Genomic DNA, 123462 nt, shown 5'->3' on the forward strand with positions numbered 1-123462 from the left:
AACAAGCATTAATCAGACCCCGGACTACAGCAAGGCACTCACCTCAGTGGCATCAAAAATCTCACTAATTGGGATAAACAATATTTAAGGTGTGCATGCTAAGTCGTTTCAGTCATGTCCGACTCTTTGTGCCCTATATACTGTAGCCTACCAGGTTCCTCTGTCTGTGGGATTCTCCAGACAAGAATACTGGAGAGGGTTGCCATGACCTCCTTCAGAGGATCTTCCCCACCCAGGGATGGAAACTCTCTTTTGTCTCTTGCATTGGCAGGAGGTTCTTTACCACTAGCACCATCTGAGAAGCCCACATTTAAGGCAGTCTTTTAAAAAAATCAAACCAGCAAACTACCACGGTGGACCGGTGCCAGCTTTTGTAAATAAAGTTTTATCATAAGCTCCAACAAGCACCTGTCCACTCCAAAACCAAACCCTGGCATCAGCAATACAAAGTGGCCTTATGGGTGTCCATCGCTAGTAGCCATTCCCCTTCCCCAGCTTCAAAAACTAGCTTCCCAATATTTTATAATAAATTAAAATTCGGCACTCAATATGCCAGCAAATTTGGAAAACTCAGCAGTGGCCACAGGACTGGAAAAGGTCAGTTTTCATTCCAATCCCAAAGAAAGCCAATGCCAAAGAATGCTCAAACTACCGCACAATTGCACTCATCTCACATGCTAGTAAAGTAATGCTCAAAATTCTCCAAGCCAGGCTTCAGCAATATGTGAACCATGAACTTCCTGATGTTCAAGCTGGTTTTAGAAAAGGAAGAGGAACCAGAGATCAAATTGCCAACATCCGCTGGATCATGGAAAAAGCAAGAGAGTAGCAGAAAAACATCTATTTCTGCTTTACTGACTATGCCAAAGCCTTTGACTGGGTGGATCACAATAAACTGTGCAGAAGCTTTTAAGTTTAGTTAGGTCCCAAATTCTGAAAGAGATGGGAATACCAGACCACCTAATCTGCCTCTTGAGAAATTTGTGTGCAGGTCAGGAAGCAACAGTTAGAACTGGACATGAAACAACAGACTGGTTCCAAATAGGCAAAGGAGTACGTCAAGACTGTATATTGTCACCCTGCTTTATTTAACTTCTATGCAGAGTACATCATGAGAAACGCTGGACTGGAAGAAACACAAGCTGGAATCAAGATTGCCAGGAGAAATATCAATAACCTCAGATATCCAGATGACACCACCCTTATGGCAGAAAGTGAAGAGGAACTCAAAAGCCTCTTGATGAAAGTGAAAGAGGAGAGTGAAAAAGTTGGCTTAAAGCTCAACATTCAGAAAACGAAGATCATGGCATCCGGTCCCATCACTTCATGGGAAATAGATGGGGAAACAGTGGAAACAGTGTCAGACTTTATTTTTCTGGGATCCAAAATCACTGCAGACGGTGACTGCAGCCATGAAATTAAAAGACGCTTGCTCCTTGGAAGGAAAGTTATGACCAACCTAAATAGCATATTCAAAAGCAGAGACATTACTTTGCCAACAAAGGTTCGTCTAGTCAAGGCTATGGTTTTTCCTGTGGTCATGTATGGATGTGAGAGTTGGACTGTGAAGAAGGCTGACCACCGAAGAATTGATGCTTTTGAACTGTAGTGTTGGAGAAGACTCTTGAAAGTCCCTTGGACTGCAAAGAGATCCAACCAGTCCATTCTGAAGGAGATCAGTCCTGGGATTTCTTTGGAAGGAATGATGCTAAAGCTGAAACTCCAGTACTTTGGCCACCTCATGCAAAGAGTTGACTCCTTGGACAAGACTCTGATGTTGGGAGGGATTGGGGGCAAGAGGAGAAGGGGACGACAGAGGATGAGATGGCTGGATGGCATCACTGACTCGATGGACGTGAGTCTGAGAGAACTCCGGGAGACAGGAGTTCTGGGACAGTTCTCCCTCCGGGACAGGGAGGCCTGGCGTGCTGCAATTCATGGGGTCGCAGAGTCGGACACGACTGAGCGACTGATCTGATCTGATCTGAAGTTCTACAAAAATATCGAATCGTGTTGTACACTAGAAATTAATACAATATTTTAAGTCAACTATACCTCCTTTTTTTTTTTAATTAAAAAAAATTTTTAAGACTGGCTCCAAATAAGCTGAGAAATTAGAAAGGAGGATCAGTTAGCAGCAGGCCGTTAGAATTTCCCGCTGGAGTCCAGAACGCAGATGCCAAAGGAATCTGCAGGGGTCCTGGCTACCGTCCCCGTCGGCCCCTCTCCTCCCAGCGCCAGTCCTCCCGGCTGAGGGGTCCTGCGACTTTAACCTCCAGGCTCCCAGGCCGAACTGCGGGCGGTTGCCCAAGGAGACGGACGCACAGAAGGCGGCCCGCCCCCGGGCCCTGGACCCGCCGGTGTCCTTTGTGCTAGCGGGGATCCTGCTTCCCGCCTGCCACGGCCAACATGCACTCGCAACGCAGCTTCGGAAAGCCCGAGAAGGAGCAGGGCCACGAGGAGGAGGAAGAGGAGGAAGAGGAGCAGGAGGTGAACGTGGAGGAAGAGGAGGAGGAGGAAGAAGAGGAGGCGGTGGAGGAGGAAGAGGAGGAGGAGGAGGAGGAAGAGGACCAGCAGGCGGTGGCGGAGCTGGAAAAGGAGCTGGAAGCCTTTGGGAGGTTCAGCGAGGAGTACTTTTCGAAGTTTTGGGACTTCGGAGATGCCAGTGAGGAAGGCTGGCCTCGCCCCCGCTTAGCCAGCGTCATTAGCCCCAGCCTGAGCCCAACGCTGACGCTCAGGACGCCGAGCCTGTCGTGGTGGAGCCAGACGTCTGTGCCCAGCGACAGCGCCCCCTCCAGGATCTCCTCCCAAAAAAGTACCGCCCCCTCGCCCCTCGCCCCCGACGCCGAGCCCTTTCCTCTAAGGCTTCCCGATCCCTAGGGGAGAGCTGATACAACTACTCTATAACCTTCGTCTATGGGGTGTTAGTTTCCAAATACACTCACCACTTCCCATACACCCGTATCTCAGTCCTTTCTCTCAAAGACCCTGAAATCTTGGCTGAGCGGCTGTGATAGTTCATAGTTTAGAATGAAGGGGAAGCATCCTCCTAAAACAGGAAACAGACAGTACTGTACGGAGTGCTCGCTTTATAACTTGTACGAGTGCATTCAGTGATCGTGTCCTCTGTCTCATGTTCATTCTGTCCTCCCGCCTCTCTCTCTCTCATACCACGAGGAAGAGGAAGGAGTAGTGCTTTAAGGATGTTCTGCTATTGAAACAGCCCTGCTTCCCCTTACCCCCCCCCCAAAAAAAAATAAATAAACAGTTCACATTTGTGCCTAAGTGTACTGAAACCACTCCAACCACTTGGAAGCAGAGCAGTTGCTTAGAGTAGATTTCGTCCATCCCCCAGTATTGACATTTTGGTCTGGATCACTCTTTGCTGAGGCTGAGCGTGTTGAGGGCAGGAGGAGGGACTGTACTCGGCTTTATGGTATGTTTAACAGCATCCCTGTCTACATCTGACTCTGCTAGTTAGCCCCTACTAGGCTTTGTGACAATTGTCAAAATGTCTTTAGATATTGCTAAATGTTTCCTAGGGGGCAAAAGTGACCTTTTGAGAACCATTGATTCAAATGGAACGGCTAAATTGTTTCGTGTTTTATTCAACAGGTTTTCCTAAAATATTTCAGACATTTAGGAAAGACATGTCTGAAATGAATTTTGATAGGTAAGAAATTGTTTTCAGTTTTCATCTTATTATTTTTTAAAAATGATGTTTACTTTGGGGATGAACGTGTCAGGAAGGTAGAGTAAGATCATCCAGGGCATTTGCAACTAATATATATATATTTAAAATTTTAATCTACACTGTTAGACACTTTGGAGCGGATAGAGACAGGGTCCTTGCCCATCTCTGGCCTATTATTTACCTGTAGATTTCTGTACCCCTCTCTGTTCCCTCTTCCACTCACCAGAGTTAACATACTATTAACAGTTTGTTTTGTTTCCAGTAAAATTTAAATAGCAGATTTTCATTACTTGATTTATTAACATAGCTACTGACCTTCCATCATGAAAGCTGAGGAATGTAACTCACACCACTTCCCTCCTCTCCATTTTCAGTAGTTATATTATATTTAATTTTTCTAACCTTTAAGACTTTAGAGTATTTAAATCTCTACTTCTTGGTTTATCAATTTTAGTGACTATTAACTCTTTTAAAAAATTAACACCTTAATGAACTGCTACTTCCTTCTCTCCTCTTACCCTTTACTTTCCCAATAAACAACAAATTATTTAACAGATTTTATTAAAATATATAATATAGTCATATAAAGTCATATTACTTTACTAAGTTTTATTGTGATTGTGTGTTGTGTAATTATTATTAGTTCTTAGTGCTTTGGGTGCAAGTTGATTCTAAAAGTTGGAAACCAATAACCAATACTCATAATTTCTTGCTGAGAAACCAATACTGTGACTGCACGCTTGTACAAGAAAATGAAAGCCTATGTCCATAAAACTTGGCTCCTAAAAGGAGAACTTCTGAACCCTTGGTTGTTTTTAGTTGTCTTCAATTTTTCTGAATTGGGCTAATGGCCATTCTTTCTTGATTTCCATTTTGCTCTTTTTCTTTTTATTCCTCTTCTTTTTGCTGGAGAAAATTCCTCAGGTAATTATTTTGTATTGATCTCATGGACAGTCAAATTTCTGAGTTCTTGCCTGTCTTAAAATTTCTTCCGTGTTCCTTTACTCTTCGTCTCGTAACTTGTTTCCCTGGGAAGTTAGACAAACAGGACTCCCCCAGATGGAGTGGCTTCAACAGAGCAGTTCTCCAGCCATTACAGTACAGTCATTTCAGAATTAAAACACACAATGTACCAGAAACAAAGCTTCAAAAAAGGAAGGTGGAGACATAAGAGAACTGAGAAAGGTGAAAAAGTAACAGTCCTAACGTTGACTAAACTCTTTGGGAAATTTTTGTCTGATATTTTTAGAAGAGCCAGCAAATTACTGCAAAACAAACAAACAAACAAAAAACCCCTGAAACTCAAAGAGGCAAAGGAACTTGAAAAGCAATAGTTACTATTTATTTGTTACCAGTAACAGTCATTTTAGCTAGTCAGTAAATTCCTGCTTCCGGTTATGTCAATGTTAACTGACTGATAAAGCTCCACAATACTTGTGGGATGAATACAGAATGCTTAATTACGATGCATTTAACTTCAGCCCTTTAAAAAGACTGGATTATTGTACAGCTATTTTAAAACGAACAGTATGTTCTAATTTAAATTCAAATAAATGTTTAAACACACATACCATCATTGCCAATGCCAACAATAATGACACACATACACAGAGAGAGGGGTGGTAATTTACTCTCTGAGAGAAATAATATGGTATTGGGAGCCTCTAAGATTTAGAAAGGAGTACTTTGCAAAGAACAGATACGACACTAGCACAGTGTGCCTGACTTTACTGAAGACATAAGAATGGAAGAAAATATTTCCAAGAAATCAGGGTCTTCTAGGGACATTTGTTATTTGATTGTTAAATGTACCAGATTTAAAAGGACTGCTAACAACTCTCTAGGTATACTGAAAACAAGCATTTTGTCTAAATTTCAGGGCTATCTATCACAGTCTGCATCCAAAAGTTCCAGTATCAATACAAACAGAAGAAAGTTGGCTTCAAGAATTGGCTGACATGGAGAAGCCCAGTGAGTGGTTTGGTTCTGAAGCTTTTGCTGGGAGGTGGGACTGCATGCTGGAAAGAGCATGGGGGTAGGCGACCAGGGGAGGTAGAATTAAACCCTAGCACCAACACAAACTAACACTGTGACAACTAGGCAAGTCAGTTAACCTCACTGACTCTCCTTCTTCCTCTCTTGGCCATAATAATCCTTGTCTCATAGGACCATTATGAAGATCAAAGTGAGATTCAACATTGAAAATCCTTGGCACTGAGTCTTTAGTAAATGGTAGCACCTGTGTTCACATCAAGAGATAGTCTGCCATCATATTTTGATACATATCTCTGTTTTTTATTATAGAAGTAACATATGCATGCTGTTTTTTAAACATCAAACCATTAAGAAAAATATAATGGGAACATTAAGTTTTTAACTTACTCAGTATATTCCTCAGAAGTGATCATTATGAACAGCCTTTCCTTTAAACTTTATTATTTGTTGTATGTTGGATCGTATGTTCATCAGATGTTTACAGAGCACATACCTGTAATAGGTCAAGTACCTGTCATAGGTCAGTTTCCTATTCTAGCGTCACAGCAATGAATAAAGCAGACAAACCCCTGTCTCAGTGGTCTTCTATTAAAGTGTGGGGGATGGAGGTGACGGTGATAGTGACATAAATAATACACAAAGCAAGTAAATGCACAATGGCTTAGATGATGTAAGTGCTAAGGAGAAAAATAGAGCAGGCAGAGGGCTGGGAAGTGCTGGACAAGTGGGTCAAAGTTTACACAGGATGCTCAGGGAAATCTTCACTGAGAAACTGAAGTGTTTGAGTACAGACCTCGAAGTGTGAGAGTGATGATGATCTCTGGGGAAAGAGTGTTACAGGCATAGGGAAGAGCAAGCACTTCCCTCTAAAACAATGGAGGCAGCCAGAGTGGCTGCAGTGGAGTGAGGAAGGAAGTGAATTCTAGGTAATAAGGTCAGAGAGATGGTGAGGACCAGATCTTATTCAATGAGAATGAAGTCCGAAGTCACTGGAGGGCCTGCCCAGAGGAGTGACACAATCTAACATAAAAATCAGATGTAGAATTAATATCATATGTTAATATAATATTAAACCTACTATTAGAAAATTTGTTGGAGAAGGCAATGGCACCCCACTCCAGTACTCTTGCCTGGAAAATCCCATGGACGGAGGAGCCTGGTAGGCTGCAGTCCGTGGGGTCGCTAAGAGTCAGAAACAACTGAACGACTTCACTTGCACTTTTTACTTTCATGCATTGGAGGAGGAAATGGCAACCCACTCCAGGGTTCTTGCCTGGAGAATCCCAGGGACGGGAGAGCTTGGTGGGCTGCCGTTATGGAGTCGCACAGAGTTGGACACAACTGAAGCGACTTAGCAGCAGCAGCAAACTTGTTAATTATTCCCAAATTAATCTATATAGTCCAAGTAATTGTGATGAGGTTTTTCAGCGGAACTTGACAAGTTGACTCTTTGATCTTGCTTTGCAGCATTAAAAGATAAACTGAGACATTTTCCATTTTTTTAGAGTTTACTTGAGCAGATATGGATTGGAATTGGCCAGCGCCAAACCAGATATGGTTAGGAGCATTCCACAGAGGAGAGCTCTGGAGAGGTTTTTATAGAGAAGTCGAAAGAGCAAACCAAGGAAGTTATTTGATTGGCTATTGCTTAAGGTTGCATTATTTGGGAAAGCCCAGTTGGCTGTTTGCAGTTAGCTGTTCTTAACCTTGAGGCATTAACCTTGGCTCTGGCTTAGGTTTCCCTTTTGCTAACAGTTGGCTACCAAGGCATTATTAGAGCCACCTCATCGAATAGTTTCCTTCTTTGAACAACAGGAGCCTAATGTACATTTTCAATGTACATTACTAATGTACATTGTACTTTTGTACATGTACTTTTTTCATATCTTCTTTTATAGTTCCTTTTAATAGAGAACTTATTTGTAGCTCTAATTAATTTATTCTGAGATGTTTTGCAGTTGTCTTTATTGATATAACAATTGGAATTTTTTTCTATTATATTTTCTAATTGGTTATTGTCCATGTATAAACTCGTTTGAAAAGACCCTGATGCTGGGAAAGACTGAAGGTGGGAGGAGAAGGGGACAACAGAGGATGAGATGGTTGGATGGCATCACTGACTCAATGCACATGAGTTTGAGTAAACTCCAGGAGTTGGTGATGGACAGGGAGGCCTGGCGTGCTGCAGTCCGTGGGGTTACAAAGAGTTGGACGTGACTGAGCAACTGAACTGAACTGAGGAAAATTATTGATTGTATTAATCTTGTTATCTGATTCTCTTGCTGAACTTTCTAATTCTAATAATTTATCAGTTAAAGGTCTACCAGACAATTATATTTCCTGTGATTAACAGCAGTTTTATCTTTTTTTAATTAAAAAAATTTTTTTTACCTTCCTATGTCAGGAACAACTGATCTACTTTCTTGAAATGACTACGTAGCGTTCCCTTATATACCTATAGCATTCCCTATATATACACCATATACACCTATATATATATTCCCTTATATACTTACTGTGACTTATGTAATACATCTGATTGTTAGATGTTTCAAGGTCATTTGATTTGGTTTGGTTTGGTGTTTTGACCTCTTCACTATAACAAAAAATACTTTAATGAAAACCTTTGTTCACTCTTTTTTAAAAAAATATCTGTGCTGGCATTTCTGTTGGGCAAAATGCCTAAAGCTTATTTTTAAATTGTTCAGGGGCTTCCCTGGAAGTCCAGGGGCTAAAACTTCACCTTCCAATGCAGGGGATATGGGTTTGATCCCTAGTCAGGGAGTTAAGATGCCACATGCCTCACTACCAAAAAAACCAGGACATAAACAACAGAAGTAATACTGTGACAAATTTAATGAAGACTTTAAAAAATGGTCCACTTAAAAAAATAAAATTATTCAGATCCTCCACATAGGAAGTTGGAGAAGGAAATGGCAACCCACTCCAATATTCTTGCTTGGAGAATTCCATGGACAGAGGATCCTGGCAGGCTACAGTCCATGTGGTCGCAAGAGTCGGACACGACTTAGCGACTAAACCTCCACCACCACAGAGGAAGGGTCTCATCCTCTGACACCTATCTCTTTTTCCAGCACCAGCTCTGGCTGTACTGGGAGAATGGGCCCACCCTCCCCCTTTACCTCTGTCCCATTGTGGATTGTTCTGATTGGTTTTTCATCATGCCAATCTCATTTGTTTAACCTTCTAGACATTTATTCCAAGTGGCCTGTGTGCTGATGGCTGTCTTTCCCATTCCCAGTATTGCCCTGGAATCTGCAGAGGGAATTATCATGGTGGTTTAATTCAGTGTTTTGAATGGGAACTACTTGACCCCAGCCCAGCACTCCTCCCGCTGAAGACTCTTTTGCAGAATGATGGTCATAAATTAGACAGAATGGTATGCTTAAAAGGCAGAACACAAAAGGGCCTGCAAACCATGATTATAATCAAGTAAAATGTGCATTCCTGTAGTATTCTGAGACTCAAAAGCAGCAAGGAAAAGTCTTTTATGTCTCCTGCATTGGCAGGCGGGTTCTTTATCACTAGTGCCACCTGGGAAGCCCCAGGAAACATTTTTTAATGTGTTTCATTAGTGGTGCACCTCCTCTGTTTGTTATTTACTGTTGATAACATGTTATTTGGGAAAAGGAAAAACATTAAAAGATAAACACAATAAGGGCACTTATTTTCCTAAGAGGCGTATTTTCTTTTCTATGAGACTTCTTTTCTCCTTTGTCAGGACTGATTGACAAATGTACACTCTTTTTTCAGAGAAGAAAGTGCCCTCTGTAAAGAAGGAGGATGAACCTGAAAATCCAGCATCTAAGTTAAGAGGTAACTGGATGTTTGGCATCAACCCCACCTCCAACACAGACAAACTGCCCTTAAGGAGTCTGCCTGAACGTGGATGGCGTCCAACCCCTTTAGAAAAGAGCTCCCCCAAGAATATAGCAGAAACTAACACAACATTGTAAAGCAATTATATTCCAATAAAAAAAGAATATATGCAAGAAGGTGGTGAAGGTAGGGTTTCAGGGCATTTAGACTCTGTGTGTGTGTGTGTGTGTGTGTGTGTGTGTGTGTGTGATGGGCTAGGACTTTACAGAAAATGGTTTTCAAACTACACTGCATAAAAGTTTTTAACTTTCCTTCTAAATCTGTCCCTTTTTTTCTTCAGCAAAATGGATAATTAACCCAGAAGAACCAAAACTAAGTATTTTATGTGAACTGGAGGTAAGAGATGTTTATCAACCCAACTAGTACACCATACTCATGGTAAAAATCACTTATTCAATCTTCCATTTTTTTCTTTCTCTCTTTTTAAAATTTAGTTTAAGGAAGACTTCATAACACTCTTTGAGCCCTCACTGAGAACATTACCCAGCATTGGGCCACCATCTATTCTGACATTCAAACAAGAGAGTTCCAATTTAGGCATTAAGTTCAAGGTAATTTTCATTTACATTTTTTTTTATTTCTGTCATAAATGATGTAAAAAGACACATGATGATTTGCACAAAAGATACTGAACATAATTTTTTTAAGATTTTTTTTTTTTGATGTGGACCATTTTTAAAGTTGTTATTCAATTTGTTACAGAATTGTTTCTGTTTTATATTTTCGTTTTTTGGCCAAGAGTCATGTGGGATCTTAGTTCCCCAACCAGGGCTGAAATCCACACTCCCTGCGTTAGAAGGCAAAGTCTTAACAACTGGACTGCCAGGGAAGACCGAACTTACTTTAAAAAAAAAAAAAAAGCAGGCTAAGAGCTCACTTACTTGAAATAGCACTTAGGGTGGCTGTGTTCATTTCCTAGGGCTTCTGTAACAAAATGCCAGAAACTAGGTGGCTTATGGCTTATGGCAACAGAAAAGTATTGTCTCACAGTTCTGAAGGCTAAAAGTCCAAAGTCAAGGTGTCAACAAGTCCAGCCTGGGAGAGCCCCTTCTTGCCTCTTCTGAGCTTCTGGTGACGGCATCAGTCATTGGCATTCCTTGGCTTGCGGCCGCATCACTGTAGTCTCTGCCTTGACTGTCACAGCGTGTGTCTGTGTCCAAATGTCCCACTTCTCCAAGGATACCAGTCATATTGCTTTATTGCCCACCCTAATGACCTCCTCTTAACTTCATTGCATCTTCAGAGACCCCATTCTAAGTCAGGCCACATTCACAGGTACCAGGGATTAGGATTAACATAGCCTTTGGAGGAACACAGTTCAACCTATAACAATGGCCATAAACCTGGAAGCACAGTGAGCGTTAGCTGTATTTAATAGTGTTAAGTGACCAATTAATGTCTGCTTTCAATGGGCAAGGGAGAGGTCACCTTAGTCATTCCGACAGGACGCACACCACCTTGCTTGGCCAAAGAGGTATGGGACTGACTGGCAGTATGATTATTTCCAAACTTGGACTTGTGCTGAGAGCTGCACACTCCCCAAACTGGAACCTCCTTGATTACTTCTTCTGGGGCACACTAAAGGTACAGCCTTATTTGCTGAAAATAAGATTCACCAACAAGTGAGACAGGGCAGCACAGATATGTGTGCAGGAGTTGACAGGAACGCCCTGTGGATGCAGCAACATGGTTGGTGTTCACTGTTATTTTGTGCAGCACATTGAACTAAGCAATTCTAATGCGTGGTGACACATTAAATACATCATGTAATGTAAATTCTTTCTTGAAGAAAGAAATTCTTTCCTCAAGCATAAGTGTTAATCGTGCAGTCATGTCCAACTCTTTGCAACCCCATGGACTATATAGCCCACCAGTTTCCTTTGTCCATGGAATTTTCCAGGCAAGAATACTGGAGTGCGTGGCCATTCCTTTCTACAGGGGATATTGCTGACCCAGGGATTGAACCAGGTCTCTTGCATTGCAAACACAGCAGCTTCGTTTTTCTGAAGCACAAGAGCTTGTATTGAGCTTTCTTCCCCTGACACCCAGAGATGGGCCTGAGCTTGAGGAAGGCCTTGGGGGCTCCCTTCCACAGAGCTGTCCCTGCACTGGTCTCTGGGCAGGGCTGGTTCCACCTGAATCCCAGGCAGACCTTTCAGGTCTTCTGAGATGGGCCTTGACACTAGTTTAGGTTCAGGGTGGCGGCAGCTGATTGGCCAGCTCTCTTTTCCAGCCACACTCTTTGAAATGTAGATTCGCTGGCCTTGCCCAGGGCTCTGGCTTCTCCTGCTCTGAGAGGCTCTGGGCCTCCATGTGGGCATATCTTCATTTTTTCTCTCCTCTCTGAAGGAAGAAGAGGAGGAGGAATCACCCAAGTGTGAATTCTGTGGGAGCGACCTAAGAACATTTCTCTCCAATGTGGATGTTTCCTCTGATTACAGCAGCTCTGAACTGCCAGAACACGTAAGTTCTAGAGCAGGTTTACTGAGGAAATAGTGTTATTTTTAGACATTACTTTAAACATAAGCAGCATGTTCTTCTGCATCTTCCCACTACATCACCCCCCACCTTTTTTTTTTTTTTTTTGGCCACACTGCATGGCTTGTAGGACCCTAGTTCCCTGAACAGGGATTGAACCTGAGCCCCCAGCAGTGAAAACCTGGAATTCTAACCACTAGATTGCCAGGGAATTCCATGAATTGCCATTCTTAAAAGGGTTCTGCCCCATTCTCTTGGGGCAATGCAAATCATAACCACAACGGGATACCATTTCACACCCCTTGAATGGCTATAACCCAAAAGACAGATAAAACAACTGTTGGCAAGGGTGTAGGGAAACTGGAATTCTCAAACATTGCTGAAGGGGAATATAAAATGATGCTGCCACCTTGGACAAGTCTAAACAGTAGCTCATCAAAAAGTTAAACATACAGATACCACATAACCCAACAAATAATTCCATTCCTAGGTATATACCCATTAAAACTAACAACATATGTCCACCCAGAAACACATATAAATGTTCACAGCACCATAATTCATGACAGCTAGAAAGCGAAAACAACCCAGATGCTCATCAAGATAGTGTAAAGAAATGTGGAGCATCCAGACTATGGAATCTTTTTTTTTTTTTTCCAGATCGTTAATTTTATTTTATTTTTAAAATTTATTTTTTAATTGAAGGATATTTGCTTTACAGAATTTTGTTGTTTTCTGTCAAACCTCAACATGAATAAGCCATAGGTGTACATATATCCCCTCCCTTTTGAACCTCCCTCCCATCTCCCTCCCCATCCCATCCCTCTAGATTGATATAGAGCTCCTGTTTGAGTGTCCTGAGCCATACAGCAAATTCCCATTGGCTATCTATTTTACATATGGTAATATAAGTTTCCATGTTACTCTTTCCATACATCTCACCCTCTCCTCACCTCTCCCCATGTCCATAAGTCTGTTCTCTATGTCTGTTTCTCCATTGCTGCTCTGTAAATAAATTCTTCAGTACCATTTTTCTAGATCTAGATTGCATATGTATATGTTAGAATACAATATTTGTCTTTCTCTTTCTGACTTACTTCACTCTGTATAATAGGCTCTAGGTTCATCTACCTCATTAGAACTAACTCAAAGATGTTCCTTCTTATGGCTGAATAATATTCCATTGTGTATATGTACCAAAACTTCTTTATCCATTCTCTGTCGATGGACATCTAGGTTGCTTCCATGTTCTAGCTGTTGTAAATAGTGCTGTAATGAACAATAGGATAAATGTGTCTCTTTAAATTTTGTTTTCCTCAGGGTATATGCCTAGTAGTGAGATTGCTGGGTCATTTGGTGGTTTTATTCCTAGTTTTTAAGGAATCTCCATACCGCCTTCCATAGTGGCTGCATCAGTTTACATTCCCAGCAACAGTGCAGGAGCGTTTGCTTTTCTCCACACCCTCTCCAGCATTTATTGTCTGCAGACTTTTTGATTCTTTTTCATTCTGACCAGTGTGAGGTGATATCTCATTGTAGTTTTGATTTGCATTTCTTTAATAATGAGACATGGACATGGACATGGACATCACCAGATGGTCAACACCAAAATCAGATTGATTATATTCTTTGCAGCCAAAGATGGAGAAGCTCTATTCAGTTCAGTTCAGTTCAGTCGCTCAGTCGTGTCCAACTCTTTGCAACTCCATGAATCGCAGCACGCCAGGCCTCCCTGTCCATCACCAACTCCCAGAGTTCACTCAGACTCACGTCCATCGAGTCAGTGATGCCATCCAGCCATCTCATCTTCTGTCGTCCCCTTCTCCTCCTGCCCCCAATCCCTCCCAGCATCAGAGTCTTTTCCAATGAGTCAACTTTTCGCATGAGGTGGCCAAAGTACTGGAGTTTCAGCTTCAGCATCATTCTCTCCAAAGAAATCCCAGGGCTGATCTCCTTCAGAATGGACTGGTTGGATCTCCTTGCAGTCCAAGGGACTCTCAAGAGTCTTCTCCAACACCACAATTCAAAAGCATCAATTCTTCAGCATTCAGCCTTCTTCACAGTCCAACTCTCACATCCATACATGACCAAAGGAAAACCCATAGCCTTGACTAGACGGACCTTTGTTGGCAAAGTAATGTCTCTGCTTTTGAATATGCTATCTAGGTTGGATATAACTTTCCTTCCACGGAGTAAGCGTCTTTTAATTTCATGGCTGCAGTCACCATCTGCAGTGATTTTGGAGCCCAAAAAAGTAAAGTCTGACTCTGTTTCCACTGTTTCCCCATCTATTACCCATGAAGTAATGGGATCGGATGCCATGATCTTCGTTTTCTCTATACAGTCAACAAAAACAAGACCAGGAGCTGACTGGGGCTCAGATCATGAACTCCTTATTACCAAATTCAGACTTAAATTGAAGAAAGTAGGGAAAACCACTAGAGCATTCAGGTATGACCTAAATCAAATCCCTTATGATTATACAGTGGAAGTAAGAAATAGATTTAAGGGCCTAGATCTGATAGATAGAGTGCCTGATGAACTATGGAATGAGGTTCATGACATTGTACAGGAGACAGGGATCAAGACCATCCCCATGGAAAAGAAATGCAAAAAAGCAAAATGGCTGTCTGGGTAGGCCTTACAAATAGCTGTGAAAAGAAGAGAAGAGAAAAGCAAATGAGAAAAGGAAAGATATAAGTAAATGAATGCAGAGTTCCAAAGAATAGCAAGAAGACATTAGAAAGCCTTCCTCAGCGATCAATGCAAAGAAATAGAGGAAAACAACAGAATGGGAAAGACTAGAGATCTCTTAAAAAAATTAGAGATACCAAGGGAACATTCCATGCAAAGATGGGCTCGATAAAGGACAGAAATGATATGGACCTAACAGAGGCAGAAGATATTAAGAAGAGGTGGCAAGAATACACAGAAGAACTGTACAAAAGAGATCTTCACAACCCAGATAATCACGATGGTGTGATCACTCACCTAGAGCCAGACATCCTGGAATGTGAAGTCAAGTGGGCCTTAGAAAGCATCACTACAAACAAAGCTAGTGGAGGTAATGGAATTCCAGTTGAGCTATTTCAAATCCTGAAAGATGACGCTGTGACAGTGCTGCACTCAATATGCCAGCAAATTTGGAAACCTCAGCAGTGGCCACAGGACTGGAAAAAGTCAGTTTTCATTCCAATCCCAAAGAAAGCCAATGCCAAAGAATGCTCAAACTACCTCACAATTGCACTCATCTCACATGCTAGTAAAGTAATGCTCAAAATTCTCCAAGCCAGGCTTCTGCAATATGTGAACCATGAACTTCCTGATGTTCAAGCTGGTTTTAGAAAAGGAAGAGGAACCAGAGATCAAATTGCCAACATCTGCTGGATCATGGAAAAAGCAAGAGAGTTCCAGAAAAACATCTATTTCTGCTTTATTGACTATGCCAAAGCCTTTGACTGTGTGGATCACAATAAGCTGTGGAAAATTCTTCAAGAGATGGGAATACCAGACCACCTGATCTGCCTCTTGAGAAATTTGTGTGCAGGTCAGGAAGCAACAGTTAGAACTGGACATGGAACAACAGACTGGTTCCAAATAGGAAAAGGAGTACATCAAGGCTGTATATTGTCACCCTGTTTATTTAACTTATATGCAGAGTACATCATGAGAAACGCTGGACTGGAAGAAACACAAGCTGGAATCAAGATTGCCGGGAAAAATATCAATAACCTCAGATATGCAGATGACACCACCCTTATGGCAGAAAGTGAAGAGGAACTCAAAAGCCTCTTGATAAAAGTGAAAGTGGAGAGTGAAAAAGTTGGCTTAAAGCTCAACATTCAGAAAACGAAGATCATGGCATCTGGTCCCATCACTTCATGGGAAATAGATGGGGAAACAGTGAAAACAGTGTCAGACTTTATTTTCCTGGGCTCCAAAATCACTGCAGATGGTGACTGCAGCCATGAAATTAAAAGACACTTACTCCTTGGAAGAAAAGTTAGGACCAACCTAGATAGCATATTGAAAAGCAGAGACGTTACTTTGCCAACAAAGGTCCGTCTAGTCAAAGCTATGGGTTTTCCTGTGGTCATGTATGGATGTGAGAGTTGGACTGTGAAGAAGGCTGAATGCCGAAGAATTGATGCTTTTGAATTGTGGTGTTGGAGAAGACTCTTGAGAGTCCCTTGGACTGCAAGGAGATCCAACCAGTCCATTCTGAAGGAGATCAGCCCTGGGATTTCTTTGGAGGGAATGATGCTGAAGCTGAAACTCCAGTACTTTGGCCACCTCATGTGAAGAGTTGACTCATTGGAAAAGACTCTGATGCTGGGAGGGATCGGGGGCAGGAGAAGGGGACGACAGAAGATGAGATGGCTGGATGGCATCACTGATTCAATGGACGTGAGTCTGAGTGAACTCTGGGAGTTGGTGATGGACAGGGAGGCCTGGTGTGCTGCAATTCATGGGGTCGCAAAGAGCTGGACACGACTGAGCGACTGAACTGAACTGAACTGAATAATGAGCAATGTTGAGCACCTTTTCATGTGTTTGTTAGCCATCTGTGTGTCTTCTTTGGAGAAATGTCTGTTTAGGTCTTTTTCCCAGTTTTTGATTGGGTTGTTTGTTTTTCTGTTATTGAGTTGTATGAGCTGCTTGTATATTTTGGAAATTAATCCTTTGTCAGTTGTTTTATTTGCTATCATTTTCTCCCATTCTGAGGGTTGTCTTTTCGCCTTGCTGATAGTTTCCTTTGCTTTCCAAAAGCTTTTAAGTTTAATCAGATTCCACTTGTTTGATTTTGTTTTCATTTCCATTACTCTAGGAGGTGGGTCATAGAGGCTCTTGCTTTAATATATGTCACTGAGTGTTCTGCCTGTGTTTTCCTCTAAGGGTGTTATAGTTTCTGGTCTTATGTTTAGGTCTTTAATCGATTTTGAGTTTATCTTTGTATATGGTGTTAAGAAGTGTTCTAATTTCATTATTTTACATGTAGCTGTCCAGTTTTCCCAGCACCATTTATTGAAGAGGCTGTCTTTGCCCCATTGTATATTCTTGACTCCTTTGTCAAAAATAAAGTACCCATCGGTGCATGGTTTTTTTCTGGGCTTTCTGTCTTGTTCCATTGGTCTATATTTCTGTTTTTGTGCCACTATCATGCTGTCTTGATGACTGTAGCTTTGTAGTATAATCTGAAGTCAGGAAGTCCTCTAGTCAGTCAGTCCTCTAGCTCCACGCTTCTTTCTCAAGACTGCTTTGGCTATTCAGGGTCTTTTGTGTTTCCATATGAATTGTGAAAATTTTTGCTCTAGTTCTGTGAAAAATGCCATTGGTAATTTGATAGGGATTGCATTGAATCTGTAGGTTGTGTTTGGTAGTATAGTCATTTTCACAATATTGATTCTTCCTACCCAGGAATATAGAATATCTCTTGATCCATTTATGTCATCTTTGATTTGTTTCATCAGTATCTTATAATTTTCTGTATACAGCTATTTTGTCTCCTTAGGTAAGTTTATCCCTAGATAATTATGTTTTGCAATGGTGAATGGGATTGATTCCTTAATTTCTCTCTGATTTTTCATTGTTAGTATATAGAAATGCAAGTGACTTCTGTGTATTGATTTTGTATCCTGAAACTTTGCTAAATTTACTGATTAGCTCTAGTAATTTCCTGATACTATCCTTAGGGTTTTCTATGTACAGCATCATGTCATCTGCAAACAGACTTCTTCTTTTCCAATCTGGATTCCTTTTATTTCTTTTTCTTTTCTGATTGCTGTAGCTAGGACTTCCAGAACTATGTTGAATAATAGTGGTGAAAATGGATACCCTTGTCTTGTTCCTGATCTTAGGGGGAATGCTTTCAGTTTTTCACCATTGAGAATAATGTTTGCTGTAGGCTCTTCATATATGGCCTTTACTATGTTGAGGTTTTTTTGAAGTTTTTATAAATGGGTGTTGAATTTTGTCAAAGGCTTTTTTGCATCTACTGAGATTATCATATGGTTTTTATCTTTTGATTTGTTAATATCATGTATCACATTGATTGATTTGCTTGTATTGAAAAATCCTTGCATCCATGGAATAAACACAACTTGATCATGGTGTATGAGCTTTTTGATGTGTTGCTGAATTCTGTTTGCTAAAATTTTGTTGAGGATTTTTGCATCTATGTTCACCAGGGATATTGGCCTGTAGTTTTCTTTTTTGTGTGTTGTCTTTGTATGGTTTTGGTATCAGGGTGATGGTGGCCCCATAGAATGAGTTTGGAAGTGTTCCTTTCTCTGCAATTTTTTGAAAGAGTTTTAGAAGGATAGCACTAGCTCTTTAAATGTTTGATAGAATTTTCCTGTAAAGCTATCTGGTCCTGGGCTTTTGTTTTTTGGGAGATTTTTTATCACAGCTTCAATTTCAGTGCTTGTAATTTGGTTTTTCATAATTTCTGTTTCTTCCTTGTTCAGTCTTGGAAGATTGAACTTTACTAAGCATCTGTCCATTTCTTCCAGGTTATCCATTTTATTGCCATATGGTTGTTCATAATAGTCTCTTATAATCCTTTGTATTTCTGCATTTGTATTTCTGTCTGTTGTAACCTCTCCTTTTTCATTTCTAATTTTGTTGATTTGATTCTTCTCTCTTTTTTTCTTTATGATTCTGGCTAAAGGTTTGTCAATTTTGTTTATCTTCTCAAAGAACCACCTTTTAGTTTTATTAATCGTTACTATTGTTTCTTTCATTTCTTTTTCACTTATTTCTGCTCTGATATTTATGATTTCTTTCCTTCTACTAATTTTGGGATTTTTTATTCTTCTTTTTCCAGTTGTTTTAGGTGTAAAGTTAGGTTGTCTATTCGATGTTTTTCTTGTTTCTTAAGGTAGGATTGTATTGCTATAAACTTCCCTCTTAGAACTGCTTTTGCTGTATCCCATAGGTTTTGAGTTGTTAAGTTTTCATTGTCATTTGTTCCTAGAAATTTTTGATTTCCCTTTTGATTTCTTCAGTAACATGTTGGTTATTTAGAAATGTATTGGTTAATCTCCATGTGTTTGTGTTTTTTACAGTTTTTTTCTTGTAGTTGATATCTAGTCTCATTGTGGTCAGAGAAGATGCATGATACAATTTCAGTTTTCTTAAATTTATTGAGGTTTCATTTGTAACCCAAGATGTTGTCTATCCTGGAGAATGTTCCATGTACACTTGAGAAGAAGGTATATTCTTCTGCATTTGGATGGAATGTCCTGAAGATATCAATGAGATCCATCTCATCTAATGTATTATTTAAGATTTATTTCCTTATTTTCTGTGTTGATGATCTGTCCATTGCTGTGAGTGGGGTGTTAAAGTCTCCTACTGTTATTGTGTTACTGTCAATTTCTCCTTTTATGTCTGTTAGTGTTTGTCTTATGTACTGAGGTGCTCCTATGTTGGGTGCATAGATATTTACAATTGTTATGTCTTCCTCTTGGATTGATCCTTTGATCATTATGTAGTGACCTTCCTTATCTCTTGTAATCTTCTTTATTTTAATGTCTATTTTGTCTGATATTAGGATTGCTACTCCAGCTTTCTTTTGCTTCCCATTTGCGTGGAATATATTTTTCCATCCTCTCACTTTCAGTCTATATGAGTCTTGAGGTCTGAAGTGGGTTTCTTGTAGACAGCATATATATGGGTCTTGTTTTATTATCCATTCAACCAGTCTTTGTCTTTTGGTTAGATCATTTAGTCCATTTACATTTAAAGTAATTGTTGATGTGTATGTTCCAATTGCTATTTTCTTAATTGTTTGGGGTTGATTTTGTAGATATTTTTTCTTCTCTTGTATTTCTTGACTATATAAGTCCCTTTAACACTTGTTGTAAAGCTGGTTTGGTGGTACTGAATTCTCTTAACTTTTGCTTGTCTGAAAAGCTCTTGATTTCTCCATCAATTTTGAATGATATCCTTGCCAGGTAAAGTAACCTTGGTTGTAGATTTTTCCCTTTCAGTACTTTAAATGTATCCTGCCATTCCCTTCTGGCCTGCAGAGTTTCCGCTGAAAGATCAGCTGTTAAGCGTATGGGGTTTCCCTTATATGTTACTTGTTACTTCTCCTTTGCTGCTTTTAATATTCTTTCTTTGTGTTTAGTCTTTGTTAGTTTGATGAGTATGTGTCTTGGCATGTTTCTCCTTGGGTTTATCCTGTATGGGACTCTTTGTGCCTCTTGGACTTGATTGACTTTTCCAGTTGGGGAACTTTTCAACTATAATCTCTTCAAAAATTTTCTTTTTCTATTTCTTTTTCTCTTCTTCTTCTGGGACCCCTATAATTTGAATGTTGGGGCATTTGATATGGTCCCAGAGATCTCTGAGACTGTCCTCAGCTCTTTTCATTCTTTTTACTTTATTCGGCTCTTCAGAAGTTATTTCCACCATTTTATCTTCCAGCTCTCTGATTTGTTCTTCTGCTTCAGATATTCTCCTATTGATTCCTTCTAGAGTATTTTTAACTTCAGTAATTGTGTTGTTTGTCTCTGTGTGTTTATTCTTTCATTCTTCTAGATCGTTGTTAATTGATTCTTACATTTTCTCCATTTTGTTTTCAAGGTTTTTGGTCATCTCTACTACCATTATTCTGAATTCTTTTTCAGGTAGTGTGCCTGTTTCCTCTTCATTTATTTGGACTCCTGTGTTTCTAGTTTGTTCCTTCATTTGTGCAGTATTTCTCTGCCTTTTCATTATTTTTTTTAACTTATTGTGTTTGAGGTCTCCTTTTCCCAGGCTTCAAGGCCGAATTCTTTCTTCCTTTTGGCTTCTTCCTTCCTAAGGTTGGTCCAGTGGCCTGTGTAAGCTTCATATAGGGTGAGATTTGTGCTGAGTTTTTTGTTTGCTTCTTTGTTTTTCCCTGTGATGGGTAAGGCTGAGTGAAGTGCTAATCCTGTCTGCTGATGAATTTTCATTTTGTTTGTTGTTTAGATAAGATGTCCTGCACAGGATGCTACTGGTGGTTGGGTGATGCCAGGTCTTGTATTCCAGTGGTTTCCTTTGTGTGAGTTCTTGATACTCCCTAGGGTTAGTTCTCTGGTAGTCTAGGGTCTTGGAGTCAGTGCTCCCACTCCAAAGGCTCAGGGGTTGATCTCTGGTCAGTAACGAAGATTTCACAAGTGGTTTGTTATGGAATTAAGTGGGATTAAAACAAATACCCAAAAACGAGAAACCAAAGATGAACCCCAGACAAATGGCAGTTACAATATCAGGCAAATAATAATTAAAATAATGGAATATATACCCATAAGCAAAATCAAAACAGTCCAACAAAAATAAAGTACAGTAGAGTGATCTGCTGAACAAAGGAAACCAAGAATTATATCTACCAGTAACAGCAAAACTAAAGCACAAACTGGAAAACATAACTAAATCAAGGTGCCAAGTTGGGAATAAAGCAATGAAAACAAAACTAACAAATATGTTGAGAGTAAAGGAGAGAAAAAAAGAATAGATATGCAAAGATAAATAGAGGTAGATAAAGAAGATTTATATGTATTAAAGATTAACTGCAAGGGGTAAAGAACAGTAGGAAAAGCAAACAAAGGAATAAATGTAGAAAAAATAATAACAAGTTTAAGAAAATTAAAAAAGAGAAAAGGAAAAAAAAGGAAGAAGAAAGGAAAAAAGGAAAAACTCCCCAGAACAGCAAAACCCCACAAAAAGGCAGAGGTTTATAACAACAATAAATAATGTGATGAGAAAAAAAAAAACAACCTTAATTAGATTTCATAGTGCCAATAAAATTGACAACTAGAACAGAAGTTTGGGGGGAGAAAAAAAAGAATCCAAAAGAATCTGTAAAACAAGTCAAAACATAAGAATAATAAATGTTTTTCTTGAGTTACTGCTGTCAGAGTCCTTTCCCTCGCTGGGAGTCACAATCTACTTCACCTCACCTCCCTAGGATGCCCTCCAACACTGTGCTGGTCACTGGACCTGCTGTGGGGGCAGCTCAGATTCTAATCTGGTCCTACCCCTGTGTGTTCTTGCCTCCAATGTCCACAGCTATCAGAACTAGTGTGTTTTCTTTTGTGGAGCTCTCAATGTCCTTTTACATACTGCATAGACACAGGGTCTGCCTAGTTGATCATGTGGATTTAATCTGCAGCTTGTACAATTGGTGGGAAGGTTTTGGGTCTTCTTCCTCAGCCACGCTGCCTCTGGGTTTCAGTTGTGCTTTTATTTCCAAATGTGTGGGTCGTCCACTGGGGTTTGCACCTGAGGCTGCCCTGGAGGATTTGGGTCTGCCCCAGTGAGGGCCAGGTGTGGAGGTGGTGCAGCTGCTTGGGTCACAGGGCTTCTGGCAACACCAGGTACTCAGAGGAGTTGGTGAAATATAGGGCTTTAGAAGGGTATGGCAACCAGTATTGGCCAATACACTCCAGTATTCTCGCCTGGAGAACCCCCCTGACAGAGAGAAGCCTGGCAGGCCACAGTCCACAGGGTTGCAAAGACTTGGACATGACCAAAGCGACCCTGCATGCATAGATGCAAGACTTTTTTGCCTGTGGCAGCTCTGCCCCGGTGAGGGTTGAGCATGAACGTGGTGCATCTTCTTGGCTTGCAGGGACCCTGGCAGCGCCAAGTGTTCAGGGACACGGACTGCCTCCACTGCAGGAGTTATGGCAGGGACACGGACTGCCTCCACTGCAGGAGTTATGGCCCTAACAGAGTCTTTTTTCAAGCCTCTTATAGCTGGCAATCAGAACGCTTCTTTGGGCAGTCTTTCTCTGTAGCTCTGCCTGTTCAGGCACTTAGAGGGTTCCCTTGCCTGGGGTCCTTCTCTACTGTTAGGCATGTCAGGCACATAGGGGGGCCCCCCTGGCTGGGGTCCTACTCTGGAGTTCAGTGGTGAGGCGTTTGATGGGCCAGCCTCTCTATTTTCAGCTCCCAATGCTGGCATGTGGGGAGAGAGAGGCTATGGTGATGGCTACACCCCATACACATGACTCAGCACTATTGCCTTGCTTCCATGGCTGCCCAGCTTTCCTCCACAGGCATTTCCCATCACAATCTCCTCCCTCACATCCCCTTGATTGTTCTTTCCACAGTCAACAGCAGCCCTTGCCCCGGGATTGCTCCACAATCCCTAAACTCCAGCTCCCAGCTGTTGTACCTTCTAGGGGACCTGTGTCCCTGTCTGGGGCACATATGGCTGCAGCAAGGACTGTCTGATTCTCATTCCATTTAGGCTGCCACAGATCAGCTGTTTGCCTCTCAGCCTTTATATTTCTCCTCTGACTCAGACAATTGCCCCGCTGTGGGAATTGGGCCCCTGCTTCAGTTCCCCCACCCACCAAGGGCAGGTCCATCCTACTAACACTCCTGTTTTTCCCCCTAGTTCCTTCGTCCTACTGAGTTTCACATGGTTCTGTATATTCTTTTCCGCCGGTCAGGTACTCCTGTCAGCTCTCAGCTTGTGTTCTTCATGCACTTCTGTGTCTGAAGGTGTATTCCTGATGTATCTGTGGAGAGAGACATGCTCCACATCCACCTACTCCTCTGCCATCTTGTTCCTCCTCCCCTACTATGGAATCTTATGCAGCCATAAAAAGACATGAAGCATTTAAACATGCTTCAACATGAATTAAAATATTGTAGTAGGTGAAAAAAGCCAGTTACAAAGCACCACATTCCATTTATATTAAGATACAGAACAGGCAAATCTACAGAGACAGCAGATAGATTAGTGGCAGCCATGTGGGGAGGAGGAGGAGTAACTGTTACTGGGTACAGGTTTCATGTTCTAAAATGGATTGCTGTGATCACTGCACACTTCTGTGAATATACTAAAAATTATTGAATTGTACACTTGAAATGGGTGAATTGTATGATATGGGAATTATACCTCAATAAAGCTGCTAGCCACCCCCCCAAAAATATGATAGATTGTTATCCAAAACCCCATTAGCCACTTTGGGTTTTATTTTGTTCCCCTCCTGTAATCACCTTCATCTAGGGCTGAGGAGAAGAAAATAACGTCTTTGTTTTTCAGACCTCCTGTTGTGGTCATTTCCAAAATCTGGTCGACTACATCTGTGAAGAAAACCAAAAAATCCAGAGCTCTAAAGCTGAATTAATCAGTATTAACCCTCATGCCGCCCACGGCAGTGAAGTTGACAGACTCAAAGCGAAAGAAAAAGCTTTGCGGAGGTAACAGTGAGCCTTTGATATTGGAACTCAGATAGGCCCACTTAATTAGAAAGCCTTTTTTTTTTAAGATTTACTTACTTATTTATTTTTGCCTGTACTGGGTCTTCGTTGCTACGCGCAGGCTTTCCCTAGTTTTAGCGAGCAGGTGCTACTCTCTTGCTGTGGTACATAGGCTTCTGTCTGTGGTGGCTTCTCTTGTTGCACAGTGTGGGCTCTGGGGTGCAAGCACTTCAGTAGCTGTGTCCTGTGGGCTCCGTAGTTGTGGTCTGAGGGCTTAGTGGCATGTGGGATCTTCCCAGACCAGGGATCGAACTCATGTCCCCTGCATTGGCAGGTGGATTCTCAACCACCGGACCACCAGGGAAGCCCTAGAAAGCCTTTTGTAAAAACAAACCTCATTTTTTCAAAGCAGATAACTTTGTAGATGCATTCCCAGTGAAGAAACAAAAATTGGCTAAAGCAAACCTCGTGCAGTTCCTGGTGGATGTCATAAGAGTCAGAAGGTGTCAGAAACTCAGTGAGCTCACTGACTTTTAGAGTAGAAAATTTACCCATCCCAAATTCTCAGGGCAATTGGGAATTCCTATTAATATATTAGAGAAATTTGTCCACCAAGTCCAGTAGAAACACACATGCACTGAGTAAATGACTGGGTTCACAAGTAATAACAGATACAAAGAATAAGGAACGGCATGTAAACGGTAAAAATTATAGTATACTTCTTTTTTTGAAAGAAATAGAATGGTGGCTTTTATTCTCAACTGGTGGAGAGGGGAACACCTTATGCTCCTGCCTCAAGAACTGTGCGCCTAAGGCAAGTGCTCACAGTCAGGAGTTGGTGATGAGGAGACAAACGCGACAGGGTCTAGGTTTCTCCCTTTTGCTTTGTTTCAAAGACCGTCATAAACTGGCATCAGTAACCCAGTAACTGCATCTGTCAGCTTGGAGGCTCTGAGGCCTTCTTTCTGACTTATAACTACAAGGGAAGGGCTGTTATAAAGGTAAACACTGGATAGGGGATGTGTTTAGCATAGAGTCAAGTGAAGTGTAGCTCCTGCAGAGTTAGGGGGCAGAAAAGCAAACTTACTAGCAGCAGTTACAGTAAAATAAACTCGGAATGTTCAGGCCTGCTCACTGTTCTCTTTATCTTCTTTGCTCTCAGAGAAGTGAAAAAGAAAAACTCATTCGTCTTTTTCCCTTTTCACTGCTACAGATTCCCCCATTAGTTTATTCCCTCCATATCAGTGGAGGAAGGGAAATACATGTCATTCTTTTCTGGCTGAGGACAAACTTCAATTTTGCTCTGTTTGAAAATGACCAGCTGTTCAGTCCAGAGACCCATCTATCTCCTACTTCAAATTTTCCTTGAGACATGAACCCCAAGAAATCTTTATTGGGGTGATGAGGGACAGATGGTCAGTCTTCTGTAACTTATTTAATGCTTACACGGGACTCGTAGACACAGTAGGGTCATGGAGTTCTCGCCCTGTTCTATTAAGGGGCTCTGGGGTGACTTTTGTGGTTATTCCTGCTGGATCTGTTTGGAGGAGTGGCTTTAATCTCTTTGGGGGTTTGGGTTTTTCTCTGCACATCGTGTTTATCTTGATGTAAATCTGTGTTATCTGATAAGGGTCCTTCTGTCCAGGTTGGAGATAGTCCTTTGAATAATGTCTTTTTCAGAATGTATAATCCTCTGGTTGCAGGTCACGGGGCATCTCACAGTTAGAGGCGGCTTTATCCAATGAAATACATATGAGGTTTGTCAGGGTGGGGGCAGGAAAAGCCAAGCGGCTGGCTTGGATTTCTTATAGCCCTTAGCTAACTGGGGCCTGTAATCCTGCATTCTGAGAGTTTCCTCTAGGTTCACCACAGGGCTGCAGTCGAATGAAGGCCTGGTGGCAGCTATTCCCCTTTCTCAGGGCCTGCTGACCCACATTGAACGGCTACAACCGCTGATTCCATGTCTCAGGTCTTTCCTTCTTGGTCATGAATGACCATTATCCTCCTGGAATTTAGGCTCTGGGTCCTGCTTTGGAGTCATCTATAAGTGATTCACCACCACCTCCTCCTTCTCCCACCACACTGTAGTATAGTATTTTAAACTTGGAACACATTTAAGACTTGTGCATCATGTTTTTAATTTTGTAGAAAACAAGAACGACAAATGGCCAAACACTATGAAATACTAGCAAAAGAACAGCCTACTTTCTCTGAAGAAGGTAAGTTCCTCAAAGCTGATGTTATAGATCAGGTATACATCAGAGAGCTCATGTGTTTGACCGAGGGCAAAAACTGATGTATTTTAAAAATAGTATTAAAATTTTCATTTTGGTCAATGCCTCAGTCAAAATGGCTAAAAAGTCAGAAAACCCCACTTTTCTATCACCTGGCTTTTGAAGTTTTGAGTCTTCAGTTCACTGCTGTTATTGACTGAAATAATTTAGCAACATATATAGAGCACTGACTTCGACTGGCTTCCCTTGTAGCTCAGTCGGTAAAGAATCTGCCTGCAATGCAGGAGACCCAGGTTCAATTCCTTGGTCGGGAAGATCACCTGAAGAAGGAAATGGCAACCCACTCTAGTATTCTTGCCTAGAGGATCCCATGGACTGGGGAGCCTGGCAGGCTACTGTCCATGGGGTCGCAAGAGTCGTACAGGACTTGATGACTAAACCACCACCAGAGAGCACTTGGGAGCTTTCCAGGTAGCACTAATGGTAAAGAACCCGCTGGCCAATGCAGGAGACATAAGAGATGTGGGTTCAGTCCTTGCGATCAGAAGATCCCCTGGAGGATGGAATGGAAACCCTCTCCAGTATTCTTGCCTGGAGAATACCCATGGACAGAGGAGCCTTGTGGGCTACGGTCCATAGGGTTGCAAAGAGTCAGACATGACTGAAGCGACTTAGCACATAGCGCATTTTACAGAGAGCTAGAACGAGCTTTTGAGTTCATTGTCTCTCTTTTAGTAAAACATACATTCCATTTTGTTTCAAGCTAGGATATGGAAAGTCTGTCAAAAATGAATCAGATTCCTTTCTTATAGATGGGCCCCATTGGTCAGCTGGCCAGTACAGCTGCAGTACTAGTACAACTGAAGGGGCATCAATTTTAGAATCAGAAGTTCTAGAGTTATATTCTTGCTTTTCTCCTTATAGGCTGCACAATTGGAGTTAACTTTTATTTTTAATATTTCTGAGCATCAGGCTCCTCTGAAACTCAGAGCTATTGAAAAATACTTTGAGAACATTTTTTTTTCCCCAACTCAATCCCTAGTATGAAGTTCCTTGGGATTCAATTCTTTCCTACTAAACCTATGGCCAAAAAATTCCACATAATGAAAATCATTATTTTTGTTCTTCCAACGAAATGAGAATGTTCTCATTTTTTTAACAAAAGAGGGCCCCTCAATTTAACTTAATGAAGCTCCTGATTCTTCTTTCATTAAAAAAAAAAGTCCAATGGAAAAAAGTGTCCAATGAATCAATGCATTTGTAATAGAGTTTGAAATTTCATTTTAGAAGAGAGATTTTGGAAAGTTTTAAACATATATATATTTTCGTGTGATTCTTGTCCCATTAGATGCAAAACACTATAAAACAATTTCTTATCAACTTTCGGTGGATATTCCAGAAATAGAGTCAGTTAAGGAAGAACTAACTGATTATCAAGTGGACAAAAGAAACATATCCATTGTTTGCTGTGATTCTAGGATAGCATGTGGAAAGGTAATTAGCTTGTAATTTTTTAATTTGCTACTCTTTAAAAACCAGTTTTACTTAAAATTATAAAAGCTGTCTTGATGAAGATGGTGGCTTGGTTACAGGACACTTTTAACTATTAGTCATAAAGAATTGGTACAGACTTGGCCTTTTAACTTCTACTTTAGAATAATGGGCTTCCTTGGTGGCTCAGTGGTGAAAAATCCACCTGCAATGTAGGAACTGTGGGAGATACAGGTTCGATCCTTGGGTTGGGAAGTTCCCTGAAGTAGTGCGTGGCAGCCCATTCCAGTATTCTTGCCTAGAGAATCCCATGGACAAAGGAGCCTAGTGGGCTACAGTCCATAGGGTCACAAAGAGTCAGACAAGACTAATGTGACTTAGCATGCACGCACGCAGACTTTATAATACCTTACGTGTGTCTTATGAGGGGCTATTTTGGTTAAAGCCTTTTTACTTTAAAATGTGATCACTGTATAGTGAGGAACATTTGGAACCCTTTAGAAACCTAAAATCAATGGTAGAAAATCACCAGAAGTCTTAGCCTCATCCCCAAAATCATGATTAATATTTCAATATTATCTAGATCTGCACCGCCCAATGTGGTAACAAATATTTCACATGGCTATCCAAGTTTAAAGGAATTAAAATAAAATAAAATTTGAATTTAATTCTTCAGTCACACTAGCTAAATTTCAAGTGTTAAATAACTGTGTGTGACTAATGGCAACCATATTTCAAGGCAGTTATAGAAAACTTTTATGGTCAATAAAAGTTCTATTAGCACTGTTCCAGAGTTTTTAAGCATAGGTTTTTGTTAACAGACCTGTAGTTATATTACATATGTAATTTTTTCTACTTTTAACTTTGTGTTATTGTGTTACTCACTCAGTTGTGTCCGACTCTTTGCTACCCCATGGACTGTAACCCACCAGGCTCCTCTGTCCATGGGGACAACAGTACTGGAGTGGGTTGCCCTAATTTTCAACAATTTTCCCATGATACTATATAGCTTACATTGCTGTTGTTTAGTTGCTAAGCTGTGTCCTACTCTTTTACAACCTCATGGGCTGTAGCCCTCCAGGCTTCTCTGTCCATGGGATTTCCCAGGCAAGAATACTGGAGTGGGTTGCCATTTCCTTTTCCAAAGGATCTTCCCAACTCAGGGGTCAAACCTGCATTTCCCACATTGGCAGGGGTATTCTTTACCACTGAGCCACCAGGAAAGCCCATAGGTTACATTAACATCATTTTAATATCTATGAGCCTTTTCATATAGTATCTAACCATTCTACTGATATTGGAAATAAAGATTACTAAAAGTTCTTTTGTTTTACTAAATAGTGTTGCTTTGAATATCCTTTTGTATAAATTTATTTTTATATAAATATAGAATCCGCCTGCAATGCAATTTGATTCCTGGGTCAGGGAGATCTGCTGGAGAAGGGATAGGCTGCCCACTCAAGTATTTTGGGGCTTCCCTAGTGGCTCAGATGGTAAAGAATCCGTCTGCAATGTGGAAGACCTGGGTTCGATCCCTGGGTTGGGAAGATCCCCTTGAGAAGGAAACAGCTACCCACTCTAGTATTCGGAGCTGGAGAACTCTGTGGACTGTAGCATGCCAGGCTTCTCTGTCCATGGGATTTTCCAGATAAGAATACTGGAGTGGGTTGCCATTCCCTTCTTCAATATGCAGAGTATATTATGCAAAATGCTGGGCTGGATGACTCACAAGCTGGAATCAAGAAGGCTGCGAGAAATATCAACAACCTCAGATAATGACAGAGAGAGTTGGTGATGGACAGGGAAGTCTGGCATGCTGCAGTCCCTAGGGTCACAAAGAGTCGGACACAACTGAGCAACTGAGCAACAACAACATTACAAAGTATAGTAATTAAGATGGTGTAGCTTGGGGGCAGGATAAACAAAAAATCCATGATACAGAATCAAACTTATGCACACACAGACATCTGATACGTGCCAGCAGTAACACTGCAAGGTAATGGAGAAAGGAAAATGTTCTCAACACCTGGTGCTGGGACAGTTAGATATCCATAGTTTTTAATGAAGTTGAAATAATATTTCATTCCCAGTGGATTAAAGACTTAAATGTGAAATGTAAAGCTACAATGATTTTTTAAAAAAATAGGTGAGTAGCTTTATTATTTCAGGTTAGGGAAAGATTTACTAATTCTAAAAAGCAGTATCCATAAAGGAATTGATAAAATTTAAAAGCAAAGCCAAGAAGGGAGATATTTTATAGCACATATGATATACAAAGGGCTTTTATCCTAAATGTATAAAGAATTTTTATAAATCAACATGAAAAAAAAGTCTCCCTAGTAGAAAAAAATGAACTAAAAAAACTTGACGACTTCTCCAAGGAGAAAATCCAAATGGTCAATAAACATATGAAAAGATGCTCAGCCTCATTAGTAACCTAGGAGAAGAAAACTGAAACCATAATTAGAGATCAGTGTACGCCGGCAGAGGAGCCTGGTGGGCTACAGGACGGAGCGGCTAAGCACACACACACACACACATGTATGTACATACCTATCATATTGGCTAAATAAATAAATTGTAAAGTCTGATACTACTGAATGTTAGAAAGGATGTAGAATAACAGTCATTACAGTTTAGCCTGTAGTGGGAATGCAAATTGGTACAACAGCTTGAAAATCATTTTGGCAGTTTTTTGTAAAGTGAAAGACACATATCCTTTTGTAAAGTGGAATTCAACAATTCTTCCTCTGGATATAAGATCTGAGAGGAACTGGGTACCAGCATACATGCAAACGAGTGTTCAGAGTATCATTATCTATAAGCCAAAAACTGGGAACAACCCATATACCCATTAAAAATACAATGGATAAATAAATGATGAAGTCATACAATAGAATACTATACACAAATGGAAGCTATTGGACTCTGGCTACACACTGGGGCACATATGAATCTTACAAATGTAATGTTGATTAAAAGAAACAAAATATAAAAAATTCCCATTATATGATTCCATTTATGTACAATTCAAAATGGGAAAGAAACTATATTGTTTAGAGATCATAGAACACTGACTTTGGGTTAGCACACAGGGGACTTCTAGAGTTTTAGCACTGTTCTATTTCTTGACCCAGATGGTAATAACATGGATGTTCATGTTGTAACTATCCATGAACAAAATAGCATATTTTAGTGCTTCTCTGAATGTATTTTATATTTCATAAAAATGAGAAACATATTATCTTTCAAAATAAATGGCAACATTTACATGAAAATTTAGATTATTTCATTGTTTAGCCCTAGGAATTCTTATATCCATTTTATTATAATTCAAGATTAGGAAGAAATAGAATTAAACTGAATTTTTAGTTCATTATAAAACATTGTTGGGTACAAATTCATTTTCCTGTTGAGTATTACCTAGATAATAAAATAGTTAGGCTTAGAGCTATAATACAGAATCTCTCTCAGTATTTCTTTCTTCATCTTCCCATATTTCACTAGTATTTTGCTCAAATGAATTTCAAGAGCAACCTTGAAGAGACACCAGATGCTACAGCTTATACTAGAGTGTAAAGTCATTTTATTGAAGTATAATTTATAGTGAAACTCACTTTTTTTATATGTACAGCTCCATTAATTTTGATAGTTATAAAATCACCTCTACAATCAGGATATAGGATATCTCCATTGTACTAGAGCTGGGTTTTTTTTTTTTTAATCTTCTGTTTTCACAGCAATATGTGTATAAAGTAAAAGTAGATAAATAAAAAATAAACTTGGTTGAAAAACTGGCATAAGACCTGAATAGACATTTTTTTTAAAAAAGACATAAAGATGGCCTTACAGGCACATTAAAAGATGCTCAACGTCACTAATCATCAAGGAAATGCAAATTAAAACCACAATAAGATATCACCCTCACAGCTGTCAAGAATGGTGTCATCCAGAAGAACACAAATAACAAATATTGGGAAGGACGTGGAGAAACGGGAATCTTTATACACTGTTAGAGGGAATGTGCATTGGTGCAGTTACTACAGAAAACAGTATGGTGTTTCCCCAAAAACCTAAAAATAGAATTACCATATGATTCAGCATTTCCACTCTTGAGCGTATACATGAAAAAATAAAAATGCTAATTTGCAAAGAGACATGCACCACAGTGTTCATAGCAGCATTATTTATTGTACAATAGCCAAGACATAGAAACAACCCAAGTGTCCATCAACAGATGAATGGATAAAGAAGACGCGACATATACACACACACACATACATATGAATGGCCTTACCCTGGTGGCTCCAATGGTAAAGAATCTGCTTGAAAGGCAGGAGACACAGGTTCAGTCCCTGCGTTGGGAAGATCCTCTGGGGAAGAAAATGGCAACCCACTCCTGTATTCTTGCCTGGAGAATTCCAAGGACAGAGAAGCCTGGTGGGCTACAGTCCACAGGGTTGCAAAGAGTTGGACACAACTGAATGACTAACACATGTAGATATGAATAGTACTCAGCCATAAAAAAAGAATGAAGTTTTGCCATTTGTTGCAACACGGATGGAAGGTATTTGACTAAGTGAAATAAGTCAAAGACAAATACTGCCTTGTATCACTAATATGTAGAGTCTAAAAGAAAATAAACTAGTGAATATAATGAAAAGCAGACTCATAGAAAACAAACGAGTATTTTTCAGTGGGGAGAGGGAAGTGGGGAAGAGCAAGATAGGGATAGGAGTTTACGAGGTACAAACAACTATGTATAAAATAAATAAGCTACAAGGATAATACTGTACAGCACAGAGAATACAGCCCATATTTTATAATAAGTATAAGTGAAATATAGCCTTTAAAATTGTGAATCATTCTGTTGAAGCTTATATAATATTGTACATCAACTATACTTCAATTTTTAAAAAATACCTACCATGTGATAAGCTCTTTTTAAGTGTTTGCTGTTTTGATGAGAACAATTACTTAAAATATAATCCTGACTAAGGAATGGTGCTAAAGCTGAAGCTCCAGTACTTTGGCCACCTCATGCGAAGAGTTGACTCATTGGAAAAGACTCTGATGCTGGGAGGGATTGGGGGCAAGAGGAAAAGGGGACAACAGAGGATGAGATGGCTGGATGGCATCACTGACTCTATGGACCGGAGTCTGAGTGAACTCCGGGAGTTGGTGATGGACAGGGAAGCCTGGCATGCTGTGATTCATGGGGTCGCAAAGCGTCGGACACGACTGAGCGACTGATCTGATCTGATCTGATCTGAAAGCCTAAGCACTCTATCTTGTCCTACTGAATACATTTTTTTTAACTTTTAAATAAATTAAAAAAGACAAAAAACACAGACCCTTTAAACAGAAAAGTCATGTCAGATTTTTGCCAGAAAGGTTTTATTAAGTTATCTGCATGGGTTAGGGACAATCTTTAATGGTTTCTAAGGATTGTCCCCTGTTGCTGATGCAGGACTAAAAACTTAAGAAATGGTTTGCATCACTATCTAGCAAGCAAGAATGTCTGTTGTCATCACATAACCATCCTTTTGTTTTCTGTGGTGTGTAGATCGTGACGAATGAGCTCTTTGAAAAGCACTACAAACATGGGAGCAAGTTTCTGACTTCATTTCCGGACGGGACAACGCAAATATTGTATCCTTTCTTTCAACAACTTATTTTCATTAGCTTATTTCTTCACAAAATGAAAGCTAAAGAAAAAAGAGATTAAAAAAATATGAAGGAAAAAGATAGATATGACTAAATCCTATCATGCAGAGCAAAGCTATTAGCATCTATTTATACATCTTTTCTTATTTTTTCCTAGGAACAATTATATAATTCTTTAAAATTAATTCTAAACAAGTTCATTATTTTATAACTTGCTCCCTTTACATAATAATATTAGACAATAAATACTCATAAACATTATGAGTATATAATATGCAATAAATACAGAGATTCTACATCATCTTTATATGCATATGGTATTCCATCATAGGGAGGAACTATAATTCCTTTAATCTATCCACTATTACTGATCAAAGGTGGTTTCACAATTTGGGGCTGTTTTATACAATGGCTAAATGAACAGCTTTGTGCATACTTTGCTGCATACTTATCACTTACTTTCTTGAATTAAATACCTAGAGAGAGAAATTCTGGGTAAGAAAAAAGCTTTACTAGATTTTGTCCCCCAGAAAATGTGTACCAGTCTACACATCCATGAGCAGTACGTTGTTTTTTAATACAAAAATTCAATATCCATTTTATGGAACACTAAGTTATTGATCACTTGAACTTCTGCCTGATGGCCAGGCCATTTGCTATTTGGACACAAAGGCCATTTAATATCTCTGGGAAAGTAAAACAAAGCTATGAAATTAGGAGGAGTTTTTGGTGAACTAAGGGCCTCACTTTGTAGGAGAAAGTCATTTTTAGCCATAGTTATCTACGTGTTTAGTCAAACCCCATCAAGAACCCAGAAAAATGACTTTATGGCATAAGAAGTATAAGGAAGTTTTAGTTCCCCAGCCCTATAAGAAAGAGAGTAGGTTTTTCTTTCATTATATCAAAAAATTTTTAAATAACTTTCCAACTTGTAGCATTACTTATCATTTCCTGCCCTGGCTTTAATTCTTTTTCAATCCTTTGAAGACTAAGGCTGATTTTCAAAATGATTCAGAATCAATTTTGTGTTTACTTCACTGCTGGACTTCCAATCCGTTTAGATAGGACTGAATATTAACAGTTCGTGAATTATCCTCAGTATATTCATTCTTTGATGCTATTGTAAATGGAATTATTTTCTTAATTTCATCTTCACTGCTTAGAAATACAATTTTTTTCATATATATTGACCTTTTAGTTTACAATCCTACTGAACTCTTTTGTTAGTTCTATGACATTGTTTTGTAGATCCCTTAGGATTTTCTTTTATACAAGAGCATGTTATCTGCACTTAGAGATAGTTTCCTTCTTCTATTTCCAATATAGGTGCCTTCATTTCTTTTTCTTCCATGATATTTTCCTGATTGGAACCTCCAGCATGAGGTTGAATGGAAGTGGGGAGAGTGGACATTTTTGTTTGCTTCCTGACCTTAGGGGGGAAACACCTAGTCTGCCATCAGTAAGTGTGACGTTAACTGTGGGTTTTTGTTAGACATGACTTATTTGGTTGAGGAGGTTCCTTTCTATTCCTAGTTCATTGAGTCATTTATCACGATAAGCTATTGGATTTTGTCAGATGCTTCTTCTGTGTCTGTTGCAATGATCATCTCTGTTTTTGCTCTTTTCTCTATCAATGTAGTATGTTCCCATTAATTTATTTTTAGATGGTAATCCAACCTTGCATTCCTGGGATGGACTCTGGTTTGTCGTTGTACATATAATCCTTTTTATATTTTGCTAGATTCCATTTGCTGGTATTTTTGGTGAGGATTTTTGTGTCTCATAAATATATTTTGATGCACACACAAAGCATAAAATTTTTTAGTAATTAACGGTGCTTCCCATTCATTTTCAGAATGCTTTATAGCTTCAAAGGACTCTCTCATAAGTTAAATTTATTCTCAGGCTAGTCAAAGACCATTAGAATAACTCAAATGACCTTAACTGATCTCAGTTACCCATCTGGAAACCTAGCCATCATCCGAGTGCCCAACAAGATAAATGGTTTCACTTGTATAGTCCAAGAAGACATGCCCACTAACCCTGCAATCCTGGCATTGCTAGATTCTTCTGGTAGAAGTTCCTGCTATCATCCCAATGGAAATGTCTGGTAGGCTTCTAGATTCCTCCTGCAGGCATTTTGTTTCTCAAGTTTCATGAAATTTTATTTTTCCTTTTGTTTTTTCAACTTTTTTGAAATATAACTGACATATACTAGGTAAGTTACAAGTGTACAATGGTTATTGATTTGATACACTTATATGGTGCAAAATGATTACCTCTGTAGCATTAGCTAACTAACAACTGCATCATGTCACATAATTACCATTTCTTTCTAAGATATTTAAGATCCACTGTCTTAGCAACTTTCAACTACATAACTGCAGTGTTAATGAAAATCACTGTGCTATACATTAGATCGCCAGATTTTATTCATCTTATAACTAGAAAGACAAAAATGAATTTAAGAAGATTTATTTAAATTAGTGGTTGTAGGATAGGAATGTTCAATTCAGAGAAGTTTTTTATTTATGTCATCCCATATGCAGTGGAAAAATCCCAGGCAGTTACATAAAACAAAGCTCATCATATTTTTTCTATAAGCAGCAAGAAAATATAGCTGTACAATTTTAATATTAGGAAAAAAAACCCTCTAGATAAATTATATGGCCACTCTAGGGATGTGAGATATAAACCCAGCAGTCTCTCTTTAGCCTAAATGCTGGCCTCATCAGTGGAAATAATTCGCAACAGACAGCTGTCATACTCTGTTGTTGTTTGAGATATACTCCTAACAAGTAGGCATCCCATTGGAGAAGGAAATGGCAACCTACTCCAGTATTCTTGTCTGGGAAATGCCATGAACAGAGGGGCCTGGTGGATTACAGTCCATGGGGTCACAAAAAGAGTCAGATACAACTTAGTGACTAAACAACAAGGCACCCCGTAGCCACAGTGAACAGCACTTTTCCTATGAGCAACTATATAATTCTTTAACAATTAATTCTTAACAACAATATACAAACAAAATCTCTAGCGATTAAGGTCCTGATGCCTTTGATCTACTATTTATATGCTCTGTGACCTTGTATTATTTCATTTAGCCTGAGAAAGTGAAATTTGGGTTCTAACTTCAAATACAATTTCAACTTTTTAAGTTTTTCAGAAAGAGATATTCTCTGCCTTTAAACTATTTACAAGTATAACAATCTCATCTTGAGAAACTCTGCCAATAAATTGACAAAAGTTTGAACACTTTGCCGGTACTTGAGAAAGTTAGGACACAGGGACCTATTAATATTGCACTTATAGTTCAAAGGAGTAGTCAAACCATTTTCCCCAATTATATTGGAGGATTTCTACTTGTCCTTCAGTGTTCAGTAGCAATTCTGTGGGGCTTCCTTGGTGTCTGAGTGGTAAACAATCTGCCTGCCAATGCAGGAGACCTGGGTTTGATCCCTGGGTTGAGAAGATCCCCTGGAGAAGGAAATGGCAACCCACTCCAGTATTCTTGCCTGGAAAACTCCATGGACAGAGGAGCCTGGCAGGCCTTAGTCTGTGGGGTGGCAAAAGATTCAGACACAAGTTGACAACTGAACAATAACAGCAGTAATTCTGTATTACATTTATTTGCTAAGGCACAATATTAATTGTCACCAAATATTCACTGGCTTCTAGGACTTTTCTGAACCAATGAACCCTTCCTACCCACCAAATGAACTCTGGGCCCCCTGACATGGCTCCTTAACACCCTCATAGCCTCTTGTGTAGCAAGCCCACCTCTCCTGTAGGGTTGAAGTTCCTTGAAGGCACACCCTGAATCTTTGCTACTACATGCTATGTAAATGCCATGGACTCAAAGTTTATTTAATAAACAATTTATACAGATAATTTTAACCAAATGTTTTCTTCGCCTACATAGCATGATAAAACTAAATCTCCTTCCCAGAAACAATAAGATAACCACCTCAATTTCTCATTTGTATTTTTGCTATTAGACTACTGCTACTACTCAAAATTGGGAAATAAGACTTGAGTTATCTTACTCTAGGGGGCCCTCATAGCTGGTTCATCTGATTTAAAAAAATAACTTATTATCAAATTAAGCCAACTTTCTAAGTACCTAGAACCCTACCTGCCGGGGTCCAGCCCCGGTGGATCCAGGGAATTCGAAGCGGGGACGGTGTCGGCGAGGATCAGGAAACAATTGGTTAATTAAATGTTAATTAAGGATATAAAGAGTAATAGAATAAGGATAGCTCAGCAGGAAAATTCAGTGGAGAAAAGAGGCTGAATAATTCAGCCAGAAGGTGAGAGAAAGAACGACATGGGGAGACCAAGCTTCGGTGAACAAGGCCCGCACTTTATTTTCCAAAGTAGTTTTTATACCTTAAGTTATGCACAGAGGATAATGGGGGAAGGGGTAGAGTCTTGCAGCAAACCAGGCTTTCTTCCCGCAAACTTATCATATGCAAAAGTTTAGGTGATTTGCATCATCTTCTGGCCCAGAGGCCTGTTAACATTTTAAGACCCTTTCTTCAGAAAACTTGTTTTTCTCTAAAGGTGATTAGTCAGGCGCCACCCTCCAGAAGCATTAGATAAAGTTGCATTCCTACAGGGCAAAGGTGTGGTGGGCTGTAACAAGAAAAAGAATTAACTCAAGGGTCCAAGGTTACAAACATTAAAGCTACTACTTACACCAATTATATTAATCAATACACTGCCAGGGACACAGCAGGTAAAGGATATGGAAACTTCGCAGCAAACATTGGCCCAACAAGTGAAAAACCCTTCACCAATACAATTTCTAATCAACCTTTTAACTGCTCAAAGGAATCTGTATTTAGACAGTTTAGAACATCTCATGCCTCTCACAGTTGGGAGGCTCTGAGCAATCACATGTGGCCGGAAAAACCTATTCAGGCAGGCTAGAGGACTTGCAAAGGAGTTTGTAGGTTGAAACACTATCACACCCAGGAAGTTTATTAACTGGAGCTGTAAGTTAACTCTTTTTTTCAGAGAAAGTTAGTGGGGGACAGCCCCCCGTAAAGTCAGAGGTGTAGGTGAGAGCACAAAGCAGAAAGTAGGCAGACTCTGGTTTTGGGGGTAGATGCTCGAGAATTTCCAGGGGGACTCCTGAAGCTCGATCCCGCCTTTGCGTATGCCGAGCCTCCTTCCTCATGACCTTTGCCACGGGCAGAGTGCCTCACGCTGGCTCCCAGCACATACCTATCCTCTCTCCCTGAGAAACACATGGTGAGCTGAGATGGAAGAATGTGATAGAGAGTGCAGAGGAGCTCATGGAATACAATGGCAGTCACCAGTGACACCAGATCTCAGACGGTACAGGGCTGCTTCTGTTGGTAATGTAGTAAAATGTGGCATTAGCGGCTCTGAGAGATTGGGGCGCCTGGCTGGTGTCAGTTCCCCCTTCTACTCCATTACTGGGATCAACCACAGTGATCTCAAAGATGTTCCCTGAGCCCTTTCTACCCACACCAGCCTTGATATCCTAGAAGTCCTAGCCCCCCAGTTGCTGTTAGAAAACAAGTCTCAGTACTGAGGCCAGTACAGCCTTTCCTAGAGCTTACACTCACTGATATCCTTACTGGCACAGGAAACGTGTAAGCACCAGTCCTCACCCGTCTTCCAGGCAGAGCCTGCCTTCTTGTGTTTTCTCATGTCCAGACTAAATCTTCCCTGCTCCCTGTTAATCCTCCCCAGCACATCAATCCCTTTATCATCCTGGTTTCACCTGTGGACACATTTTGGTTTATCACTAGGTCTTAAACTATACCCAGTACTTCAAATTAGTATAGAATTCTGTCACAGTATTATGGCTCCTATGATTATATGAGGTTTTCCATTATTCATATGCTATTGTGCACATCGTGTGTGTGTGTAGTTGTGTCCAATTCTTTGTGACCCCATGGACTGTAACCCAGCAGGTTCCTCTGTTCATGGGATTTTCCAGGCAAGAATGGTGGAGAAGGTTGCCATTTCCTACTCCAGGGAATCTTCCTGACCCAGGGACTGAACTCATGTCTCCTCTGTCCCCTGCACTGCAGGTGGATTCTTTACCACTGAGCCATCAGGGAAGTCATAAGCTGTTGGCTAGTATAAACTGCTACTCTCTTTGGTTAGCAAGCGGTAGAGCTAATTTCAAGGTTGAATTATAATGTTCCTGTTTATGATTTTTAATTTCCTTTTCCTCAGGGTATACATCAATATCTTGGGTGGTCAATATTCAGATCAAGCTGGCAACAGAGTAAGGGCTTGGAATTGGTCAAGTTCCGTCATTTCCTCACCCTTTGTTTCATTTAAACCTGTGTTTCTGGCTTTGAACCATTATGTTGGAATCCGTATCTTAGAACAAGACAAGATTTCAATCACTTTTCTAGCAATGGGCCAACAGGCAAGAATCAGTGTTGGAACCAAAGTGAAGGTAGGTCCGTTTTTATAAACATTTTAAAGCATTTAAATAATAAGAGTAAAATAATGTTAGTGTTATTACTGACAGATTATACTCATGTGTAATCTACTGTGCACCACTGTGAATTTTGAAATTCAAGGAAAAAACAGTGAAAGTTTTATATGGAATTGAATTGAATTCATATGGAATTGAGACAGCCTTATTATTTCTTCTTCCTCAAATTCCTTTTTAGTTCAAACTTGATTCCAAATAACATTTACTGTGTGTCTACTGTATGAGTAGTGCAGCTTTGAGGTTTTGGTTTTAGTATTTTATATTGTTTTTCTCTGTGTTCTAGCTGAAAGCCTTTGGCTGAGTCAGGAGACCTGGGTTCTGACTGTGTTCAAGACCCAGCACAAGCCCTGTTTCCTTAGAGACACTTCCCAGACCTCCTTGCCCTTTGTCCAAACAAGGTCAATCGTGTCCTTCTCGAGGTTGTCCATGTGCGAGCTTGCTGAACTATTGAACTATGCGCCTTACTTGCCTTCGGGGCTGCCTTTCCTACTGGATGGTGAGCTCCTGCAGGATAGAATCTCTTTATTACTGATTTCTCTACACCGCCCAGGGCATGGCCCAAAGAACACTCTCAGTGACCAGCAGTGCTGCACGATGGTTAAGAACACACACTTCAGGTTATAGGACATAGTTTCAAACCTCAAATCTGCCACTTAGCTAAGCTGGTGAACTCGAACTTCAGTGCCCTCCCCTATAAAATGGGGATGACTCCTCCATTATATTATTGATTGCTGTGACGATTCAATGAGAATATAAAGTGCTTAGCATGTTTCTTGGCACCAACTACTTAATAAATGATAGCCCAATAGAGATGTTTGTTGTTGTTTAGTCGCTAAGTCCTGTCCAGCTCTTTTGCAATCCTATGGATGTAGCCCACCAACCTTCTCTGTCCATGGAATTTCCCAAGCAAGCCCCAATAGAGATGTAGAATTTGTCGATTATATCTGTAAAGCTGAGATATGTATGCATGTATATGTATAGATTCAAGGGGTCAGATGTATTAAAATTACATGTATATAAACGGATTACATGTATATAAAAGGGATTACATGTATATACACAGATTCAAGGGATTAGATCTGATAGACAGAGTGCCTGAAGAATTATGGACGGAGGTTTGTGACATTGCACAGGAGGCAGTGATCAAGACCATCCCCAAGAAAAAGAAATGCAAAAAGGCAAAATGGTTGTCTGAGGAGGCCTTACAAATAGCTGAGAAAAGAAGAGAAGTGAAAGGCAAAGGAGCAAAGGAAAGATATACCCATTTGAATGCAGAGTTCCAAAGAATAGCAAGGAGTGATAAGAAAGCCTTCCTCAGTAATCAATGCAAAGAAATAGAGGAAAACAATAGAATGGGAAAGACTAGAGATCTCTTCAAGAAAATTAGAGATAAAAAGGGAACATTTCATGCAAAGATGGGCTCAATAAAGGACAGAAATGGTAGGGACCTAACAGAAGCAGAAGATATTAAGAAGAGGTGGCAAGAATGCACAGAACTATACAAAAAAGATCTTCATAGCCCAGATAACCAGGATGGTGTGATCATGCACCTTGAGCCAGACATCCTGGAATGCAAAGTCAAGTGGGCCTTAGGAAGCATCACTATGAACAAAGCTAGTGGAGGTGTGATGGAATTCCAGTTGAGCTATTTCAAATCTTAAAAGATGATGCTGTGAAAGTGCTGCACTCAGTATGCCAGCAAATTTGGAAAACAGCAGTGGCCACAGAACTGGAAAAGGTCAGTTTTCATTCCAATCCCAAAGAAGGGCAATGCCAAAGAATGTTCAAACTACTGCACAATTGCACTCATCTCACATGCTAGCAAAGTGTGAAGTTGCTCAGTCGTGTCCGACTCTGCGACACCATGGATGTAGCCCACCAGGCTCCTCCGTCCATTGGATTTTCCAGGCAAGAGTACTGGGAGTGGGTTGCCATTTCCTCCTCCAGGGGGTCTTCCTGACCCAGGGTCAATCAAGTCATTGCAGGCAGACGCTTTACCATCTGAGCCATACACCTCAACACATGCTAGCAAAGTAATGCTCAAAATTCTCCAAGCCAGGCTTCAACAGTACGTGAACCGTGACTTCCAGATATTCAAGCTGGATTTTAGACAAGGCAGAGGAACCAGAGATCAAATTGCCAACATCCGTTGGATCATCGAAAAAGTAAGAGAGTTCTAGAAAAACATTTACTTCTGCTTTATTGACTGTGGCCAAAGCCTTTGACTGTGTAGATCACAACAAACTGTGGAAAATTCTTAATGAGATGGGAATACCAGACCAGTTTACCTGCCTCCTAAGAAATCTGTATGCAGGTCAAGAAGCAACAGTTAGAACTGGACATGGAACAACAGACTGGTTCCGAATCAGGAAAGAAGTACGTCAAGGCTGTATATTGTCACCCTGCTTATTTAACTTATATGCAGAGTACATCATGTGAAATGCTGGGCTGGATGAAGTACAAGCTGGAATTAAGGTTGCCGGGAGAAATATCAATAACCTCAGACACACAGATGACACCACCCTTATGGCAGAAAGTGGAGAAGAACTAAAGAGCCTCTTGATGAAAGTGAAAGAGGAGAGTGAAAAACTTGGCTTAAAACTCAACATTCAGAAAACTAAGATGGCATCTGGTCCCATCACTTCATGACAAATAGATGGGAAAACAATGGAAACAGTGAAAGACTTTATTTTGGGGGGCTCCAAAATCACTGAAGATGGTGACTGCAGTCATGAAATTAAAAGACACTTGCTCCTTGGAAGAAAAGCTATGACCAACTTAGCGTATTAGAAAGCAGAGACATTACTTTGCTGACAAAGGTCCATCTTGCCAAAGCTATGGTTTTTCCAGTAGTCATGTATGGATGTGAGAACTGGACCATAAAGAAGGGTGAGCACCGAAGAACTGATGCTTTCAAACTGGGTTGCTGGAGAAGACTCTTGAGAGTCCCTTGGGGTGCAATGAGATCAAACCAGTCAACCCTAAAGGAAGTCAACCCTTAATATTCATTGGAAGGACTGATGTTGAAGCTGAAACGCCAGTATTTTGGCCACCTGATGCGAAGAGCCAACTCATAGGAAAAGACCCTGATGCTGGGAAAGATTGAGGGCAAGAGGAGAAGGAGGTGACAGAGGATGAGATGGTTGGATGGCATCACTCACTTGATGGACATGAGTTTGAGCAAGCTCCAGGAGTTGGTGAAGGACAGGGAAGCCTGGCGTGCTGTAGTCCATGGGGTCACAAAGTCGGACACGACCGAGTGACTATATATAGAACATACATAATATGTGACTTTGAATAAGTATCCTAAACTCTGAGGACCTTGTTTCATCAATCATTCAAGGAAGAGATGGCTCCAAACTTCAAAGACATCTTCAGTTTCTAAAACATCTATACATTTAAGCAAGTGGAAATATGACTTCAGGATTCCCCATAGGCAGGGATATTTTATAAGCACCAAACAAAAGGAAGACTTCAGATTCAGTCAACAGAGAGCGAGGGTCCACGCTGTGCTAAGCAATATTCAAGCGGCTTCCAGTTGATCTAGCTACTGCAGTCAGCTGGCAAGTCCAAACAAGTTTCTTCCTTGGTTAGAAATCTACAATATAGCCTCTTTTTGGTTCAATACATTCATGGTAAATGCATCCTTACCAAAAATGTCAAAAATGCTCTGTCTCTTTCTCCTCGCCTCTCTTCTTCGAAATGAGTTTTGAAAAAGAGTTGGTGCAAAAGAATCTGATGTTAAAAACGTTTGCTTTTCTCATCATCCTCATAATTACCCTTTCAGTTTTTTAAAATTGCAAAAGTGACATGTGAATACACTGTTATATTTGAAGATTCGAATAATATAGACATAAAAGAGTTAAAAACGATATTCTTCCCTTCCATCCTTTCTTCTATTCTAATCCTCTTCCCAAAGGTAATCACATTGAAAATTTGGTGTGTATTTCTCTTTTCTATATATTTATAAATTATTCATATACATATTTTTAAAATAAAAATTGCATCTGACTACACTGATTGTCGGAGATGGCAATGGCAACCCACTCCAGTACTCTGACCTGGAAAATCCCATGGATGGAGAGGCCTGGTAGGCTGCAGTCCATGGGGTTGCTAAGAGTCAGGCACGACTAAGCGACTTCACTTTCACTTTTCACTTTCATGATTGGAGAAGGTAATGGCAACCCACTCCAGTGTTCTTGCCTGGAGAATCCCAGGGACGGGGGAGGCTGGTGGGCTGCCGTCTATGGGGTCGCACAGAGTCGGACACGACTGAAGCGACTTAGCAGCAGCAGCAGCAGCAGCACACTGATTGTACTATTAGACTTGTTCTATTTGTTTTTGTTTTCCACAAGTTAAATGAAATATCTTTCATGTCTACATATCCAAGTAAATTTGTCTATTCGGTTGTTGCATAGCATTACACGTTTACTGTGGTTACCATATGCTAAATCTAATGCCCTCTCAGTGGCAATGGGCACACATAGTTTCTCACCCCCTCCCCCCAGAAGCATTTCCTCTCTTGCTTCCAGGAGTTACTCTGCTTTGATTTTACTTCCACCTCAGGGGCTACTCCTCATTTTTCTTTGCCTATTTTCTTCATCTCCCCTCTTTTAAATACTGAAAGGCTCCAGGGCCTGTCATTGGGCTCACCTCTTCTCTCTCTGTACTAACTCCCTAGGTGATCTCATTAGGTTTCTGTCCTGAAATGCCATCTGCTTGCTGATAACCCCTCCTTTGATCTCCAGGTGGATCTCCCAGGAACTTTAAACTTGCATATCTCTGATTCCAACCCTGCATCTCCATCTGGCATCTAAAGGGTATTAAGAACTTCACAGAGTAAAATGACATTGGAAGGCATATTCTACCTTCGGTCTTCTCCATCTCAGGAAATGGCAACACCTTTCTTTCAGTTGCTCAGACCCAAAACTTTGGGGTTGGTCCTCTCTTCTCTATTTCACAACCCCACGTCTTTCATCTGCAAGTCCTCTAAACGCCACCACCAACATGTCACCAGATTCCAACACTGCTTGCATCCTTCATTACTGTCACCCCGTCTGCCTCATGTATCTACTTAATCCATCTTGTTTAAATTATTACAACAGCCTCCTCCCGAGTGTCCCAGCTTCCACTCTTCCCAAAGTCAATTCTATCATGATAGTAAGAGTGATATTTTGAAAGCGTAATTGATATTTATAGGGCATTCCATCCAAAAGCAGCAGAATACATGTTCTTCACAAGTACACATGGAACATTCTCCAGGATTGACCACATGCTGGGCCACAAAGTCAGCCTCGTTAAATTTAAGAAAATTGAAATCATATCAAACATCTTTTCCAATCACAAAGCCATAAGATTAGAAATAAACCACAAGAAAAAAACTGTAAAGAACACAAACACATGGAAGCTAAACAATCTGCTACTAAACAACCATTGGATCACTGAAGAAATCAGAGGAAATCAAAAAATACCTAGCGACTAATGAAAATGGTCTAACTGTGACTTCTAACGTTACTCAGAGTAAAAGCCAAGATCCTATAAAACACCTACAATACTATACATGATCTGGACTTCATTTTTTAATATTTCTCTGTGGTCCTCTTTTCCTACCCACTTTGCTCTAGCCACCATGGCCTTTTTGCTGTTGTGGACAATGCCATGCACATCACTGCCGCAGGGCTTTTGCACTTGCTGTTCCCTCAACCTAAAATGCCCCATACCCCACTTAGCACTTCCCTCAGGTTCTGCTCTCAGAGTCCTTTCCTGACCACCCTGTGTAAACTCCCAGCACCCCACCCCACCCCTACCATGGGACTCATATAGTGCTCTTGTTTTCTTTCACTTCTATATAGTCTATGAGTTCTATTTTGATTTCTTCAACTCAGTAATTACTGAACTTTCAAATAAGGTTTTTTAAATTTGCTACCTTTTCTCATGAACTTCTAAATGGTCAAGGAATATGGCTTACATGTGTTCTTGCTGTTTAGAATGCAGGGATATTTTCTTTGTAGTTGATGACATAATTTGTGACTGTTCCATGTATATTTGACCCCCCCAAATGGTTGCATGTTATTGGCACAAATTGTATAACGTATGTTTAATTGTTCTCTTCATACTTCTCTCTATATCCTTTTCTTCTTATATTGTTGGTTTATTTCTGAGAGACGTATGAAAATATCCCAGTAGAACTGTGAATTTGTCTGTTTTTTCCTATAATTTCTATCATGTTTTGCTTTGTCTGTCTTGAAGTTCTGTGGTTAGGAAATTCAAGGCGTTGTCTTCATGGTGAGTTACACCTTTCACCCCTGGGTCAGCCCACCTATTGGCCCTTCAGCTTTGTGTCCATTGTGTGACTCAGAGTATCACCGAGGGTTTTTGTTTCTATTTTGATGAAAAAATTTAACATCATCAATATGTTTCCCTCTTAACGCTCTTTGCCTGAAATGCCATCCTGATATTCACTTGCCTTTGAGCTCAGAATATGTGTGCTCTGGACCAGTGCATTCATTTGATCATTGATCTCTCAGTGGTCCCAGCTGCTTCTCAATTTTCAGGAATTCCTTAAGATTATTCCTGCTGATGAAAATCTTTCCTATTTCCTATTGATTTACTCTCTGAAAATGTTTCCTATTTTATGGGATTTGGGATTGAAGAAAACTAAAAATGGTGATTCACCCTTCATTTCTCAGCTATCTTAACCTCCTTCCCCCATCCCTCTTTCCTTTCTCCCTCCCTTCCTTCCAATGTGGGGAGGGGTGAAAATGCAGAATACTGTGATCTCACATCTCTGGCAGGTGAATAAGTGGCCACTCTGCCTGCAGGAGGTAGCAGATGGGCTTGCTTTAGCCCACCCCACTGAGGCTACATGCCCCTCCTGGGCTGGTCCTAAAGCTCAGCCTTGGAAACATTCCAAGCAAGGCTGGGGACCTTTGACCTTCCTGCAGCTCGAGGAGACAGCATCAGCCTGGGTCACCCAAGGCTGAGAGGACATGGGCAGCACAGAGGGCAAGGAAGGGTCTTGGGGATGTTCATGTGCAGCAGCTCCTGGAGGTGGGGGCACATTTGGGAGAAGAAAAGGAGTGTCAGTCATCCCGGGGCCTTCTGGAAAGCCCAGCTCAGGTGCTCCCCACCACCTTCCCAGCCTCCAAACCAGTACTCACTTCACACTGGGTGTGTCCCAGGGACAGGATAACTATAGCATTTCTGTGCTCCCCTCAATAGATGCTGGTGAAATAGTATATGCTGTTATAATGACTTGAATGCGTAGTAAGCATTTGAAAGAAAATATGCAAATTCTGTTTGGTCTGGTCTGCTCTAGTCTCTCAAATCTCCAGAGATCATTCCTGTTCAGATCAGAATTAATACCACTGCCCCTATTTATAGATAACAATGGCACCCCACTCCAGTACTCTTGCATGGAGAATCCCATGGACGAAGGAGCCTGGTGGGCTGCAGTCCATGGGGTCGCCAAGAGTCGGACACAACTGAGCGAATTCACTTTCACTTTTCACTTTCATGCATTGGAGAAGGAAGTGGCAACCCACTCCAGTGTTCTTGCCTGGAGAATCACAGGGACAGGGGAGCCTGGTGGGCTGCCTATGGGGTCACACAGAGTTGGACACGACTGAAGTGACGTAGCAGCAGCAGCAGACTCACAGAAGACTCCAGCCCCTAACTAGTGTTGCCTCTTGCCTCCTCCCACCTCCTGCTTCTGCAGTCACTATTTCCACATGGAACCCTGAGCTTCCTTTCTCTTTCTCTTTGCTGAAAAGCTGCTAAATGCTAAGGAGATTCCAGCGCTCCGATACCTGAACGGGGATGACCTTCTTCTGCTGGCCAGTTTAATAAAGATCCGACGCCTGTTTCATAAACTGGAAGGATGTGTGAATTTCCCCTCCAGCCAGGTTTGGGAAAAATTAAAGCAACCTTCCTACCTTTCTTCACTTTCTCTAAAACTAATTGCCCTTTGTCACAATTCTGGTATGAAGCAAGACATAATAACAACAATAGCAGCTATGATAAATGAAAACATTTAACAAATGATGATGGTGCTTTCATTTGTTCTGCTGTGTTTTTCTGGGAGGCAGTGTGGGAGATCTCAAGAAAAGTGTATACAATGACTAGGAAATACCAATAAATGGGCTTTATTACAAATTTGGAGCACATCCTGAGTCATCCCTGGTTTGCACTCTTGGTCAGAAAACTAAACCACTGACTTTGGGGACAACAGAGAATAAGTAAGTCAGCCAAAGGCCTTATTTTTCAGTCAGAGTTCCATCAGGAAAACAGAAAGCAGGGAGGGAGCAGGTGCTTTCACAACCTCCGGAAAAGCTGGGAAAGTGAAGGTCAAGGAACAGCTCTGCTATTTGGGAAAATGAGGGAATCTCAGGAAGCCGTCTACAGGGTCACACAGAGTCGGACATGACTGACGTGACTTAGCAGCAGCAGCAGCAGCAGGAAGTCACAAAGCCAACAGCACCCAGGGAGAGAGTGGCAGGAGCTACTCACACTCCAATGCAGGAATGGCAAACAACTGCCACCCTGCAAAGGCCACCCTCCTGCCAGAAGTGAGCAACGGCCGCTGCTCCTCTTCCACCTCCCACACCTCAGGCAGGTGCATCTCCCTGGGGAACCATAGTGGGATCCCACTGGCAAAGGATTATGGGACCACGTGTCTTTCCCCTTCTGAGGGGAGGGAGGAGGGATTTGCTGGATCCACAGGGATAGCACAGCACAGCACAGCAGCCTCTGCTCAGTGATAAAATTACTTAAGAGCAGAAAGCAGAGGTGAGAGTCTTTAGGTGGAGAGCCCTAAAGACTGGAATGCCCAGCCTGCCCTCTCCTGAACTTCCTGACTTCCCAGTTCTCTATTCTTGGGAGAGGGAGGAATCTCGTAGGAGGGGCCATTCCTTACAGTGATAACAGATTTGGTGTTTAAGTGTGTGTAGCAAGAGGAGAAGGCAATGGCACCCCACTCCAGTACTCTTGCCTAGAAAATCCCACGGACAGAGGAGCCTGGTAGGCTGCAGTCCATGGGGTCGCCAAGAGTCGGACACAACTGAGCGACTTCACTTTCACTTTTCACTTTCATGCATTGGAGAAGGAAATGGCAACCCACTCCAGTGTTCTTGCCTGGAGAATCCCAGGGACGGGGAGCCTGGTGGGCTGCCGTCTCTGGGGTCGCACAGAGTTGGACACGACTGAAGCGACTTAGCAGCAGCAGCAAGAGGAAGTAAATCTAGCTGCTAGTTATTCATTAGTGTTAGGACTAAATCATATTGCTTTCCTACTAAGAGGCTGCTGAGGAAGCATGGGGAAGGGCTGAAGGGCACAGGAGTGGAAGGATGAGGTGTCCCAGGGAGGGCTGAGTGCTGGGCCGCAGGAAGTGGGTGAGCTACTGGGAGACTGAGGGTTGGCTTTGGTATTAATCCATTCACCATCTTTTTTTTTTTTTTTTTTTTTAACAAACTTATGTTACCAAAGGGTGAAGGCGGGGTGGGGGAGGGATGAATTAGGAGTTTGGGATTAGCAGATACAAAGTATTACATATAAAACAGATGAACAAGGTCTCATTGTATAGTATAGAGAACTATTCAATATCCTGTAATAAACCATAATGGAAAAGAATATGAAAAAGAAAACATATGTGTATAACCAAACGACTTTACTATACCCCATTAACTAACACAACATTGTAAATTAACTTCTATAAAAAAAATTTTTTAAGGCAGTTGTTATTTAAGGGTTTCAGTTGTTAAAAACAACAGTGATAAATTTTACTTTGGATATCTGCATCCCAAAGTATATTGAGATATGCCATAGACTTTATTTATCAATGCCTGTTTTTTCACATGGCTGTTTAAAGTAAACTTGGTGGGTTTTTTTAAATAATCTACTCTGTTAATTCATAGGGTATTTTTTTCTCATTTTTCACAATAAAAACCTCTTCAAAAAAATTAAACTTTTCTAGGAAACCATAAACAAAATGACAACCTACTAACTGGGAGAAAATATTTGCTAACAATGCAACTAACAAGAGTTTAATTTCCAAAATATACAAACAGCTCATACAACTCAATATCAAAAAACAAACCACCCAATTTTAAAAAAATGGGCAGAAAACCTAAATAGACAGTTCACCAAAGAAGATATACAGATGGCCGACAAACACATGAAAAGATTCTCAACATCACTAATTATTAGAGAAATGCAAATTGAGACTACAATGAGGTGTCACCCCACTCCAGTCACAAATAATAAATGCTGGAGAGAGTGTGGAGAAAAGGGAACCATCTTATACTGTTGGTGGGAATGTAAATTGGTGCAGCCACTTCATGCTGGAGAACAGCATGGAGATTCTTTAAAAAAATAAACACAAAACTAAAAATAGAGGTACCATATGATCTAGCAGTCCCACTCCTGGGCATATATCTGGAAAAGATGAAAACTCTAATTCAAAAAGTTCATACACCCCAATGTTCACAGCAGCACTATTTGCAATAGCCAAGACAAGGAAGCAACCTAGAAGATACGGTACATATATACAATGGAATATTACTCAGCCACAAAAAGGAATGAAATAAATACCATTTGCAGCAAGCAACGTGGATGGACCTAGAGATTATCATACTAAGTGAAGCAAATCAGAGAAAGACACATATCATACGATATCACTTATATGTGGAATCTAAAAAAATAGTACAAATCAACTTATTTTCAAACCAGAAACAAACTCACAGACATAAACAAATTTATGATTACCAAAGGAGAAGGGGAAGTAGGGGAAAATCAGGAGTATAGGATTAACAGATACACATTGCCATATATAAAATAGCTAAACAAGGATTTATTGACTTCCTTGGTAGCTCAGATGGTAAAGCATCTGCCTACAATGTGGGAGACCCAGGTTCGATCCTTGGGTTGGGAAGATCCTCTGGAGAAGAAAATGGCAACCCACTCCAGTACTCTCACCTGGAAAATCCCATGGACAGAGGAGCGTGGTAGGCTACAGTCCATAGGGTTGCAAAGAGTCGGACATGACTGAGTGACTTCACTTTCACTTTCTTTCACTTTTACAAAGAACTATAGTCAATATCTTGTAATAACCTATAATGGAAAATAATTTTTAAAAAGAATATACATAAATGCATAGATTATATATAACCAAATCACTTTGTATCTGAAAATAATAAAATATTACAAATCAATTACAGTTTGACATAAGAAAAAAATTAAACTCTTCTAGCCATAAAGTTGTCATATGGTAATGCTGCATAAATTGAGAGAGAAGAAAACACTCTAAGTCTGTAGGTCTGCCCATTTGTAAATTTCAAAGGAATTATTAATATACTTAAAGCTTACAGTAGTACTACAAATCCTTGTATTCTTTTATTCCTGATCTCAGGATTATCATTTTATTTTGCTTATGCATATTTTAAATTTTATGTGTACAATTTTGAACAGATAAAATTATCATCTTTGAGAAGATACACATATGCACATCAGTGTAACAGATGAGGAAAGAAATGAAAACTTTTGGACTTCCCTGGCAGTGCAGTGGATAAGAATCTGTCTGCCAGTGCAGGGGACACGAGTTCTATCCCACGTGCCCAGAAGTAACTAAACCCATGTGCCACAACGACTGAGCCTGTGCTCTAGAGCCAGAGACCCACAACTGCTGAAGCTCCAGCATGCTAGAACCTGTGCTCTGCAACAGGGGAAGCCACCGCAGTGAGAAGCGGATGTACCATAACTCCTGCTCACAGCAGCTAGAGAAAGCCGGCCTGCAACAGCGAAGACCTAGCCCAGCCAAAAGTAAATAATAAAATAAATAAAAATTATTTAAAAAAAAAAAGAAGAAGAAATGAAAACTTTTTGCTTCAGGTAAAGCTGGCAGCAACGTCAGCAAAGCCCTAGGGGATTGAAACATAAGAGACATGTCCAGTGTATTGGCATCTATGCAGCTCTAATAGTGAGTGAGCAGTATGTTCCAGAGTGCATTTCCTTGCTAGGTTTTCCTGCTAATCAAAGTCATACCAGGGAATTTCGTAGCAGTCCAGTGGTTGGGAATCTGCACTTTCACTGTGGAGAGCGTGGATTCTGTACATCAGAAAACTTAAGATTCCATACGCCACAAGGGGCGGGCAAAAAAAAACAAAAAGTCATATCAACTCACTGTAGAAATGATGCAAGATTACAGAAAAAAAAATATAGCTGACCCCTGAACAGCTGGACTAAGGGGCACCAACCCTCCACATACTGGGAAAAAAAAAAAAAAAGGAGAGAGGGAGAGTATTATTTTTAGTCACCCCTCCCTACCTTCTGGAGAAGGCAATGGCAGCCCACTCCAGTACTCTCGCCTGGAAAATCCCATGGATGGAGGAGACTGGTAGGCTGCAGTCCATGGGATCACTAAGAGTCGGACACGACTGGGTGATTTACTTTCACTTTTCACTTTCATGCATTGGAGAAGGAAATGGCAACCCACTCCAGGGTTCTTGCCTGGAGAATCCCAGGGACGGGGGAGCCTGGTGGGCTGCTGTCTATGGGGTCGCACAGAGTCGGACACGACTGAAGTGACTTAGCAGTAGCAGCCCTACCTTCAGTTTCTCTGCATCCAGCGTGCCTCAGGAGCCACAGTTCCTCTAGATCGGCAGTTCTGCATCTGTGGATTCGACACACTTGAGAACAGAGGAGTTTGTGGTGGTACTAGTGAAAAAATTCCCCGCACAAGTGGACCTGAGTAGTTTGAACACCTGTTGTTCAAGGGTCAACCGTATAAAGATTTTATGTGTTTTATTGACATATATTTGCCCTGCAATACTATGTTAGTTCCAGGAGCACAGCGTAGTGATTGGATGTTTCTGTACATTACAAAGTGATTACCACTAAAGCATAAAGATTTTGAAAGCAGTCTCACTAGATGGAGATATCCATCTCTAATGTTGTGCTTTCTTTCCAGTCCTTTTCCTGTATTTGTGTATGGGTGTGTTTTTGGAAAACGAAAACAGAAGCCTCTCAAACAAGGGAATTTAGTCATTCCCAATAAGAATTTTGAAAGAGGAAGAAAACTGGATTTCTACTCCCCAAGAAAAGCTGTAGAAAGTTAAACTCTATTAAATAGAGAGCCACAAAATAAGTCAAAAAACTAAATGCACACTATTTCTTAGTGAACTGGAAACAAATATCTCATGAAACTTTAGTATTTCCATTTTCACTGGTAAATGTACTACCACTTTATGAAAAATGCTGCTACTGCTGCTACTGCTAAGTCGCTTCAGTCGTGTCCGACTCTGTGCGACCCCATAGAGGGCAGCCCACCTGGCTTCCCGTCTCTGGGATTCTCCAGGCAAGAACACTGGAATGGGTTGCCATTTCCTTCTCCAATGCAGGAAAGTGAAAAGTGAAAGTGAAGTCGCTCAGTCGTGTCCGACTCTTAGTGATCCCATGGACTGCAGCCTACCAGGCTCCTCCATCCATGGGATTTTCCAGGCAAGAGTACTGGAGTAGGGTGCCATTGCCTTCGTGAATGAATAAAGCAAAAGCTTTCAGAGTTTAACTTGTTTCAATAGATGTATCTAAATAAAATTGGTAAAATTTTGGATGCCAATGTTGTATTTTGAAGAAGCAAATATTATACTTTAATGATGCTATGCTATGCTAAGTCACTTCAGTCGTGTCCGACTCTGAGCGACCCCAAGGACTGCAGCCTACCAGGCTCCTTCGTCCATGGGATTTTCCAGGCAAGAATACTGTAGTGGGGTGCCATTGCCTTCTCTGACTTTAATGATAATTTTTTATAAACATAGAAACTGCACAGTCCTTTTTTAAAGCTATGTTAGAAAATACCGAAAGGGTAATTAAGACTTTACTTAATCCAAGTAATTTATCAGGATCATTCTCTCATTTTCCTGTGAGACAACAAAGATCATGTATGTATATTTTGTTTATACTCCACCTTATTCCAGAAACAATATAAGAAATATTTTCAGAATATAGTCAATATAGAAAAACAATGTTTAAATAGGTGAATATAATTCAGGTAATAAGAAAATAGTATGAGGAGTAAAGTTATTTCCAAAATGCATCCCTTTGGGACTTCCTTGGTGGTCCAGTGGCTAAGACTCTGTGCTCTCAATGCAGGGGGCCCAGGTTCAATCCCTAATCAGGGAACTAGATCCCATATGCTGCAACTAAGACACAGGACAGCCAAATACATAATAATTTATTTTAAATGCATCTCTTTGACAAAGCCTAAGTTAAAGGCTGGCCCAAGACTTTGTTAAAGTTGGCTCAAGACAACCTATAATGCAAAGATAGCCAGTGAGCTAGTGCTGCTGCTGCTGCTGCTAAGTCGCGTCAGTCGTGTCCAGCTCTTCGAAACCCCATGGACTGTAGCCCACCAGGCTCCTCCGTCCATGGGATTTTCCAGGCAATGAGCTAGTGGGAACTCCTCAAATTATATGCTTCCTTGGAGGGAGTGTCTGTGTCAGTTTTTCCCCCATGACACACAGTAAAATCCAAGAATTAGGAAAACCTTGATTTGAGCCAAACTGGGAAATCAAACTCAGGTGATAAAAAGACTTACTTGTGTCCACAGCTAGGAAGAGAATCACGTACATTTCTCTGTCACACCTGTAGTGACCCAGCATTGACCAATGCATACAGGAGTCAGTCCTGTGGGGGGCGGGGGGATGACTCTACTATCTGCATCCACTTTTTACATCCTTGTCTTGGAAGATGAAAATGACTATGTAACACCCATCCAGACTCCTCAGAGATGATGCCCCATTGAGTCATTTTCCAAATAACACAGGCTTTTTGTGGGGAAACTAGTAAGCAAAGTGACAACACACTAGGGGAAAAAATCAGCCTCTTTCTCTCTTGTTTATGTGAAAACATATTTACACCTGATGAATGAATAAAGTCTCTACCTGGGATGGACATGGCCAGGGAGCAAAATTCTGGGTGTCTCTTCACTGCTCTATTTGTGCTTAATGGTGGAGTTTGAGAATACACTAAAATTGACTCTGCCCCAAGTATAGTTCAATCTACCAGTCTGTGGAAAATCTGGTTTTCTCAAGAGTGAATAGCCACTGATTACAAATTTCTACCAGAAACATCTGGAACACACACTGTCTCTCTTCAGATTCAATGTGCTAATAAACCAGGTTTTCATTCCAGATCTAGAGGTTATACCATGCATTCATTTCTTCACCTGTTTAAGCATTTATTACATGCCTACTTTGTGACATCCACTAGTGATACAAAGCTAAAAATCACATTTCTCTATCCTCAGGGGAAAAGAGACCAGGACAAAACAATGAGTAAGTGCAGAGGTAGAATTATAGGGAGCACCGAAAACAGATCACCTGTCCCAGCCCAGGAACTAAATGGCATGTAGGGTTGAAGAGGGAGGCACAAAGGTGAGCGAGTCAGCTGACCAGTCTCAGAATAATCACAGAATTTCCCCCGCCTAAGGCAACTAGTAATCCTTAAGTAGGGTGACTGCAGAAATCACAGGTAATTCAAATGATGCCCATAGAGTCACTGTGTCCAGAAGATGAGTAAGTGAAATGTGCTCAGCGGCTTTTGAGGTATTTTCCACCCCATTAGGTTGGCAGGAAACGGCCAGATATGACTTGAGCAAACCCTACCCTTGACCAAGCACTTACAGAAGCCACAATGATTTGCGGAAACATGCAGAGATGGGTGGAGGGTCACAGGTTTTACTCCAGGCATTGAGGGTAGAGGGGCTTCAATCCAAAGAGAAAAGTAGTCTGTAAGCTGGAAAAGGGCTCTCACCAAAGTGTGACCATGCAGGAACCCTGATCTCACATTTCCAGTCTCCAGAGCTGTGAGAAATAAAATTGTGTTTGTAAGCTATCCAGTCTGTGGCACTTAGTTAAGCAACCTGAACTGACATATTCCATATAATGGAATTCCATACAGCAGTGAAATGAATGAACTAGACCTACCTAAATCAATATGAACAACCCTCAAAAACTCTTCACTTTGAATGAAAAGATCAAGAGGGCAGATGGATATGTTTGCTGCTGCTGCTGCTAAGTCACTTCAGTCGTGTTGGACTCTGTGCAACCCCAGAGACGGCAGCCCACTAAGCTCCCCCGTCCCTGGGATTCTCCAGGCAAGAACACTGGAGTGGGTTGCCATTTCCTTCTCCAATGCAGGAAAGTGAAAAGTGAAAGTGAAGTCGCTCAGTTGTGTCCGACTTTTAGGGACCCCATGGACTGCAGCCTACCAGGCTTCTCTGTCCATGGGATTTTCCAGGCAAGAGTACTGGAGTGGGGTGCCATTGCCTTCTCTGTGGATATGTTTAGTATTGTTCTATTTATATAAAGTTTTAAAGCATGCAAAAGCAACCATTTATATCATTTAGCTAGACATATCCATGCAGGTAAAGTATAAAGAAAGGCATGGGAATTACAGATGTCAAATTTCAGGCTGGTGCTTGCCACTGGAGGTTTATGTATGGGGGGAGGACTGCAGGGCCTTTAACTATTGCTTAAGCAAGGCGGTAAGTTTATGGACCCTCGTTAATTATTCTTTATGTTTTTAATATCTGAAATTGTTCTTAAAAAAAAAAAAAAGACTAGCCAGAAGCAGGCAAACAAACATAGAAAAGACAGTTGAAGCAGTTATTGGGGAGAAACAACAATTCTATGGGTCAGCAAAAGCTTTAACTGAATTCTTGAAAGTAGAGTGGGGAACCAGGCTGGAACCTAGAAATTTCTTTTCTCCTTAAGGAACAAGTGATATTACTTTAATACACACTGTATTCTTGTTTTGTAACTCTGCTGCTGCTGCTGCTAAGTCGCTTCAGTCGTGTCCAACTCTGTGCAACCCCATAGATGGCAGCCCACCAGGCTCCACCATCCCTGGGATTCTCCAGGCAAGAACACTGGAGTGGGTTGCCATTTCCTTCTCCAATGCATGAAAGTGAAAAGTGAAAGTGAAGTCGCTCAGTTGTGTCCGACTCTTGGCGACCCCATGGACTGCAGCCTACCAGGCTCCTGGATTTTCCAGGCAAGAGTACCCTTACATAATTCTAGAGACCAGATTCAGAGCTCAACATGAACAGCGTAGATGTTCTCTACCCAAGTTCATTCAATTCATGGATCATCTGTACAAAACGTTAAACAGAAACCTCAGTGGAATAAAACTGGGAGACCAGAAGGGGCAGCTCTCACGTCCTACAAGGTAGCGGAGCCCAACTAGAAGATTTGTTTCCTGGCAAAGACCCACTGAAAAGCCATGGACTCTTTTATTTCCTATACCCTCCCAGGATCCTTCCCCCATCTGTAAAACAGTTCTCTTTACTTTTTATTGGGTGGAAACCTGCACATGGCCCAACATGGCTGCAGACTCTATAATTCTTTGCTGTGATCCAAAATAAACCATTTTAGTTAGAGAAATATCTGGCAGTCTATTTATTTTAGATCAACATCTAGAATGCACACAGGTAATATTTATCTTAAAAAGATGTGCAAATATTTTCCTAATATCCATCCACTACCTGGGTTCTTTTCCCAATGCCAAAATCAGGGAGGAATACTCCACACTTCTACACACTTCCAAGCTTTGACAATACAAACACTGTAGGATTTAACAGAGGCAGAAAAACATAACCCAGTCCCCAATCCCAGAAAACTGAATGATGTTTTATGAACACTGTGGCCAAAAGGTGATATGATGGTTTCCCATTAATTCTATAACAAAGTAAGAGCTAGGAGACAGTACGAAATAATGCTTCTACATACTCCTGTATTGCTTGCAGTTTAAATCTCATATAATCCTGCAAAGTTCCAATGAGAGTAAGACAGGAAGATGGTGACTTCTTATGATGTCACAACTAGTCAGGAAGTTGAGCCCAGGTCTGGAAAGTGAGCCCAGGTCTTCAGATTCCATCCAGTGTTCTTCCCTCTGTTCCTCACCTGAGTGCTCTTCTTTGCTCTTAGAGCCCAGAGGGCAGTATGCTGAAGTGGAAGTCATCCGATAGACCATCCCAGGGATACATCCTAGCTCTCCACCAACTAGCTGTGTGCCTTTGGGCTACTTACCTCTGTCAGCCTCAGTTCTCTCAGATGTAAACTGAAAAAGACAGAATCAACTTGCCATGGCTGCGGTGGCCATTAGAGAGGATAAACGTACAGGGCATAGCCTGGAGTAGGTTGTGCTCAGTTATGGGAACCCTCATCTGTTACAGGAACCTTGCAAAGCTTGTGCAGAGCCCCACATTCCCACAGTCCCTCTGACCAAACCAAAGAATGAACCCACCTTTCTTCTGAGAATTCATAGAAATAGTAATAAAGTTAGGTTAGGTAAATTGGACTAAAAATTGACAGGAAATGAAGGCTGATGTCAGAATGGAATGATTTCATTATTCCTATGAAATAAACTGTATTGATAAGTATTAATGACAGCAAAAGTAACTTGGTACTACACAGACATATTTGTTTCTCCTTTAAGGACACGGAATGGATAGAAAGTGAATATACAAAACACACCCACACAATTTCCCTAAACATACTTTTTTTTTTTTTTGCAGCATTTATTAGTTATCAGTCCTAAAACAGGTGAAGGTGTAAAGTATGAATCAATTTCTGCTTCATTAACTATGAAGACAAAGTTTAAAATAAAAATACCTTGTAGCGAGTGGTCCTTGGCCCTCCAGAAGGAAACAGGAATCTAGACCAGTGATTTTCACTTTTCCCTTCTTGAGCCCTTAAAAAAAATTTTTTTAATGCACGGTCTCCCTTCTACATTTTTCAGTTGACATCTATAATGATTCATCATAAGTTTAAGCAGTTGTGAAGGACCTAATTTCCAATATACTATGAATCTTGACATTTTGAAATAAAACATTACTTTCGGAAATGAATCCAATTGAACCTAAAGGCCACAGCAATATGACCTGTCATTTTCCATTAAAAAATATATGAACTCACTCTTAACAACATTCTTTTTTTCCTTTTTGAACTTACACTGTTTTTTAAAAATTTGTTTGATTAGAGGGTAATTGCTTTATATTGTAGTTTTCTGCCATACATCAACATGAATCGACCATAGGTATACGTATGTCCCCTCCCTCTTGAACCTCCCTCCCACCTCCCACCTTGAACTTACACTTTCAGCCCTACTTCTTTCAAAGATGTTTATTGGACTGTGATACATTTTTATGCTTAAAGATCTATTACTGATCATCTCCTCATATTTCTTGACTAGCAAAGTATATATTTACTTTAAAAATGTTTAAACTTAACTTCCTATGATCTTAAGGCTCTAAGTGTTCAAAATAACATTTGACTGAGTTAACATTACAATTACTAGTAGCACATGGTTGATTAAAATGACAAATATTGATAATTGAAAGTAAAATTTTAGTGGACATTTATGACTTACCCTTTCAAAATTTTATTGAAAGCAAAGAACTGCAAACCCCTTGACATGATCTTCAAACTGGCAGTTGTCAATTAACACCCAGGCCCCAACCACTAGGACGTAAGGCAACGGGAAAATTTTTTCTCCCAACAGTGTTTATATGTGTGTGTATTTGTGTGTGTGTAACAGTATCTGTTTCATGACCAAGACTCACCTCAATTTTGTACCTCATATGATAGGGAAACTGGACAAAGTATACTTGGGATGTCAACTCTACCCTGGATATTCAGCTAAAGCTGATTCCCTGGAGAAGTCTTCCACCCCCAGGGGTCTTCATACACCCAGTTTAAAGATCACTGTTCTCACCACTTCAGAATATATTTTTAAATTTTCAAATAATAGTGAAAAAAACACAACATGCATATATACATACATATACAATACACATAGTTTACATTTATATATATACACATGCACACATACATATATATTTACACACATACACATACACACTGACAAGCAGGAGACGTGGGTTTGGTCCCTGGGTCGGGAAGATCCCCTGGAGAAAGAAATGGCAACCCACCCCAGTATTCTTGCCTGGAGGATCCCATGGACAGAGGAGCCTGGTGGGCTATGGTCCACGGGGTCACAAAGAGTTGGACATGACTTGGCGACTAAACAGCAACAGCAGCAGGCTAGAAATGGGCTTCAGTGGTTTTCTAAAAACTCCCCAGCTGATTCTAAAGCACAGTTGAGGTTGATAATGACTGGATTAAGGCTAAAAGGAAGGAGGAAAAAAATTCCATAAAAGCGTCATAATCAGTGCAGACTCCTGCTTACACTGGGACCACAGCACACTATGCTTTGCTTCGTTTTTTTCCTTTTTTGCTGGAAGGAAAAACCATCACCTCTACCATGAACTCTGGGACATGGTATTATCTGAGAATTTGGGGACAGGGAAAGTGTACTGTCTCATGCAAAGGTCAAACATAGTATTCAGACTCAAAGGAAACATGCTTTTTTTAAAAAAAACAAAATTTTTAAAAGAAATTCAATGCAGCCATTTTAAGTGTAGTATCCTTAGGTTCTGTATTAGTAGGTGTTCTTCCTCTATAAGCAAGCAAGTCTTCCGCTGAAAGCAAGCAAGTCTTGTTTTCCTCTGGCTGCTTTTTCAGCAGATAGAAAAACAACAGAAAAAAAAAAGAAATCAATAAACCGGAAGTTGTTTCCTTGAGAAAATCAACAAAATTGGCAAGTCTTTAGCCAGACAGGCCAAGGGAAAGAAAAGAGACTCAAATTATCTAAAAAAGAAACAAAAGAGACATTTACAAAACTTAAAGAAATGAAAAGGTTTATAAGGGAATACTATGAACAACTGTATGCTAACAAAACAGATAAATGAAATGGACAGATTACCAGGCAACACAAAATACTAAACTGATAGACAAAGAAATGGAAAATATAAGCAAAGAGATCATCAGCAATAGAAGATGAGAACAAGCTGGCATAAGGCTAAACAGAATAGAATTGAAAATCCAGGGAATTCCCTAGCTGTCTGGTGGTTAGCACTTGGCACTTTCACTGCTGGAGTGTGGGTGTGATCCGTGGTTAGGGAACTAAGATACCACAAGCCCTGTGACATGGCAAAAAAAACAAAAATGAGAATACAGATATAAGCCCTTACACTTATCGTCAGTAGACCTTTGACAAGGTGACAACACAATTTAGTGAGGGAAAAAACAGTCTTTTTAACAAACAGTGTGGAGGCAACTGAACTCCACATGCAAAAAATGAACTTGGAAGCCTCCTTAAGCCATTTACAAGAATTAATGCAAAATGGATCAAAGACCCAATTGTAAGAACTATAAAACTCTTATAAGAAAACATAGGCATAAATCTTGATGACCCTGAATCAGGCAATGTCTTTTCAGATATGATACCAATAGGAAAAGTAACAACAACAAAAAATAAAAATTGGATTTCACCAATAGTAAAAAAAAAATTTCTGCTTTGAAGCACATTATTAAGAGTCAAAGCAATCTTGAGGGAAAAAAATGAAGCTGGAGGAATCAGGGTCCCTGACTACAGTCTATACTACAAAGATTCAGTAATCAAAACAGTATGATACTGACACAAAAACAGAAATATAGATCAATGAAACTGGATACAAAGTCCAGAGATAAATCTAAACAGCCATCTATGACACCTAATCTATGTCAAAGGAGGCAAGAATATAAAATGGAGAAAATACCATCTCTTCAATAAGCGGTGCTGGGAAAACTGGACAGCTACATGTAAAAGAACACTTTTACATGAACACTTACAAGCACACTTCTCACACTACACACAGAAATAAACTCAAAATGGATTAAAGATCTAAATGTAAGGTCAGATACTATAAAACTCCTGGAGGAAAACACCGGCAGAACACTCTGATGTAAATTGCAGCACAATCTTTTTTGATCCACCCCCTAGAGTAATGAAAATAAAAACAAAAATAAACAAATGGAACCTAATTAAACTTAAAAGATAATGAACAGCAAAGGAAACCATAAACACAACAAAAAGACAACCCCAAAGAATGGGAGAAAACTTTTGCAAATGAAGTGGCCAACCAGGGATTCTCCAAAATAAACAAACAGCTCATTTAGCTCAATATGAAAAAAAAAAAAAAAAAACCACAATTCAAAATGAATAGACATTTCTCCAAAGACATCTGTTCATTTCAGTTGCTCAGTCATCTCCGACTCTTTGCAACCCCATGAATTGCAGCACGCCAGGCCTCCCTGTCCATCACCAACTCCCGGAGTTCTCTCAGACTCACGTCCATCGAGTCAGTGATGCCATCCAGCCATCTCATCCTCTGTCATCCCCTTCTCCTCCTGCCCCCAATCCCTCCCAGCATCAGAGTCTTTTCCAATGAGTCAACTCTTCCCATGAGGTGGCCAAAGTATCGGAGTTTCAGCTTTGGCATCATTCCTTCCAAAGAACACCCAGGACTGATCTCCTTTAGGATGGACTGGTTGGATCTCCTTGCAGTCCAAGGGACTCTCAAGAGTCTTCTCCAACACCTCAGTTCAAAAGCATTGATTCTTCAGCGCTCAGCTTTCTTCACAGTCCAACTCTCACATCCATACATGACCACAGGAAAAACCATAGCCTTGACTAGATAGACCTTTGTTGGCAAAGTAATGTCTCTGCTTTTGAATATGCTATCTAGGTTGGTCATAACTTTCCTTCCAAGAAGGAAGCATCTTTTAATTTCATGGCTGCAGTCACCATCTGCAGTGATTTTGGAGCCCCAAAAAATAAAATCTGACACTGTTTCCACTGTTTCCCCATCTATTTCCCATGAAGTGATGGGACCAGATGCCATGATCTTCGTTTTCTGAATGTTGAGCTTTAAGCCAACTTTTTCACTCTCCTCTTTCACTTTCATCAAGAGGCTTTTGAGTTCCTCTTCACTTTCTGCCATAAGGGTGGTGTCATCTGCATATCTGAGGTTATTAATATTTCTCCTGGCAATCTTGATTCCAGCTTGTGCTTCTTCCAGCCCAGCGTTTCTCATGATGTACTCTGCATATAAGTTAAATAAGCAGGGTCACAATATACAGCCTTCACGTACTCCTTTTGATCAAAAAAGCACATGAAAAGGTTATCAACATCACTGATTATTAGAGAAGTGCAAACCAAAACTACAATGAGGTATCACCTCACAGTGGTCAGAGTGGCCACCATCAAAAAAACCTACGAACAAGGAATTCTCTGGCAGCCAGTGGTTAGGACTCTATGCTTTAAATGCTGAGGGTTCAGGTTTGATCCCTGGTCAGGGAATTAAGATCCCACAAGCTGCCTAGTGCAGCCAACAACAACAAAAAGTCTACAAGCAATAAGTGCTGGAGAGGGTGTGGAGAAAAGGGAACCCTCTTCACTTGCTAGTGGAAATGTAAATTGGCACAGCCACTATGAAGAACAGTATGGAGGTTCCTTAAAAAACTAAACATAGAGTTAAAATATGATACAGCACTTTCATTCCTAGGCATATATCCAGAAAAAGTGTAATTTGAAATGCTATATGCATCCCAATGTTCATTGCAGTGCTATTTATAACAGTCAGGACATGGAAGCAACCTAAACGTCCACTGATGGAGAAATGGGTAAAGAGGATGTGGCACATACATACAATGGAATATTAAGATATAAAAAGAATGAAATAATGCCTTTTGCAGCAACATGGATGGGCCTAGAGATTGTCATACTGATTGAAGTAAGCTAGAGAGAGATAAAATATCATGATATCACTTATACATGGAATCTAAAACCTAGTACAAAAAAACTTATTTACAAGACATAAACAGACTCACAGACATAGAAAATAAATTTATGTTTACTAAAGGAGAAGCAGGGATGGACAACTATGGAGATTGAGATTGACATATACACATTACTATATACAAAACAGAAACCTAATAAGGATCTACAGTGTAGCACAGGGAACTCTTCTCAATACCCTGAAATGACCTATATGGGAAAAGAATCTAAAAAAGAGTGGGTCTATGTAACGTATAAATGATTCACTTTGCTATACACCTGCAATGTAATATATAAATAATTCACTTTGCTGTACACTTGAAACTAACACAACATTGTAAATCAACTATACTCCAATAAAATTTTAAGTTGCCTAAAAAAAGAAAAAAGTTAAGAATGTAAAAAGATAACCCACAAAATGAGACATTTGCAAATCATATATCTGATAAGATTTAATATGCAGGATATATGAAGAACCCTTATAACTTATAGACATTTCTTCAAAGAAGATATACAAATGGCAAATAAGCACATGACAATATGCTCAGTACCATTAGCTATCAAAATTTCAGATAAAACCACCATGAAATACCACTTCACAAACCACTAGGACGGCTATAGTCAAAAAGTCAAATAATAGGTGTTGATGAAGATGTTGACAAACTGGAGCAATGTTGTTGAGAATGCAAAATGGTGTAGCCACTTTGGATTTTTCTTTCTTTCATTTCTTTTGCAATGTCCTTAAGTTCATAGATCTTTTAATCAGTGTCCAATCTTTTAAGCCCCTCCAGTGAACTGTTCATCTAAGATATTGTATTGTTTCACTGCTACAATTTCCATTTGGTTCTTTTTTTGTTATCTCCAAATCCTCTCATCACCATATGCATGTTTTTCCTTAAGTATTTGAGTAGATGGATAAAAACTATTTAAAAATCTTTGCTAATCCTATTGTCAGTCATTTCTGATTGCTGTCTATTTATCAGTGTTTCTGCTATGATTCATATTTTCCTAATTCCTTCAATGAGTAGTAAGTTTTTTAATGGATTGACATTGCAAACTCTACATTGTGAAGGGTTTAATTTTGTTAGTTCCTTCAGGGTGTAAGACTGTTCAATGTGACAGGTTACTTCTGGATCGTGCTGCTTTCAAGGCTTGTTATTAAGCTTATGGGTGGGAGTTTAAGGTAATCTTTACTCTGGGCTAGTTTAGCTCTCCTGCCAAGATGCGACCCGTCTGCGGTGTCTACTGAATGCCCTAAATTTCTCTCTCCATTCTGGCAGCTCAGAACATGAATGTTTCCCAGCCCTTTTGCGCTCTGGTAACTGTTCAGCTTGCAACTCCCCATTCTTTGCCCAGCGTTAAAAGGTTTCAGCAGTACACTCAAGAAAATACCTGTGGAGACTTTTGTGGCTGTTCCTTTGCATAAGTCTTTCTTCAATTTTCTGTCCTACAAATTCTAGCCCCCTCCATGAACTCCCACCTCAACTGAGGACTGTGCTTTGACTGGGACTCCCCCCTTCTCTGCATCTTAGCACAGAAAGTGCCCATTATGAACTGTGTTCCCCCAAATTCATATGTTGAAGCCCTAACCCTCAATGTGACTATATATCAGAGACAGGGCCTTTACGGAGATAAAGCTAAATAAGGTCATAATGGTACAGCTCTAATCCTATAAGGTTGGTGTCCTTTAAAGAAGAGATACCAAAGATCTCTCTCCCCCTCCACATGGGCACAGAAGAAATGTCACGTGAGGACATAGTGAGAAGACAGTCGTCTACAAGCCAGGAAGAGAGGCCTCCCCAGAAACCAACCCTGATAGCACCTTGATTACTTTAGTCTCCAGAATTGTGAGAACCTAAATTCCTGTTGCTCAAGCCACCCAGTCTGAGGGTTTTTGTCAGGGCAGCCTGAGCTGACTAAGATACACTCCCAGGATAAAGTCTGAATGTGGTGGTTAATTGCTATGTTCTTTCTCTTGGAGATCAGTCCTGTACTGCCTGTTGTCCAGTTTCTCAAAGTAGTTGTTTCACAAATTTCATCTACTTTTAATTATCTATTCAGGAAATTTAGTTAGGTCTGTTACTCCATCATGGCCAGAAGCATGAATTCCCTTGTAACATGGTTTTTTGTCTTCTAACCAAATGATCTTCAGAAATTTCTGGGATAGTAAGAGATGGAGAGGTACAACCCCATCATGAGGGACCACTGAGAAGCCTTTAGTCACTGCCCATTATTCTCCTGAGAAAAGCAAGTGTATTATGCCACCTTGACTGCTATGGAAGAGGGGAATCTATACATCAATATATCTGGCAGCTTAGTATAGGCTAATCAAGATTTCAGGAGGACAAGGCTTTTAGGTCCTACTCATACTTCACTTTCACGCACTGGAGAAGGAAATGGCAACCCACTCCAGTGTTCTTGCCTGGAGAATGCCAGGGACGGTGGAGCCTGGTGGGCTGCCGTCTACGGGGTCACACAGAGTTGGACACGACTGAAGCGATTTAGCAGCAGCAGCAGCAGCATACTTGTACTGAGTTCTCGTTCAGTCCAAGAGAGTAATCAGTTTAATATCCATCATATGATTTTCCTTAGAGTTAAGAAAAATTAATTCCCTACACAAGTATCTAGCTGTATCATTCCTGAAATCAAAATTCATAAGATACAGAGTATTGTCCACAGAGACCAAAGTCACGATTATGTCCTTAACTGGGTCACAAAGGGCAAGGATGTATTCTTAAAAACAGCAAACAAGAGGGACTTACTTCCCTGGCAGTCCAGTGGTTGGGACTCCACCATTCCACTGCAAAAGGAATGGTTTTGATCCCTGATTGCGGAACTAAGATCTAGCAAGCTGCATGGTGCAGCTAAAAAACCCCACAAGAATAATTACTCTAAAACTCCAGACACTTTTAATTACAATGAATTTCATGCACTCTGGGCAAGGCAGGCAGGCTCCTTAGCCAATGAGCATAAAATAGATACAAAAAGAAACTTAAATGATACCAAAGGGTTAAAAATTACGTTGTAAACATGAGACTTTCTATTTAAGGAGGATAATTCTAAGGGAATGTAAATTTTAGCATGACTCTAAACCCTGAAGTAAAAGAAAACTCCAGAATATAAAGGGACTATGCCCACAGAAACTGACAATGAGTTGTAACTGCATAAATCACTGTGTTTGTCTCTGAGGTCAAAAATATCTGAAGAGATGCTATGAGGATACCAGAATATTTTTGTTAGAGCCTCTGCCTCCCCTCTGCTCCAGCCCCCCACACCCTCACCTAGAGCCAAATCACCTCAAAACCCAGATCTGATCCTACTACTCACCTGTACAAAACCCCTCCTTGCCTATTAATCCATAGAATGCAGACCAATTATTCCTCAGCTCTCAATGCCTTCTACCATCTTCCCCCCAACCTAGCGTTCCAGCCCATTTCCCATCACATCACTCACCCCTCATCCTCCCACCCTCTCCCAGACACCTCCCCTCAATGATCCTTCCCTGCAGGAATTATCAGAGATTCTATTCCTCCGCACTTTCCCATCTCCAAAATCCTTGTTCCTCTTGCCTCCCCAATCTCCCTCCCCCATTTACCAAAAATTCTATATTCAAGGGTTTAGAGCCAATGCCCCACCCTCTACTTCTGTAGCCCCCTTTGTTAGGCTTCTTTCACCAGGACTTACTATTTTGTGCTGTGTTTAACTTGAACTATAAGCTCCCTGAATGCAGGAACTGCACTATACATCTTCACAATTGTTAGCCTCCACATTTCCTGACACAAAGAAACCTCAAAACATGCTTTAAGAAGCTAAACAGAAACACTGTTCTGCAGTTGGAATATTAAAAGAACACAGTTGCCTTTCAAGTGTGGATTTGCTTGTTCTTCCTACAGACTCCAGAGCTATTCCCCACCACACTCTCAGTCAGCCTAAGAAAAGGTGGAAACCTGGAGGATTTAAACACAAGTTATTTTAATTGTTAGACGTTTCTGGACTCTATTAATCTGAAATATTAATCATCTTTTACCATCCAACTCATAAATACAAATCTCTCCAGGGGAAAAAATATTCCTGCCGGGAGCCAGCGAGAGGCACTCCACTCATGACAAAGGTCATGAGGAAGGAGGCTTGGCATACGCAAAGGCGGGATCGAGCCTCAGGAGTCCCCCTGGATATTCTCGAGCATCTACCCCCCAAAAACCAGAGTCTGCCTGCTTTATTGCTTTGTGCTCTCACCTCTGACTTGGGGGCTGTCCCCCACCACCATCTCGCTCTCTCTGACAAAGAGTTAACTTACAGCTCCAATTAATAAAGTTCCTGGGCATTAGGAGTGTTTAAATCCAAACCACTCAGATCGCTCTCTAACTCGCCTGACAAGTTTACCCGGACTCCTACAGCTATGCAAACGATTGTTTACAGTCTCCCAGCCTCAAGAGGCACCGGAAGCTTAAGATATTCAAATAGCTTAGAGCCTCTCAGAGTTAGAAACTGTCAGAATAAAACTAGTAAAAGATTTCATTGATGAGCCAATGCTTGCTGCCAAGTTTCCACATCCCCTGTATTGTATCCTTGAATGTGTATTAATTAATATAGTTGGTATGTAGAAAAAAAAAGTAGTGGCCTCGGTGTTAGCAACTTTAGACCCTTAAGGTAATAAACTCTTTCCTTTGTTGTAAACCCACTGCACCTCTGCCCTATAGGAATGCAACTTTATCTAATGCCTTCGGAGGATGGCGCCAAACCTTAAAATAATTACTCTTAGAGAAAATAAGTCTTACGGTTGACAAACCTTTGTCAAGAGTCATAAAATGTTAATAGGCCTTCTGGCCAGAAGATGATGTAAATCACCTAAACCATTTTTTTGTATAAGATAAATTTGCAGGAAAGAAACCCTGGTTTTGATAAGGATCAAAGACTGCTGACTTTGCATGATTTCACATCCCCTATTATCCTTTATGTGCAACTTAGGGTATAAAAGCCCCTGTTGAAAATAAAGCTACGGGCCTTGTTCACCAAAGCTTGGTCTCCCCATGTCATTTTTTTCCTCAATTTCCAGCTGAGTCTCCATCTGGAGCACGGAGGTCCTCTGTGACCATTTATTTGCCTGGGCTTCTAAGACCCACTCGAGGTGTCTAAGGTGGGGCACCTTCCGTTATTCGTTATTCGAGAGGGCGCCTGCGGCCTCTGTGGTCAGAGCTAACCTGGTGTCACAGGTTATATTGATTTTCCGCGTAAACCAAGCTACTCAGCCTCTTTTCTCTACTGAATTTTCCTACTGAGCTATCCTCATTCTATTACTCTTTATATCTTTGATGAATATTTAAATAAGTCGCCGACGCCGTCTCCCCTTCGAATACCCTGGATCAGCCAGGGCTCGACCCCGGCATACTCCTACACCAATGCTAGGCTATTTTTAAACTTATTGACCTCAAAGCTGCTTCTGATCATGGTTCACTTGCTCACACAAGTTCCAAGGAAATAGGGACTTCCCCAGGAAACAATGTGAAGCCTCTTTCTGTGTCCCCTTCCGTGCTCTGCAGTGGCCCACTACCAACCTCAAGCCCTCAAGGTCCTTCTCCTCTGTTCCTAATCAAAACCAGACATTATTTACTAACAGCCATTTCTCTTTGTTGGCTTGACAGTCTTTTCCCACAAAAATGTTTGTCACCTTCAATTTAGCTCTTTATTTTTGGAATGAAAGTCTTCCTCTGTCGAAGCAATTTTAAATACGCAAAAACTACAGGGACGCAAAGGAGACTCTTGAAACTATACCAGGCCTCCTTAATAGGAAATCCTTTCAGTCTTGGCTAGAAAATAACTGCCCTCCTCACTCTACCCCACCACCAACCCCAGGTCCCAGGTAAAGGATATGGTTCCCAGGATCCATTCCAGTATCCTCTAAGCAAGCATATGCTGGTCCACTGGTCTCTGTCTCTCAATCTTTTTCTTCGCCTTTCCCAGCACCCTCCTCCAACACTCCTAACAGCTGCCCTACTAACATTTTGATCCAAGATTATTCTTTGTTGTGGGAATGTGTCTTGGCCACTGTAGGATATGTTTCATAACATTTCTGGCTCTACCAGCTATAGACCATGAGTTACACACCGCACCCTCCCAAGAGTGACAATCAAAAATGTCTCATCACCAGTGTCTCCTGGACAAAACCTCCAGCTGAGAACCACTGCCTTAACCAAATCCATTCCTCCATCCAGCCATTCATTCACAGGCAACATTTATAAAACCAGCATTTTAGCCTTCCTCAAGACTTTCAGAGGCTTAGGTTTCCAGCATGTTTGTCATTACTTTACTCTGGACAGTATTTAATTGGTTTCTTGGCATTGTAACTCTCTTTAACATTTTCAAACTCACAGCTACACTTCTCGCATGATCTTTCACATGCCTCTTCTGGATGCAAATTTCCTGGAACACATCCTCTTCAGTTACTTTAAGTAACTTTAATCTTTAAGTATAATCTTTAAGTATAATGCTGTAGTGCACATTGTGCATAAACTTTATGTACATTTAAAGCAAGTGACTATAATGTGTACATTATGTACATTTTAAAGCAAATGACTCCATGTTTCCTAAGATAATGGGTACAAACAGGTGCACACACACACCCCACCCCAAGAAAAATAAGCAGTGCAGCAGGGGTTACATACATGTCTCAGGAGAAATGGCTTCCTAGAATGCAAATTTTAAGACTTAGGGAGTTATTAAAAACAATAAAAAGTTTTGTTAAAAGCAACATGAACAATTTGGAGTGCATTTCTTGCACGGATTTTGAAATAGGTCTTTGACAAAATTGTTTTGCAAAGTCACATCAAGCCAATCCCAGGCAGACATGTGCTTCAGCACAAAGGTTGAGAGGCCCTACTTTAATGGGTTGGAGGACCTTCTTTGAATTAAAATTACAAGAACTTCAAGAAAACCTATGATCCAAACTCCAGTTCAGACACAGGTGCAGTATTTTCAAATCCATCTTACAGATGAGCTTTGCCTTCCCTAGGACTGGCACCCTCCTTCTTTCGCAATTCTCATTGTAAAGCAAGGAGGGAAAGTGGTCAGGAAAACTATGATTCCTAAATCCCTTCTGGGGGAAGGGTCCTTCCAGGTCTGAGTCCATCTGTAGCCTGACTTCAGTTATGTCAGGACAAGAAAACTGTCATGTAAACTTGCCTTCTCTTCTGGTGTATCCTGCCTTTTCAGTTTAGTTGAAAAATTCCACATCATAGCTAAAGCAAATAAACAGTTGTGAAGTGAAACTGAGATTAAAATTTTAAGTTGGCTTTGTTAGTGGTCTCTTCTCTTCCCACAAGCGGTAATTCCTTATTTGCTCTCTTTACTTTTCTCCTCCTTCCTCAAGCCTCACCAAGCGTATACGATTTTGTTTTCCTTTCGGTTTAGCATTCCCACAAGCTAAACAATCAGGGCAAGATTCTTAACTCTTAGTCTTTTCTCCAGAATTCTGAAGCAAATCTCAAAATCTTTCATATCACCAAATTTCCACATGTTTATTATAAATTTTATTGGCACAATCACACGAATAATCAACCTATTATTTCAGTTCAGATTCAGTCGCTCAGTCATGTCCAACTCTTTGTGACCCCATGAACCACAGCACACCAGGCCTCCCTATCCATCACCAACTCCCAGGGTTTACCCAAACTCATGTCCATTGAGTCAGTGATGCCATCCAACCATCTCATCCTCTGTTGTCCCCTTCTCCTCCTGCCTCCAATCTTTCCCAACATCAGGGTCTTTTCAAATGAGTCAGCTCTTCGCATGAGGTGGCCAAAATATTGGAGTTTCAACTTCAACATCAGTCCTTCCAATGAACACCCAGGACTGATCTCCTCTAGGATGGACTGGTTGGATCTCCTTGCAGTCCAAGGGACTCTCAAGAGTCTTCTCCAACACCACAGTTTAAAAGCATCAATTCTTCGGTGCTCAGCCTTCCTTATAGTCCAACTCTCACATCCATACATGACTACTCGAAAAACCATAGCCTTGACTAGATGGACCTTTGTTGACAAAGTAATGTCTCTGCTTTTTAATATGCTATCTAGGTTGGTCATAACTTTCCTGCCAAGGAGTAAGCATCTTTTAATTTCATGGCTGCAATCACCATCTGCAGTGATTTTGGAGCCCAAAAATATAAAGTCAGCCACAGTTTTCCCATCTACTTGCCATGAAGTGATGGGACTGGATGCCATGATCTTCGTTTTCTGAGTGTTGAGCTTTAAGCCAACTTTTTCACTCTCCTCTTTCACTTTCAAGAGGCTCTTCAGTTCTTCTTCACTTTCTGCCATAAGGGTGGTGTCATCTGCTATCTGAGGTTATTGATATTTCTCCTGGCAATTTTGCTTCCAGCTTTTGCTTCCTCCAGCCCAACGTTTCTCATGATGTACCCTGCATATAAGTTAAATAAGCAGGGTGACAATATACAGCCTTGACATACTCCTTTTCCTATTTGGAACCAGTCTGACTTTCCATATCCTGTTCTAACTGTTGCTTCCTGACCTGCATACAGGTTTCTCAAGAGGCAGGTCAAGTGGTCTGGTATTCCCATCTCTTTCAGAATTTTCCAGTTTATTGTGATCCACACAGTCAAAGGCTTTGGCATAGTAAATAAAGCAGAAATAGATGTTTTTCTGGAACTCTTACTTTTTTGATGATCCAGCAAATACTGGCAATTTGATCTGGTTCCTCTGCCTTATCTAAAACCAGCTTGAACATCTGGAAGTTCATGGTTCATGTATTATTTAAATACACTATATGTATTAATACCTTAAAAACAGTGTCTCATTTCTAGATCATTTGGACTATTAAGAGATGAAATGCAGTAGCATTTTCTAATACATTAAAAAAGTATTTAGGTGGAAATATCATCAGCATACTTCCCTGCAAACAGACCTGTTCTTAGCAACTCAAGAATAGGCATAAACAAGAGTGGTAATTGTTTTTTTCTCTAGTAAGAGTTGCTAGTACACAAAGTAAATGAGTATAGCCAGTGGCCCCAGGGAATACTGGCAGCAACCTGCCAGCCAGGTTCTAACACTTTACTAGCCAAGCCAAGCGATCCAACACTGGTTCCATATATTCCAGATAATTCCCAGATACCTAAGCACTTGATCTCAGCAGCTTATAACCACAAAGCCATAAACCTGTCTTACACAGTTATGATCCTGAATAGGAAGAAGGTTGTGTGCAGGGAATAAAGTCAATAATTAGAGAAAAGTAGACTTAACATGTCAGAATTATTAGAGTGGATATTATTTGAGAAAAAGAATCCAAAGAATGTAACTCAAGTTTCAACGAAGTGATTTGAGACTTTATCAACATTTCATATTCCTTTCCCATTCTCCCCAGGCCCCCACAAAATCTCCCAAATTACGGTGGAGGCGCATAGAAAATGAGACTAACTTTACATTGGATTTTTCTATTACATGAAAATTAATCTTTTCCTTTTGGGAGGCTTAAGTTTAGAGTGGGTTTCCCTAGTGATTTAAGAACTCTACTGTGGTTACTACAATAAAACTACAAGTATACATTTTGCCTACTCAGAATGGTAAAAATTTAAATATTCTGCCTTGAGAAAATCTGACAATTCAAATGCGTTATTTTATACTCAAAGATTTAACATTTCATTTTAAAATACCCACCCCCAAAAGTCTTATTAACCCCAAGGATAACAAATATACTGTATTGATAAAACAGATTAATTGGGACAATTAAACCCTCAATTTATTTCCTTTAAAACAATCTCATCTCGTTCCGTTTCTTCTTCGAGGTTCTCATTTTACTGACTGTCTTGTTCTTAGTAAGTCATTCTACAAATGTGAAGTGAATGTGGAAAATCTGTTCCACAAGCTACATCTGTCCTGAGCTCTCCGCACTCTGACCTCTGGTACCTCTGCGACTGTGCTCTTCAGTGTGGACCTCAAACTGAGGGCATTAGCATTATCTGGAAGCTGGGCTAAAGTACAAATTACTGGAACCTCTCTCAGACCAAATGAATCAGAATCTCTAGGGACAGGATCCAGGAATTCGCCTTAATTGTTCTCTCAAGTTGTAAAACCACTGCTGCTACACCTTTGCCTAGATATCATGTTTCCTTTTATTTTGCTCATGCTTAACAAAGGCAACAAAAGACATTCCACAAGCCTGGACAGAGAATGGGTGATTTAACACTCTCCCCACTGTTCCTGAGACCAACTTCTATTTTTCTCAACTTCTATTTTTCTTCAGTTCAGATCTGTATCTGCTTCTATTTGTTTTTAAGCCTAGAGGAAAGGAGCCAGGGACTTTGAAGGAAAAGGCTCAGCTGGATTTAAGGAAAAACAACTTTGCTTTCTCTTCTGAGACTGTTAAACGGTCTGTATCAGTCAAGACAGAAACCCTCATTTTATTTCTCTCCAGATTTGGGGATGTTAGCATGACTTTCACAGGGATTCTGGAAGTTAGGGGTGAAGGACAATAATCTCAACTGCTGCTCTTTGCTCCACCTCAGCACAGAACATACCACAGAGCTGCTGAAAAGCACACACTGAAGTACACACAACTGGCCCATCAGGTTCAGGAAGCAGTTTAAGGTCCAAGAGTATTAAGACTAGAGTGCCAAACTGCGGGCGGGGCTGCTGCGTGGGAACGGGGGTGTGTTAGCACTGGGTGGGTTAGGAAGCCATTAGAAAGCATCACTTGATAACAACTTTTACAACGACGTAAAATTTCCTAAATACAGTTATCAAGTGTTCTAACCACAGAGTCAGCTTCAGAAAGGAGGGATTCCTTTCACATCAGCTTAATAAAAGTTTATTTTCACAATGCTATAGAGGTAAGCCCCTGAACTTCAATTCCTCATGTTTCTCTCAAAAAAGATTTTAAGTCTTAGTATTAAATATCAAATCATGCTTTAAGGTTCTGTAGGCTATTTTTAAAAATCAAAATTAATTAAAATTGTGACAATGATAAAATGCCAACCAATCAAAGTCCCAAACTAATAAAATTCAAAATAAGAATGATTAGGATCCTGTTATATTTTGATAGTCATGTTTGATCAACTGCTATCATTAATCTCAGTGCCATGAGTTAATAATGCACATATATCCTGAAAGCCTATGTTTTTTGTACATTTTGTTGCTGAGGTATAAAGCCAGGTTTTACCAACTTTTCTTTATTAATCTAATATATAATCTCTTCCACAAAGCAACTACGTAAAGACCCCAATAACATTAACCAAACTGGTGTCACGTTCTATGGTCTCCTAATTAACACAGTACATAAACATTTATAAACTATACAGCCACAGCAATTTATAAGCAACTATGTAATAAATTTTGAACTGTTAGGAATATAATAAAGCCACATTTTAAATAGCTTTCTCTTTTTTTGTATTTTTTTATATTCACACATTCCACTAATTTCTTCACTAGACTCTATTAAATCTTAAATTTAAATATGGCTAAACATAAAATAATATTGAAGGGTGTCAACAAAATAGTTGAGTTTTATCAGTGACCAAGTCACTTAAAGCTATTCTTCAAAAGACGAGTCATTCACCCAAGGCAAACATGGAAAAAGTTAGAATTAAATCTTAAATTCTTCATGGCTGGCCTGTCAGACACATGGGACTATCTAAGATTCAAGTTTGGAAGTTCTAAATGTCAAAAGGCTAACCATCACTAGTGGAATGTCTGGTGCTGAAGAAAGACCCTGCACAAACTCAACAGTGTGTTCAACTTGTAAGAGGGAAAAAGTCTGGGCTGGTACAAACCAAGTTAACAGGGCTTTAAACCCTAGTCAAAGACAGCGAAATGTTATTACACCTGAGTAATAACCTCCAAGTAACCTCTAGCTTAAATTATATTGACTCTTGCCACAGTGTGATCTTAGGTTAACAGTTCTGCAGCCTTAATTAAAAGGATAAGGCATTTAATCAATTTTCTGTCATGAATTATTAGGCTAACTTCTGTTCAGCTAGGGACTGCAGTGTGTTCTACCTTGAGGCTGTCGCAATCATGATAACCAGACATACATTTTAACAAATATTCACTGACAAATGAATTATAACATTGTGCAAAGTGTTTGGTGGACTCAATATTGAAACATCTCATAACTTTTCCATAAATCCCTTTTCTTCCACTAACAAAACTGGACCTACCACTTCTATTCCTACATGGAAGCTGAAGTATGGTATGACTGTAGCTATATGACTAGTTTTCTACTTTATGGCCCTATTTCTGCTAAATTATAGTCTTTATCAATTTAAATTAAAAAAAAAAAACAAAAAACCTATCTTTTTAGAACTCTGGAAAGACATTAAATTCACCAAATAAAAAAACTTCAATTTTGTTCTTCAAATATAATACAATTCTGATATATGATGTCAAGTTAAATTATTAGACAAGTGATCTCCATGTACCTAACATTAATGTTGTAAAGAGGTTTAACTAAACTTTCTTTAGTGAAGCAAGTTTCAATTATCCTAACAATGGTGAGTGACCTATTACTAATGTGTGAATCTAAAGTGTGTCGCCTAGGAAATTATCAGTGAGTCAAAGGACAAAAATTTAGGTAGACAATTGTTAAATATAATGTTAATAGGTACGCTGGGCAATGAACTTGAACTTTTTATTTAACTTTATATCTGTTTAGTTTTTTATTGAGTTAAGTATAAAGGCCCAGTTAATCAACTCATTAAATTGGTCAAGGCAGAACACTTGAACTACATAACAGGATTTAAAAAGCAGTTGGTCTTTTAGTAGTTCTCTGGTAATCACACACGCACACACACACACATACACAATTGGTAGAGTACTCTGGATATAGGATTTCCCCCCCATAATCTTATATAATATGCTGTTCACAATCTGCAGTATTTTGAAAACTATATAAATTGGACACGACCAAATTAGAGATGTCTGATAAACTCTTATAAAGTATTTGGGAACTTCAGCTCTAGTCCCCAAAAGATCAATTTTAAACTATAAAAAAGGAAAATTTATATAAAATCACAACAGATTTAACAGAAATCTTTGAAAAAAAAATAAAATTGTAACGCAATTTTCTACTTTTGAAAATATGACCAAGAAAAAAAAAGTACAAGGAGTATGTCTGCATTTTTTAAAACTATTAACTGAGTGGATCTGGGGAACAAAAAAAGCTATACAGTATTATTGCACTCCACGAATGTGCAGAATTCCAAAATGTGCCAGCACTGAAAAACTGCCTTGCATTGAGGTTTTCCAAGAGGTACAACGAGCCTGCCAAGAAAGCATCTGGTCTGTACTAACAGCTTGCTGTCTTCAGTACAGGCCTTCATAATGTCAGTCACGCTGCTCTTGCAAAAATCCCTTAATGTCTGAAAGATACAAAGAAAAAAAAAAGAGAATTTTATTTTAAAAATTCACTCTTATAAAATTAACTTGCTGATCAGAAAAGAACTGAAAACAGCTCTGCTAAACAAAATTAACTTTCACCCCTCCATGTTCATGCACATTTGCTTCTAAATTTTCTATCGTGATCATGTGAAAAGAAATTGCATAGTCCTAAGAACTAGTTATTTGACGGTAAAGAGAGGGTTTATATGTACAATACAGGTATAGTACATGAATTATAGTCATTAGGAGTTCATAGTCAAAAAAATGCTATTACCTGGCCCAGTTATTAAGCTTTAAACATAAAACTAATAGCAAAACCTTACTTTATGGTCCAAACTCTCTTGGACACTTATAAGTTTTAATGAAAAAGACATTCATTTGTTAAATCTTAAGTTGGAAACTCAACTGACAATAAACGTAATATCTATTATTATATATGTATATCTAGTATACTAATATATATGTAATATCTTACCGATTCATGAGAATTAACTGATACCTATAGTTATTGCATTTTTAAACTACTTACAAAAGAGTTTTCAGTGCTGATAGTTGGGGCTATGATCGATGGTGTGGGATTGAATCCATATGCACGTTGAGCTTCATTTCATTGTCAAGAATTTGAACCAGCTGTTGCATGGATGGAAGGTGACCAGATTCCAACTTAGACCACACAGGTACATCTACAAAAATAAATGGTACCGCCCTCTCCAAATTAAAGATGATTCTATAATAGACATTCATTCTACAAATATGTACTGTACTCTATGCACACAGCTGGAGACAGAATTAAGCTTTTTGCTTTTATGAAATTTACATTCTAGTAGAGGAAATATAAAAAGAACTATACAAATAGCTACAAAGTTACCCTTGTACACTAAAAATTAAAACCAGAAGATGCTAAAAGAGGGATATATGAGGCTGGGAAGGAGCCTTTGTACTTACTGTTATTAAAACAGAGATACTATTAAAATTGAGAGATATTATTATTAAACATAAAAGCTAAAATATAGAAGAATGGTACAAAGGAGGCTGGAGAGGTAAGCAGGGATTACATCAGGGATCAAAAAACTATAAAGGGTGAGAGAGCAAGCATGTTTAGTTCAAGAAGATATACAGTCTGTCCCAGCTACTTAAGATCCATTATAGCCCCAAAGCAGTACCAGGCAACAGATAAATGAATGGGCATGGCTGTGTTCCAATAAAACTTTATTTACAAAGCAGGAAGCAGAAGATATGGTACACAGGGCCATGGTTTGTCCGTGCCTATGTTACATCATGCACGGCCTTTTGTCCATGTTAAATGTTCTGGTCTTTATCTTGAGAACAAAATAAAGCCATTTAATAAATTTGAGGCAGTGAAGCAACAAGATGAAAGGTGCATTTAAAAAAATCTTCTTTTAAATAACTCAACTGTTTGGAGCAGGTGTCAGCAAATTTTTCTGTATAAAGTCAGACAGTAAATATTTTAGACTTTACAAACCAAGAGGCAAAATCAAGGATATTATATAGGTACTTATATAAATTTTTCATTGATGAAACACAAGACTCTAGGTATGAGTACTGAAATTTGAATTTCATATAATTTCTATGTCACAAAATATTCTTTTGATTATTTATCCATTAAAAAATGTAAAAAGAAATTCTCTAGTGGTACAGTGGTTAGGATTTAGCATTATCACTGCAAAGGCCTGGATTCAATCCCTGATCAGGGAACTAAGACCCTGCAAACCACATTAAAAAAAACAACAAAATCACATAAAAAAAAGTAAGCCCAAAAAACCCCAACAAAACCACATAAAAAAAACCAAGCCAAAAAAACCCAACAAAACGTAAGCACCACCTAGCAACAATGAATGGACCTAGAGATTATCAAACTAAGTGAAGCAAGCCAGACAAAGACAAATATATGATATCACTTATATGTGGAATCTTAAAAAAAAAAAAAAAAAGATACAAATGAGCTTATTCACAAAACACAAAGACTCACAGACACAGAAAACAAACTTATGGCTACAAAAAAGGAAAAGGATTAGGGAGAAGGATAACTTAGGAGGCTGGGATTAACATATATATGTTGCTTCCCATAAAATAAATAAATAAGGACCTACTATATAGCACAGGAAAATGTACTCAATATTAATAACCCATAAGGGAAAAGAATCCAAAAAAGAATATATATATACATAGAGAGAGAGGAATCACTGTACTGTATATTTGAAAACTACATGCCATCGTAAATCAACTATACTTCAATAAAAAAAAAAACTTTTAATAAAAATAAGTAAATAAATTTTAAAACTGTAAAAGCCATTGTTAGCTCATAGGCCATACTATACTTGCCAACCTCTGGTTCAGACAATATGTTAAAGGGTAACAAGATAAATGTGGCTTGGATTAGGGTGGCTAGCAAAGAAGATAAACAGAAGCTGATCTTTGAAAATTGTAAAAAGTAGAATTGAGAAAAATTGGTAATCCATTAGATATGGAGAGCAAGTGATGTTATCCTAGGTTTCTGACATGAGCAACTGGGTAGAATGATAACGATGCCATTAAATAAGTGAGAAATGCCAGGAAAGGAGCAAATGGAGTATAAAAGAACTGCAGGAAGCTGAGGCAATCAACCATTTGGGAGTAAGCAATGTTTAGGATTCCTGGCTACATACAGAACATAGAAGAGCAGTCTAGAACTCTCCAGACTATACATTCAAGGGTCATCACACAGATGTTATTCTAAAGCCATGGGAGTAGCTGAGGACCATACAAGGATATAATTTAGCATAGTATGAAAAACAGAAAAGCCTAATGCTTAGTATAAATCATTTAAAATTTATTACAAAATGCAAACTGAATCAGAACCTACCATTCAAAGTTATCTCAAATGCACCTGTTGACATACACTGGTTTTCAATCATGTTGCTCAAGAAGAATACCATCATACATGCATAGACCTAAAAGAAAATACAATAAAACACAACAGGCTAAGTCAGTCTCAAATCAAAACAACATGACAAGTAAACTTTTAAATACAGTCTCATTTTTATTTGGTAACTGTTCTTTTTAAATCTACCTGAAGATTATATACAACTACTCCCTTTCCATATATTCAGATAATGTACACAGCAAACTGCAATACTAATTTGCAGCTCTATATATTCTGAAGAATCTATATATGTTATTCCTAATGTAAAGATAAAATTTCTGGGGACGTCCCTGGTGGTCCAGTGGTTAAGACTCCACACTCCCACTTCAGGGGGCATGGGTTTGATCCCTGGTTGGGAAACTAAGATTCCACATGTGGCCAAAAAATTGAAAAAAAAAAAAAAAGATAAAATTTCTAAAAATCTCATAATAGCCTTAATAAGTTAAACATAAGAACACCAGCTTAAGATGGATTCATTTTAGCATTTTTATGATCTAATGTATGAATTCCCAGGAGACTAGTGATGCAATCATCAGCAATTCCATGTATTCAATACAACCCGTCCATGTTCCAAATAAGTCATGTGAAGTCAAACTGGAAAAAAGTAGGTTAGAAAGCACTAGCATATTAAGTTACATTCATTCACTTTCTGAAGGCAAATCCATACCCTCCCAAGAAATTAAAAGCTCCTGCTGGACAGAAAGGTTTTAATTTAACAAAATCACCCAATCAAAAGTAGGATGTAGTAAGGATGTCAATTCACAGCAAGCTGCTTCAGAAAAATAAATTAAAATGCCTACAGCAGATGAGAAGGAGCTTTCCCCTAGTCCCACTTGAGCTAGCTGGGCTCTGATTTCATAGAAGTTATCCAGGCATTTAGGGACAAAGTTTGCTTTCATGAGAACAATACACAAGGAAGTGTCACGAAAGCTACAGCTTTCAGGTATTCTCTTCCACAGTAGATAAACAATGTGTTAAGTCTATACAAGTAAACTGCACTAAAGATAATGTAGAATCAACAGAATTAACAAACATAGCACAAAACATTGTCATAAGTACTCTTAATCCTACGTAAAAAAACATTTTGTTAATAAGAGTAAATACACATCTCAATTAGAAGTAGCACCTGAGGATGTTTATGTTAAGAAGTCTTGCCTGCTACTGGAAATTAAGTGATTCTGTAAGAAAAAGAACAGCTTTGTTATGAGCTGGCTAAAGGTTGTCTCAGCACAGAACTAATGGATAAGACAGAGAACTCCAAAAGACAGTAATTCTTAGAAGGAAATCTAAGCAATATCATTCAAGAGAGAAACAAAATTAGTCCTATTTCTCATAGAAGAAAGGTAGACCCTGCAGAAAAATGATTTTAAGTAAAACAGATGAGAGCTCTAGAAAACAGTACGCTGCAACAAGACCCTACAAAGAAGAAAGCAGCACAAGATCCTTACGTATATTTATACTGATTTTTTCCAGTTAATTTGCTTTAGATTCCTCATGGACAGAAACGTCGAAGAACAAATAATAAAAACAGAGAGTTGGATAAGAGTAAATTGGTGGAAATCTCATTTTTAATGTGAATAAACCTATTAATACTCATTGCTGCTACTGCTAAGTCGCTTCAGTTGTGTCCAACTCTGTGCGACCCCATAGACAGCAGCCCACTAGGCTCCTCTGTCCCTGGGATTCTCCAGGCAAGAATACTGGAGTGGGTTGCCATTTCCTTCTCCAATGCATGAAAGTGAAAAGTGAAAGTGAAATCGCTCAGTCGTGCCCGACTCTTAGCGACCCCATGGACTGCAGCCCACCAGGCTCCTCCGTCCATGGGATTTTCCAGGCAAGAGTACTGGAGTGGGTCGCCATTGATAAAAGGCCTACATTGTGTATACACTGTTTTGCTGTATGACCTGGCCCAAGTTATACAATCAAAATCAGGTATGAAATTATTTTGTGCCCAGGTTCTACTAAAGTAACACTTCTCTATCTTTCAAACAATAAAACATAAGACCTAATCATTCTTAATATATAAATATGGAGACTATAGCCAAAGGAAGTTAAGTGCTTTGCCAAGAGGGAAAAAAAAACCAAACTGGTTCAAGTTGAAATAGCACATGTAAATGGCAAAAAGTACTTAAAAAAAGAAAAACCCACTAGACTATTTCATTAACAACCTAAAAACCTAAAGGTATCAAACCTATTATATACATACCTTATTTTCTTGGCCCCACTGCCAGATGCTAGGAGCTTGCATGCCAAAGAAAGCAAAAGGATCCTTGCCAACAATTATTAAGCCTATTAATACTAGCTTGAAGACTGACAGGAAAGATGCTATGTGTCTATCAAAAGAAAAGAAATAAATTAATCAGAAGCTGCAATTTCTCATCTATTTCAAAATTTCATAAGTCAAGTCTATATGTATAGACAACACTAAATCTAAAAATTGCTAAATATACCAGGAAAAAGCTAGTAACTAATTTTTTTCTCTTCAGGAAGTTCTTGTTGTTTATCCATTTTAAATATAGCAGTGTGTACCTGTCCATCCCAAACTCCCGTAACTAAATTTTACTGTGCAGCATAAAACAAAAATGTTTAAGATCCTGGAATCAATCAAAACTTAATTTATAAAATTATATATAGCACTGATCGGTAAAGATACTATTATTTTAACAGTACACAACTTTGTACCATTGACTTGATTTATTGCCACAATAAAAATTAAGAAAACACATCTTTAGAAGGGTTGCCATCTCTGAAATGATCTTCTTTTCCTTCTTACAGAAAAATTCTTTGGTATTTGGCTCAAATAAACTTGCTATTTACAAAACTGTTCTCTGTAAAGTATAACCAACTAAGAAATTATAATAACAAAGGATAGTTAATTCAACCAATTCATAAAAGTTTATTGACAAATGAGAAAAAAATTCATTTAAAAACTCCTTAATAAGCCAACATTTACTTACCTATATATTGGTTGAGGGAGGTAATTCTCTCCTTCTATGCGGATGTCAGGGTACCGCTGGCTAATAACCCGCATGTACTCCTCAAACACCCGCCTGTAACCTCAGGAAACACTGCAAAAAATAAAAGTGTTTTCATTAAGTGGTTTAGAATATGACTAGATTTATTTTGTAGTTACAGGACTTCCTTGGTGACTTAGTGGTAAAAAAAAAAAAAAAATCTGCCTGCCAATGCAGGAGACACAGATTAGATCCCTGGGTCAGGAAGATCCCCTGGAGAAGCCAATGGCAATCCACTCCAGTATTCTTGCCTGGAAAATCCCGTGGACAGAGGAGCCTGGCAGGCTACAGTCCATGGGATCACAAAAGAGTCAGATATGACTTACTGACTAAACAACAACATTTTGTAATTATATAAAACTTAAAAATTATTACCAAGATTAAAAATCTTTCTCAAAACAGTCATATATTAGTAATGACTGACGGTGTATAAATGGACTTTTCTCACAAATGAGTTATCTTACCTTCAAGTAAATCCTTCTATTAGAACATTAATCTTTACAGATGTGGGTTATTGTTGAAGAAGCAAATGCCTATTTACAGAAGTCACCATATCCTCAACTTCCAAATACCGTTTTTCTGTTTTTTTGTTTATCAACTGTATAAACAATGAAATGAAAACAACTCATTTATCTGAATTAGAGACATTCAAAATCTGGACACAGGGGACTTTCCTGGTGGTCCAGTGGTTAAGAATCCGCCTGCCAATACAGGGGACATGGGTCTGATCCTTAGTCCAGGAAGATTCCACGTACCACACAGCAAGTAAGTCCATGCACCGCAACTATGGAGCTCTAGAGCCCATGCCCTGCAGCAAGAGAAGCTACCACAACGAGGCCCATGAACAGCAATGAAGAGTGGTCCTCCCTTGCCGTAACTAGAGAAAGCATGTGCACAGAAATGAAGACCCAGTGAAGCCAATAATAAATAAATATAATTTTTTAAAAAGTCTGGGCACAGGAATCTTAAAAAAATGCTAAGGCGTTAGACACAACATATTGTTTCTTATTCCAACTCTACCCTTAATTGCCTGCTCAATCACAATAAAAGAAACTTTAAAATTTCTTAGATCCCTTCTGACTCTCTACTTTACAAATAAAAACAGACTGAGAAGATACTTTTCAGCAATGACAGTAATCCATGTCATTACTCCAGAAATTAAGTCAACAGCATCCAATCATCTCCATTAAAATCTCTGAATAACTAAACTGTGGATCTATATGTTGCTCCAGGAAGAAAAGGAAGATATGCCACCAGAATGCATATACAGGGGGACAAAAGTGCATTGAAAACTTACTAGTAAGACACTGACTAAATAAACTGAAGACACAAATAAATGAAAACATTTCATGTCCATGGATTAGAAAAATTTAAATTGTTAAAATGTCCATACTTTCCAAAGCAATTTATAGATTTAATGCAATGCCTAACAAAACTCCAATGACATTTTTCACAGAAATAGAACAAACAATTCTAGTACTTGTATAAAACCAGAAAAGACCCCAAGTAGCCAAAGAAATCTTTAGAAAGAAGAATAAAGCTGGAGGCACCATGCTTCCTTACTTCAAACTATGTTACAAAGCTACAGTATGTATGGCAGGTGTATAAAGGCACAGAGATCAAGGAGACAGAATCCAGAAATAAACCCACACATACATATGCTCAAGTAATTTATAACACAGGAGCCAGGAATATAAAATGGGAAAAGGATAGTCTCTTTAATAAATGGTGTTGGGAAAAGTGGACATGCAAAGAATGAAAGGAGACCACTGTCTTACATCATACACAAAAATCAACTCAAAACGGAAGTTGAACAGAAGATCTGAAATCATTAAACTCCTAGAAGAAAACACAGGGCTAAGCTCTTTGACACTGGTCTTCATGATGAATTTTTTGAACTTGACATCAAAAGCAAAAATTAGTAAGTGGAGCTACAACAAACTAAAAAGCTTCTGCACAGCAAAGAAACCCATCAATAAACAAAATGAAAGGGCAATCTACAGAATGGGACAAAATACTTGCATATATAACTTCCAATAAGGGGTTAATATCCAAAATATATAAGAAATTCATATAATTCAATAGCCAAAAAATCAATAATCCACTTCAAAAATGGGCAACAGGGGAATTCTCTAGTGATCCAGTGGTTAGAACTCAGTGATCTCACTGTGGGAGACTGGGTTCAATCCCTGGTCCAGAAACTAAGATCCTACAAGCTGCAATGTGGCCAAAAAAAGAAGAAAACATGGGCAAAGGAACCTGAATAGACATTTTTCCAAAAAAGACATAAATATGGCCCAGGAACACTTGAAAAAATGCTCAACATCATTAATCAACAGGGAAATGCAAATCAAAACCACAATGAGTTATCACCTCATACCTGTTAGGATGTCTATCATCAAAAATACAATATAAAGCAATGAAGGTTCCACTTGGTAGGAAGAAATAGTATCAGTAATTGATAGCAGGACGAAACCTGAGATGCAAGCTTTGTCAATCATACAATCATCCAGGAAAAAAAAAAAAATCAACCACCACCATCACCAGCCCAAACTGCTGCTGCTACTAAGTCACTTCAGTCGTGTCCGACTCTGTGCAACCCCATAGACAGCAGCCAACCAGGCTCCCCCGTCCCTGGGATTCTCCAGGCAAGAACACTGGAGTGGGTTGCCATTTCCTTCTCCAATGCGTGAAAGTGAAAAGTGAAAGTGAAGTCGCTCAGTCATGTCTGACTCTGTGACCCCATGGACTGTAACCTACCAGGCTCCTCCATCCAAGGGATTTTCCAGGCAAGAGTACTGGAGTGGGTTGCCATTGCCTTCTCCGCACCAGCCCAAACTAAAAGCATCAAATTTATATCTGACAGGGAGAATAAGTCCAAATGTTAGTAGATCTCAATATAAGAAAACTCACTAAAAAAAAAAAGAGAAATTCACCACTCTTTCTTTACAAACAATACTTCTTCTACACTGAGAATGAAAATTTCACAAAAGATAAGTACGAAATTTTTGCAAAAGGAGACATGTCTCTATTAACTAAACAAAAGAACTTAAGACTCTCCAGATACTTTATGTTTACGAATAAACATTTACTTTATCCAACATTTTATCATTACTATTGTTAGATTCACCAAGTATTGGTCTTTTTGCCACAACTGCTTTCTATATAAGAGAATTTTAATGTTGCTTTTGTTTTGAAGATATTACAAAAATAATGTAAAGCACTTATGTGCTTTACATTACCTTTTTATACTGCGCATGGGGTTCAAACCAGTCAATGTGGGAATCAAACCAGACAATCCTAAAGAAAATCAACCCTCAGTATTCATTGGAAGGGCTGATGCGAAAGCTGAAGCTCCAATACTTTGGCCACCTGATACGAAGAGCCAAATCATTGGAAAAGACCATGATGCTGGGAAAGATTGAAGGCAAAAGGCAAAGAGGGCAGCAGATGAGATGTTAGATAGCATCACCAACTCAACGGACATGAATTGGAGCAAACTCCAGGAGATAGTGAAGGACAGAGAAACCTGATCACAAAGAATCAGACATGACTGAGTGACTGAACAGCAACAACTTACACACCTAACTACCTTGAAACCAAGAAATGCCACATAATTTCAATGCCTAAGTTTGCATCAGTATTTACAATGGAGTTGATGATCTAAAATGATAATATGTAACTTTTAATGCAGTATTTGAGAGCTGGAGACTTGAGCTGAAATTTCCTTTTTTATAGACAAAGAGGAAAAACTGAATCCCAGAGAGATCAAGTGACTTCAGATATGGTCCCCCTTAGTCAGGGCTGAGACTGGAACACAGACTTTATGATTTCAGATCCTAGGCCCTTTCCATTAAACCTCAACAAGACAGTTAGATGATGTAAGAGCTAACTTTTCCTGTGTCCACAAATCTCTGCTACTTTAAGGCTACAATCAAGTATCCATAAAGTAGCAGAGAACTCTTGAGGTTCTTCTGATGAAGATACAGATTCTCCCTCTGGGAGAACTAAGCCTGTGGGTCCCACAATCCTCGTCTTTGCTCCAGGAGTTCCAACCCTTCTTCAAGGGAAGCCCCAAGAGGCCCAGCTAGAGAGGAATGTCTAAGTACAGGCAACACACAGGTTAGATTCCTCCCTGGCTACTGTGCTCAGAAATCAGTTCTCCTGGTCCCAACCCCTCAGTTAAATCTCAGATCTTTGTATCAAACTCCACACCATATTCTTGAATCAACCCATAATCTTGACATCTAAAAAGGACTTTAAATCTGTAACTTTCTTCAAATTTCCAGTTATAAAATGAATAAGTCAAGGGGATGTATAATGTACAACATGGTTGACTATAAACTAATAATACTGTATTTCATATATGAATGTAGCTCTTGAAATCAAGTTTTCATCACGGAAAAAAACCCCAACAATGTAACTATGTGCATAATGACAGATGTTAACTGGACTTATTGTGTGATTATTTTGCAATATATACAAATATCAAGTCACTACACTGTACACCTGAAACTGTTATATCTCAAAACAAACAACTGTATATTTATTTCTGAAAAATGAAGCAATTTACAAGACTGACAACATATTCTTAGACAAGTTTTCTCATACATAAGTAAACATTCCTCCCTATATTTGCCTTCAGATGTGTGAAGAAAAAACAAGTAACTTTTTTCCTATATAATGATTTCCCCAAAATGTTAAAATTGTTTTGAAATAGCAATCATTATTGCTGACAGATGTTTTCCAAAATAAAACATATCTAGTGTTTATCGAGGTATGAAAGATGTTAAATTAAAGGCACACATGGTAAGGAATCAGTAATCATTTCACATCCACCACTACACCCAGCTCTTTCGACTTTTCCACTCTTTCTGGGTCAGTGAGTAAAACTATATAACTCATAGAATACCTTCAACAAAATAAGTATGTGAACATACTAAAAACATGTTGTAGCTGCTGCCTATTCCTTCGGCCCCTGAACCAAAGTTCTTAAGAAGTAAATTAATCCACCTGCAGTGCAGGAAGGGAATATTAATCCACCTGCAGTGCAGGAAGCACAGGAGACAAAGGTTTGATTCCTAGGTTGGGAAGATCCCCTGGAGAAGGAAATGACAACCCACTCCAGTATTCTTGCCTGGAAAATCCCATGGACAGAGGAGCCCGGAAGACTACAATCCATGGGGTCGTAAAAGAGTTGGACACGACTTAGCAACTAAACATATAATCACTTTGAAATCTCTTCCTTGTGATACAAAAATACCTTACAATAAGAAGCAACTTTTGCAACTGCTAAATTTAAAATATTTCACATAGTACTTCTCAAAGATTAATTTTGTAAAAGAAAGAACCTGCATACAAACTAGATGATCCTTTCTGTAATAAACAGAAAGGAAATTTAGGAATGGTCATGCTCCAGGCAAGAACACTGGAGTGGGTTGCCATTTCCTTCTCCAAAGCATGAAAGTGAAAAGTGAAAGTGAAGTCTCTGGGTCGTGTCCGACTCTTCGCAACCCCATAGACTGCAGCCTACCAGGCTCCTCCGTCCTTGGGATTTTCCAGGCAAGAGTACTGGAGTCGGGTGCCAGGGACGGGGGAGCCTGGTGGGCTGCCATCTATGGGGTCGCACAGAGTCAGACACGACTGAAGCGACTTAGCAGCAGCAGCAGCAGCATGCTGTTTCAAATACATTCTGTGCTTTTTTCAGTCCATCGTGTTTCAGTCTAATTCATGGTACCAATCATCCCACTTTTCCTTTTCTATACCAACATCTGCCCGTAACTGTAGTCAAATGCCTGCTTACATCAAAACCTACCCCTCCTATTTCCTTACTAAAGGAAAACAGGGCAAAATCTCAGCTATTTGTTGTTATAAAATAAAACCTTGTGAGTTCTTTCTCTTTTTTGCATCTCTTGAACTTACCACCCTCCCCCTCTTTTATTCAGAATAATCTCCCCTCCAATCATCAACTACCCACACATAGGATTGGCTCCTGTTTCTACAATAAAACTCAACTTCCTCCCAGTATCTGATGTTCCAGAAATGCAAACCTGTCCCAGGAAGACCTGAGTGCCCTCTCTAAAAATGAAGAACCAGGATTTTAAAAAGTAACTATCAGGACTTCCCTAGTGGTTCAGTGGCTGAGAATCTGTGCTCCCAACGCAGGGGGGCCCAGGTTTGACCCCTGCTCAGGGAACTAAATGCCACTAGCTAAGAGTTCACATGCACCAATGAAGACTGAAGACCCAAAACAGCCAAATAAATAAAAAATATTTTTTTAAAAGGGAACTCTCTCCAGACAGGTGAACATTTAATCAGAGCTGTTGTGGGTAGAGAGGGGTAATCTTTTAAAAGGACTAGGGAGAGGAGATAAATCAATCTTCAAAGAGAAAAAAAATAAAATCTTTTACTGAGAAAAGTACAAGTGTGAGCCAGGGGAAGCGTGAACAAAGTCCCCTCAGACGGTTCAGTCTTACATTTAGCTCCATCCTGAGGCATGAGCCAGGGGAAGCGTGAACAAAGTCCCCTCAGACGGTTCAGTCTTACATTTAGCTCCATCCTGAGGCACAGTGGCTTTCCTGCCTTTGGATTCTGTACTCTTCTTTTAGTCATTTTAAATGGATTTCCAACTATGTTGTTTAAACCAGTTTAAATTAGGTTTCTCTTCTTGCATTCTAGGAATTCCAACTAATATTTCCCCTGTGCTGAACCCAGAAAATCAGGAAGGTATTTGGTAAATACCACGTCTTATAACTATCAACAGCACTGACCAGTCCAACAGTTCACTGATCATTGAAAACTGCATTTTTAGATGTAATCTTTATTTCTCCTTGTTCTGTTTAGTAGACAAACTAGTAATAGACATTTGTCTAGTGCATCCCCTGCTATGCTCTAAGTGCTTTAAGCAATGAAATCTGAACAAGGGGTTCTATAAACCATATAAGAAACAAGATATTTGGGGTGAATAGACAAACCTGATAAATGCTTTTTAAGAAAAACTACAAACAAGAATGCTTACACAGTGTTCATAGCAGCACTATTTATAATAGAGAAGACATGAAAGCAACCTAAATGTCCACTGACAGATGAATGGATAAAGAAAATGTAGTACCTGTATACAATGGAATATTACTCAACCAGGAAAAAGAATAAAACAATTTCATTTGCAGCAACATGAATGTACCCAGTAATTATCATACTAAGTGAAGTTAACTCAGACAAAGACAAGTATATGATACCACTTACAGGAAGAATCTAAAAAAAGATGCAAATTAATGATGCAAAAAACAAAAGTAAGACTCACAGACATACAAAACAAACCTATGGCTACCAAAGACAAAAAGCAGGAGAGAGATAAATTAGGAATTTGAGATTAACAGATAAACACTACTATGTATAAAACAGATAAAACAACAAGGACTTACTGTATAGTACAGGGAATTATATTCATTATCTTGTAATACCTCTAATGGAAAAGAATCTAAAAAAAAATTGAACCACTATGCTGTACACCCAAAATACTATAAATTAACTACACTGTATTTCAATTAAAAAAGAGTGCATACACACTCTGACTGAAGATCAAAATAGAGACCAGAATTTGCTCAGCATTTTTAAAAGTTGCAAAACTTTTAAACAGGTATGAGCTTACCAGGTTTTAAGAACGGTATTATATGAAACCAAATGATATCCATTCCACTTGCCTAACTCTCAGAACACTGCAATGGCCACCACAGTAAAAACACCTAGGATTACAAAATACACCTAACAAAGCTTCTAAGATTCCAGGTTTCTTGAGTTTATTCCAAAGATTTGACAAACATAAAATTCAATAAAAGATCTGTTTTTATTCTCTCTAGTCTTTGTGTCTTATTCTTGAGGTGACTAGTTTCTAGTTTCCCTATACCTTTGGCATAACATTTCAGGAAATCTTTTGCTGCAGACTATTCCATAAAGAACTAATAAATTGTATAAGTTCCTCAGCTCTTTGTGGGGAAGGGATTTTATCTCTTTAATCTGGAAAGCATTTCTCATCAACAGATTTATAAGATATATAGCCATTCAGTAAAAGGGATTAGATGAAAGCATTCAATAAATGGCAACTCACCTGCATTTTGCAAGAATTTTTGTCTCAACTTAAAATATTTCACATAATTTCATGCTTTTATTCTTTTCAATACATTGTTTTAAACTGAGGTATAATTCACATGCCATAAAGTTCATCCTCAATGCATTTTTATAAGTTGTCAGAATGATTAGGAAAAAAACAACACTGTGTTCTATGCTAATTCATTGGCCAAACTAGAGATGTCTCCAGGCTGCTTTACTGCTTTCCTGTTACTCCTATGCTTTTACCAGCATGCTGTAGACTGATTTCAGATATTAGAATCAGATCAGATCAGATCAGATCAGTCGCTCAGTTGTGTCCGATTCTTTTCGACCCCATGAATCGCAGCACGCCAGGCCTCCCTGTCCATCACCAACTCCCGGAGTTCACTCAGACTCACGTCCATCGAGTCAGTGATGCCATCCAGCCATCTCATCCTCTGTCGTCCCCTTCTCCTGCCCCCAATCCCTCCCAGCATCAGAGTCTTTTCCAATGAGTCAACTCTTCCCATGAGGTGGCCAAAGTACTGGAGTTTCAGCTTTAGCACCATTCCTTCCAAAGAAATCCCAGGGCTGATCTCCTTTAGAATGGACTGGCTGGATCTCCTTGCAGTCCAAGGGACTCTCAAGAGTCTTCTCCAACACCACGGTTCAAAAGCATCAATTCTTCGGCGCTCAGCCTTCTTCACAGTCCAACTCTCACATCCATACATGACCACAGGAAAAGCCAGAGCCTTGACTAGACGAACCTTTGTTGGCAAAGTAATGTCTCTGCTTTTGAATATGCTATCTAGGTTGGTCATAACTTTCCTTCCAAGGAGTAAGCGTCTTTTAATTTCATGGCTGCAGTCACCATCTGTAGTGATTTTGGAGCCCAGAAAAATAAAGTCTGACACTGTTTCCACTGTTTCCCCATCTATTTACCATAAGGCCAGGAACCTTAGAAAGAAAACCACAAACAGGAACCTTAGAAAGAAAACCACCAACAGGATAAGTAGTAGGGGTATCTCAGAAATGAGAGCAGCAGAAAGATGACAGACAATAACACAATGAATTTTGGAAGGTTAGCCCCACCCGTAAAGATGGCAGCCAGGTAAAAAAGGTTACTGAGTATGGAGTACATTCAAAACTGATGTTTTACATGTATCACATTCTACGCCTAAAAGCTACCAAACTGAAGTAGAGGCCAACCAGGTAAAAATCCAACTGAAAGGAACAATATTAGCACTGCTCAACACTCCAGTTAGAAATTTTTAAATGGGGGTCAGGGGGAGAAGACAGATTATGTCATGACCTGAGTGGCCTACCACGGGATTGTATTCATTTTTTCGATAAATATTGCCTGATGGCAGGTACTGTTTTAGGTTCTAGATATTCAGCAGCAAGCAAAATAGACAAAGATCTATGCTGTTGTGATGCTGGCAACATTCTAATGAAGAAAAGAGAGTAAGCTGGTAACAGTCTAATGGAGAGGATACAATTCATCAATTGATAATATCTGAAGCTGTTTTCCTTGTCTTGCTTGAGAAACAGGAATGAAAAAAATGAAACACCTGAGGGACTATGCAAAAACTGTCACAACTTCAGAGTAGAAACAGCAAAAAAAAAAAAAAAAAGATTCAAAATAAAAGCCTACATCCAAAAACATTCTGCAAGAAGAAAAAAAGAATGATAAAAAGAGATAAGGAAGGACTGTAAGAAACCGTGAAACCAAAAAGCAGAAGAAAAATATATATATATTTGAGGCCCTAAAAGAAGTAAACTGATGGGTGAAAAACTGAATCAGTAATAGGTGAATAATACACAAAAATTACAGATCTGAGTAGTATCATCAATAGAGGGGGTTTATTGATAAACCAGGTCTCTTTCCTATAGAAAACACCCTGAGAGACCACAGAATATTTACAACAATTGATCACAATTGGTCACAAAGAAAGCCCAATAAGTATGTGGATGAAGAATGTCATCAGCTATCTCAGTCAGCAAAGCATGCTGCAACCATTAAGCCATCAGCCACAGAAGACACCCCCAGCTGCGCGCCCTGAGGGGATTAGGGACGGAGAAAAACAGGATACTGGACCTAGACAGTTAAAGTACATATCAAAGAAATTTCAGTAAGCCCAGACTCTTGCAACTTCCCACATATAGAAAAGCGCTAAATTCATTAACCTGAGAGGTTTTTCTTTCGTTCATTCTTTCATTTCTTCCAGTAATCTGACACTCTGATAACCAATTTTTTTTTTTCCTGCAAAAACTCCTGGTTCCTCCCCTACCTCTTCGTAATAGTCCCTTGTTGATGAGAGGCTGTCTCCAAGGGCTAAGTCCTCAGTACGTCCATGGAATAAAACATGACAGCAAATGTCACGTTCTCTGATTACAGAGAAATAAACTAGAGAATTCTAAAAAACCCAACCCACTGTAAGATCTTCTAGTAAGAGAATTACCTAGTTTAACTATGTCAAAATTTTAAATGTGATACCCATTAATGTAACCATAATATTTTACTTATATGGATTTAGTTTATGGAAATGATTGGACAAGTACACTAGATAACTGACAGTCACCTTAACAAAGTAATTTTATGAAAAATTAGGACCAACATAGGACTTCTCTGGTGGACCGGTGGTTAAGAATCCACTTGCCAATGCAGGGGACACAGGTTCAATTCCTGGTCTAAGAAGATTCCAAAGCCCAGGCACCACAACTACTGAAGCCCACGTGCCCTAGAGCCCATGCTCCGCAACAAGAGAAGCCACTGCAACCAGAAGCCTGTGCACCGAAACTAGAGAAAGCCTGTGGCAGCAATGAAGACCCAGTACAGCCAAAAATAAATACATTCTAAAATAAGAATAATTAGGTCAAACATAAATGTTAAACAAAAGACTGAGTAGCTTAAATAAATTAAAGAATAGCTGTGGACTTCCCTATAGCTCAGATGGTAAAGAATCTGCCTGCAATGCAGGAGATCCAGGTTTCATCCTTGGGTCAGGAAGATCCCCTGGAGAAGGAAATGGCAACCCACTCCAGTATTCTTGCCTGGAGAATTCCATGGACGGAGGGGCCTGGCTGGCTACAGTCCATAGGGTCACAAAGAGTCTGACACGACTACGTGAGTAACACAAAAAGAATACCTATCTTATGGAATACTATGCCTGTTGATACTCTTGCCTGGAAAATCCCATGGATGGAGGAGCCTGGTAGGCTGCAGTCCATGGGGTTGCTAAGAGTCGGACACGACTGAGAGACTTCACTTTCACTTTTCACTTTCCTGCATTGGAGAAGGAAATGGCAACCCACTCCAGTGTTCTTGCCTGGAGAATCCCAGGGACGGGGGAGCCTGGTGGTTGCCGTCTATGGGGTCACACAGAGTCGGACACGACTGAAGCGACTTAGTATAGCATAGCATGCCTGTTGATACAGAACAGTATTTACTGATATGAACAGATAAGTGATGGAGGGGAAGGCAAATTTCATAAAACCATAAAACTATGAACTATGAACTCATTAATATAAAATATAGCAGGTGTCTGTGAAGAGTCAGCTTGAAGGAAGATTCTTCAAAATGTTATCAAAGAGCTACAAGTGTTTTTCATTTTCTTCTATATACTTTCTTTTTTTATTATTTTTACAACAAACAAGTTATTTTCATAGTGAAACTGAGAAGGAACCTGTGGGGCTTCTGGGCACAGAAGCCTTTTTGTCCCTTGTTTCTTGTAGCCAAGACTCCAACCTCCAGGACACTCCCTGAGTTCCAAAGGGCACCAGTTCCAAAGCAAGCACTCTGGTGCTTGCTTATAAGGAAAGGAAACCACCCGAGGTGAGATTTAAGAGACCACAGAAGCTCAACAAGACCACCTGGAGCCCTGCACACACCCTAATCCTGTCAGCAACCCCATCCAGAACTACTGTATAAAACTCATGAAATCCCCCTGGGTTGGGACACAAAGCAGGAGTCTGCTCTGCCTTCCTTTGCCTGACAAACCAATAAAACTGATGTGTTCAGTTGCCAAGCTGTGTCTGACTCTATTTCGACCCCATGCACTCTAGCCCATCAGGCTCCTCTTCCATGGGATTTCCCACCAAGAATACTGGAGAAGGTTGCCATTTCCTTCTCCAGGGGGTCTTCCTGACCCAGGGATCAAACCCACATTTCCTATTTGGTAGGCAGATCCTTTTCTACTTCACCCAAAACTCTGTCTTTGAGATTCAATTCAGCAGCAGTGTACAGAGAAGCTAAGCTTTCAGCATCAACTGTCAGTAATCTATCTTAATTTTTTTAAAGGTGAAAGCCAGTAAGTAAAGCTTTCAAAGGTTTATTTACTGAAGTTACCATTATAACATTAACAAGAATACAAACAATAAATTACATAATGAGCACTTGATAAACGGCAGTAGCAGATATACTGTGCTGGGTGTTTTTAACAGATTATCTGACCCCAGCTCTCCGTATTTCCTGTGTACTCTGCCTGCATGCTGAGTCAGGCTTTATTTGCATGTGTTCTTCCTCTAGCTAGTAAAGCTCATCTTCTGTATCTCCTGATAGAGTTCCGCATACCCTTCAAGATTTCATTTCCTTCTCTGCAAAGCCTTCCAACCTCCTGAATAGGTAATCTTTCTTCCCTCTGGGTTTTTAAGACTTCTTTTAGAACACTCAGAACAGAATATTTGACTGTAATATTGTTTATATGTCTGTCTCTCCTACCAGACAACTGGTTTTTAAATGTTGCAGTTTAAAAAAAAAAATCATGTCTTCCTAAAAACTGAACAGAAAGAGAAAACAAGTGGTATGAAAAAGGGGGCATTAAAAACCAAGGATTTTGTTGAGGTTTGACAGAAAACAACAAAATTCTGTAAAGCAATTGTCCTTCAATCAAAAAACAAATTAAAAAAAACTAAGGGATTGATTATCAGTTCTTGCTAAAATCTACGTGGCCACGATTTCTGATCAATTTCAGGCTGCATCTCAATCAAGATAAAGTATTTGAAAACATGATTTTCCTTTTTGGAAAGCAGGGAATATCAATGAGATGAACTAGAGGACTCCAACTACACTCTTACATGACAAAGATGTAAAGGAGACATACATACATGCTTTCACTTTTTTCCTTTAAGTTTCTTAACAGTACTTAATAGAATATTAGAAGTAACAGTGTAGAGATTCCTTAAAAAACTGGAAATAGAACTGCCATACGACCCAGCAATCCCACTGCTGGGCATACACACCAAGGAAACCAGAATTGAAAGAGACACATGTACCCCAATGTTCATCACAGCACTGCTTACAATAGCCAGGACATGGAAGCAACCTAGATGTCTATTGGCAGATGAATGAATAAGCAAGTTGTGGTACATATAGATGCCCATCAGCAGATGAATGGATAAGGAAGTTGTGGTACATACACACAATGGAGTATTACTCAGCTACTAAAAAGAATGCATTTGAATCAGTTCTAATGTGGTGGATGAAACTGGAGCCTATTATACAAAGTGAAGTAAGTCAGAAAGAGAAACACCAATACAGTATATTAATGCATATATATGGAATTTAGAAAGATGGTAATGATGACCCTATATGTGAGACAGCAAAAGAGGCACAGATGTAAAGAACAGACTTTTGGACTCTGTGGGAGAAGGCGAGGGTGGGATGATTTGAGAGAATAGCATTGAAGTATATTATCACATGTGAAATAGATCGCCAGTCCAGGTTCGATGCACGAGACAGGGTGCTCAGGGCTGGTGCACTGGGATGACCCTGAGGGATGGGATGGGAGGGAGGTGGGAAGGGGGTTCAGGATGTGTTCAGGACACAGGTACACCCGTGGCTGATTCATGTCAATGTATGACAAAAACCACTACAGTATTGTAAAGTAATGAGCCTCCAATGAAAATAAATTAATTTTAAAAAATAAAAATAAATAAAAAAGAAGTAACTAGAATACAACCAACATCCTTATTGTATAGAAGAAAAAGTTGAGAGCTAAAGAGATATATAATTTCCCCTAAGTGATGCAGAAGATAAAAAGGCAGACCTTTTTAGACCTCCAAACTGCTGGTCCAGTAAATGCTCAGTTTCCCAGTAACTACACCATTCAAAATTTATGAGGTTTCTAAATGATATATTAAATTTGATTTTGGCTACCACTTACCTTAATGGCAAACTGTAAGGAAACAATGTTCTAATTTTCTGTAAGGAGATAAAATCTTAAAACCATTCATATTTTACTTACATTTAAATGCTTTGAACTAAAGTACTTCATTCATTATTAAGAAGAAACAACTATTATACGCACAGCATTCAGTTAGCTCCTGCTATTTATTTTCAAAATGGTCAAAACAAAATGATGACTAAATTCTATACAACTTTAAACATATACCACAGTGGCAGGTGCAACCGCTACCATTTTACTTCCCTCTGTAGCACTCTACCACTACTCTACTATCTGGATCAACTTCCTATTACTCCTTTATTTCACTGTTTCCAAGTAGTTCATTCTTCCCTTTCAGCATCTTTCTAAAAACCAAAATTTATCTCATAATCATTAGTGTGTCACAGTTTAAATGGCCATATTTTTTCCCTTCTGAGTGCTGCATAAAATAATGGTGTATCTTACAATCTATCATATCTTAGCTTTGGAGAAATATAATCCCTGCTATTTTAAGTTTTTAGTTTCAGTTACTGTGACTGTTTGGGAGAAGTGAAACTTTCTTTGTAGGATTTTGCCATGGCGACTCTGTTTTTAGTTTTAAAACTGAACAAACAAAACAAACTTGTGGTTACCAAAGGGGATGGGGAGGTGGTAAATTAAGAGTTTAGGATTAACATATATGTACCACTAAATATAAAACAGGTATAGCACAGGAAACTACACTCAATATCTTATAACAACCTATAATGGGGAAGAATCTGAAAAAGAAAATAAATATAATATATATATATATCTATCACTTTACTGTACACTTTAAACACAACATTGTAACCTAACACTTCAGTTAAAAAAAAAATTCAGGATTCCTCCCCTTTCATTCTCCCACTACACACACACAAATCTGCAAAAAACTATTATTTCCTTATACCATTTATCATTAGACATTGCTCCAGAACTGAGAAGCCACCTTTGACACCTCTCATTCCATGCCACCTCTCCAGCCCCTCAAATATATAATCACTAGGAACTAACTTAATCTCAGAAAGATCTCTTAGACCTGTCCCTTTACTTCTGCCACCACCTTTCTATTCCAAGCTCCACTTTCTCTTGCCTGGGCAATTTCAAGAGTCCCCCTAAATGGTCTCCCTGTATCTATTTTTTGTCCCCTGTAAGGGGCTTCCCTAGTAGCTCAGACGGTAAAGCATCCGCCTGCAATGCAGGAGACCCAGGTTCGATTCCTGGGTCAGGAAGATCCCCTGGAGAAGGAAACGGCAACCCACTCCAGTATTCTTGCCTGGAGAATCCCTGGACAGAGCAGCCTGGTAGGCTACAGTTCATGGGGTCTCAAAGAGTCAGATCTGACTGAGCGACTAACACACACAATGTCTTTCCCACAGTGATACCTACTGATTTTTCCTTAACATGGCCCTCCAGACCTTCCAAGGTCTGTGCCACCTTCTATCTAGTCTTTGAGGTCAGGAGCCTTGGCCTCAAGAAATTATGTTCTCTCCTATCATAAGGCCACCGAACATGTTATTGCTCAAAAGTGCTCTCTAAATATATTTTAACCTTCAAATCTCTGTTCAAAGTACATTTTCTCATGGAAACCTTCCCTGATCCTGTGACTAGGTCTCTCTCATACTACATTACTTTCCTATTGCAATTAACTTCCGTGAACTTCCTGATGTTCAAGTTGGTTTTAGAAAAGGCAGAGGAACCAGAGATCAAATTGTCAACATCCGCAGGATCATGGAAAAAGCAACAGAGTTCCAGAAAAACATCTATTTCTGCTTTATTGACTATGCCACAATAAACTGTGGAAAATTCTGAAAGAGATGGGAATACCAGACCACCTGATCTGCCTCTTGAGAAATCTGTATGCAGGTCAGGAAGCAACAGTTAGAACTGGACATGGAACAACAGACTGGTTCCAAATAGGAAAAGGAGTTCGTCAAGACTGTATATTGTCACCCTGTTTATTTAACTTCTATGCAGAGTACATCATGAGAAATGCTGGGCTGGAAGAAACACAAGCTGGAATCAAGATTGCTGGGAGAAATATCAATAACCTCAGATATGCAGATGACATCACCCTTATGGCAGACAGTGAAGAGAAACTAAAAAGCCTTTTGATGAAAGTGAAAGAGGAGAGTGAAAAAGTTGGCTTAAAGCTCAACACTCAGAAAACGAAGATCATGGCATCCGGTCCCATCACTTCATGGGAAATAGATGGGGAAACAGTGGAAACAGTGTCAGACTTTATTTTTGGGGGCTCCAAAATCACTGCAGATGGTGACTGCAGCCATGAAATTAAAAGACGCTTGCTCCTTGGAAGGAAAGTTATGACCAACCTAGATAGCATATTCAAAAGCAGAGACATTACTTTGCCAACAAAGGTCCGTCTAGTCAAGGCTATGGTTTTTCCAGTGGTCATGTATGGATGTGAGAGTTGGACTGTGAAGAAGGCTGGGCGCCGAAGAATTGATGCTTTTGAACTGTGGTGTTGGAGAAGACTCTTGAGAGTCCCTTGGACTGCAAGGAGATCCAACCAGTCCATTCTAAAGGAGATCAGCCCTGGGATTTCTTTGGAAGGAATGATGCTAAAGCTGAAACTCCAGTACTTTGGCCACCTCATGGGAAGAGTTGACTCATTGGAAAAGACTCTGACGCTGGGAGGGATTAGGGGCAAGAGCAGAAGGGGACAACAGAGGATGAGATGGCTGGATGGCATCACTGACTCTATGGACGGGAGTCTGAGTGAACTCCGGGAGTTGGTGATGGACAGGGAGGCCTGGCGTGCTGTGATTCATGGGGTCAAAAAGAGTCAGACACGACTGAGTGACTGATCTGATCTGATTGCAATTAACACAACGATAATTTTATGTGTTGTCATGGATTAATGACTGCCTTCTATTCTTGCCTTTAACATCTATGAGAGCACTGAACTGAACTCCCAGCACCAAACAAAGCACCTGCATAGACCTGGGGCTCAACTATTTGTTAAACATACAAATATTTGTCTAAAAAACTATAACTCAAAATTTCTCAGATTTCCTCCATTCAGCATTTTACTAATCTTGATCAATATTAACATCCAAATCAGTGTTTGGTCTTTACTTTCTTGCCTCTATACTATGAAAGCAAAGGCTAAAAATTGGCATAAATTTCATTTAAAATGTCTTCTAGTAATTGTTCCATTTACTTCTTAAAACTCCATTTAGAAATTGGTTGTCCTAAAATTATAGCAGTGTGTTCTTTAACAAAAATTGGAAAATTCTGATGCATTCTGCTTATGTTTTGAAATCTTAACTTTAATCTACTATTCTCAGAAAATCAATTGTCAAATGTTGACTAAGTATTAACCACGAAGAGCTGCAGATAGTAATCTCTTTAAACTGCAACAACTGATACTATGCTGGAAGTATGATTACATGTTAATTCACATATATGGGAGGAAAAAAGCATGCATACGAACATGCCAAACAGTACCTGTCAGAATACATTTACACAAACATCACAGGAAAAAAAATGTGATAAGGGAATCTTAAGGTTGGATCAGAAAACTTCCTTTTCTATGCTTAATGCCTAAACGTCTAAGTAAACAGTATAAACTTTCCTCCGAATATGCAACATCCTTACATGCATCTTCTTCAACTGCTTGATCAACTGATGTAATAAACCAAACATTCAGTTATATTGTGCTTCTCAGTAGGCTTTGAGAGGAGCCACATCTGCCCTGTTCACCAAGTTATCTTTAGCCTTTGGCACAAGCGGGTCTTGAATGAAGATTTACTGAAAAAATACATGAAAACAGAATAGGAAGTTTGTTGAAGCTACTCTGAATGCTTGATCTCTCTCTCTCTTCAATTCCATTATGCATTATCTTGTTCTATTAGCAATTACAAAAGTGCCACAATTAACAGATGATATATTGAGTTAAAGAAAGAGTACTCATAAGGAATATAAAATACTAAAAGGCAAAAGAAATGGAAAGGAAGGGGAAAACAGCTCATGTGCACACTGCTATATTTAAAATGGATAACCAACAAGGACCTACTGTATAGCCATGGAACTCTGCTCAATGTTATGTGCCAGCCTGGGCGGTTTGGGGGAGAATGGATACATGTATATGCATGACTGAGTCCCTTTGCTGTTCACCTGAAACTACCACAGCGTTGTTAATCGGTTACACACCAATACAAAATAAAAGTTTAAAGTTTGAAAAAACAAAAGTTTAAAGTTTTGGAAAAAAGAGTTCTCTGTTAAAACTGGTAATTAATGAAAAGTTGCACTTTACAGCACTTTGATTTTAAATGGAATTAAAAGAGTCTTCACAGATTTATCCTCGTCTTAGCTTCCTTCTTTTCCCAAACAAACTTGCAAATAAATGCCCAAGAGATTCTATCAAAATCAGAAACCAAAGATTCACTTTACTATATACAGATTAGTCTCAGGGGGAAAAAGTAACAAACAAGCTAAATTTACCTGTATTTGGTAGGGCATAGGGCATATTTTAATTTATTTATTTATTTGGAGGATAATTACTTTACAATATCGTGGTGGTTTTTGCCATACATCGCCATGAATCAGCCACAGGTGCATGTGTCCCCCCATCCTGAACCGTCCCCTCCCCCTCTCTCCCACCCCATCCCTCTGGGTTGTCCCAGTGCACTGGCCTGAGTGCCCTGCTTCATGCATCGAACTTGCACTGGTCCTCTATTTCACATATGGTAACATACATGTTTCAATGCTATTCTCTCAAATCACCCCATCCTCACCTTCTCCCGCATAGTCCAAAAGTCTGCTCTTTACATCTGTGTGTCTTTTGCTGTCCTGCATATAGGATCATCATTACCGTCTTTCTAAATTCCATGTATATGCATTAATATACTATTGGTGCTTCTCTTTCTGACTTACTTCACTCTGTATAATAGGCTCCAGTTTTCATCCACCTCATTAGAACTGATTCAAATGTGTTCTGTTTTTTTTTAATAGCTGAGTAATTCCATTGTGTATATGTACCACAACTTCCTTATTCATTTGTCTGCCGATGGACATCTAGGTTGCTTCCGTGTCTTAGATATTGTAAACAATGCTGAAATGAACATTGAGGTATATACGTCTCTTTCAATTCTGGTTTCCTCGGTGTGTATGCCCAGCAGTGGGATTGCTGGGTCACAAAAGGGCACAGGGCATATTGACAGGTTTTTCTGCCATATACAGATTTTTTTTTAGAGTGAAGCATTTTTGTATGTAACATGCTTAGGATCACTGCAAAAGAATTCAGGACAAGTCTGTACTTCTCTACTTAAAGAACAAAAGGAAACAAAAACTAAGTAACAAAGTTCAACTGAGGGCTTTTCCTGGTGGCTTAGTGGTAAAGAAGCTGCTTCCCAATTCAGGAGACACTGGTTCCATCCCTGATCCAGGAAGATCCCACAGGCCAAGGAGCAACGAAGCCCGCCACAACTACCGAGCCTGTGCTCTAGAGCCTGGGAGCTGCAACTACGGAAGGCCCAGTGCTCTTCTCTTGTTGTGCTCTGCAACAGGAAAAGCCACCGCAACGAGACACCGTACGCCGCAAATAGACAGCAGCCACTACTCATCACAACTAAGGCAAAGCCTGTGCAGCAATTAAGAACCAGCACAGCCAAATACAATTAAATAAATAATCTTTTAAAAAGAAGTTCAACTGAAGTACTTATGACTTTTTTGAAGCTTAATTTTAAGAACGGAATGTCTTTCCCTACATTTACTTATACATTTTCAAAATTTTGCTGTGTACCTAAGAGGAAGGTACATTTGTTAAATTACTGTGACAAGTAAACCAATATAAGCAACTGTAAAAGAATATTTTTGAAGAGCACAAATGAAACCCAGAGATAACAAATAGAAAAATTACTTAACTTGGAAAATGCAGTCTTTTTTTTAACTACTTAAATCCAAAAGTATCACACTTAATCCTTAATAATATTTATAAGTTAGTAAGAAGACTGCCACTTTCAAATGAAAAAAAAAAGGGACGGGGAGGGGGGGAGTCAAGCCAAAATTCCCATTTACAGTATCACATATGAAAGATGAAATACAATGATATATGCCAGGCACACAGTAAACACTACAGGAAGCTTTTTTTCAATCAGAAAGAGGAAGCAAGGTTTTAGTTTTCACTTCAAAAATCTTATTTTCTGACTTTCTTTAAATGTCACTTAAATTGATTTAATTTTAAAGAATTGCTTAGTCTTTAAGATTGAGCAAAAAGCTAATTGGATAAGCAGAAAATCTAAATTTTAGTACACTTATATTAATACATGAAGCTTGAAAAAACTGATTTTAAATGTATTAAGGCCAACACCAGTATTCAAAAATAACAGGATTCTTCAGATTTACTAATCTGACCACCCTATTCTGAGGGAAGAAAAAAAAAAACATCTTTTGAGATACAGGATTCTAATTTTACAATTTTGGTTTTTGTTTTTCATCGGAGCCTTTCAAACGTTTCCCAACACCACTTACCTTATCACATGCATTGCTATTCTGCTTCTAACACTTAACTAGGTAACAACAAACTTACAGAAAACTGTCAAAAACTGCCGGGTTTGGGGGGATGAGGGATTGTTTTTACTACTTCTGTTAAGGCCGAAGAGATCTGAAAGGTGGAGAGAGATGCCAGAACAAGAAACTCCAGGGAGTAAGGGGATTGGAGAAGATGCAGTTGTCTGGAAGTGAACGTTTGTCAGAAGGGCAACGTGCTCCTTTTCAAAAACATTTTGGAAATTGCAAACGGAGATCAGCTTCCCTATCCAAGCCCATCAGCTATCAGAATCCCTACTCCCTCATCCAACAGTCACGTTGGCGGATGCTGGAGAAAAAGACGTCTGTCCCTCGCGGGATCCCTCCAATGACTCAAGTTAACCTTCGTCTAGCCGGGCAGCGAGGCCGCCAGGCGTAACCCACGAAAGGCGAGAGGAAAAGTGAACCCAGTGGCAAACGCTGGAGCTCCCGCGCTGACACAGCGCCGACTCATACATAACCCACCTCCGCAAGGCAGCCGGATGGCCGTGGCGTGACGCCGCCGACCGGTTCTCCGTACTGACAAGTGTCCCCAAGCCTTCGCCTTTCAGTATTTACCATTCCCCGACCCTCCATCTCCATCCCATTCATTCGAGGAACAAAAAAAAATCATAATAAAGTGAGCGGCTGTGCTTGGAGGCAAGGAGGGCGGACAGGCCATACCCGGGAAGAGACCGGGAGGAGACAGGCGGCGGAAGGCTGCTGGCGCCGTTCTTCCGGGCCGGGGAAGGTTCAGCCCTCTAGGCCGCGGATCCGGGGCCTCGCGTAGTCCAGAGGGGCCGAGCAGAGGTGCGGCCGGGAGCCGGCGTTCCTACTCACCAAATCTGGAACTTGAGCAGAGGCCCCGTGGCGTACTGCATCTTTAATCTCTTGCCAGGCACGCCGCCCAAGTTGGCCGAGGCATCGCTCCGGACCACGGCCGACGCCGCCACCAGCAGAAGTAGCAGAAGCCTCATCTTAAACGAGCCAGCCCCTTCGGCCGCCCTCACACTGAGACCGCAGGCAGCCCGAAACGGAGCCGGTGCTGGGAACTGATCCCCACCGCGCAAACGCGATCCGCCAAGGTCGACGAGGGAAGCAGCAATGCGCATGCGCATCCCGGCGCCCGCGCAGGCTGTGAGAGGGAGAGCTGACCCATTTTACTGTCCTGACCCACCATGTTGGGTGCGCGGGAGACTCTGGGATGGAATGAGAGGAGTAGGGAGGGACCTACTGCCGGTGGGACGTCAGAGGAGCCTGTTAATGAAAGCTCGTGACACAACTGAATTCTGCATACAATTTAATTCAGACATTTATCTCCCCGAGACGTTTAAAAACACGTGTTTAACAGTCTTGATTCAGGTGTGGGAGCTAAAAGAGAAAGCCCCTGCCTTCCGAACGGAGAAGGAAATGGCAACTCTGTCCAGTATTCTTGCCTGGAGAATCCTGTGGACGGAGGAGCCTGGTGGGCTTCCATCTATGGGGTCGCACAGAGTCGGACACTACTGAAGCAACTTAGCAGTAGCAGCTGCCTTCCGAACAAGAATGCTTCACTCCTTCTGGCCGCGTGCTATGGCCTTTTGTTTGAATTTCCTTGCAATATTGCTCTTTCCTAAAGGAATCTTTCAAAAAGAAAAAAAAAGACCTTTGGAAAACTTAAATCATATAGTGGTTTTAGTTGCTAAGTCGTGTCCCACTCTTGTGATCCCATGGACTGTAGCTCAACAGGCTTCTCTGTCCATGCGATTTCCTAGGCAAGAATACTGGAGTGGGTTGCCATTTTCTTCTCCAGGGGATCTTCCCAATCCAGGGATTGAACCCTGGTCTCTTGCAGGCAGGGGTTCTTTACCAAGTGAGCTACCAGGGAATTCCCAAAATCATATAGAAGAACAGAATAATTACCTTACTCATTAACGACCGTTAACAATTACTGGCATTTTGACAGTCTTAATTGTCTGTAGTACAGCTCTAACTGCTTTTCCCAAAGGGAAGATAGTCGGAGACAAATAACTTCATCTATAGATTTTTAAGGGTGTATATCTAAAAAATAACCAGCTGGGGGAGAGGGGAGCAGGAACTGATCACGATACCATTATCCCACTGTAAAAAATGAATTATTGCTTAATACCAAAATATCCCAAGAGCTTCCCTGGTGGCTCACAGGTTAAAGCGTCTGCCTGCAATGCAGGAGATCTGGGTTCGATCTCTGGGTCGGGAAGATCCCCTGGAGAAGGAAATGGCAACCCATTCCAGTATTCTTGCCTGGAGAATCCCATGGACAGAGGAGCCTGGTAAGGTAGTGTCCATGGGGTTGCAAAGAGTCAGCATGACTGAGCGACTTCACTTTCACTTTGACAAAATATCCACTGTTCACATTTCTCCTGTCTTAGTATTTATTTTTATTGTTAATTTTTCAAATTGTTACTGAACCAAATGGGTCTGCTCACTCCAAGCTACTAACAGTGGACTGTAGTGAAGGAAAACGCAGCATTTACTATAAACGGGCCAATACAAGGGGGATGAGTGCTTTGTGCCTAAAATCTTGAAATCTTCGATGGTTGTGGGGGATAGCTTTATAGGCAAAATTTGGGGTGAAACCTCAGGGTAGGTGGCTTTCTTTTGATTGGTTGGTGGTGAGGTAACAGGGTGGTGTACCAGGAATCTTGGGCTCAGGCTTAAATTACCATCCTCCACCTGAGTAGGGGCCTTGTAGTCTCTGCCTATTTCCCAAGACCACACAGTTGTGGCTGCACAGATTCTTTTCTTTTTTTTTCTTGGCTGCGTCCAGTCTTAGTGCTGGCACTTGGGATCTTCACTGCGTCGTGTAGGATCTTTCAATGCATCTCAAGGACTCTCCAGTTGTCACACAACAGCTCAGCAATTGTGGCGTTCTAGTATAGCTGGCCTAAGGCATGCAGGATCATAGTTCTCTGCATTGCAAGGTGCATTCTTAACCACTGGACCACCACCTTGCATTATTTCTTGACTGCACTTCTCTGGTTTCTGCATTCTCTAACTTCCCTGACAGCAACCTTTTGAATCTGCTCTTTGGAACTCAGGGAATGTCAAAGAGGCTAAATGAAGCCTACTTTCTGCAACCAAGAAGTTGGGGACACGAAAAGGACTAAAATCAAAAGCAAAATAAAAAATAATCCATTGCCATTGGTTGATATCTGTTTTAGGTCCCGTCACAGAAAACCTTAAGGTCAAGATTACACCAGGAATTTGTAAAGTTTCATTTATTATTCAATGCAGCACACACTGCAGGAAATCAAGGAGAGTCTCAGTAAGAGGGTTTTAGGAAAATTATTATAGTATCTGGGCTTCAGATGATTTGGAGAAGAGTATTGGGAATACCAATGGAAAATTTGGCCATATTTTTGAAAAATAAAGCCTCAAAATTAATAAATTTTAGTCATTTTGAATCATTTAGCCCAGATATCATAATTAATGAAATGCATCAGGTATGAGTTCTCAGTTCAGTTCAGTCGCTCAGTCATGTCCGACTCTTTGCGACCCCATGAATCGCAGCACGCCAGGCCTCCCTGTCCATCACCAACTCCCGGAGTTCACCCAGACTCACGTCCATCGAATCAGTGATGCCATCCAGCCATCTCATCCTCTGTCATCCCCTTCTCCTCCTGCCCCCAATCCCTCCCAGCATCAGAGGCTTTTCCAATGAGTCAACTCTTCCCATGAGGTGGCCAAAGTACTGGAGTTTCAGCTTCAGCATCATTCCTTCCAAAGAAATCCCAGGGCTGATCTCCTTCAGAATGGACTGGTTGGATCTCCTTGCAGTCCAAGGGACTCTCAAGAGTCTTCTCCAACACCACAGTTCAAAAGCATCAATTCTTCAGCGCTCAGCCTTCTTCACAGTCCAACTCTCACATCCATACTGACCACTGGAAAAATCATAACCTTGACTAGACGGACCTTTGTTGGCAAAGTAATGTCTCTGCTTTTGAATATGCTATCTAGGTTGGTCATAACTTTCCTTCCAAGAAGGAAGCATCTTTTAATTTCATGGCTGCAGTCACCATCTGCAGTGATTTTGGAGCCCCAAAAAATAAAGTCTGACACTGTTTCCACTGTTTCCCCATCTATTTCCCATGAAGTGATGGGACCGGATGCCATGATCTTCGTTTTCTGAATGTTGAGCTTTAAGCCAACATTTTCACCCTCCTCTTTCACTTTCATCAAGAGGCCTTTTAGTTCCTCTTCACTTTCTGCCATAAGGGTGGTGTCATCTGCATATCTGAGGTTATTGATATTTCTCCCGGCAATCTTGATTCCAGCTTGTGCTTCTTCCAGCCCAGCGTTTCTCATGATGTACTCTGCATAGAAGTTAAATAAACAGGGTGACAATATACAGCCTTGACGTACTCCTTTTCCTATTTGGAACCGGTCTGTTGTTCCATGTCCAGTTCTAACTGTTGCTTCCTGACCTGCATACAAATTTCTCAAGAGGCAGATCAGGTGGTCTGGTATTCCCATCTCTTTCAGAATTTTCCACAGTTTATTGTGATCCACACAGTCAAAGGCTTTGGCATAGTCAATAAAGCAGAAATAGATGTTTTTCTGGAACTCTCTTGCTCTTTCTATGATCCAGCGGATATTGGCAATTTGATCTCTGGTTCCTCTGCCTTTCTAGTTCTCAATAAATGTGTATGTCCATGAGTCAGATATCCAAGCTGGATTTAGAAAACACAGAGGAACCAGAGATCAAATTGGCAACATCTGCTGGACTGTAGAAAAAGCAAGGGAATTCCAAAAAATAGCTTCTTCATTACCTATGCTAAAGCCTTTGACTGTGTGGATCACAATAGAGTAGAGAAAATTCTTAAAGAGATGGGAATACCAGACCACCTTACCTGTCTCCTGAGAAGCCAGTATGCAGGAAAAGAAGCAACAGTTAGAACCAGACATGGTACAATGGACCGATTCAAAATCAAGAAAGGAGTATGTCAAGACTACATATCGTCACCCTGCTTATTTGACTTCTATGCAGAGTGCATAATGCAAAATGCTGGGCTGGATGACTCACAAGCTGGAATCAAGATTTCCAATCAACAATCTCAGATATGCAAATTATACCACTTGAATGGCAGAAAGCAAAGAGGAACCTAAAGAACCTCTTGATAAGGGTGAGAGTGAAAAAGCTGGCGTAAAACTCAACATTCAAAAATCTAAGATCATGGCATCTGGTCCCATCACTTTATGGCAAATAGATGGGGAAAAAGTGGAAACAATGATTTTCTTTTCTTGGGCTCCAAAATCACTGTGGATGGTGATTGCAGCCATGAAATTAAAAGATACTTACTCCTTGGCAGGAAAATTATAACCAACCTAGACAGCATATTAAAAAGCAGAGACATTATTTTGCCAACAAAGGTCCATCTAGTCAAGGCTATGGTTTGTCCAGTAGTCATGAATGGATGTGAGAGTTGGACTATAAAGAAAGCTGAGCACCGAAGGATTGATAGTTTTAAACTGTGGTGTTGGATAAGACTCTTAAGAGTCCCTTGGACTGCAAGGAGATCCAACCAGTACATCCTAAAGGAGGTCAGTCCTGGGTGTTCATTGGAGGGACTGATGTTGAAGCTGAAACTCCAATACTTTGGCCACCTGATGCAAAGAGCTGACTCATTGGAAAAGATCCTGATGCTGGAAAAGATTGAGGGCAGGAGGAGAAGGAGGTGACAGAGGATGAGATGGCTGGATGGCATCACTGACTCAATGGACATGAGTTTGAAAAACTCTGGGAGATAGTGAAGGACAAAGGAAGCCTGGTGTGCCTCAGTTCAGGGGTTGCAAATAGTCAGACACGACCTAGTGACTGAACAACAACAGTTTCTCATATCCAACAGTTTGAATGAAACACATGATTAAAAATTGTTTTTTAAGAATGTAGTGAAAGTCTGAAAACATTTCTGAATAGTTATTTCGGTTCACTCTGACTAAAACAAGTCATACATCTTAGTGAGACAGGAAGAGGGCAGGGCACAATCTTTCATCAACAATTTTAAAATATAATTAAAAAAAAAAATTCCCTGGTGGCTCAGTGGTAAGGATCCACCAGCCAATGCAGGAGATGTGAGTTCAATCCTGGGTCAAGAAGACCCGTTGGAGAAGGAAATAGCAACACACTCCAGCAATCTTCCCTGGGAAATCACATAGACAGGGAATACTGCTGGGCTACAGTCCATGGGGTCGCAAAAGGGTCACAACTTAGTGACTAAACAGCAACAAAAATTTTTAAAAGGTATCTTTTACAAATACTTCCTAGAATAAATCTAAAATGAAATGTGCAAAACTTTTACAAAGAAAAATAAAAAACTTTCTATTTACTCTTCAAGGCCAATTCACTGTTCAGTGACGTTTGCCCTTAACCCTTCCTGCACTATACCCCTGAGGCACGCAGCTCTGACCTCCTACCTAGTCATTATGCATCATTGTAATCAGTTATTACTCTGTCAGACTCTTCTGTTTTTAGCCGGGATTGGCAAGGGCAAGAACTGTCATCAGTCCTTGTAGTCCAGGTAACTATGGACTTCTTGAAATAGTAACAGTGAGAATAAAATGAGAACAAATAATATCAACTACTATCTATTGAGTGCCTGGGGCTTTATCTTTATTATTTTTTATTTATTAATTCATTACTGACACAGCAAATAATGTTTGAATGTGTGTATGTCATGGATGGTAAAGATTTTAAATAGTGAGGAAGAAAAGAGAATGTAAATAAAAGCCAGGAGCAGGGTGGTTGCATGACTACAGTGCTGGAGAGGGCTTCATTAGGGAATGAATGGGAAACCAGAATGGAAATGTAGGTGGGGGGGATTGTGGAAGTTCTTGAATGCCAGGCTAAGCAGTTTAAATTTTTTTCCTATAAAAAAATGGGAGCTACTGAAGGTTGGCAGCATTATCAAAGCACTAAGGAAGACTGACGTAGTAACCGTGTGCATGCCTGAAGAAAGAAGTGTCTAAAGGTAGGAAGTCACATACAACATGAAGACGCAGACAATCATTATAAACAACTTTGACATAGCACAGAAACAGGGCACAAGGGGGACTTCCCTGGTGGTTCAATGGTTGAGAATCCCCCTTGCAATGTTGCTGTTGTTCAGTTGTTAAGTCATGTCCAACTCTTTGTGACCCCATGGACTGCAGCATGCCAGGCCTTCCTGTCCCTCACTATCTCCCAGAGTTTGCCCAAGTTCATGTCCATTGAATCGCTGATGCTATCCAACCATCTCATCTTCATCCTTGCAATGTAGGGGACACAAACTCGATTCCTGGTCAGAGAACTAGGATACCACATGCCACAGGGCAACTAATTCCAAGCGCTGCAACAAAAGATCTCACGTGCAGCAGCTAAGACCCGAGGCAGCCAAATAGATAAATATTTTTAAAAAGAACAGGGCACAAGGAATAACTAGACTTGTGGGTTCTTGAGGAAAGACTTCTTAACAAAGGATCGCTATAGGATACAAAAATATTCCAAGTGGAAACAATAAGATGTGCAAAAGTAGGCTAATGGGAAATCTCATTTTTCACTGCTAGGGCTCAGACATGTGGGGTGTGGCTGGCAAGTAAACACATGTGGATTGTAGGTGGGGGTTGGGGGGACATTGAGTGAATCCTGGGAAATAAAGCATTTCAAGAGAATGAACCAGGGCTTCCCTGGTGGCTCAGTGGAAGAATCTGCCTGCCAGTGCAGAAGACACAGGTTTGATCCCTGATCCAGAAAGATCCACATGCTGTGCAGCAACTAAGCCCATGTGCCACAACTACTGAGCCTGTGCTCTAGAGCCCATGCTCCACAACAAGAGACGGTACTGCAATGAGAAGCCGTAGCACCTCAGCTAGACAGTAGCTCCCAGTCTCTGCAACTAGAGAAAAACTAGTGCAGGAAGGAAGACCCAGCACAGCCAAAAATAAATAAATTTAAAAAGAGAGAGAGAGAACGAGCCAAACAACATAGAGCACAGGCAGCAACAGAGCACAGGTCTCTGGAGGAAAGATGGTTCCAACTCCAGCTCAGGAATACTGTCACTCAGATTGCATCCCCAAGCCAGCCTAACTGGATTCAAAAATAAGTTAATAGGTCTAAAAGTCTAAGAATGCAGCACTACATTGGAACCCCAGAAGCACTGGTGGCTCAGACAGTTTTTAACAACTCTCTCCCAAAAGAATATAATATAAAAAGGAGAGATATTCTCCATCTCACCAGGGTTACTACGTATAGTATGATGAAGCTCTAGCATCTTAGGATTGTGATATGCTAAATATGCACAAATGTTGAAAGCAACCTCAGGGCCTGGTGGAGCAGCAACAGGTGCCAGCAGGGGTTGGGGTCTTCAGCAAAGGTAGCACTCATCAGAAGACTTACGGGGCAAGTGGAGGCAGTGACAACACTTGATAAGAGTGAATTCATTTACTGACCATACAGCAGACATCCCCCAAAGCCTCCTAGACATACCTGGAAGTGGGGTGGGGGTGGCAGGCATAAGGAAAAGGAGAAACCTGAAATGCATTATTACGAAGTGCAAGAAGCCAGTCTGAAAAGGCGGCATACAGTATGATTCCAACTCTATGACATTCTGGAAAGGGCAAAACTATGGAGACAGTAAGGTCAGTGGCTGCCAGGGAGAGAGTGGGATGAATAGGTGGAGAACAGAGGATTTTCCAGTCAGAGAAACTGTTCTGTATGATTCTGTAATGGTGGATATATGTTATTGCACCTGTGACCAAACCCATAGAATGTTCAACACCAAGAGTGAAACTTAATGTAAATTATGGACTTTGAGTGATTATGTGTCAAGGCATTCACCAGTTGTAACAAATGTACTACTATGGTGGAAGATCACCTCAATTTTGCTGTGAACCCAAAACTCATCTAAAAAAAAATCTTCCCTTCCTCTGCAGCAGTCTTGTTAGAGTCAGCCACCACCTCTTTCTCCTCCAGGCAACAGGGGGATGTCCAGAAACAAAGTAAAGTCACTTCTTTTAGGTCAGAGGGAATTCGGTTTCTTACAGCTTCTATGCAGGGTTGGCATCATGGCTGCACAACCTGTGCAGGTGTACAGGGTCCAGCATGTAAAGACCCCGTGTACTTGGTTTAATGCTTTGCTGTTACCACTTTGAAATTCTTATTTTTTGAACAAGAACTCCCTATTTTCATTTTGCACTCCCCACCCCCCCACACCCACCCACTTCTATGTCTAAGGCTAATCACTTCTCTGCTCCAGTCAATACTATCAAAAACAAAATTCTCAAGTCTTTCATTGCCAGTGTTTAAATGCCAACGCATGCTTGAGTTTTGTTGTCCAAAGGTATTTTTTTCAACCAATAAGTATGCCTGAATTGTCTCCATTATATGACTGTGGGCTTGGAAGAGGAGGAACAAGCCCGAGATTCTGAACTCCTTAAGAGGGTACTATTCACCCCTGCTGGAAAGAAGAGGGGAAGGGACACAAAAGCAAAGCAGACTGGACACAATAAAAATGTCTCTGGTGATACCACAATTTTAGGATTTGACCTGTTTAGTTTCAACTGAACATAAACAAATAAACCAAACTGCCCAGAAGTAATTTTGCCTGAGAATGTGAATGCAAACAGCTCTGCTTTGCCAGAGCTTTTAAGACTTCAAAAATGCAGCTGAATTTTCTTCTAAAGGGAACTTAGTTCCTAAGAGAATTGGGGAGGCATTCCCAAGTCACATAGTGCCTCATTTGCAACTATTTCTGGGTTGCACACTGATTTCCTTTTCCAAGGGTGCCATCCCTCCCCAGGTCAAAAAAAAAACCAACCCGAGATGGCACCCAGATTGTGATGGCTCCGATCCAATTCCAGGCTCTCTTTGCTTCACTTCCCCTTTTCTCTCTTTCTCTGTCCATCTCATGTCTTTTTCTCTGAAATGGTCTTTTTCTCATTCCCTCCTGCATCCAGTTTTTGCTTAGTGATCTTAGGAAAAATCTCCTTTCTTTCCTTCTCTGTTTCATTGATAAACACTCAGTGACCTCAACTGTGGTAGAATTTGAGAATAGTAATAATTTAATTGAGAAAGAGAAGATAAGTTTATGTGTGTGGAACACAGAACCAGTATCTAAAGTGCAGAAAAATAACCAAAAGCATTTAGGAATCTCCTTAAAATTATTTTCTTCTTTTTCCATTACTTAAGTCTGCTTAAAAAAAAAAGTTAGCATTCAAACTTACAAAAAGAATTCTCATTCTGTTTTCTTATATTGGCATTAATTTTTAAAAATTAACTTGTAAATAGCATTTTTGTTTTAATTAATACCCAGTTCTTCCATGTAAGGTTTTCGTGGGATAATCTCAGCACCAATAAGCACTTATTACCTCTGTGGGAAAACATGCAAATTTTCATTTGTGAACATTTGACCTACAAACAAATTCTTGAGACATGATTCATTTGCAGCCAATAGTTCCTGACAGAACTCAGGGATAAGGTAGGAATAAGTCTGATGGCAAGGAGCTAACAAGGGTTAATTCAAGGAGTTTGGCAATATAAAAGCAAAGAGCAGCAATACAGGTGATTATATTTGCAAGTTGCAGGGTGTAGGCTTATTTACCCTGTGGCATATGGTATCTCAGTCCCACGACAAGGAATCGAACCCGTGTCTCCTGCATTGGAAGGCGGATTCTTAACCACTGGACTACCAGGGAAATCCCTACATTCGCACCTTTTAAGTGAGTGAACATATTTTCCAGGTATGTTCTACGATTTCTAATTCCTTAATTTTCCAATATTCTGATCTTTGAAACCCTCTAGTGGCCATAACAGGAATTGCGTTTTGGGGGAAACCTGCATCAGCATATGTTCCTTGTTTTCTGACTTTTTTTCACTATGTGCTAAAGTGAGAAATATATTCAAGGGATTAGATCTGATATACAGAATGCCTGAAGAACTATAGATGGAGGTTCGTGACATTGTACAGGAGGCAGAGGTCAAGACCATCTCCAAGAAAAAAAAATGCAAAAAAGCAAAATGGTTGTCTGAGGAGGCCTTACGAACAGCTGTGAAAAGAAGAGAAGCTAAAGGCAAAGGAGAAAAAGAAAGATATACCCATTTGAGTGCAGAGTTCCAAAGAATAGCAAGGAGCGATAAGAAAGCCTTCCTCAGTGATCAGTGCAAAGAAAGAGGAAAACAACAGAATGGGAAAGATTAGCGATCTCTTCAAGAAAATTAGAGATACCAAGGGGACATTCATGCAAAGATGGGCTCAATAAAGAACAAAAACGGTGTGGACCTAACAGAAGCAGAAGATATTAAGACGAGGTGGCAAGAATACACAGAAGAACTGTACAAAAAAGAGCTTCACGACCCAGAGAATCACGATGGTGTGATCACTCACCTAGAGCCAGACATCCTGAAATGTGAAGTCAAGTGGGCCTTAGGAAGCATCACTATGAAAAGCTACTGGAGGTGATGAAATTCCAATTGAGCTATTTCAAATCCAAAAAGATGATGCCGTGAAAGTGCTGCACTCAATATGCCAGCAAATTTGGAAAACTCAGCAGTGGCCACAGGACTGGAAAAGGTCAGTTTTCATTCCACTCCTGAAGAAAGGCAATGCCAAAGAATGTTCAAACTACTGCACAACTGAATTCATCTCACATGCTAGTAAAATAATGCTCAAAATTCTCCAAGCAAGCTTCAACTGTATATGAACCATGAACTTCCAGATGTTCAGGCTGGATTTAGAAAAGGCAAAGGAACCAGAGATCAAATTGCCAGTATCTGCCAGATTATCGAAAAAGCAAGAGAGTTCCAGAAAAACATCTATTTCTGCTTTATTGACTATGCCAAAGCCTTTGACTGTGTGGATCACAAGAAACTGTGGAAAATTCTGAAGGAGATGGGAATACCTGATTCCCATCAAGATCGCCTGTTCTGCCTCTTGAGAAATCTATATGCAGGTCAGGAAGCAACAGTTAGAACTGGACATGGAATAACAGACTGGTTCCAAATAGGAAAAGGAGTACATCAAGGCTGTATATTGTCACCCTGCTTATTTAACTTATATGAAGAGTCCATCATGAGAAATGCTGGGCTAGATGAAGCACAAGCTGGAATCAAGATACCCGGGAGAAATATCAATAACCTCAGATATGCAGATGGCACCACCCTCATGGCAGAAAGTGAAGAACTGAAGAGCCTTCTTGATGAAAGTGAAAGAGGAGAGTGAAAAAGTTGGCTTAAAGCTCAACATTCAAAAAACGAAGATCATGGCATCCGGTCCCATCACTTCATGGGAAATAGATGGGGAAACAGTGGAAACAGTGTCAGACTTTATTTTTTTGGGCTCCAAAATCACTGCAGATGGTGATTGCAGCCATGAAATTAAAAGACACTTACTCCTTGGAAGGAAAGTTATGACCAACCTAGACAGCATATTAAAAAGCAGAGACATTACTTCACCAACAAAGGTCTGTCTCATCAAGGCTATGGTTTTTCCAGAAGTCATGTATGGATGTGAGAGTTGGACTGTAAAGAAAGCTGAGCGCCGAAGGATTGATGGTTTTGAACTGTGGTGTTGGAGAAGACCCTTGAGAGTCCCTTGGACTGCAAGGAGATCCAAACAGTCCATCCTAAAGGAGATCAGTCCTGGGTGTTCATTGGAAGGACTGATGGTGAAGCTGAAACTCCAATACTTTGACCACCTGATGCAAAGAGCTGACTCATTTGAAAAGAGCCTGATGCTGAGAAAGACTGAAGGCAGGAAGAGAAGGGGATGACAGAGGATGTGATGGCTGGATGGCATCACCAACTCAATGGAGATGAGTATGAGTAGACTCCAGGAGTTGGTGATGGACAGGGAGGCCTGGAGTGCTGTGGTCCATGGGGTTGCAAAGAGTTGGACATGACTGAGCGACTGAACTGAACTGAGAGATCTCTTCAAGAAAATTAGAGATACCAAGGAAACATCTCATGCAAAGATGGGCACAATAAAGGATAGAAATGGTATGGACCTAAAAGCAGAAGATATTAAGAAGGGTGGCAAGAATACACAGAACTATACAAAAAAGATCTTCACAACCCAGATAATCACGATGGTGTGATCACTCACCTAGAACCAGACATTCTGGAATGCAAAGTCAAGTGGTCCTTAGGAAGCATCACTATGAACAAAGTTTATGGAGGGGATGGAATTCCAGTTGAGCTGTTTCAAATCCTGAAAGATGATGCTGTGAATGTACTACACTCGATATGCCAGCAAATTTGGAAAACTCAGTAGTGGCCACAGGACTGGAAAAGGTCAGTTTTCACTCCAATCCCAAAGAAAGGCAATACCAAAGAATGCTCAAACTACCGCACAATTGCCTTCATCTCACACACTAGTAGGAGAAGGTGATGGCACCCCACTCCAGTATTCTTGCCTGGAAAATCCCATGGATGGCAGAGCCTGGTAGGCTGCAGTCCATGGGGTTGCGAAGAGTCGGACACAACTGAGCGACTTCCCTTTCACTTTTCACTTTCATGCATTGGAGAAGGAAATGGCAACCCACTCCAGTGTTCTTGCCTGGAGAATCCCAGGGACGGAGGAGCCTGGTGGGCTGCCATCTATGAGGTCGCACAGCGTCGGACACGACTGAAGCGACTTAGCAGCAGCAGCAGCACACGCTAGTAAAGTAATGCTCAAAATTCTCCAAGCCAGGCTTCAACAGTACGTGAACCGTGAACTTCCAGTAGTTCAGGCTGGGTTTAGAAAAGGCAGAGGAACCAGAGATCAAATTGCCAACTTCCATTGGATATCAAAAAAGCTAGTGAGTTCCAAAAAAACATCTACTTCTGCTTTATTGACTATGTCAAATCCTTTCACTGTATGGATTACAATAAACTGTGGAAAATTCCTCAAAGGATGGGAATATCAGACCACCTTACCCACCTCATGAGAAATCTGTATGCAGGTCAGGAAGCAACAGTTAGAAGTGGACATGGAACAATAGACTGGTTCCAAATAGGGAAAGGAGTACATCAAGGCTGTATATTGTCACCCTGCTTCTTTGACTTATAAGCAGAGAACATCATGAGAAATGCTGGGCTGGATGAAGCACAAGTGGGAATCAAGATTGCCGGGAGAAATATCAATAACCTCACATACACAGAGGATACCACCCTTATGGCAGAAAGCAAAGAAAAAAGCCTCTTAATGAACATGAAAGAGGAGAGTGAAAAACTTGGCTTAAAACTCAACATTCAAAAAACGAAGATCATGGCATCTGGTCCCATCACTTCATGGTAAATAGATGGGGAAACAGTGGAAACAGTGAGAGACTAATATTTTGGGCTCCAAAATTACTGCAGATGGGGAGCAGCCATGAAATTAAAAGATGCTTGCTCCTGGAAGAAAACTTATGACCAACCTAGAGAGCATATTAAAAAGCAGAGACATTGCCGACAAACGTCCATCTAGTCAAGGCTATGGTTTTTCCAGTGGTCACGTATGGATGTGAGAGTTGGACTATAAAGAAAGCTGAGAGCCGAATCGATGCTTTTGAACTGTGGTGTTGGAGATTGAGAGTCCCTTGGACTGCAAGGACATCCAACCAGTCCATCCTAAAAGAAATCAGTCCTGAATATTCATTGGAAGGACTAATGCTGAAGCTGAAAACTCCAATACTTTGGTCACCTAATGCAAAAAACTGACTCATTTGAAAAGACCCTGATGCTGGGAAAGATTGAAGGTGGGAGAAGCAGATGACAGAGGATGAGATGGTTGGATGGCATCACTGACTCAATGGACATGAGTTGGAGTAAACTCTGGGAGTTGGTGATGAACAAGGAGGCCTGGCATGCTGCAGTCTTTGGGGTCACAGAGTCAGACACGACTGAGCAACTGAAGCGAACTGATACAGACTGAATGTTTGTGTCCTTTCAAAATTCATACGTTGAACCTAGTTCCCAGCATCATGGTGTTTGGAAGTGAGGACTCGGCATAGCCCTCATAAAGGGGTCTAGCAGCCTCATAAAAGCAGCCCCTAGAGCTCCCTTACACCTTCCACCATGTGAGGACACAGTAAGAAGACAGAACGAGGAAGCAGACTCTCACCCACTTCCACATTTGTCAGAAAGAAATTTTGGTTATTTATAACCAACCCAGACGATGATATTTTGTTATAGTAGCCACACCTGGCCACATCTTTTGGCAGGAATCTTCAAGTATATTTTACTTCAATTCAATGTCAATCTTAAAACTTCTAAATACACTGTATTTCCTTTGTAACCTGCACTTTACACTGTAAACAACTGATCTATGTAGCTTAAAAAAAAAAAGCATGAAAGTTATTCCTTCTAAATCTGATTTGATTCTATTACTTTTGGAGCCAAAGATGACCTGCAGAGTTAGGCACTTGGTGTTTGCTTATTCTATTATTCCTCCTGCCTTTCAGAAATTTAAAAAGAAAAACAAAAAAACACTTAACTTTGGCAAGATTGGAACAGCAAGGCAGTCACAGTAGTTTGTCATTTTAGTACTTATAAACTCATACTTTTCCCCTGCTCTGGACATTAATATATTATTTTCAGAAGTGGATGAACCCAAGAACTGCTTTGAAACCTCATTTTAATAAAAAATTTTAATATTCCTAGTTATCTTTTCTCATATTTCACTAACTTAAAGAAATACACTACAAAACTGATCACCAGTTAAACTGAGTATCCAAAGACCTAATTTAATTTTTTGAGACACTCAACTTGGGGCTTCCCTGGTGGTCCAGGGGTTAAGAACTTGCCTTGCAATGAAGGGTATGCCGGTTTGATTCCTGGTCTCGGAAGATCCCACATGCCAAGGGGCAACCAAGCCCATGTGCCACAACCACTGAGCCTAAGCTCTGGAATCCATGTGCCGCAACTACTGAAGCCCGCCTGCCCAGAGCCCATGCTCTGCAACAAGAGAAGCCATTGCAACAAGCCTAAGCACTGTAACTGGAGTAGCCCCTGTTCATAACTAGAGAAAGCCTGTGCCCAGCAATGAAGACCCAGTGCAGCAAACCTATTTAAAGAAAAAAAAAAAAAAAGACACCCAAGTTAATCCCAGAATAAACATCTATACTTTAAAGCACGTGTATATGTGTATTTAACTGACATTTTATAACCTAAATGTACATTGGTGTGAGCTGGTTAAACTGTCTTACCTCCAAAGAATGTGGTCATTATAAAGGTATACGTATAAATTTTAAAAGGGCAATGTCCTGATATGAAATGACTTCCAAAATATGTTAAGGGAAAAAATACAGAACTCTGTGTGTGTATATATATATTTATTTATTTTGAAGGAAGTGTATGTACACTTGAATATAAATATGCAAAGTATCTTTAGAAAGATACCTAAGGAACTGGTAATCACTATATTTAGAACAGAAGTACCTTTCATTGTATGGCCTTTGTTCTGCTTGAATTAAAAAAAAAATCCTGTGCATGCTTTTCCCACTTAAAATTTTAAAAGTATTTTACATGTTACTATATAGGACATGCTTATAAATCAGTAAGATGAAAGCTAAATACTCAAATAGGGAAATGGGCCAATGAAAAGCAATTCACTAAAAAAAAATAAACCACCATCAAATGTGGAAAAATACATAACCCATTACTAATAAAAAGAAGTAACAAAAGCAAAAAGTATCATTTCTCCTCTCTTGATTTGGTAAAAATTCAAAAGCCTTATAGATCTGATAAGAATATGGGAAACTTTCATTGGTAGAAGTTAAACTTTTAAAGAAGGCAATTTGGCAGTATCCATAAAAACTGAAATGTGCACAGTCCAGCAGTCATGCTTATACAATCTATAATTACACTAAATCAAGTGTAGAAGGATATATTACCTCAGGATACAGAGGCAGTATTATCATAGTGACCTAGAGCACAAGGACTGTCATCAGACTGCCTGGGTTTAAATCCCACATCCTAGCTTGGTGATATTGGCAAATTTCTTAATTCTACAGCCATAGGGTCATATACCAGAGAAGGCAATGGCAACCCACTCCAGTACTCTTGCCTGGAAAATCCCATGGACCAAGGAGCCTGAAGGCTGCAGTCCATGGGGTCGCTATGAGTTGGACACGACTGAGTGACTTCACTTTCACTTTTCACTTTCATGCATTGGAGAAGGAAATGGCAACCCACTCCAGTGTTCTTGCCTGGAGAATCCCAGGGATGGGGGAGCCTGGTGGGCTGCCGTCTATGGGGTTGCACAGAGTCAGACATGACTGAAGCGACTTAGCAGCAGCAGGGTCATATACATTACAGAAAGATCATGTAGGTATCCATTAATAATAAAAATAATTACATGTGAATCAGTATGTGAAGTAGGAGTCAAACTCATTTTTTAAATATTAGATAACAGACCAGGATAAAGATGGAATCCCAATTTAATAGGCATTTATAAGAGAATACAGCAGATTTTCCATATTTACTTGCTAAAATTTCCTAGGGGAAAAAAAATGAGAAGCATTTTTGCAAACATTTATCTTACTCTCATGCTGCCTCAGTTATTAGGTGCCATATTCCAAAGAGCAAATGAATTGCACATAATACCTATAACATTGAGTCCTTACCTTAGATACTATGGTGTATAGAAGTCATAAAATCGAACTGGAAGACAATTTTCTAGTTTGAAGCCTAGTCTCAGTTGGTTATGATTTTAAAATTGTACAAAATTATATTTTCCTTTATGTATAAAAAATTACACATTACAGATAAAGTTCCTTTTGACCACCCTCCACTCTAGTAGTCAATGTCATCAATTTAGTGCATATCCTTAGCAAACCTTTTTCTGTTAGTTTACATACTTAAATGTAACCATCAAAAAATGTATTGTTTTGAAAAATTTTGTTATTATTTGGCAACATACGTAAGTATGTCTTGACATTGTAGCTCTATTTCTTTTCTAAGAGAATTCTTTTTTTTGGCTATAAAAGTTGAGTTTTGCTCCTTTTTCTCCTCCCTCTCTGGGAAACTTGTGTAACTAAAGAGCCTTTGTGCTACTGAAGGACTTCCCCACAAGCTTATGTTCTTCACAGATGCTTATGGTAAATGCCAAATAATTTTTTCCCCCCAGCCATGCTGTGCAGCATGTGGGATCTTAGTTACCCTACAAGGGAACAAACCCATGTCCCCTGCATTGAAATGCAGTTTTAACTACTGGATTGCCAGGAAAAGTCCTCCAAATACATTTCTGAGAGGATTAATAAAAAAATTTTATGAGAATCCAGGAATTACATTTTTTCCTTTATAATGAATACACAACAGCATATTTAAAATTTCAAGCACACTTTCATCACTTTACACACTTTTCTATAACTGCCAGAAGATAATATATTTAAAATAAAAATAAAATATGTAGTCCAAAAACATCTCAGTGATTTTTACATTGATATGTGCTCAGAAATAAACATGATGCTAGTGTTAAAAGAAACCACCTGCCAATGCAGGAGACATAAGAGACTCGGGTTTGATCCCTGGGTTGGGAAGATCCCCTGGAAAAGGTCAAGGGAACTACTCCAGTATATTGCCTGGAGAATTGCATGGATAGAGGAGCCTAACGAGCTACTGTCCATAGGGTCGCAAACAGTCGGATACGAATGAAGCAATTTAGCACGCAGAAATAAAACATTTCTTTGGAAAAAATTAAATAGATTGATTACAGAAATAAAGACAATCTAAAAACCGAGTCCAAACAATCTAATTTTAATAGGAACAGTCACCTTAGAGCAATTAAAAAGCATCTGACTAAAGCAAAAGGTTCAATGGTAATACTTCTAAGATGAACATTTCATTAAAAAAAATTTGGGGGGGGCCACATGGCATGCAGGATCTTAGTTCCCTGACCAGAGATCGAATACGTACCCTCTACAGTTGAAGTACGGAATCCTAACCACTGAATCACCAGGAAATTCCCATAGATTGATTGATAAAATTTATTGATTACTGATTTATTCACTGTCATGCCACATAGTGTGTGGGATCTTAGTCTGCCAACTAGGGATTGAACTCAGGCCCTCGGCAGTGAGAACACAGAGTCCTAATCACTGGAACACCAGGGAATTCCCTTAAGATGAACATTTTTAAAATGATTAATATACTTGCTGTAAACTGTATAAATTGGTAATTAAAAAATTTAAAATTAAGAAAACTGTCAGGCTGCTTGGTCAAAAAACATTATACTGGCTTAAGGTGAATTACCTAACATTTTATTAGAAAATTACATTGTTTTTCAATATATTACTTTAAAAAAGCTTATGTTTTTACTATCAAAAATGAATTAATGTTGAAAGAAATTATATGTACACGAGTGTGTATATGTCCACATTCACTCTGCACATAAAACATTTAAAATACCACTCAAGGGACTTTGACAACGGTCCAGTGGTTAAGACTCTGTGCTTCCACTGCAAAAAAAAAAAAAAAACAACCCAAAACACTACAACTTTAATTCATTAGATCTGTACCAAATCTTATTTGTAGCTTTGGGAC

At 40.0% G+C, this 123462-nt stretch overlaps 2 protein-coding genes across 4 annotated transcripts; one reads left to right on the forward strand and one right to left on the reverse strand.

Annotated features, from left to right (window-relative positions):
• The first annotated feature begins 2177 nt into the window (after nt 1–2177).
• ERICH6 (glutamate rich 6) lies at nt 2178–51986 on the forward strand. Of its 3 annotated transcripts, none has more exons than XM_061418941.1 (14): nt 2178–2815; nt 3616–3673; nt 5574–5665; nt 9464–9526; nt 9870–9925; nt 10024–10140; nt 11939–12052; nt 24096–24253; nt 26402–26472; nt 27836–27981; nt 33545–33630; nt 35600–35755; nt 39862–40090; nt 51596–51986. In XM_061418941.1, exons 1-14 carry the CDS (start codon nt 2410–2412, stop codon nt 51647–51649), a joined length of 1806 nt encoding a protein of 601 aa, XP_061274925.1. In that variant the 5' UTR covers nt 2178–2409; the 3' UTR covers nt 51650–51986. The 3 variants fall into 3 exon arrangements, with proteins under 3 accessions (XP_061274925.1, XP_061274916.1, XP_061274932.1); XM_061418932.1 differs by lacking the exon at nt 51596–51986 and adding an exon at nt 47905–48172 and having other exon boundaries at nt 2179–2815; XM_061418948.1 differs by lacking the exon at nt 51596–51986 and adding an exon at nt 40416–41064 and having other exon boundaries at nt 2179–2815.
• Nucleotides 51987–76463: 24477 nt separating this feature from the next.
• Nucleotides 76464–105073, reverse strand: SELENOT (selenoprotein T). Its single transcript, XM_061418959.1, has 6 exons — nt 104805–105073; nt 83107–83217; nt 82356–82482; nt 80090–80177; nt 77756–77909; nt 76464–77207 (listed from the first exon to the last, which is right to left on the reverse strand). Exons 1-5 carry the CDS (start codon nt 104939–104941, stop codon nt 77785–77787), a joined length of 588 nt encoding a protein of 195 aa, XP_061274943.1. The 5' UTR covers nt 104942–105073; the 3' UTR covers nt 76464–77207; nt 77756–77784.
• Between the last annotated feature and the right edge of the window lie 18389 nt (nt 105074–123462).

The sequence above is a fragment of the Bos javanicus genome, chromosome 1 (assembly GCF_032452875.1).
Source record: "Bos javanicus breed banteng chromosome 1, ARS-OSU_banteng_1.0, whole genome shotgun sequence".
Taxonomy (NCBI): domain Eukaryota; kingdom Metazoa; phylum Chordata; class Mammalia; order Artiodactyla; family Bovidae; genus Bos; species Bos javanicus.

Coding starts and splice junctions, on each gene's coding strand:
- ERICH6 (XM_061418932.1), top strand. CDS start 2,410: ATGCACTCGCAACGCAGCTTCGGAAAGCCCGAGAAGGAGCAGGGCCAC. Junction 2,816..3,615: donor CAGGATCTCCTCCCAAAAAA/GTACCGCCCCCT, acceptor TTTATTCAACAG/GTTTTCCTAAAATATTTCAG. Junction 40,091..47,904: donor GTGTTGGAACCAAAGTGAAG/GTAGGTCCGTTT, acceptor TTTGCTGAAAAG/CTGCTAAATGCTAAGGAGAT.